Source organism: Melitaea cinxia, chromosome 4 (genome assembly GCF_905220565.1).
Source record: "Melitaea cinxia chromosome 4, ilMelCinx1.1, whole genome shotgun sequence".
Classification (NCBI taxonomy): domain Eukaryota; kingdom Metazoa; phylum Arthropoda; class Insecta; order Lepidoptera; family Nymphalidae; genus Melitaea; species Melitaea cinxia.
In genome coordinates this window covers 9,852,362-9,996,540 of record NC_059397.1, presented here as the reverse complement: position 1 = coordinate 9,996,540, position 144,179 = coordinate 9,852,362, and the positions used below count along the sequence as shown (strand labels likewise).

The 144,179-nt window shown below is 32.9% G+C and overlaps 6 protein-coding genes across 6 annotated transcripts; 3 read left to right on the top strand and 3 right to left on the bottom strand.

The window, feature by feature from the left end:
* Positions 1-35,300: 35,300 nt before the first annotated feature.
* Positions 35,301-59,079, top strand: LOC123670151. The gene is made up of 5 exons (XM_045603659.1): positions 35,301-35,469; positions 45,194-45,370; positions 47,930-48,047; positions 49,094-49,346; positions 58,109-59,079. The coding sequence occupies exons 2-5, from the start codon at positions 45,202-45,204 to the stop codon at positions 58,244-58,246; spliced, it is 678 nt and encodes a 225-aa protein (XP_045459615.1). The 5' UTR covers positions 35,301-35,469; positions 45,194-45,201; the 3' UTR covers positions 58,247-59,079.
* Positions 59,080-59,174: 95 nt separating this feature from the next.
* Positions 59,175-60,740, bottom strand: LOC123670149. The gene is made up of 3 exons (XM_045603658.1): positions 60,290-60,740; positions 59,792-60,014; positions 59,175-59,705 (listed from the first exon to the last, which is right to left on the bottom strand). The coding sequence occupies exons 1-3, from the start codon at positions 60,538-60,540 to the stop codon at positions 59,526-59,528; spliced, it is 654 nt and encodes a 217-aa protein (XP_045459614.1). The 5' UTR covers positions 60,541-60,740; the 3' UTR covers positions 59,175-59,525.
* A 1,304-nt stretch (positions 60,741-62,044) lies between these two features.
* On the top strand, positions 62,045-63,677 carry LOC123669869 (60S ribosomal protein L39). Its single transcript, XM_045603393.1, has 3 exons — positions 62,045-62,146; positions 62,243-62,346; positions 63,582-63,677. Exons 1-3 carry the CDS (start codon positions 62,144-62,146, stop codon positions 63,628-63,630), a joined length of 156 nt encoding a protein of 51 aa, XP_045459349.1. The 5' UTR covers positions 62,045-62,143; the 3' UTR covers positions 63,631-63,677.
* A 1,521-nt stretch (positions 63,678-65,198) lies between these two features.
* Positions 65,199-108,749, bottom strand: LOC123670148 (bestrophin-4-like). Its single transcript, XM_045603657.1, has 13 exons — positions 108,679-108,749; positions 87,712-87,822; positions 87,468-87,639; positions 80,049-80,251; positions 79,803-79,971; positions 79,330-79,578; positions 78,993-79,253; positions 77,226-77,454; positions 75,955-76,099; positions 68,722-68,810; positions 66,865-67,053; positions 66,217-66,341; positions 65,199-65,450 (listed from the first exon to the last, which is right to left on the bottom strand). The coding sequence occupies exons 1-13, from the start codon at positions 108,747-108,749 to the stop codon at positions 65,343-65,345; spliced, it is 2,121 nt and encodes a 706-aa protein (XP_045459613.1). The 3' UTR covers positions 65,199-65,342.
* Positions 108,750-110,897: 2,148 nt separating this feature from the next.
* Positions 110,898-117,209, top strand: LOC123670147. Its single transcript, XM_045603656.1, has 9 exons — positions 110,898-111,253; positions 111,494-111,565; positions 111,669-111,919; positions 111,996-112,144; positions 112,313-112,502; positions 112,581-112,751; positions 114,412-114,594; positions 115,004-115,099; positions 115,517-117,209. The coding sequence occupies exons 1-9, from the start codon at positions 111,169-111,171 to the stop codon at positions 116,948-116,950; spliced, it is 2,631 nt and encodes an 876-aa protein (XP_045459612.1). The 5' UTR covers positions 110,898-111,168; the 3' UTR covers positions 116,951-117,209.
* Positions 117,210-121,736: 4,527 nt separating this feature from the next.
* LOC123670369 lies at positions 121,737-138,547 on the bottom strand. The gene is made up of 13 exons (XM_045603866.1): positions 138,508-138,547; positions 138,176-138,314; positions 137,169-137,316; positions 135,724-135,828; positions 135,285-135,419; positions 134,058-134,238; positions 132,423-132,615; positions 131,524-131,775; positions 129,149-129,313; positions 128,070-128,236; positions 123,792-123,959; positions 122,999-123,190; positions 121,737-122,019 (listed from the first exon to the last, which is right to left on the bottom strand). The coding sequence occupies exons 1-13, from the start codon at positions 138,545-138,547 to the stop codon at positions 121,928-121,930; spliced, it is 1,977 nt and encodes a 658-aa protein (XP_045459822.1). The 3' UTR covers positions 121,737-121,927.
* Positions 138,548-144,179: the final 5,632 nt, after the last annotated feature.

Genomic DNA, 144,179 nt, shown 5'->3' with positions numbered 1-144,179 from the left:
TCGATATTTTTAAAGTTTTGTTGTGCAGCGTTAAGTTAAAAATTTATTAATTACTAGCTGACCCCGCAAACGTTGCTTTGCCATATATCTTATTAACCCGCTTATTCCCCCCCCCCTTATAACTTAGGGGTATGAAAAATAGATGTTGGCCGATTCTCAGACCTACCCGATATGCCCACAAAATTTTATTAAAATCGGTCGAGCCGTTTCGGAGGAGTTCAATGTTTAACACCGTGACACGAGAATTTTATATATTAGATTAACTTCGACTTGAATAACAATATTGCAATATCAATAATTAAAAAGGTTATCATAAAAATATGATTAAAAATTATGTAAATGTCATTAATATTTATGAATACTTGAGAATAAGTAATATTCGTTTCACAGCGCTATAAGATCCTAATAAATTAATAAAATTTAATAAGTTCAGAACGAAATTATTTCTTTTAAGATCTCGATGTAAAAATAAGAAGTTTCAATTTTTCTCCAAAATATTCTTCGATTTTCGTTTATAGCTTTATTATTTTTGGTTCTACGACTAAAAGTTACCGTTAAAAAAATTAGTTAATTTCCAACAAAATGTTTCATTATATATCGCAGAGGCTGTTTATAGATTTATTGACAGTAATCTTCAAAATCTTTTCCCGGATTTAATTTTTATTTATAGTTATAATTAACTGGTGTTACTAATTTATTTTCGAAACGTAATAAAAGAACATTTTCACACGCAAAATGACAATATTAAATGTAACCTGATCCACTATCCGGAAAGTGTTTGATATAAATATGAATTCTAATTATTTATGAGACCAATTTGAAGTGGAGCGACGTGCCACGTGGCAGATTTGGTTCCAAATCATCACCTTAACAGGAAAACTGCCTTTTAATACGGACTGTACGCACACAGCGAAAATCATTTTTTTAAAGAACTCAATTAATTCTAATAGAACAATCGCCATATTATGTTGAAACGTTTAATACTAACTATGCTTGCATTAATCGCTAGATATTTCCTGGCGTCCGTTAATGAGTTCAGCTGTGCTGGTTTCCGTCTGATCTTGATTAAATTTATGTAGGACTACGGTCATAAACTATAATATATCTAATAAGAATTAAATTACAATGAAATACAAAACAAAGATAACACGTAAACGATTTTATCAAACTCTTCGTAATTTTAGATAGCCTAATATATGTAAATACTTAAAATAGAATTGAAGAATATATTTTTATAACTTTCCAAAATATAACAAAACCAGAATGTTTTTTTTTAATACATAGATAGGCTGGCGTTTGACCGCTATTTCACCTGATGATAAGTGAAAATGCGGTCTAAGATGGAGCACGCTTACCTAGAAGTAAACTATTCACTCGCGACTTAAAGATCCCCAGGTCATAGCTTTCGGGAAACACAGACGCTGGTAGGCAGGTTTTTGAAAGTTCAGACTACCACAGTTTGTAATAAGTTGCTATATTCTTCAAACACTACACTTTCTTCACATATCATTTTATGTTATTTCGTACGGCCATAGAATAGTTATGTTCATTGTATTCAGTGGCGTAGCTAGGGGGACAAGGGCCCTGGTGCATAGGGAAAGAATCGGGCCCTCCTCCCCTCTTTCCGCGTTGTTTGAACTTGTATTGGCCTTTAAAATTATTGATAGGAATAAGAATAGGAAGCAGTGAGTTGAACTTATCCCTAGTAGGCTAAATCCATACCCCGTCTCTATTAGAATATCCATGTGTTTAATAGAAGAAAAAGGGAATAAATAAACAACGACGCACATGACAATATAGAATATTTATTATACAGATGAGATTAATTAAGGGAAAAAACGATTTTTAACAGAATTCCCCGTCCTATTCACAATCTCTTGCGCGCTTTAAAAAGTTGATGGGTGGAATTGGCGAATTGGTCTCACGACCGTCAAGCATGTGAGCTTATCGCTGATCCAATGTGCTACGGGCGTACTCATCCAAACTACCAAATAACTGAAATAACGATAACAAACAGCACATGCTTATCGAGGACGCTTGGCGCATGTGTTGAAAATGTTGAATAAGGAGTTCTATAATTGGTGATGTTGATTTGAAAAAAAAAAATAAAAAAAATCTTGACTCGAGGCTCGAGCCTGCACACAAGATTTTTTTTTAATTTATTTTATTTTATTATTTTTTTTTTTCAAAGCTGAGGTTAGAGGGCCCCCTGAGCTCCGGGGCCCTGGTGCACTGCACCACCTGGCCCTATGATAGCTACGCCACTGATTGTATTTTGAACAGATCAGCTGAAATAAAAACTACTTTTCTAAATGTGAATGATGTATTTATTAAGGATTTATCAATATAAGCAAGAAGTTGCAATATTTTAAACACTTAAAATAAGAGAAATCTTAAAATATTTAAAAATAAAGTCTTTTTAATAAACATCAAGAGAATTTTAATATCTTTAATTTGATTATATTATTAATCACTCATCATCACTTCAGCCTGTCGCAGTCCACTGCTGGACACATAAGCATAGCAAAACAAAAACTGTTGTTTATGTATGAAAAAACTATACAATCGCTCACTATTTTAAAAAAAGATAAAAAAACGGGCCGCAGCAGCAGGACCTGGGAACCGGGACCCATCGCCACCGAAGAACCTCAACCAGGAACTTCATAAAGGCAACGCCTCATATAATTTTGGCATATTATAATTTGTAATATTATTAATATATGATCATAAGTAACGATATTTTAAGTTTTATTTTGTTACGAGTCCTATCTTTTTGATACTGAATTTAAATAATTTCGACCCTTTTTTTGCTTTTTAATTATTTTTGTAGTAAACTAGGACAAATTTATCAAATAACAGCATTCTAATAAAAAATAAAGTTTTGGAATGTACGAAGTGGGTTTTACAGAGACCGCTGAAAATTGCCAATTTCAACTTGCATTTGAGACCGAATGGTTGGTCTGAGAAAAAAAGTAAATAGTGATATTTGTAGAAAATTTTAAGTACTTTAATTTCTGTAAACAAACCATTTACTAAAATTAATAGTTTTCGAGTTTTAGGCAAAAAACCGAAAATGGCTGATTTCTTTTGTCCGCAAACCTCAGATTCGGATTCAGCATCCCCAAATACGCATAGAATGAAAGAAATCAGAACTACCCCAAAACTTTCCCACTAGCGGTCCTTTAGAATACAAATTGTCTGAATCATAAACAACAATTTTTATATCATCAGCCAAAAATAGGAACGTAATACAGTAAACAATATTTTAACTACTAAACAATATTTTAACTAAATAATACTGTTTTCAAGCAGTATTGTGTTCCTGTTAGGTGACCAGAGCTCCTGGGATTGGGGATTGGGTCGGCAACGCGCTTGTGATGCTTCTGGTGTTGCAGGCGTCTATAAGCTACGGTAATCTCTTACCATTAGGCGAGCCGTACGCTTGTTTGCCAACCTAGTGATATAAAAAAAAATATTAATTATTAAAACCTCACGTGATTCTTGGCTATGGGGCAGGTAGTCTAAAACCTCACCATATATCACCAGGAGCTGCGGGGTTAAAAAGTTGCTAAAACATCACGTGATTAATGGACGACCCCATATCAATAGCGAGTTATATAAACAACACTATTAAAAGCAGTGATTCTTATTAGTCAGAAATCGAAAAATAAAATATAATGATAACCTATTCTCAATATATTATAACTAATTATTGGTGTTATTATGTAACATAATATCAATGTTCAACCAAGTTTACTACTTTTTGTTTATTGATAGTTATTTTTTGTTTGAGCTAAAATGACGATAACATGCGACAATTATTGAATCTTACCTTGAGACCTTACCTAGAGCATTTGGATATGATGTACAATCGTGGAGAGTAATTTATGGGGTTGGGGGGAAAGAGGGGGTTGGGGGGAGGGGAGGAGGGTGGGTTTTCACCCCTCCGGCAAACTATTTTCGTGTAAACCCCGTTGTTACAGAGATAAGGTTAAGGTTAAATTTTTGTTATTTTTGACTCCACCTTAATTCTGGTGCTGCGGTAAGTTTACTCATGCTCCGTTCTGAAATTTACATAAAAACGATTTTTACTGTAAGATGAAAATACGATACGAACTGACCTTTAACGACTGACGAATAGACACTTTTAAACAAAATAACGCGTCAGACATAATATTCTAATAAAATTAGTAACATTGCGTGCTAGAATATAGGTTTAGAAATTCGAAAAATACCCAAAACCAAATCGGAGCACCCCACTGTCCACGTGGTCTTGGTCTGTCCTACCTAGAGTGTTTTTTTTGTGCCGCGGAGGCGCGGAGGGAGGGCAGCACTTCCCGCAGCGCCTGAGCCAAGCGTTCCTCTAACTTTCGAAATTCTTCTTCTAACCTCAAAACTTTAACCATGGATATCTCCATAACCATGGGGTTCTGAGGTGTGACAGTGGTACGAGGGGTAGCGTTCCCCCCCTCTACCCGAATTTCGAAATTCGGTTTTACCTAATCTAAAGCTTTACCTTAATTTGTGAGTTTACCATGGCGTTTCCGAAGCCTTGTGTTTCTGTGTCTGAAGAGTCGAGTGAAGAGTTGAAGAGAATATTTTCGTAACCATGGGGTTTACACGATAATAGTTGTCAGGGGGGGGTAAAAACCCACCCTTCCTACCCCTCCCAACCCCCCTTTTCCCCCTTAACCCCATAAATTAGTGACCGATTTAAAAATTTAACCTTAAAACTTTAACTACGATATCTCTGTAACAACGGGGTTTACACGAAAATAGTTTGCCGGAGGGGTGAAAACCCACCCTTCTCCCCTCCCCCCCAACCCACTCTTTCCCCCCAACCCCATAAATTACACTCCGCGATTGTACATAATTACCGAGCATTTTTCCAAGATTCATTTATAAAATTAAATTAAATAAACGCCTCACACTAAATGGCCCCAATTAGGATTTATTTCTGAATTAAGCCTCCGGAAACACACACAATACACAAGCACAAACATCCAGACCACGGAAAACATCTTTATAGCCAATACAAATCTATGCCACGAGTGGCGATGGAATCCGAAACGCCAGCGCAACGACCACAATCCAACGCTGTGACCATTGCGTTAACTATATAGTCATCAAAATTTTCCCTGTCAATTAAAGAAGAATAATTTGTTTTTATTAAAAAAGAGTTTTTACGAACCAAACAACAACTAATTAAATAAGAATAAAAATAAAAATTTCCTTTTTAAACATGTTATTGTTGTAATCGGTTTAATATGAGATTATATTTTTATTTATAGAATATAAAAATATGTATTAGTAACTACTTAATGTTTTATTATTAATCGCGGTGGAATTTAATTAGTTAAGTGAGCACCGTCCGTTACACGAGACTGACAATAGATTCAGGAGATAAAACAATCAAACTCAAAAACAACTTTTATTGTAACCGCCACCTCTACTACAAGTATATGATGAGTGTCTCATATAGTAGAATCAGAAAAATGACGAAGCTTCCTAACTACTATATATATATATATATATATACTGTATCTGGTAATGTCAAAAAATTAATCGTTTTTTGATTGATTTTGACGAGTTCTATACGGACACGTTTTTTCGCAAAATAACTAATAAGCCAATGATTATTAAATATTTTGTTATAAACCAAATAGTAAAACATAGACAGATTTTTTAACCAACTTCAAAAAAGGAGGAGGTTACTCAATTCGACTGTATATATATATATATATATATATATATATACAGTCGAATATATATATATATATATATATATATATATATATATATGTGTGTTCGAGGATAACTTCGTCGTTTATGAACCGATTTTGATAATTCTTTTATTTTTTTTTTGTTGAAAAGGACCCCCTGGAAGAAACACTCGAAAATCATAGTGACGACTAGTGCGTTAGTTACTTATGTTGTATTGGTGTAAGTCCGACTCACATTTTGTGCTGTGCTTTAAGTTGATTTTCTAATTTTTATAATAATAATAATATTTATATATATTAACTAGCTGTGCCCGCGACTTCGTCCGCGTAGAATTTTACAAAAAGTTATAAAATAAATAAATTTCTAAAATAAAAGTAGCCAAAGTCACTCCTCACTATATCAGCTATCTGCCAGTGAAAGTCCCGTCAAAATCGGTCCAGCTGTTACAGACACTAGCCAGAAAGAGAACCACCAGAAGAAACAGTTGGCAAATATTTTTAAAATTACTTGTGTTTGGAATAGATATTTTTTTATTATTACTAATTAATGACACAAGAATATTCTACATACCAGTTTAATGAAGAATTGAGCAATAGAAAAAGTAACTAAGACCATTTCATTAAATAGCTATCCAGCATTTTATTTACTTTTTATAATATTTTTTTTAGAATTAATGGAAAGGTCGAAAGCCATGGCACCAATGACCAAAGAGGAGTGGGAAAAACGACAGAGTGTAATTAGGAGGGTTCAGGATGAAGAGACTGGCAGATACAGGTTATTCTATTATACTAATTTGATAATCGTAATATTTGCACATATGAATGAGAATCTGGGTGTAATATTTGTACAGGGTTCGGCACTCGAAGTGTTACTAATACAAAATGCTGTAATTTTGTTAATTATGAGCATATTTATTTTAAAACTTTAGTATCGAAAAGAAAACATATAAAATAAATAAAAAAGAAATTATTGTTCAATATGACCACCTTTAGCGCGGATAACAGCATCGAGTCTGACCGAGAAGGCTTCACACGAATGTGGTCTGCTGGTATTTTGTTCCATTCTCGGCGGAGAGCAATCTTTAAGGCGTCGACCGTCACATATTTTTTTGTTGATACTTTGGCTTCTAGAATTGACCATATAGAAAAATCCATTGGGTTTAAGTCCGGGGAATATGGTGGCCATTGTTGCGAAGAAATGAAGCTCGGAACATTTTCTTGTAAAAAAATTTGGGTTTCACGTGCTTTGTGGAATGGTGCCGAGTCTTGTTGAAAGGTCCAATGATTTCTAACAAATTGTTTACGTGCCCAAGGTAACAAAGCATCGTTTAAAATGTTTTTACGGTACATCTGCTGGTTTATCTTTACACCCTGGTCAATGGAAACGAGAGGTGAGCGTCCCGTGGCAGTTACCGCAGCCCAAACCATCACAGATGCTGGTGCTTGCTTTCGCAAGGCAATTCGTTGGTCTAAATTGTCATTTGATTTACACTTTAACCATACGCGATCATTTTGTTTGTTCACATATTGCTGAACCGTAAAAAATTTTTCATCGGAAAATTCCAAATTTTCAAGCATGCCACCAACGTGCAAGTGCTTTAAGTTCTTAGCTCTTTTTAGACGAGTTGCCTTTTGTGCAAGTGTTAGGTCTTGCACTTTTTGTAATTTGTAGGGCTTCAGTTGAAGTTTATTTTTCAATATGCGTCCTATGCTCCGGGCAGATACATTAAGACTTTTCGCCAATTTAACTGCGCTTTGTCGTGGATTTCGTTCAATTCTAGCCTTTACCTTTCGAACCATTTCTGATGATGTTGCTGTTGTTGGATGTCCACCTCCATGGCGTTTTTTAATGCTATCCGTATCATTGTAACGCGTGATGGTCCGATACACAAACATTTTGTTCAAATGTAAATGTCCTAGCTCATTAACGATGACTGACTGCGATTTTCCAGCCAAATACAAAGAAATGACACTGTTTCGTTTGACTTCCATCTGCAAAACTTTTTTTAACAACGACGAAAAATAATAGGCTTTTGTAAGTTTATTAACAATACAATAGACTAAGGAATGTGAAAAAATGGGCGGCATACTGTAAACAGTTTAGTTGCAATGGCAACGTAAAGTAAGTAACACTTCGAGTGCCGAACCCTGTATTTATACATTTATTTAATTATGTACTACACGTGCGAATAATTCGCACTAAATAAATAAAAAAAATGACATCATATATATAATTTTAATAATTAATAAATTTACAAAAACAAAAGCTATAATCGATTTTTTAGTTATGGATGCCGGTTGAGCAAGCTATAGAACAATTGTAAGGTTTTTTTCTATAAAGGGAGGCAAACATCTTTACATTAGCATATTAACACATTTATTTTGATTATGCCTATGTATATTTATAAAAGAAAAAATATTTAACTACAAAAGTTGCCCATTACCTGTAACACAAGCATTAAGTTGCTTACTTTAGGACGAATGTGTGTGGTAAAACATTATTTATTTATATTATAAAAGAATTGATTATTGTAATCTAATAAAACAAATTAGTGAAAAAAGTTTTAAGTTGGCCTTACTACTATGACTTACCTTAACTACAAAGATTCCTCTAATATCAAAAATGTGAAAAGCAGGAAAGCAGGAACTAGTGCTCTCTGCATGTTAGTCCTTATCATATAAAAAAGGATGCTAAATCAATTTGAAATTTTCTAAAAATAACAGTAATATATAGATTTCTAAAAATAAGTGTTAGATAACACATAGAACAAATAGCTCAATTACTGCTTAGTGGATAAACATAATACAGATATTTAATTTTATTATTTTTGGGAATTTGATAGAAAGATAAGAAGAGAATTAATTGATTGCTATAGAATAGATTATTACAATAATTACACAGGTCTGCGGTGAAAAAGTTTTTTTGGGAATTTTATATGAAATTTGTAAATACTTCCTTATTGCAAATATAAACTTTTTTTAAATGTTTCATGTCAGATTTTTTTTTATTGGGATATATTGAAATCAATTTTTCATACATAGTTTATCTATGTTAAATAACTTTATAGCGATAAGCTCCAATGCTTGTTCTACATGGAGAAAGAGGCCTATGTCCAGCAGTGGGATGTCAATTGTAATTATTTAATTGCTATGAGTGAGCTCACGAACGCGCCGTACGATGATGATACGTGAACTGATGTATGTAGCTAATAAATCGTGCAACTAATGTAAAACGTTGATTGGGCGATATGTATGTGCAGCTGAACCGTACACAATCTGAATGTGAACCAACAAAACTCAGTTTATTTTAAAGAAAATTTTTTTTTGTTATTGTGTGGTTTTTGAGTGTGGGTTTTTGATAAGAGTAAATAAAAACCACATTAATTCATTTTATTGAATTTTTGCTTAAAAGTATGTATGTATATCCAAATACTAGCTGTGCCCGCGGCTTCGCCCGCGTTGTACTCAGTGTAACACAAAGTTTTCCCGGCAAACTTCCAGTGAAACTCTCATCAAAATCGGCTTAGCCGTTCCGTTAACCTTCCTCTTAAAGCCCTCTCTCCATTGGTGAAACCGCATGAAAATCCGTTCAGTAGATTTTGAGGGAATTGATCACACACACTTTTGGCGACTTTATTTTATAATATACTGACTGTTGCCCGCGACTAAGTTCACGTGGTTATGAAGACATGCATTACTATTAAGATGTTTATCGCAAATTATTTTTTAATTTCAGTCACTTGAAATGCTTATCACACTGAGTAACTTTTTAAAAGGGACAATTTAGTATAATTTAATAGTTATTTTTATAAAACCTCTCTATACACCACATTTTTAGTTTTATTTTCAGACTGCAGTATAAATAACCTATTAGGCGAACTTATAGCTGCTGTATATGTTTCATACCAACTACCAACCCCAATTAAACCCTATTAGCGGTGAAATATCGCAATATCCGTTCTTAGCGGACGTCTACTAACTATAATCTACCTCCCTGCCAAATAATGGATGGACCATCCAGCGGTTTTTGAGATCACGTGATGAGTGAGTCAGTGACCTTTTTTTTTATATATATAGGTAGATTAAGATGCATTATTTGGACACCTCCTCACCATCTATAGACCATGCATCTTAAATTTCAAGTCTCTTACTTCAAAAACATATGACTTTCATACAAACTTCCAACCCCCGTTTTATCCCCTTAGAGGCCGAGTTTCGTAAAATTTGTTCTTAAGGGATGTCTACGCTCTATAAGGAGACTACCTGCTAAATTTCAAGCTTGTAGGTGTTATAGTTTCGGAGATTTCGTGATCAGTGAGTCAACCTGCGATCCCCCGTTTTAACCCCAAAAGGAAGTTGATTTCTAAAGATACATTATTTGGACACCTTCTCATCATCTAAAGAGCAAACATTTTAAATTTTAAGTCTTGTACTTCAAAAACATAGAACTTTCATACAAATTTCCAACCCCCGTTTTATCCCCTTAGGGGTCGAGTTTCGTAAAATCCATTCTTCACGAATGATTACGCCCTATAAGAAGCCTACCTGCCAAATTTCAAGCTTGTAGGTGTTATAGTTTCGGAGATTTCGTGATGAGTGAGTCAAGTTACCATCCCCCATTTTAACCCCAAAAGGGAATTGATTTCTAAAGATACATTATTTAGATACCTTTTCACTATCTATAGGGCATACTTTTTAAATTTCAAGTCTCTTACTTCTAAAACATAGGACTTTCATACAAACATCCAACCCCCGTTATACCCCCTTAGGGGTCCAGTTTTGTAAAATCCATTCTTAGCGATAGTTTACGCCCTTTAAGAAGCCTACCTGATAAATTTCAAGTTTGTAGGTGTTATAGTTTAGGAGATTTCGTGATCAGTGAGTCAACCTACGATGCTCCGTTTTAACCCTAAAAAGGAGTTTATTTCTAAAGATACATTATTTGGACACCTTTTCACTATCTAAAGAGCGTACATTTTAAATTTCAAGTCTCTTACTTTAAAAACATAGGACTTTCATACAAACTTCCAACCCCCGTTTTACCCCCTTAGGGGTCGAGTTTCGTAAAATCCGTTCTTAGCGGATGCCTACGTCTTATAAGGAGCCTACCTGCCAAATTTCAAGTCTGTAGGTGTTATAGTTTCGGAGATTTCGTGATGAGTGAGTGACCTTTCGCTTTTATATATATTATATAGATTGCGCGTTGCGCAACGATTGACGACACGTTAGCGCAACAGTCACAGTATTGGTTTTTGGTTGTTGTGCTAGCGGTTGCGGGTTCTATCCCCGCACATGACAAACATTTGGCATTGGCATTTGGTATTGGCCATACAGATGTTTGTCGTCGTCTGGGTGTTTGTGCAGTCCTTTCGGGTCTTCCCACCGTGCCTCGAAATCACGTTAAGCCGTCGGTCCCGGTTGTTATCATGTACACCTGATAGCGATCGTAACTCATAGCAGGGAATATATCCGCCAACCCGCATTGGAGCAGCGTGGCTGATTGAGCTCTAATCCTTCTCCTACATGAAGGAAGAGGCCTTTGTCGAGCAGTGGGACATTATAGGCTAAAGCGAGCGAATTCATTAAACACAAACAGGTATACTTTTAATTTTTAAAACTTGTAGAAAAATTGCCAAATTAGCATTAATTTTTTTTTTCGTGTCCTTCTCTAAATTCAAAGCTCAGACTCAAATCAACAGATTATAACAGGTAACAGGTAACAGGTTTAACGGTTCATCAGAAAATTTAAATTAGAAATTTGAGGATTTTTTATTTTATTTAATGACTTAATATATAGATATGTACAAAATTTAATATTAAGTTTTTATTTAAATACTAGCTGTGCCCGCGACTTCGTCCGCATGAAATTTAACAAAAAAGTTATTGTTCAGTTTGCAGAGTTATAAAATAAATAATATTTCTAAAATAAAGTCAAGTTACTTCTTATTATGTCAGCTATCTGTCAGTGAAAGTCCCGTCAAAATCGGTCCAGCCGTTTCAAAGATTAGCTGGAACAAACAGACAGACAGACGCACAAAAATTGTAAAAAATGTCATTTTGGTGTACCGTGTATACATCCATATGCATTTAGTAAAGAGCGGTTATTTTAATATTACAAACACACAAAAATTTTATTTATTTGTATAGATGTACCTACAACAATATAATTTTACTACCAGTAATAATTATTTGATCATTATCGTATCTAAGATTTTTTGTTGTACAGAAAAAGTTGATATTAGATGCAGTTTAATCTTATAGTTACTCGCACTCGTCGTTAACGACTACGTAGAGATCTAGAGAATCTGAATGGAAAATTACTGATCTCCTAAGGTCAAAAGACCATACCACGTGTATAGATTAACTTTATCACAATTAGTAATGTTTATTTGTTTATATTTCAGAACGAAAGTTCTCTCGTCCTGACCCATACTATACGTGATGTACGTTGTGTAGCGATAAAGGACAAATATAGATAAAATATAGGTACCCGAGGAACTTCTTAGTTTACCCTACTATACATTCAGGAGTATCGAAATACTGCCAAAACAAGAAGTATTTGCATCTTTCAACTATGACAAGGATTTAAAAAGACGCATGATAATAAGGAAAGAAAAAGAATTATTACTATTTTATTCTACGCGTAATGTTTTGGCTTTGATTAAACAACTGTGGTTAGACCTACTGGAAGTCTGTCTCTTTCCCTATATATTTTTATAAACAATATTATAATAAGTTCTTGCTTCGAATTCTAGAAATATACTTCCTATTTTAAATCAAACTCTAGTTGTGTAAAGAGACCTAAACAAAATAGCACAAAAAGAAAAGATAAATTTTAACTACTCAAAACTGCGTAACTGAATCTCATTATAATATTTCAACACTACGACCGACTTCAATGTTCGCTTCCTGTAGCTAGTTATATGTTTGGTTTATAATGTCCTATAGAAATTTAAACAGTGACCTTATTTCACAGGTAACTTATATCTCTAATAGATTAGAAGGATCTAATCCACTAGACCACTAGATAAACTGCAACTTTTGTCATCACAAATTGCGAATAGACCGTCAGCCAATTTAAATTACTGTTAAAGACTTCATCTTGTAAAAAGGGAAGCTATTGAAGGTAATTATGGTATTATAATGTTTGCTCTGTTTAGTTTGGCCAATTAATTCATTTCTAAATATTTTATAGAACACGTAAAGAAATGTGACCCTATTTCACAGGTAACTTATATCTCTAATAGGTTAAAAGGATCCAATCCACCAGATAAACTGCAACTTTTGTCATCACAAATTGCGAATAGACCATCAGCCAATTTAAATTACTGTTAAAGACTTTATCTTGTAAAAAGGGAAGCTATTGAAGGTAATTATGGTATTATAATGTTTGCTCTGTTTAGTTTGGCCAATTAATATATTTCTAAATATTTTATAAAACACGTAAATAAATTCGTATTATTTATTTTTGTGTTACCCGCACATTAGTGCGTCGCTTAGAACCGAATATAGAAACAATATAATTATGAAAAAATTCGATCTAGCGGATACATCGTTCCAGAGCTTAATTGGTTAGAGCACCGACACGGTCAGTCGGAGATGCAGGTTCGATTCCCGATGGAAGGGTCGATTTTTGATATAATTTTAAAAACGTAAAGAAATATTATTTAACAGCTGTGCCCCGCGGTATCATATGCGTTAATTTGAGGTCGAAAGTACTCAAAATCAAAATCAAAATCAAAAACAGCTTCATTCAAACAGCCCCCAAGAGCACTTTCGAATCATCATTTTACAAATTAATACTTTAAAAATAAAAATTATGTGGTGTCATGGGACACCAGGTAGGAACGAAGTTCCTTCGGATAGTAGAGAAGCAAAACAATTTGAAAAAAAAATGTTGAATTTTATATATAATTATATATTCTAGTTCTTGATTTTTTTTTAATTTTGTTGATTGGTTTTTAATTAAGTTCATAAAAGTATTTAGGAAATTTAGTATTTTGGAAAATAACAAATACCGTAAAATAAAATAAATCAATCAAAATAATAATAATAATAATAATTCAAACTATTAAGTGAAATAAAAAAAAACGTCTTTATTTTTGTCGACAGTATAAAATTACATAAATAATTTAAAAAAAGTTTACTTGTATACTAATATTTTAGTTTTACAAACTTCATATTATACAGTCGTGTGACTGATATTACGTCACTTCCGTTATATATTTTTCTTACGGTTTTAGTATTACATTATTTTCAGTTCGGTCGCCCAGCCAAATTGTCAAGCCTACCGTAAGGAACTTCGTTCCAAAATTATTATTTTTGTAAAAGTAAACCTACCACCGATTCGGAATGTAGATACTGCACAGAAGAATCGGCAAGAAACTCCGCAGTTACTCTTTTGAGAAATAATATATAAACTGTGTTTTAGTACAAAACTAGTAACAGGGTGCATAAAATACAGCGTCACTAAGTCCACACATCTTTATCAACTATGTAATCCTGCACCGAATAATAAACTTTACCTATTAATTTTTTTTAAATAAAAACTTTAAATTTATGTTGAGACAATTCCAAAATTGTTGGTGGGATTTTATTATACATGCGAATACCCTAACCCGGAAAGGAGACGTTTACTTTGCGCAGTCGGAAACTTACAATTTTGTTAATCCTTCTCGTGTTTACAATGCGATTATTACTATTTATTTTAAAACAATGAATATTCTGGTAATAATATGACTATAATATTATATAAACTAAAATATTATATAGCCTATAGACTTCCTCAGTAAATGGACTATCCAAAGAAAAAAAGGATTTTCAATTCGAACCACTAGTTCCTGAAATAAGCACGTTCAAATAAACAAATTCTTTATTTATAATATTAGTATAAATTCTATTCAAGTGCTACCTACGTGTGATGTTTCAAAATCACTGAATATTGATGGGGGCTTAATCATGTATATAATATGTTTGGGTTTTACTATTTTACAAAAGCAACGTGTTAAATTCTACACGAAGAATTTGATAGTTTTAAATAAAGACATACCTATATATTAACTTCAAGGTTTTAATACTATTTATCTTTACGACATTCATCAAAATAAAAAATAAAGCATACTTTATCGACTTTGCTAAGTTAGATGACGTTACATAGTATTTAAAACTGTTTCAGCAACCGATAAAACGGGCCCTTAAATCCGTATAAAAAAATTATTGCTTTACGCTAATAGATCTCTCGAAATGGTTAGATCAAGCTACTTTTTATAATTTTTCTGATACTTTGTAGAAGATTCCTATAGATGATTCAGAAAATTAGAAAATTTAGAAACGTAGTTAACGTAAAAGTTAGAAAACGTAGGAATTTTAAACAGAAAGTAATTTTTTATTTTTTATTTAATTCCAGCCTCACCGAAAATTTTTAGCCCGTTCACGATTCGTTTTATATATATACTAAAGTAGATATAAAATAACTGTTATCATTAAAAGATGGTTGAAAATCGTGTCTATCTTAGACCAATGCGATTTTTTTACTATCACTTAAATGCATATTTGTAAATCTTTGTTGATAAACAACTACTTTGGTTATATATATTTAGACATTAATTTAATTATAATAATTATATTGTAATTTTCCGTAAAAATCTCCTCCTTCTTTCTTCTCTACTTCCTCTACCTCGTATTTCCTCTTCCCCTCGAACCGCAAAAGCGTTAAGACGTGTGAAACTATGTTAAAATATTCGCTAACTTTACAATTAAATATAAGGTGAATTCCATCACAAACCACGTCCGACTAAGCTGCAGGCTGCGGCGTTAGTGATAAAATTGTTTTAATCCACACACACACACAAACATACATACACACAGACACACACACATACATACACACACACACACACACACAACACATCAGCTTAATACAGTCCACTACTGAACATAGGCAAGTTCGCGCCAAAAATGGCGTGAACTCATGTGCTTTGCCCATAGTCACCACACGGGCAGGCGGGTTAGAGACCGCAGGGCTGGCTTTGTCGCACCGAAGACGGTTTTAATCCACTTGAAGCAAATTAATTAATTAATTAATTACCTCATAAATTGAGTGAAGCAAACCGACAAACGCGTTTAGACTGCTGCGTTAGATTACTCAACCGGCACAATAATGAAGGAATTTTAAATCGAATCATTACATGTGATCAACAGTGGATCGTGTACGATAATCGAAAGCAATGGCTAAACCCTGGCGAACCAGCCAAATCCTGCGTCAAGCGAAAATTGACTCAAAAAAAGTTACTTGTGAGCGTTTGTTGGACTAGTGCCGGTATCGTTCACTAGAACTTTATTAAATCTGGCTAGTCGATTACGGCAGACGTCTATTGTTAGCAATTGCAAACCATGACGGAAAGCTAGCTGCTAAGCAACCGAGGCTAGTCAATCGCTGTATGCCACTGCTGCTTCAGGAAAATGCTAGACTACAAACTGCATAAAAGACAGCTACCAAATTAGAAGAGCTTCATTTGGAATGTCTAAGACATCCACCGTACTTCTCAGACCTTGCTCCAACAGATTACCGTTTTTTTTTCCAATTTTGGATAACTTGCTGCATTTGAAAAAATTCAATTGCAAACCGCCTTGAAATATTTTATTGATTCCCGTCCGAGTCTTTTTTTTTAGTAAAGGTATCAATGAACTAGCTATAAAATCGTAAAAGTGCATAGATGGTAATGGTACATACTTTGATCAATTAAATATACTACATATAAAAAAATCGACGTTGTGTTCCGACCATACAAAACGCCAATTTCAAATCAATCAATCATCATCATCATTACAGCCTATACAGTCCACTGCTGGACATAGGCCTCCACAAGTTTACGCCAAAAATAACGTGAACTCATGTGTTTTGCCCATAGTCACCACGCTGGGCAGGCGGGTTGGTGACCGCAGTACTGGCCTTGTCGCACCGAAGACGCTGCTGCCCGTCTTCGGCCTGTGTATTTCAAAGCCAGCAGTTGGATGGTTATACCGCCATCGGTCGGCTTCTTAAGTTCCAAGGTGGTTGTGGAACCTTGTTATCCCTTAGTCGCCTCTTACGACACCCACGGGAAGAGAGGGGGTGGCTAAATGTAAGGACTGTATTTCAAATGTAAGGACCTAATACTAGCCAAATTTGATTCATTTATCACGTGCAAGGAAATCGAGATATGATGTTATTGTAGTTGACTATAATCCAGACATTAATCATATAGAACAACTGTCTCTCCTAATAAGTTTCTCTCTCTCTCTCTCTCCTAATGGTTTTCTCTCCCGATATTAGGGTCATTCGATCTGGCAACCCTATCGTAGATACATTTTGCGCAAATCAAACTAATATTTTAGGTAATAAATTAGATTATAGCTAATACCTAATCACAATGTAATCTGTTATAACAATATATATATATATATATATGCATAACGTATGGTTTGCAGACAGTCTTTCGAGCGGACGTATGGTGTGGGGACATTTGTATACTTTGGAGACTGGTTTCAAAGTATCTTTATATTAAGCGTATGGTTTGGGGACAGTTTATAGGGAAGTATAATTTGCGGACTGTCCTCAAAGTATCTTTATATTAAGCGTATGGTTTGGGGACAGTTTATAGGGAAGTATAATTTGCGGACTGTCCTCAAATTATCTCTTCTACTTGAAAACCTGGAAGGTATAGTTTGGAGACATTTTTATTCACATATAAAGTATACTATAAGTCGCACTCAACAATATACGTAACGAGATAGAGTTTCTATTGCCACCCTTAATGAGTTCACGGATTTTATCTTAGACATACACTCCACTAATATTTTATAAATAAACAGTATGTATTTTCAATAAAAGACTTTAATGGATAAAGCATATAGGGATAGAGTAGATAGAAATATTATAATTACGTCCGACAATCGCGTTGGCATTAAAAACACTCACGGTGTATTATGTTCTTCTTCTTGCTACTGTGTGAGTAAGGAACGCAAAAAAGTTTCGTATAAAAAAATTAGCGTTAGGAGTCGCCCATATTTAGATTTTCCAAATTATTTTTTTCTTGTTGCCAATAGTTTTCTGAGCGAAAGCTAACTCTAAAAATGTAAAAAAAATCTCCAAAGCCAAAACGACGTATGTTCGCAATTATTCGTGTTTTCGGCTTAAGGAGATTGAAAATTTATTAGAGTTTGAGATTCATTATTTCCCTATACTTATATGCATAAGTATAGGCATAACGTATGTTTTGCCGAGAGTTTTTCGAGCGGACGTATGGTTAGGGGACATTTGTATACTTTGGAGTCTGGTTTTAAAACATTTTCATATCTAGCCTATGGTTTGGGGACAGTTTCTAATTTATCTAATTTATCGGTTCTATCTCCATACAAACGTAGTCGACTGTTTTCTCCCCGGATAATGACACTAGATCAAATATTCTTGTAACGTAAAACCTTTAACTTTCATGACCATGCTTTCATCATCATAGGGAGTAGGAGTCTTCAAAAACTAGAAATAATGCCTATTTTTAACCGACTTCCTAAAAAGGAGGAGGTTCTCAATTCGATTGTATTTTTTTTTTGTATGTTACATCAGAACTTTTTACCGGGTGGACCGATTTCGACAATTTTTTTTAATCGAAAGGTGGTGTGTGTCAATTAAAATTTATTTGAGATATTACAACTACTTTTCGAGCTATATCTAATAATGCGTTTTTACTTGACGCTACTTTCGTCGACCTACGTTGTATTATACTGCATAACTTTTTACTGGATGTACCAATTTTGATTATTTATTTTTTTGTTGGAAAGGAGATATCTCTAATTTGGTACCATGATAAGGAAACTAGGATCTGATAATGGAATCCCAGAGAAATCGAGGGAAACTCTCGAAAATCCGTATAACGTTTTACTGGGTGTACTATTTTGATAATTTTTAATTTAATCATAAGCTGATGTTTACTATGTGGTCACATTTAAATTTTATCGAGATATGATAACTACTTTTTGAGTAATCTTTGATAACGCGTAGTTACCTACTAGACTATTTTTTCGTCGATCTACGTTGTATTACTTGTCGATGTAATTGAAGTTGGTTTTTTTTTTTCGTTGGCGAGCAAATACAATTATTTTATACATTTTCAGCCATTCATTAAAAAATAATGCGTATTTACAAAAAATCGACAACAGAGGCATGGCTGAAGGTTTTTTAGTAACATAAAAATGGCATATTTTGGGGAGGAAATAGTCGACTACGAAATTCTGTTTTGGTCATTAATTATCTACCTACCTAAAACGGTCTGAGCTGCAGTTATCCCTTTCTTGTCTCGGGGTGCGGCGACGGCATACAGCGAGACAGTTACATTTTATTCAAATACCTATTTTTCAGAAGTCTTTCAAGTACTCTTTCCTATTAAGAGTATGATTCGCGGACTGTCCTTAAATTATCTCTACTACTCGAATACAATCTGGAGTCATTATTGTACACATTTAACTGTTGCTCACGTATACCGTAAGTCGCACTCGTCTATATACGGCAATCTTTAGATAGCGTTCCTATTGCCAACATTGATAAGTCCATCGATTTTCTTTTCGACATACACTCCACCATTATTTGATCTATTCACACAATATCACAATACCTATTTTCAATAAAAGACTGTAATTGATAAGTCATATACCGATGAAAACGCTATTTCAATGGCTTGAATTTCTTACGGTATTGAACGGGGACGAAAAGGAAACAAAACTTGTAACATATGAAGCTGACGCGTAAATTTGTTTTATGAAGAAAAATAAGTAATCAATTTATTAAATGTATTTTCGTTAATTAATTAATTGGAATTTTTAATACTAAAATTTATGATTTCATTTTTTTAAAAGATGCCAAAAAAATCGACAAATTGAGTTATCAAGGTTTTATTTTCAGGAATTTCACCTTAGGAATGAGGATACTTATATTACAATTAATTCCATTAAACGATATTTATTTCATGTAAAGAAATAAGATACATACATAACGAAATTTATTGAATAATAACAATAAATTTACGTTTATGAACCTTTCGAATCATCACTCAAAAAATTATTCTAATAAACTTGTAACTTATCGAAAACTAGTCCGAACTTAGCCGAACATAGAACGTAGGTACGTTAGTAAGTATTATCCCTATTGAAAAATTCTAACAGGATCTCATCGAAAACGATAAAAGCCACTTAGAAACCGATAAATATCTATTAGTAGTAGGTATGCATTTAAAAATGCGCGCGAAAATATTATTCAATGACGGTTTAGATACCGACGACGTCACCCGCTCGATGTGACCTTCGCTCCGCGCCCCCCGCTGTTGCTGAGATAATAATTATAATTGTACTAGGTAAGAAGTCACCCGTACAAAGCCGGCACAGGACACTAGAGAAATATAAATTTCGACAAAATCAGTAACAACGAGTAGGTGGTATCTTCTTGTTAGTTTTATAAAATATTAGGATGGAACTTGTGGAGGCCTATGTCCAGCAGTGGACTGTAATAGGCTGAAATGATGATGATGATAATATGATTTCAAATCAGAATATTTAAGTGTATTTCTACATAAATTTTAATTTTTATCAAAATTTTATAATTTATTTTTCACCACCGAAAGTAGGTAGGTACCCTAGTAGGTACTAGGTCAGTAGGGCGAGAGCCACCGTAAGGTTCGTATGTCGTAGTGCGTCCATCTTCCCGCGCGCGCGCCTAGCGAACGATCTTACGCGTATACCTAATATATCGTGTGCGAATGAGACCTGTCATTAGTAATTAGGTATGGCTTATCAATACACAAATGCAGAGTACGTGATAGTGAGTTTACTGCCGAGGTTCACTCGGATATAATTAAACCTACCTATACGATAATAATTTCCATGGCAACGAACCCACGCCACCCGTACTGCGGCCCCGGGGAACTCCCCGCTTGTGGACTAGTCGTCACTTGTTTGCGTAAACAACACTCGTTATTGCATTGATGATTTTAATATTGTAGTTAAATAGTAATTGAATTATTATTTTATTGAAGTGTGTGAATAGTCTTTTATTTGTTTCTTTTTTTGGCCTCTGGAATGAAAATCTTATGTATGTAAAGATGAATAATTCAAAACCAAAGTTTATTAGGTAGCTAGGTACATACTACCAAAAATAAAAATTATTAGCACCTTTGTAAGTACAAATAAAAATAAAAATTAAAACAAACAAAACGTGTATTAATTTTTCCTTTAGATTCTTACGTAATAAATATGTATAGGACGAATTCGGCGTTCTGGATATATCATTTACGTGAAATAAGAATGCATGTTTTTATTTCGTTTCTAAGTACGTGTAGCTCTAAAAGACTTGTTTTTATACTAGAATGTTGCTGGGATATTCTGTTTTGAGATATGTTGACTTAACATATTAGAAATATTTTTTTAAAATAATTTTATTTAATTAATATTTTTGTGGTACGGATTTCTTGTCGCCTATCGACGTCGTTTAAAACTTATAAAAAATTATCTGCACTCAACAATAAGCCAGGAAAGATTAACAAATTTAGCAACAATATCCATAGAGGAAGAAATATTGGACCATATAGACAAACACGAAACTATTAGGTCCCCGGACAGACTTCGTTCTGTCAAAAGTTAATACTAAAAATTAATTAATTTTGTTTTTTTACCAATTAAACCTTCCGTGGACCTTATGGAACATATAATACAAAAAAAGTAGCCGAATTGGTCGAGCCATTCTCGAGTTATAACGCTAAGCAACACTTATTTTTATTTGTATCATCATCATCATCATCATGATTTCAGCCTATTGCAGTCCACTGTTGGACATAGGCCTCCACAAGTTCGAGCCAAAAATAGCTCGAGCTCATGTGTGTTGCCCATAGTGACCACGCTGGGCAGGCGGGTTGGTGACCGTGTATAGATATCGCAAATAGAAGAGCGAGAAGAGTGGAAATAATATAATTTAAGTATGTTTATATTCTTACACATTTTACTCTTGTTTTTTTTTAAACATAGCATACCTAATAGTAAATTTAGCATTATTAGACAAAAGTCAACTATTTTGTTATTCATGTCTAAGTAGATATACACCACAAATAAGTATGTAAAAATTTAATCCGTGTTTTATTTATCGCAGTAATTGGCAAGCGGAAGCAAAATAGTTTTACACATTTAGGAAAATATTATCTAAGTATATATGAAACTGGAAAAATTTATTTCGGTCAAAATTAACAAATCTAAAAAAAAATAAGTTAAAACATGAAGTGTCGTGAAATAATTGTGTTTGTAGGCAAACGAAAAAAAAAACCAACTTCAATTACATCGACAAGTAATACAACGTAGATCGACGAAAAAATAGTCAAGTAACTACGCGTTATCAAAGATTACTCAAAAAGTAGTTATCATATCTCGATAAAATTTAAATGTGACCACATAATAAACATCAGCTTATGATTAAATTAAAAGTATCAAAATCGGTACACCCAGTAAAAAGTTATGCGGATTTTCGAGATTTTCGAAAATAGCGTCAAGTAAAAACGCATTATTAGATATAACTCGAAAAGTAGTTGTTGGACTTCAAATAAATTTAAATGGGACCAATTGACAAACACCACCTTTCGATTAAAATAAAATTGTCGAAATCAGTCCACCCGGTCAAAATTTCTGATGTAACATACCATTCTTATATTATAATGATGATAGTTATAATTATGTTGATAAAATATAAGATGTATATTTTAGAGACAGGTTCCAAAGTATACTCATATATACCTATATACATATTACAGTATATTGTGGAGACAGTCGCATTGTATGCGAAACTTTGATTGTGCAAGACTGATGACCTGTAATACAGGTATTTTATTCCTAGCATAGGCATCAGACTCGCATCAACATTGACGAGGTTCGGAAAAAAAGTATATTTGTTATACGGTGAATAATTTTGTCTTCAAATATGTATATCTGCGGTTTCAGTTAGATTTTCGTTGTAAATTAGATAAAAAGGCCATCAGATTTTGATTTATTTTATATGTGTTTTAACATTTTGTGATTTCTAGGAATTATCAATCAATAAAAACTTCGATACGTAGTTAAGTATGTGTGTGTAAGTAGTTTAAATAATTTGTGTTTGAATTGTAAATAATAAAAAAGCATGTGTTTGTCAGCTGTGATCACCGTGATATTTAAAAACTTTAATTTTATTTGTAAAGAATCAAATTGTAATTAAATAAATAAATAAATAATAAAATAAATTTTGATGAGTCTTCAAACCATATTTATAGTACATAATTGCTGATAAAATGTAAGATGTATATTTTAGAGACAGTTCCCAAAGTATACTATATTTTGATGAGTCCTCAAACTATCGTTATAGTATATGAATTGTAAAATAATCGAAAATATTTGTTCATATGTTAACATATGAACATATGTTAATTATGAGGCTTGTCTTAAGACTAGATTAACAAAATCACAATGTGGCCCAAAGCATACGTTATACATATATATATATATATATATATATATATATATATATATATATATATATATATATATATATACTAGCTATGCCCGCGACTTCGTCTGCGTGGAATTTAACAAAAAAATTGTTGTTCAGTTCGCAGAGTTATAAAATAAATAAATTTCTAAAATAAAAGTAGCCTAAGTTACTCCTTATTACAATAGTCAATTGTCAATAATCAGCCAGTGATCAGCCGGAACAAACAGACAGACAGACTTAAATTGTAAAAAATGTTATATTGGTATATATAACCTTTACCTATATCCATATGCATTGAGTAAAAAGCGGTTATTTTAATATAACAAAGAGACACCCCAATTTTATTTATTTATATAGATGTATATATGTGTATATATATTATTAATCGTGTTAACTTCTTATGTAAGAAACCGGCTAAATAACGATTAAAGTTACTTGTAGCTACTTCATAAATCAAATCGAGGATGTTGTTATTGAAAACACGCCATCTTGATCCATCCGTGTATGTCTGCACATACGTTTCCACGCGCATAATGCATGTTCGGCATTAACCGCGTGTCTAGCGTGATGAAGCTTGTAGTACAAAGGTCGTTCTTTACAAAACGTGACTCGTCAAAACAATGTCATAAAAGAGTACCTATATATACCTACTTATATTAATTTCTTTCGATCCTAAAATAATCAGAAAGTCTTCTATGTTCTATGTTGTATGTCTTTTGTTTTTTACTATATAAAATAATAGTAGAATAAAACAAATGTGTGTAATTGTGTCTAAAGATAAATATGCAAACTTGTTATATATATATATACAACAAAACAAAAGTTAATTTAAAACAGAATTTATTGTTTTTAATTTTAATTTAACATTTTTTCTTTTTTTTGGCTTTTATTACATTTTTCTAATATTTTTATAAAATAAGAATGTATTGTTTTTATTAATTGTGTGAATTAAAAGCTCACTTAGGTTGTTTATTTTTAATATGTTTTACCGTAGTAAGAAATGATACAAGCTCATGAAATATATTTTTTCATCGTCGTTTTACTTTATAATCCAAATAGATTAAGGATAATGTAAAACAGCCATATAATAGTCGATGTTGACGTTTTATTGTTTACAAGACCTGCCACGTGATTTCCGTGTGACCACAGAGGCAACAAGAGAGTACTAAACAGGGGATTAGCGTAACCAGGTCGCCGCGTCTAACACACCGCGTCTATGCTCTATTTATATCCCATTTGGCTACGCTTCGTCCTACATCCCTATACTGTTGCAATTGCATCTGACAATATGCAACTGCGTATATTACTCAATAAAGTACCGGCTCTATTCATCTATTACATTCAATGTTCCTTACGTTTATTCTTCGTGGCGCTACGACCATATCCGAACGGGGCATTATACACACATAGGTATACACTTAGGTATACATACAATAAATAATCAATATAACTTAGAATAAGAAATTTAATCAATAAATTAACTAAAAATTTAAAATCTAATAATTAGTTCGCTCTGTATTTTTTCATGGTATCTTCTACCTATGTACCTACAATTCCTTTTCTATGGAATCTACTTATCCATACATATAAATAAAATGCTAGGAAAGTCAAAACTTTACATTGAATATTTTTTTAAAAGAATACTTGGGGTGTGATCTACAATCGATACCGAAGCCAAACATATAGTTTTTAGAATTTTTGTCTGTTTGTCTGTCTTTCCGTTTGTCTGTATGTATGTCTGGGATAAACTCCCTAAAGTAAGAAGTCGGGTCAACATAATACATATTATAACGCTATCACCTACGGCGAACGAGCAGTAAACCTTTATTTCTTCAATGCATTCTGTAACAACGTGTAATCTAACGACGCATATTTGAATGTTGTTATTATTATGTTAATAACCATGCTAGCTTCACACTATAAATAAAGATATTCTGTAGTATATTTAGTATCAGCATTGCACCCGTGCGAAGCCGAGACGGGTCGCTAGTTTACAATAAAGAAAGTGTGCTATAAAAAAGTAGTAAATAATTAGTAAATATATACTAATTTATATAATATATATTTACTAATATGTATTGGTAAAAATATTAATAATATATTCATATATAATAGAATATCTTTTGCACCTAAGAATATTAATTATAATTTAAGTTTCATCTTATTACATGTAAGATTTACGAGAAAATTAAATTAAAAGTAAAAAGAGGAAAACATAAAAGTAGCCCATAAAATAGATTATTAACTGGAGATATATTATTAAGATGTGATACGAAAGTACAATTACGAAAATTATTTATACCTACTAATAATAAGACTTATCGTAAAATTTAAAATCGAACTACTAATCTTGCAGCGCACTAAAACCCGTACTATATAGGTATCTCATAAAAATACTAAGTAAATTGCGAGGAACATCTACGACAGACAGTTAAGTGACAATAATTAACCGCTGGTAACAATGTGCATATGTTACGTGGTTTCGCCGTTATCGATACTCAGTCCTCAAAGAACGAATGTTAATAATAGGTGCTACTTTAACAATAGTTGCAAGATAAAAACAAAGAGTTAACAATACTTGTGCTACTTATAAACTTCGCACCGTTCCTACTATTGAGGATGCCGCTGTGACACATGAGTAATGAATATTTTATTGGCTATTGTTGTACTGCCCACTAGATAGTGCAGAGTGCACTCGAACTCGCACTAACTGTGACACAACACGTCAGTGTCGTAAACCAATCGAAACACCAATGATATTATAACGGTTTTTATAGAGTATTACTTTGTATATAAATATAATATATACATTACACATGCAAATGTGTAATTTGAAAAGTTATTTAATTTTGAAGTAAATGAAAGGCACTGTGCCTTACACAGGAACACAACACTGCTTGAAAGCAGTATTATATAGTTGTGACCTTCTGGAAAGTCGTGATACTTCCCGAAGCGGACTGCTCAAGATTTTGATCACAATATTTAAAAGTTAAATTGAACGTATTGTAACGTATAACTAAATATATTCTCTATATTTCCATGTATTTTGTATACGTTAATTAAGTACATATCTAAAATATGGCCAATTTAGTCAATGTTTATTAACGTTTAATGTTCAATTATTGCTAACAGCTTCTTAATATGTAGGGAATAATAGTATTGAACATGATTTGTTCTAGACAACAAAACATTAACCTTGCCATTCGTAGACAGTAGTCAGTCATAACACCGTAATTGCACGATATATCGGATGCACACGGAACGCGGTCTAGAGTCGGGAAACTTGGAGTTTGTAATTTATGTGTATCAACACAAATAATCTTAGAAATATGCAAACGCCACAAAGACTTGAGAAACTTTTAAATGCGGTCACTGTGTGTCAATGCCTTATCGTGTAAATAACTTTCAACGCTACCTGTCCTTACTGGATCTCTATGTCTTAAGTCCTTTTCTAATATAGAAAACTTTAAATTAATTCTGCACAGATTTTGGTTACAAACATAAACAGCAAAGTCAGCAGTCTGCGAGAAGCTCATTTGTTCACTCGCCGTCGTAAACTCTTCATTCTCGGTAGTCTTACAACAAATTTATATGATGTTAGTATTTATGGCAACTATAAATGCTTAGAAATTTCCAAAGGACAAATAAACAGGAAATAATAAACGCATATTATTGACAGAAATAATACTTTTAGGAACCAAAAAATATTTGTCTGAAGGATGAATATCGCCGAATGAACGTGTTGGGATCATAAAACCCTTACCTTGTATTTTCTTTTTATATATAACTAGCTGACCCGCAAACCTTGTTTAACCATATATGCTGTTAACCCCCCCTTTTTCCCCCCTCCTCTTATAACTTAGGTATATAAAAAATAGATATTGGCCAATTCTCAGACCTACACGATATGCACACAAAGTTTTATAAAAATCGGTCTTGCTGTTTCGGAGGAGTATGTTAACTAACATTGTGACACGAGAATTTTATATATAAGATTAAATCTTAAAATTCACATCCTAAACGAGTCAGAGATATTACACACAGTTCAAACACAAAACGCACGACTAGTTTCTAGGCATTACGTCGGCAACAAGTTTTCCTTAATCCTTATTTCATCATGTTTTTACTTTGGAATTTAAAGAATTATGCAGAATGTAAATACTTGCAACAGATATAATTATATATATACATTAATATTGAATGTCGGTGTTCTTATCGCATTTTTGATGAGGCAATAATAATAAACGCTATTGCAGTTTTCTTAAAAAATGTACGAAAATAAAAACAACTGTAACAATAATAAATTTAGTCTAAATAGCCAATTTAAAATCAACCTCAATTGGAAATAATTGTGTTTGCTCGCAAACGAAAAAAAAAACGACTTCAATTACATCGACGAGTAATACAACGTAGATCGACGAAAAAATAGTCAAGTAACAACGCATTATCAAAGATTACTCAAAAAGTAGTTATCAGATCTCAATAAAATTTATATGTGACCACATGACAAACATCAGCTTTCGATTAAATTAAAAATCATTAAAATCGGTACACCTAATAAAAAGTTATTGCGGATTTTCGAGAAGTTCCCTCGATTTCTCTGGGATCCCATCATCAGATCCTGGTTTCCTTATCATGGTACTAAACTAGGGATATCTTCTTTCCAACAAAGAAAGAATTATCAAAATCGGTACACCTAGTAAAAAGTTATTGCGGATTTTCAAGAGTTTCCCTCGATTTCTCTAGGATCCCATCATCAGATCCTGGTTTCCTTATCATGGTACTAAACTTAGGATATCACCTTTCCAAAAAAAAAAGAATTATTAAAATCGGTACATCCAGTAGAAAGTTATGCGGTATAATACAACGTAGGTAGACGAAAAAAGCGTCAAGTAAAAACGCATTATTAGATATAGCTCGAAAAGTAGTTGTTAGATCTCAAATAAATTTAAATGGGACCAATTGGCACACACCACCTTTCGATTAAAAGAAAATTTGTCGAAATCGCTCCACCCAGTCAAAAGTTCTGATGTAACATACATAAAAAAAAAAATACAGTCGAATTGAGAACCTCCTCCTTTTTTGGAAGTCGGTTAAAAAACAGACTCAACTTTAGAAGTGACAGACGTGGCACTTTAAATAAGCTAAAAAGAACGAGACGAACCTACGAGATCGTACCTATCTAGATAGATAGGTAGTAGGTCGTAGGTCAATCACTAAAAGCTATTTCTATCACTTAGTTACAATATTAATGATGCATTGTTTATTAGTTGTTAATAACAGCACAAAACAAATGCCGATAACTGGCCTTGTCACGTTCTAGATTGCGAACATCAATCTAACGACAATTTTAGATCCATTTCTGTAAATAGATTACTATTTGACTAATTTAGAGCAACATAATTAGAATAATGCCTAAAACTTGAAGTATTTTCTAGTTGCTGTGAAGACACGTGTCATCATTTTCAATTAATTATGGCATATCATATTAACAGTGCTGATTTTTTTTTTCTATGATTTTTCTTTAGCACTCATCATCATCATCATCACCTCAGCCTATCGCAGTCCATTGTTGCACTTAGGCCTCCACAAGTTCGCGTCAAAAATAGCGCAAACTCGTGTGTTTTGCCCATAGTCACCACGCTGGGCTGGCGGGTGATGATTTTTCTTAACCAACATTAATAATTAATGTTAAAATAAAGTAAAAGATGTCTATAACTAACGTATATACAATTTAAACCTTAACATAAATACCTCTGTTTGATAACTAAGTCATTTTAGGTACTATTAATTGAATATAAAGGCAAACGTTACAATTGACTCAAATAAAATTATACATATTACAGTATTATATTATATAATATGCATACTTCGTTTTTAACTAACAAGTCTTCTAAGTATTACCCGCGGCGACGTCAGTGGTTCATATACAGAATGTCCGGTAATTGATGGATAACCCCGCAGGTGCTTATGGACGGGCACAGGGCCAACCCAGAAAAAAATAAAAAATAAATCTATCTGCAGCGGTCTAGGATTTATTTAAAAAAAAATAAATACGAAATTCGATACCTGTGTTCAAACTTTTGGGCACTGCCCAGCACATCACACTACGCCCGTACAGAGCTACCTGAAGGAGTGGTATCCCAACAGATGGATCGGCCGTTTGGGACCTATTTTATGGCCACCACGATCGCCCGACCTAAAGCCAATAGACTTCTTTTATTAGGCTGCTTTAAAGAAAAAGTATACAAAAAACCATTTGCAACAATACAGGAACTTTGTCGACGTGTTTTGGATGTGGCTCGAGAAATTGGAATGCGCAGGTATTGAAATATATTAAATAAAGCACATATTCAGCAAATTGTGCGATAAATAAAAATAAGATTATATTTAGATAGAGTAAATACTCTGCTTTGAGGTTTGATATGTAGCAAACAAGCCAGAAATGTTTGAAAATTATAGTATGAATGTCTCAATACTACTCAAGCTGGTGAGTAGTATTAAGTTCCCAGGAGAACAATTAGGAATCGTTTCCAATCCCAATAGATAGATGAAAAAGTAAAACAATGGCGAGCGGAAAGCTTGTAATCAAAATTATTAAGTTTACTGATTACTGACCTGTAAGACCATGCATTTTCTGACGTTGGGTTTATATTTTTTTTGAGCTAAATAACAAAAAGCATATACTTCATCAACGTGTTAGAGTTACAGATAAAAATAGTTTATATCGGTGATAAAAAAAATAGTTTGATGGGACAAGAAAAATATATAGACCTTAGCTTCGCAAAAGAGTAGTACTAAACAAAAGGGAGTTGGAGTTTCGTGTCACGATCTTCGCCAGTGTTGTGCATGAGCCTACAAAGGTATCTGAGCTTTTACGACCAAAAAAAAGGGCCTTAGGCCTTATTATTCTAGTATATATAGTATAATAAAGCCTAAGGCTTATTATATTTTTTTAAAAATCAACAACAAACAAGCTTTTATCAATGTTTTTTGTTATGCACCAACAACCGAGCAAAGCTCCAGGGAGCCAGTACAACCCGGCCGACAATCCGCGCTTTCGCGCTACAGGGCGGGCGACCGAACCACCCGCCCCGTCCCTATGCTGGTTTTTGATCCACGGGGGTCTGAATCTAGGACTCCTACCAATCGCAAGCAGGGCAAGCAAGTGGTATGCCCCAATCCGCCACCCGGGGGACGCGCCTAGTAGGAGATCCATCAACTTCCCCTGGGTTCCCCACACCTACCTTACCCGAGAATTTTTGAATGAATGTGAATTAAAAGTTCATTTATGAACCCGCTCACATTTAACAATGTAAAAACATATGACGACTCTTGGAAGTTACACATCTTTGACTAGGGCTTTTTTGAGTGACAAATCTTAATTGAGAACCCACGAGTAGAAGACAATTACAATAATGATATGCAAATAATTAGTTGCATACCATACTATAAATGACAACATGCGACACAGTTGTACTTACTATGATTAATTATCATTAACAAGCAAAGGACTACATCCATCAATACACTGTCAAAGTCCCTGTAAATAGTTTCTGTTATATTAAGATCTTCGAGTTAATGCAAAGAAATTGCTATAAATAACTAATGTCAGTGACTTATTGCAGTCGTCTGGTAAACACAAGCTGTCACTAAGCTGCCGACTCGCCGCGGGATATTCCATACCTTATTGTTTACACACACATATTACCTAAGTTTGTCCTTTTCATTTACTTCTGCATTCAATACAAACTATCATATAAACCTTTTTTACAACTTGCGCACATAATTTATTTATTAAGTTCGTAAAACAAAAATATCTAAAATTCAAACTTAATTTTCAATATTTATTGATATATATAAATAACTTGATTATCCAACGCTTATTCTTAACCATAAAAAAAATAATAGCTATAACATAATAGCAGAAAAAATTAATAATAAGATCAAATCTCTCGTGTACATAAATCCCTCTCATTATTATTGTATGTTTTAAGTCTACACTTCACGATTAAAAAATATAACTTTTAGCTTTTTTCTTTTTCTTTTAGCTCTTTGTCAGAGTATAAGTAAATGAATTGCTTGACTTTTTGATTCTTTAAATAGAATTCTACGAAAGAGAATCACAAAATTAACATCGAGTTAATCGAATCAACGTGCATCGTAAAATTGACTTTATTCAAGTAATATTTTAAGTATTTGTAATCATCATATCTAACTATATTTTATTGGTAATTTGTTAGAGGTTATAACCTTGCTAAGAGTAAAATAAATGTCGTAACATCAAAAATTATATTATTATATAACAAATAGCTGACCCCGCAAACGTTGTTTTGATATATATGTTATTAACCTCCTTAATCCCCTTATAACTTAGGGGTATGAAAAAAGATCTTGACTGATTCTTAGACCTACCCATTATGCAAATATAAAATTTCATAAAAATCGGTCCAACCGTTTAGGAGGAGTATTGTAACTAACATTAAAACACGAGAATTTTATATATAAAATGTTAATTCTGCATCCAAAAATAAGTTCCTCCAAAAGTTAGTCCGTATATTTCTTCACTTTCTTATTAAATAATATATTTTATCTTTTTAAAAATAATGTTGACTAATTAAACTGCTATAAAAATAATATATATATGTATACTTAATCTCTTAATTATTTACTACTGTCCGTTGTTTGCGTAATCTACGGGTACGATTTAGAATTGTTTTTATGTTAATAAGGCTGTTTATTGGGGAAGGTTATGTGCTATGACTAATAAAATCTGAAATGTAAACATAAATAAGAGTTATACCTCGCGAGCTTTACTGCCTTACTTTACGACCTACTTTTATCTTACATAATTCGGAACAAAAAAATACTTTTCTATAGTAACTGACATAATTTGTCCTCTTAGTTCCTAAGATATCAAAGTCATTGTCAAAGCTTTATCGTTCAATTTCCGTTTTACCTTTATTGTCAACGGTACTGGAGTCTACATATATACTTTACTAGCAAAATTTCAGACTTGGCCTTTAATTTTGCTTGAAATTGTCTGGAATTAATTAATACCTACATTTCAACCCAGATTTTGAGTTGGATATATTTTTATCACCGTTAAGTATTTAGTTTAGGCACAGTTCACAACAATAGTCATATGTAAAATAGAACATTTTTATTTAATTAAATGTAACATAAAGTTATTTTTTTAGGGAGAACTTTACCGTAATCTCTTTTTGATTAATGTTTGTTGTTAAATACTTGTATACCTATTGCCAGTGATTTACTTTCAATTATTTTGTGTAGGTATTATAATTTGGCAGTAAACATCATAACATCGTTGTTATCTGTAAAATTCGCAATATTCGCTGTAATGAAATGTTCATAAACACAATTACACATTTTTTTAATGAGGCATTTAATATCTCTACTAAAGTAAAGGTTCAAAACCTACATGCATTTCGTACGCTCTTAGACATAGGTAAACGATTTATTACCAAAATTCCTCCTTTATTAAAGTTACCTAGTGTAAGTTCGGTGAAGATTAATCAGTCAGCCAGTGAACAACTCGCTACGACAATTATTTCATTTTTTTTACCGACTTCAAGAAAAGGAGGAGGAGATATCCCTAGTTTGGTACCAAGATAAGAAAACCATGATCTGATGATGGGATCCCAGAGAAATCGAGGGAAACTTTCAAAAATCGTACGGGTGACTAGTAAATTTAATCATATTTTCATTAAGTACTATAAAGCACTACTATTTAATAAAGGTCTGGAGTCGATCTGATGATGGAGAAGAAAGATAGTCGAAGGAACTCTTCAACAATTTATAGCAATTACCTTCTTTTTGAACTTAATTAGTTTCTATTGATGAGAACTTTGCACCTGTATGAGTTATAAGTGCCATTACAGCCTGATGATGGAGACAAAAGATAGTCGAGGTAACTCTTTAACGATTTATAGCAATTACCTGTTGTTTGAACTTAATTCGTTTCTATTGATGAGAACTTTGCACCTATATGAGTTACAAGTGCCATTACAGTCTGATGATGGAGAAGAAAGATAGTCGAGGGAACTTTTCAACGATTTATAGCAATTACCTGATGTGTGGTCATCTGTATCGCAGGACCAGGTTTGATGATGGAGCCCATAAACACTCGAGGGAATTTCTCAACAATTTACAGCAGTTACCTTTTGCTGTTTGACGACCGCTTTGATATAATGGTGCATGTGCCGTGTCGGCAGCGCCTAAACACCGACGGTCGCGGGTTCAGTTCCCGCTCGGAGTGGATATTTATGTTTTTACTAACCAATTTTATAGTTCTTTCTCGAACGTCCTAAGATTAGCTGGTAAGAAATTCATTAAGTCCGTCTCTTAGATGTCTTTGTATAATACAAAAATAATTCTGTGCCACCTGTGACAAGTTGAAAATCATCACTTTACAGAAGAGAAAAACAATATTTCAAAAAATTCTTGTTCTTGAACTAAGTGGGCTAGGTTCGACTCGAGTATCTTCTTTTGTAGAGTAAAACACTCTCTTCCAATATATATTTAAGTTTTTTTGTAAATATTTCATTTCAAAAGTAATTTACGAAAAAAAAATTTGTTTTGTATCTTTTTTTTTTTAATTATTGTGCTAAATTTACGTGGTAAATGATGCTTGTAAATAAATTAACTAATAATTATGTTATCGCTCGCATTTACACATAATGTAACAGAATTTTACCAATTTAGGAAAGTTTTAGGTTTAAAGGGATATAACTCTAGATACATCAGTATTCACGAAAAATCTACTAAAAATTTAATGTGAAATTGAATTGAATGCGAATTGAATGTGAAATTGACTGACAAAGGAGTATATACAACTTGAAAAATTCACAAATTTTTTAATAATCATTTAGATTCGCAATTGCGAATAAAAAATGCTGTAAATGTAGTGGAATTCGATGGGTAAAAAAAATAATGTATCAAAAAGTTTTTTGCGCTAACAGTTACCGGTTAAAGAGGACCTAATAAAATGTTAGCAATGCTAATTCTATACATTTAATATTTTTTCATAATTAATTGTTACAGACATTAAGGTACTATTTACACTAACACTACCTTTGGAATTTTATATTTTCTAATCCTACTTTTTAATTGCAGTTCGTTTATTTATATCTCGGTTATTGCTGTTAAAAATACACTTCAATTAAAATATTCTAAATCGTAGACCAATCACCCCATTTTCGCAGTGAATACTGACTGACGGCTATTGAGAAAACATTTACAACAATTTTTGTATATTATTCTGACTAATATAATAACTGGGGACGTTCGTATCAAATATTTTCTGTTCGAGATTTTAGTTAAAGTATTATTTCCGTAAATATAGCAGATAGAAGAATGAGAATTGGAAAAAATCTTCATTTTCTCTAATAATGCCCATGTTAAAATCATAAAACTCGACTTATATCACTTATCACAGGAGGCTAAGAATTGTATTCTACATTTAGAAAAAAAAAAAAAAACGCTAACGCTTAAATTAACGCTAAAGTAGTAACGTCATAATTCAATTTATTCTCTGTTTACTCAATTTAATATGTATCATAACTTTATTTCTAAAAATAGCAATGTAAACAAATGCTTGCGTTACAATTGAAGTTTGTTGACACTGTCTTAAGGACGTATCTCTTGATACATTTAATTTCGTTATTAATTGTTTATTTTTTTATAATTAATATATCTGTGAGGTTCTTTAAGCAACTTCTCTTGAACTTCTTTTAACTTTTCTAGGTCCATTAATAGTCAAATTTAAATAGTAACTTATTAGTACCACAGTTTGTTAGTTAAATGATACCTAAATTGTTAATCATAATAGGTACATAATTATGAAATAACACAGTATTTACTACCAGTATTAGCATAAATTTATTTTGAGAGGTAGAGACAATTTTACAAGTACCGAAAGCAATATCCATCATTTTTTGTGCAGCAGCTTTTCACGTGTCGAAGGACCTACAGGCGGGGCGCGACGGGGGGGCGTGGCGGGTGCGCGTACGCCGCCCATCACCAGTTATAAGCGTGCGCAACGTAGGCGCCGGTGACAGCGTGAGCAGCGCAACTGAACGACGCTATAGCGTGCGCGGTGCGCCACGACTGCGACCCGATCGAATATCGCGCGCCGATCAGCGCCTGTGCCTAATACTGTTAATACATCGTCAAAACTCCACTTCTTGATAGGTAAGTTTTAATATGAATATGACTAGTACTAACAAAAGCGCATAAATATAATTTATTAACATGCTGAGCTTTGTATAATTTATTTTATTTATTTAAGTAACTTAAAGAATAAAAATATTGTTTTCTATTGTAATAATAGTCGTTTATTGTCTATGTGAATTTATATTCCCATAAAGATACGACTATAAATATTTGTAACATTTGGTTTTATAACAAAAACTTTAAAAAGTGTTTAATATAATAGAAACTAAAAACATATTTATATAAGGTAAAAGTTTTTACTTGTTTATAAATAAAAAATGACACAACGAGCTTACAAGTAGGCTCATTAATAAGATAAGGTGTTATTTTAAAAATAAATTGTTTATTGTACTTCTATATATTTTACAATAATTGTCTAACAAAACATGTACATTATACGATCCTATAATTTTTAAACTCGTAAATTGACGACATTAAGCGCTTAGCGTTTTTTTTTTTTTTGTATTTAACGACAAAACGGTCCCTGACATAAATACAGCGATATCGTGAGACGACTTAAAGCATAGATTTATCTTTAGTGTTTTACATATCGAGTCACTCGGAGACAAAAGGTTGTCAACGACAACATGTCGCTCACCACGAGCACTCCGCGTAGGAAATATAGGGAATCTAAGGGTGTAAGACGTAAAACACACTGACCGTAAGCGGATCCCCACACTATATCTTCCTTCCGTCCAAATTGTTTTAGAAAAGTAAAGTTTGTATTATCGAATAATGTATAGGAGAAGCTTCAAAACGTGAAGGTTAACTTGGAATGAAATGTCTGAAGTTGCTTAGATATTTCCTATAATGGTATTTGCTGACTTAAGGCTAGTGTGGATAAGTTGAGTCGCTTTACTAAGTTTGTTACTCATCTTTAATGCAAGATATGACTAAATTTGTAATGATCGACCGCTTTTTTGAAAGAAATTGCTTAGTTTTTTGTTGATTCTCCTCTGCAGAATCCTCGTTCCGAATCGGTAGATTCACTTTTAATTATAATTTATTCATTAAAAAGCAGTATAATTATAATTTGTCAAATGATAATTTAAATGGCCTTTTGAAACCAATTCTCAATATCTATATTTTTCTAGATGTTGGTGTTATATATTATCACTGCTGGACATAGGCCTCCCCAAGTTCACGCCAGACATCCCGGTTTTCCGCAATCCTCATCCAGCCTACACCGGCAATCTTACGTAGATCGTCGGTCCAACGGGCCGGAGGACGTCCCACACTGCGTTTTCCAAGACGCGGTCTCTACTCCAGGACCCGTCTACTCCAACGGCTATCGGTACTGCGACACAGCTGACCAGCCCACTGCCACTTCAACTTGCTAATTCTGTGGGCTATGTCGGCTACTTTCGTTCTCTCGCGGATAGTCTCATTTCTAACCCTATCTTTGAAAGAAACCCCAAGCATAGCCCGTTGCATTGCACGTTGAACGACTTTAAATTTGTGGACCAGTCCCTTCGTCAGTGTCCACGTCTCGGCTATATATCATCACTGATGAGAAAAATATTAATTGTTACAATTTTAAGGGTCGGTTTCAAAAATAAAGTTTATCCTTCACGTGACTTATGAATATACTTTCACAGTATTCCTACTGTGTATAATATTAGGAACTGTTTTACCTCAATAGTGTATTAATATAACTTTTAGATTCATAATTGCAAATAAAAATACCTATGCCATAAATATAGTAGAAGTCGAAGAAAAAAAAAGAATAATATAATCGTAAGTTATGATAACAGCCGCTCTGGTGTAGTGGTGCTAGTAGTCGCCTAAAACTAAGCGCTAAGGATTGATATTTGATTTGTACAAATATTTATTTCCGGTTTAGATATCTGTTCTTGTGGGTCTCCCCACTGTGCCTCGCAGAGCATGTTAAGCCGTCGGTCCCTGTTGTTATCATAAATACCTGATAGCGATCGTTACTCATAATAGGGAACATATCCGCCAACCCGCAGTGGAGGAGCGTGGTGGATTAAGCGCCAATTCTTGGAGCATGGAGAAAGAGACCTATGCCCAGAAATGGGATGTTACAGGCTAAATGCCAAACCTAAACCCCAAGTTTTCGACTTCATAAAGATAATTTTCATTATCTTGTGCAAAAAGTTTGATTTTTCGTTTCACTTTAATCTGATTGTGCATAAAATTATATTTTTGACTAACCATACCCGTGACTTCATTCGCGATAACTTTGGATCATACAAAGTTTGAACTCTGGTCTGAAACAAGGTTAACTTACAAAGGTTTCTGTACATTCCAGGTTTCAAGTTATTTTAAGTATACTAAATCCGTAAAATTTTAACTAACAAAATAGACCTTGAAATGTGTTCAGAAATCTGACTACACGTTAACGAAAACAACTAAGTCCACACTGTGAACCATTATCCCAAATGAGGATAAAGTGCCATTCAAAATATATTTAATACAGCTGCAATAAACAAAATTGAATATTTTACAGTTTTATTATAGGTAAGTACAGACAGCGGCAGCGCAAAACGCGAATAGATAGTTTTTACACAACCGTAGTAGCAGCAACACAGCTAGTTCATTTCACAACTGCATACGATGAATATACTTGTTTACTACCTTACTAGTCTAGCTTTCCAACCACTTAATATTAATAGTCGTCATGCTTTTTAACATTTCTAACAAAACGTACATAATAGCTTCTTGAGCTTCTTGGTAGATAAGTCAAAATCTATTTTCAAAGGTAGGTACTTGCAGCTGTCATCATTACATCATCATTACAGCCTATACAGTCCACTGCTGGACATAGGCCTCCACAAGTTCACGCCAAAAATAACGTGAACTCATGTGTTTTGCCCATAGTCACCACGCTGGGCAGGCGGGTTGGTGACCGCAGTACTGGCTTTGTCGCACCGAAGACGCTGCTGCCCGTCTTCGGCCTGTGTATTTCAAAGCCAGCAGTTGGATGGTTATCCCGCCATCGGTCGGCTTCAAAGTTTCAAGGTGGTTGTGGAACCTTGTTATCCCTTAGTCGCCTCTTACGACACCCACGGGAAGAGAGGGGGTGGCTAAATTCTTTAGTGCCGTAGCCACACAGCGCATACAGCAGCTGTCATACCAGAATTAAAATCGTGACCTTAGAATGCATTCGGTGTTGTTTGTACTACTTAGGTTATTTTAAAAATAAGCACACCAAAGATATTGTCAAAGAAAAATCTCGTCGCATGATCGTTTGTGAACAAAAAACTAGATAGCTTAATAATTAAATAAATAGCTTAAAAATTGTACAATATGTTTAACATGAACGCTGATACCCTGGCATAGTATGCATTAGATATCGCAGCGATGATGCTGAATATATCTTAAATTATTATATCGTTAAGTTAAAAAGTTCTCAGTTTAAATTATACAGTTTTTATAAAAAATCATTGTGAAAAAAAATTAAATTAAGAAACCTAGTGACGGAGACGGTGTTATTACTACCGTAATTAGACACTTTAATATTGCTTGCTAGTGTCCACATATTAAAATCTTGCGTATAAGGATTTACCATGTATGGATGTTGACTCTACCACCGTTGTAAGTAAATTGTATTCTTATCATTTGTTATTTTTATATTATAATATATTGGTATCAATAAGCAAAACTTCACAAAGTACTGAACACATTCATTCAATAACGAAAATTATTGTGCCATTTCAATATTTTAAACTGTTTTTTTTTGTCAGCTATATCTGTATTTTTTACAAGTTTTTCAGTTTATGATTAAAATAACACAATGAATTTACTTGTAAACAACATTTATATAAGATATTGTTGATCGGTTTCATTAACAACGTGAAAAACGAAGTGTGTGTGAACCCTATAAGGTCAAATATTAAATTGAGGTCGGAGGCGTTCATCGAACGGGCGTTCTGCTACCTGCGACCTTGCCTCGCAGACAAATTCCAGTAATCACGATACGTAGTCATTAAATTATTGCAGTCGAACAACTCCAAAACGCTACTCACATCAACATGCTGACGAGATACATGATCAATTAAATTTTATTTTAAAAGTAGTTGTGTCCGCGACTTCGTCCGCATGGAATTTAAAAAAATATTGTTCAGTTTGGAGAGCTACAAAATAAATAAATTTCTAAAATAAAAGTAGCTTAGTTACTCTTTATTACATCAGCTATCTGCTAGTAAAAGTCCCGTCAAAATCGGTCAAGCCGTTTCAGAGATTAGCCGGAACAAACAGATAGACAGACAAAATGAGAAAAAAATGTTTTTTAGGTATAGGTACCGTGTATACATTCATATGCATTTTGTAAAACGCGGCTATTAATATTACAAACAGGCACTGAAATTCCTGTCATGGGATCCACAGATGGGCACTAATTGTCATTTTGATAGTTCACATACACACATACAAATTAATTATAATTAAGAAAACTAGCAAATTTTTCCAAATTTACTTAAATAAATTATCTTAAAAATGTTCACATAAAGCTTTTTTTATTTGGTAAATTAATTCATATTTTTTTTTTAATTTAACACGATGAAATTAAAATAGAAGCTAAGAAACAGATAGAACTATAAATAAAATGCTAAACTATACTAAACTACTAAACTATACTAAACTACTCAACTACAAAAAAAGCACAATTCCTTTTTCACTGGCAGGTATCTGATGTAATAAGGAGTAATTTAGGCTACTTTTATTTTAGAAATTTACCTAAATATTTTCTAACTCCGCGAACCGAACAATATTTTTTTTAATTCGTCGCGGGCGCAGCTAGTTAGCATGTGTACTATGCATGTATATATTCTCTATGCATGTTTTTCTCTATCTAAAAGTTGTCTGGAAGAGATTACTACTTAGGGATAAGACCACTTTTGTATATTCCAAACTGTATGTAAACGACTGTTTAATGTAAATCGTTTCTAAGTGGTGTGCAATAAATTATATTGTATGAAAATAGAAAAGTTAAAAAAAAAACGTAACTACCGATAATCATTATTATTAAAATCTCCTTAACGTGCTAAATTTCGAGTAGGTATTCGTTTTTTTAGATTCAGCTTGTTCTCGGTGGGCGAGAAAACATCGAGGCGAAGCTTTGAATATCTTATATTAAGTATAATGGACTATGCTCTAATCCTTCTCCCGAATATGGTTAGATTAATCGTCTAACCGTTAGACATTTAAATATAATATCCGAATACAGATTTTGATATCGTTCTAGTTATTATCTACTGATTAACCCTGTGGTCTAACCTTAACATTATTTCTAGACATATCGATGAAAGACAAAATAAAAACATCATATCGAGTAGTATTATATATCGTCTCGTATCAGAACTTGGAGGTTGTAATTCAATTTTGGCGTGTCCTCTCTCAGAACTGGCTAAACTATTTATTGTACAATATTGTAAACATTGGTATGCGACGACGACCTCATTAATTTTTTGGGCTAAAACTCCTTAAAAAAAGGAGAAAAAAAAAAAGAAACTATGGTCTCGTAATAGTATAAAAATAAGTCTACGTATTCGGTGCTAGAGTATCGGCGTGTGTACCGAAGGCACTGACCGACGACGCCGACGGCGCGAAACGTCAATTGGGAGAGCCGACGATACACTTGACCCCGCAACTCTTGAATTACCTATCGTCTGGTAATTCGCACTACCGCGTCTTGTTGCTAAGCATTTATATACAGCAGATAAAAATATGAGTATCGGCAAAACGAAACCTTACATTTTTTATTCTTTGTTGAATTGAATCATTCTAAGAAAGTTTTCCTATCACTTACCGCATCACACTCATATATAGCTATAATATTAAACAAATCTTAAGTAAGTAACACATTGATGAAATAGACAGTCTTCCCATGTGTTTATTACATACGTATCGTGTCGAGTTTTATTGACCAAAGCGATGGTAAAGCTGCAGATCAAGATTATTCAATGGAGTGCACGAGCACCGGAGCGAGCATTGGTCAGTCTATGTTGGACTCCAGGGTTACCAATTAACTACTTTATCCTCATCAAATAATCTCTGTACATTAAAAAATCATTGAAATATCATATATAACACTACATTTTTTTTTCTTAACTTACATCTGTTCATTCACCACATTCTCTTTTCTTTAATACATTTGTGTATACATTTTTTTTTTTTATAATTATGTGATATATCCACAGGCTTATTATGCCCGTGCTTTTGTTATTCCATATATTATTATTTCTATTTTTTTAACATGCATCGGTACTTCACCGCAACTTTAGAATCTAGAAGCCTTAATAACTAGTCTTAAAATTTCTAAAAGTCGACGCGAGTCCACTGATCAAGACTTCTACATATTGCTTTTTTATATTTTTATATAGTAATTATTTTTATAATATTTACACTTATTTGCTAACTACAATATATTGTGTATACAATTTGAAAGCTATAATATAATTAAAAGATAGTAGTTTGTTAAGCCCTGTGAAAGAGGTCAACGCAAGGCGCGGTGCGGCGAAATAGAGACACCCAATGCACGCAGACACGCATCTTACGTGTGACCGATTGACTGCATCCGACACGTACTCAGTATGCACGCTCGTCGCTGGTTGCTAACAACTTTTCACAGCACAATCGCAACACACCGTGAGGAGTGTTAATAGGAACGACTTCTACATTCTATCAAAATAAGCACATGTATTTTAATAATTTGTTTTAAATGACTTTGAAATACATATCCGCAAGTATATTTACAACTAACCCAACTCAATTTATATAATAATATTTATGTCAATTCATGCTTATCTTTAGTTACATAATGAATTAATTGATTGTAAAACACTCAGTGTTAAATCTATCTACATTCGTACATATCACATAGTTTTTTATAATGCGATTATATAAATGTTTTAATAATACTGACCTACTGTAAAATTGTGTCATTGAAGCTATTTTTAAACTATGTTCTCAATGATTGCCTTAATGCATCGAGTATTCTTGGGGGAGATAAATTGATCAGAACTAATAATAACTAAGTACTTGAACAATGAAATTTACCTTCCTCATACCTACTTAGTGATGGGTTCTAGAAATCATATACTTGTACAATGTTTAAAACAAAAAGATTACAAATATACCCCTTTCTCTTGTCTTTTGAAACACAATTTGTTTTTTATTACCCATAATATATTAATTTGAAGAAAGTATAAAGTAAAAAAAATGTGTAAAAAACGATGATGACGTTACGATTCGATACTGCACCCACCCCACACTATTTTTAGAATGGCACTTAAAGAAAGGAAGAAGCTGATTTGCATTTTTATGAATGATGAAGGTTAACACATTTATTTGTCTTTTTACATGACTCGCTAAAGTTTTGTCTGCTAATTGATTACATACATAATCGATATTTTTTTGGTGTCAGATTTTTTGATTTTGATTTATTGTGTGTGTTGTTGTATTTTTTGTTGTAGTGCGTTTGTTATTTTTTTTTTCGTCTACTTACGTTGGATTACTTGTCGATGTAATTGAAGTCGGTTTTGTTCGTTTGCTAGCAAACACAATTATAATCGAAAGTTGATGTTTAACTCCCATTTAAATTTGATCGAGATCTGATGATCTTATTTATTTATTTTATTTTATTACAGGATGAAGCGAGTAAATACAATTATTTATTACTATTTTAGACAAAATTGCAAAAAAAAAATTCCTGTAAATTTTTTTGACTTCATAATTATGTATTCTTCTACGATAACAAAAAAAAATACTTCGTGATCATATGTTTACATACATAAACTTACATACTGTGGCATTTGACATTATTTATTGTGTAGTGATGTGATGGATTTAGTAATGATTACTGTAAATATAATAAAAATGATTATATAACTTTCTTCAATTTTAATTTTCAGGGCGTTTTCATAATATTCTTTACAATATATGTACCTAACATACCTACAGCTTCTTGCATCTTATACATATATAAATTATTGTCACGTTGTTTGTCCGCGATGGACTCCTAAAGTACTTAACTGATTTTAATCACATTTGCACACCGTGTGCCGTTTGACCCAACTTGTAAGATGGACTATATTTTATTTTGATATATGTAATTATTATATTTAAGAAAAAAAAATAAGGCGATAAGTTCGCTAGGTCAGCTAAGTACGAGTAGTATATAAAAATAATAGTTTCTGAGTACTGACAAGTAGAAACTTGGTCATGTGAATTGAAATGACACATTAAGTTATTATGGCGAACATACAGTTCAATATAGATATAAATGAATAGAAATATATTATCTAAACAAATATATATATAAATATATGTTTAGTATTATGTATCTATTTTTTTTATGCTGTGTGGTTAACTGTGTTATCCCTTACGAGGCGACTAAGGTATAACACAGTTACACTACTACCTTGGAACTTAAAAAGCCGACTGATGGCGGGATAACCATCCAACTGCTGGCTTTGAAATATACAGGCCGAAGATGGGCAGCATGGCCTTCGATGCGAAAAAGCCAGCTCTGCGGTCACCAACCCGCCTGTCCAGCGTGTTGACTATGGGCAACACATATGAGTTCAAGCCATCTTTGAAGCAAACTTGTGGAGGCCTATGTCCAGCAGTGAATTTCGATAGGCTGAAATGAAGATGATGATGATGATGATGATGATGATGATGATCTATTATTTTTAATTCAATAACTTTAACGTATCAATTTGATATTATAATATAAGGCCTCTGCACTTTGTTAACTTTATAAATTGTATAAATACAATAAATAAAAGATAATTCTTATATTTAATTTTAAAATTATGCTACAAAGTATTAAATAAAAAAATATATCTTAACTTTCATGTGTATTATGCTCTTTACGAATTACTGCTATTATTATAATAGAATAGATTGTACTTTTATGCAATTCATATAATAAACAAAAAGAATTCTGAAGTCATTAATTTTACTGTAAGAAAAGTGCATTATACTAGTATTAGCAAAATGATAGATTCACTTAGGAAATGAAAATTGTATAATGTACGCTTTACATCCGTTATCCTAAGTAAAGTATCTGGGCGTAACCCATATCATATTACACTTACCCTTCGGTATAAAAGCGTTAAAACTGCTCGAGGTACGCACATTCGTAGCTCGGGTTACAGTTAAAACAAACATTATTATGTTTTTTAAAAGACTCTTGACGGTAATCTAAGCTGCTCGAATATTTTATCAGGTCATTTTAATATGAACGAATTTTTGAGAACGCTAATTCTCATGTTTACATCTATTTAACAACGATAACAATTGGTATTGAATGTATTTTGAATATACGATTAATATAATTTTTTAGGCACCATTACATTTCGAGCTAGTTTTTTATATAACTAGGTAGCCAAACAAGGGTATGGCTCAACTGATGGTGAGCGATTACCGTAGTTTATACACGCCTGCAACACCGAAAGCATAGCCAGCGCGTTGCTGACCTTACCCTTAATCCCCCTCCTCCAGGACCCCTAGTCATCTTGCTTACCACAGGCCGACTCGACGCTGTTTGAAAGCAGTATTATTTAGTTGTGATCTTGTGTAAGTTCGAGGTGCTCCAAAGTCCCCAGTCGGACTACTCCTTGTTTTGAGCAGGATAATAAGACTTGTGTTAATTGTATTTATTTTATTTTTGTGAATAGCAAGTTTATATAATATATACAAGACAACAAAAGTCTATTTTCCAACATGTTTACAGATACAAATATGTTGGTGGTAAAGTTGGTGCAAATATCAGTTTTCGGACTAGCAGTGCTATGGGATTCGAAATGCGAAGCTGCTTCGACCTCCGTGAAACTGTGTGGCCGTGCGCTGGGAGACATCATGAGTAGGGTCTGCCACGAGTACAATAGTCCTCCATGGGATGTACCTACAGGTAAACAGTGGCGTTTTTTAACTCTTTGATACTGTCATAATTTATTGAACCTTTTTAAAATGACTGAAATAAAGAAAAATATATTTTTTCCTTTGAGCTCGGTAATATGCATTTTGTTATATTTAGTTTGTTTCATACCAAACATTTAATTTTATAAAATTAGAATAATATTACATTTCAAAAATAAATACATGCTGATTTTTTTTAATCGTACTTCTTTTATTAAGCATTACATATTTGTACAATTCACAACTTTAAGAACTAAATATTTACGATAGTTTTGGTACAAATCATAATTATTCGCGTGGAATGGTCCCGATGCATCTATGCCGATTCTGATATTTTATATCATATTTTGCTGAAATTAAATATATGAAATTAAAATAGAAAACATTTAAAGTTGACTTTATAGAGATAGCTTTTGTTCAGGCTATCATATCTATCTAAAACATTATCGTATTGTTTTTAACAAAAATAAATGGTTTATGAAGTTCTAAGAAAACAAACTAGTTGAACCATATCAATAATATCCGCCTAACAACAGTAATAACATTTTACCGCTATAAAAATAGTCACATCGCTTGATTGTACAATATTATCGCAAACATAACGATTTTAACTGCACGGTATGTAATGTATTTATCAAAACACAAATATCACATTTATTATTTCAATTTCTTTTATTATTTCTTTTGGTACTTGTAATATGGTAAAAACAAATTTCATTTATTCAAGTAATACAAAATAAGCAACAGACACCATGCAACTTTGATGTCTACCTGGGAGTTTATATAACAAAGCTTAATTTCCAAAATTTAATGAGATTATCCCTGCATGTATAGATAATATTCTGAAAATTTCAATATACTTTACACAACAAAATATAATGTATATATTTTTATTGGGTTTATCGATTTTGATGATTCTTACTTTAATCGAAAGCTAATGCTTGTCATGTAGTCTCATTTAAATTTGATCGAGATCTGATTAATATTTTTTCAGCCATCTTTGATAACGTGTATTTACTTGACTGTTTTTTTTTTATTATACGTCATAACTTTTACTAAGTGCACCGACTAATGTTTCCTTTATAAATCAAAAGATACTACTTGTCATGTGGTCTCATTGAGATATAATGAAGATATAATGAGTGCTTTTTAAGTAATCTTTGATGACGTGTACGGTGACTACTTTGTCGCAATGTCAGATGTCCAACGCCATCAATCTGAATTAGGAAGAACTACTTCAGTGCATATCGATCAAACGATGTTACTTGGCCACATCTACTATAACGTAGTGAGCTATATGAACTAGGAAAGCAGTTTATTCTTTATAAATAATTTTGATAATTCTTGTTTTAATCGAAAGCGGTTGCTTGTCTTGTGGTTCCATTTAAATTTGAGCGAGATCTGATGACTAGTTTTTGAGTAATCTATAATATTTTTTGTCTACTTATGTTGTGTTACTTGTCGATGTAATTGAAGTCGGTTTTTTGTTTGGGAGCAAACACAATTATAATTTTAATAATTTAATTTTACAAATGTATAAATGCATACTTTTATCTTCAAACCTAGGAAAAACAACTGCCAACATACCCTATTATTTAATAATGACCCCACATTCATATACATAACGTCAGCTCAGACCGCCACGGAACGGTTTCGTGATAAGTAACATTCTCATATGAGCCAAGGACGGCGATAGACGGCACTAGAGCGGAATTTTCCTAATAAAAAATAGGCTAATGTATAATTATCGGTACGTATAATCAATAAATAGATTTTTTAAGTAATATTCCGTGATTGTTACACAACTGTATCTTTAACTGAACTGTAGTACGTTTACGGTCTTATTTATACAAATAAATAAAATTGGATTGTCAGTTTGTAACATTATAACAACCGCTTTTTACTAAATGCATATGGGTGTATACACGGTACATATACCAAAATAACATTGTTTACAATTTTTGTCCGTCTGTCTGTTTGTTCCGGCTAAACCCTGAAACGACTGGACTTATTTTGACGGGACTTTTATTGACAGATAGCTGATTTAATAAGGAGTAACTTAGGCTGCTTAACTTTAGCCTTTATCTTAGAAATTTATACATTTTATAACTCTGCGAACTGCCCAATAACTTTTTTGTTAAATTCCGCGCGGACGAAGTTGTGGGAACAGCTAGTAAATAAATAAAAATTAAATTGAATGAAACAATCAGTCAAAGCTACGCCGCTTTGCAAGTGCCTCTCCTCCAATTAAACAAAATGGTAAAATCTCAAATTGTAACGTTGATCATTGCCGATTCGCGAATATCCGTTTTTTTTTTTTAATTAATTTCTTTCGAAACTTGAAGATTACTTACAATGTTGAAAGTGACCGATCACAAGATGAATTTTGAAGATAAAATTTTGTACTAATAAATAATCGGCACGCTATCCTGAATCCTCAACAACCTATTAGCTAATCATGTTCCTTGCCCCTGAAACGTCTACGTCATTTTATTAAAAATAAATAGATTTAAAAAATGGTCAATCGGTTAACCGCAAACTATTTTTGCAGTTGTAGAGCAACCGGCTGCGGTAGTGCGGCGGAGAAGACGCACCGGAATCGCAGATGAGTGTTGTGTTTTCGGCTGCACATTTGAACAGCTAACTTCTTATTGTGCTATTAGTGTTAAGTAAGTCACAATAAAATATTACTTTATTTGTTATTTAAATTATCTTGTATATAAAGGTATACTTATAATATTAATTTGAGGCGACATAACGCCTTATTGTCTATGATGAAGACAAGTAGTTTCTTTACAAGAGAAATAGAAAATGATAAACTTAACTGACAATGAATTTAAAATATAAAATATAAAAAGGGATGTGCCCTTTTAAAGTATTAAGATCTACAAAAAAAAAACCGCCTAAGTGCGAGTGTGACTCGCACACCGAGGGTTCCGCACAAACAAAATTATTAAAAATACTTTTATTATATGATATAACTAAAAATTTATGCTTTTCACAATTTTTCCTTTATCTGTGCTATCTTATGGCAATATATGTTACTATGTACCAAATTTCAAGATTCTGAGTTCATGGGAAAGTACACTATAGGTTTTTGATTCCCTTGCGAGTGTTGAAATTTTGCAACATAAACGGCTGTATATTTTGATTGCGCTGGCTTAGAAGTTTGATTTTTTCACAGTTACAAGTACAAGGGACTTGAGTATTTGATATGAATTTCAGCTTCATACCTCCACGCGTTTCTGAGAAAAAGGGGTCTTGACAGACAGACGGACAGCAAAGTGATCCTATAAGGGTTCCGTTTTCTTCTTTTGAGGTACGGAACCCTAAAAAATACAACAAGAAAATTATAAAGCATATCAAAGTAATATCATTTCTTTTATCAAAATCTGTTTGCGAAACATCAAAAACAAGTGTGCAAAATTTACTCACACTAGAAACGCCGCGTGCACAACGTATTATCTTTAGGTACCCTAAAATTAAGGAGCATAAGATTTTGATCATTTATTTTTTACGTACTAATCACAGGATCTATCAATATTATAAAAATACTATGCTGTTAAAGTCTTTAGATCTTCAAGTAGCCTAACAGGGTCTATCAAGATAGGGCTACAAAAACTTATATTTTTTTACCTTGACAAATCCTTTATAAACAGAGTTAAAACCGTGCGAGGCGCCTAGTCAAGGTTGTAATTTTATACACTTTCGACAGATCTGACTCGTCGCTGGACTCAATGGAGGCGCACATGATCGCGGACCGATCGGCGGAGACGGAGACGGGAGCGGGCGCTTCACCAGCCTTGGTAGGCAAGGAGTGGGCCAGCGGGGAGACGGGGAGCTCTCGACGCGAGGTGGGCCGCGGCCGCAGTGGCGGGTACGGGCGCGCGAGGGTGCGGGGACGCCGTTGTTGGTGCCGGCGCAAGAGGCGCTCGGGCCGACGACGATCCTCACTCATGGGTAACCTGGTGTGTCTCACCTTCGCCGTTTTCTTGTTCTCTTTATCCCGTGTAGGAAGTTATTTTATGTTTGTGTTGAAATGTTTTATTTTTTTAATCCAATAAATATATGACGAAGAGGAGGATACGCTTCAGCCTGTAATATCCCACTGCTGGAAATAATCCTCTTTCCCCAAGAGGAGGAAAATCAATATGAAACCAATAAATATAAAAATTTTAATAATAAGCGAATCATGTAAATTACTAATTATTTATCTTTTAAAAATTAATACATAAATTCGATTTTACAAAAATATATATTGGTAATAATACTTTTCGATAATCCTGGTTAAATTTTACAAGATAGACGATTTTACAAGATAGATGTAAACTATAAATCAAAATGGTATTTATGCTATCTAAGATATTAGTAGATATAATAAAAATGTTTAAAAAATCAGAAACAAAAGAGAACATGAAAGTGGCTACTAACACTCATATTAACGCTTTATGCATGATTACTAATTGTTTCGCCTAACAAATTATCAAACGATTAACTGACCACATTCAGCCGGCCTAGCATGCATACAACGAGATATCTCTTGACGAGAGAGAAAGATAATGTCTACATCGAGTATTTTCTCGATTACCCTAACATGCGCACTACGAGAGACAAAATTCTCTTCCGAAGACTTCGCCTTGTCGAGTAGAGAAACATTATCAACCATAATCACAACTGAATATCATTCTTATTTCTTATGTCGTAAAGTTGAATTTACAAGGTTATTGACCAATTTCAAACGAGTGACACATGTTTTATTTAAAAATGTTCTCGGCCTTTTGGCTAAGATAAAAAGTGTATATCTAATTTAAAAAACTCTAATATGGAAAATAAAACGGCGTAAGTAAATGAATTTAATTATATATGTAAAACAATATGCTCGTGTTGTGCTTTATATCTTGTCGCACATTAGATAATTGTAATTCTATCACGCATTGTTTGTTTGTTTTTTTTTTTTTTAATTTTTAAAATTTTTTGAATTTTGAATTTTTTTTTTTTGATTATTGATTTTACTTTTATTCTATTTAATTTTATTTTTAGTTATTGATTTTTTTAATATAATTTTGTTTTGTTTTTTATTCTGAATGTTGTCTTGTCTTGTTGTACTAACCCAATATGGACTTATACTTTGGTCTAAAATAAAGTATTATTATTATTATTATTATTTAGAATAAGAAGCAACAGGGCTCAAATACGTTTTTTGTGTCATTATATGGCACACTTCACTCGACTTTTCGCATTTCCCGCTCTTCGTATACCGAAATTATATAATTATAATAGGGAAACGCCATGGTATACAAAAAATAGGCACCCGGTTTTATTTATTTTTTATTTATCGTCTTTCTCGTCGATAATATTGAAGACGAGAAGTTTCTCTTCCTAAAACGACAAAATTCGACAAAATTACGATGTCATGTTAGCTTCCGTAGAGATAAATATCACAGATCACTAAAATTTAATGATTATCTCTTCTTGACGTAACGAGAAGAGTATCGCGTGCACGCATGTTAGCTACTGTAGACATAGAGAGATAATACGAGAAAAGGGGTCGACAAAATTTTGTCGTGGCGTGCATGCTAGGCCTGCAGGGCCTTTGACAGTGTTGGCAATAGTCGATTACACAACTAAAAAAAAAAAAATATCCGCCAACCGGCATTGAGCGTGGTAGATTAAGCACTGATCCTTCTCCTATACAAAAGATAAAAATAATTCTCTAAGATTCTCCTATATAAAAGATAAAAATGATTCTCTAAGAAGAAATCTTTTTAAAATGAATGCGTAAGACAATGTTAAGTGTTACTGAGGTAGAGCACAGCAGAAAATATCTTGCTCAAATACCAGGTGCACCAAGTGTGGTGGTCTCAGTAAAATGGTTACTGCTCTCAAGAAGTGTTGCGTTCCTGTAGTAAAATAGCCAAAACTCCAGGGGATTTTCTATGTGACAGCGGGATAGGGTTGACAACGCACTTTTGATGCTGCTGATGTTGCAGATATCCATAGGCTAACACTTACTCGTACCATCAGGTGAACCGTACGCTTGTTTGCCACTTTCTTGGCATACAATTTACATATTTAGCATTTATATATCACAATGTATTTTTCATTTTAATTAATTAAACAATAAGGACCTTATAGACTTTCTTGCATAGAAGTTATCTATGAAACACATCTATCCATGTGTCACAGGGCTGTAATCTTTGCAGTTGTGTAATAGGCATACATAAAACAAAACATAAATCTCTTATAATTTGATGTGAAAACTATCGCGTGGGAATTAGTGTCGCTTTTTTATAACGCGAGAACTGGTATTAACAGAATTTAAAGATTTCAGTCAAGCATACCTACTTGGCAGTTCCTATATGTTAAGGATATTACGGAATTTGGTAACCGTAACCGAAACTATCAGTTGTCCAAATTAAAAAAAAAAGAAACACTAGCCGTAAGTATAACTGAATCCAAATAAAGGTCGGATATTTTCAAATAGGGGAAGATTCTAAATAATGTTTGTGTCTTTATCAGGTCAAACCAACAAACAAGTGCGCGTCACTTGTTCTATTTCTGAATCATAACTCGTCGGCCAAATTGTCATCACAGTCTTAATTAAAATACTCATATTAAAACTAACTATTATGTATATATATAAAGTTCGTGTCACGATGTATGTGGGCGATAAACTCCGAAATTGATGAACCAATTTATATCAAAGTTTGTAAGCATCTGTAATTTGGTCCAACTTGGGAAATAGGGTAGTTTTTAACTCAATTGGACTCGGCAGGTGGCGCTACTATCGGTATGTAAGCTATCAAATTTAGTAGCTGTTTTCCTTGCACAACGTTTGCCGGGTCCGATGAATTTACATATAGTACCAAATGAAAAAAACAAATTTAAATCCTTACGTATTTACACTTTACCTTTGTAGTAAAGGTAAAGTGTAAATACGTAAGTATTGTATAAAAGTAAATGTAGTAAAAGTAAATACCTTTAAAGTTTAATATCCGTAACCGAAAATAACGGATAAACCGAAATAATTTAATATCCGTAACTGTTACCGGTACCAATGTGATAATATTATTCAAATACCATTATCCTTTTCCGAAAGTTCATATCCATAACATCCCTAAGGTGTTCGAATCCTAATTGCGTTACTTTACATAGGTAGTTAGTGCAATAGATCACGTTCAAAGTTTAAATTTGACTTTGTTTAAAAAGACGAACTACTTTAATAACACTAGTTCCGCATGATTCCTTCCATGAGCGCGTAAGCACTATAAATGTACCCATATTACGTGACCCGTTTTACAATTTTTAACCCCCCTCCAACCTCCTTGGTGACCACCCATATTATTTTCTAAGACCTTCCTCTCCCTCCCTCTCAAGTATTCACGTAGCGGGAGCGTTGAGCGTAACGGGACAATGAGCGTAGTGGGACTATGGTTCAATCTTTTTCGTGCATGCAGCCGGCGTTCATCGATTCATTAGACGTTGTCACGTCAAAAACATCCTATAAAAAAAGAATTCGTTTTAGTATGCGGTTCTTTAGTTGTAGGCGGCAATTAGTATTAATATTTCACTTTATCGAAGTTTTTTAGGTCTCGTTGCCAGAGTAGGTCGTATATTAACAGTGGCGTAGCGTGGTTGTCAGCCGCCCGGGGCGGAAGCAAAATTTTGCCGCCCTCTTATTTAGGTATTTCAATTTAATGTATACTATACATTACATACATTATTATAGAGAAATTTTCGACAAAAACAGTCATCATTATTTTGCTTTGCACGGGTGCAATGCTAATACTAAATAAATAAAAAATTATGTGGTGTCATGGGACACCAGGTAGGAACAAAGTTCCTTCGGATAGTATAGAAGCAATACAATTTGAAAAAAGAATGTTGAATTTTATATATAATTATATATCCTAGTTCTTGATTTTTTTTTTAATTTTGTGATTGGTTTTTAATTAAGTACATAAAAGTATTCAGGAAATTCAGTATTTTAGAAAATAACAAATACCGTAAAATAAAATAAATCAAAGAAAATAATAATAATTCAAACTATTAAGTTAAATAAAAAAACATGTCTTTATTTTTGTAGACAGTATAAAATTACATAAATAATTTTAAAAAAGTTTACTAGTAATATTTTAGTTTTACAAATGTCATATTATACAGTCGTGTGACTGACATTACGTCACTTCCGTTATATATTTTTCTTACGGTTTTAGTATCACATTTATTTATTTTTCAGTTCGGTCGCCCAGCCAAATGTCAAGCCTGCCGTAAGGAATTTCGTTCCAATAAATATTTGCAATGTATGCGCAAAAAAATGTGTTTATTTACGACATCACATTAGAAACCTCTAAAACTATCAGTGTTCCTCTACCATATTATGCATGTATTATACATATGTATAAACCTTCCTTTAAAATCACTTTATTTACTAAAAAAAAAACCGCGTCAAAATCCGTTGCGTAGTTTTAAAGACCTAAGCATACAGACAGCCCGAAGCGACTTTGTTTTATAATATATACTTAGTGATGGGTCAACTTTTTGAAAAATCGACAATTTTTTTTTTCACCGAGGTTTTTTCAATTGTGTCTAGATTACACCATAATTTATGAAAAATTTTATAAAAAAATTGCTTGTCTGCAAAGTTGTTATACGGACGATAGTTTGACGTGTCAACGTCATAGCAAAACATCTCCTCGGACACATAGGCCAATCGAGTGGAACAGAGATGGGGCGCAGGCGTACAATGAGCGTAACGCTACAATGAGCGTAACGCTAAAATGAGTCACCCTTTTAGTACATGCCGCCGGCTTTCATTGGTTTATTAGACTTTGTTACGTCAAAAAATATTTGTGCTGATATACCGTCTTTTTAGACGTCGCGCCTATGCTTTAACGATCTCGCGGAGCACTATTTTCAGCGTTATAAAAAATCATAACAGAGGTAGAGTACCGGGAGGCGAAATTTTTTATTGGAAATTTCCTCCTCTTTCAGGATCTTTTTTCAAAATTCCTTAAATATTATAATTTCGAAAATATTAATGAAAAACTAAATACCTTTTTTATCTTATTTTGTTAATCACAATCGCAATTTTTTCTGTGCTAATAAACCCTTAAAAAACATTTTTCTAGACGTCATTCCGAATCGAATGATCTATCACACATATTTTTAGGAGCTTTATTTATATTTAACACGCTTTTGAACTTGTTGACTAGATAGACGAAACCCCAGGTACGCGAGTATAAAACTCGCACATCGGCGGTTTTTTATTTTATTTTAATAAATTAAAGTTTAAGCAACAGGAGTTAGTTAAGTAAGTTTTTTTTTTGTAACGAAATTATGCCGAAAAGCGGTCAACTTTTGAGCTTAGATCATTCGACGGCCCTTGATCTTAACTTACCCGTACTTATTTGCACATAAATCACAATTTAGAAAGCGTAACATAATTAAGATACGAGACGATGTAAAATGGACCACTGACGATCCATCAATAAAATTTTCTGTAAATTGTCGAACTTTTTCAAAGAATCGCGTACTTCCCTATACCTCAAAGAAACTTCCCCGTACGTGAAATAGACTATATTCAACTTAATATATGAATGCTTGAAGACAAAAGTCTTCGAGCAATGCGTCCTGCCTGTGTTAACATACGGAGCCGAGACGTGTACACTGACGAAGGGACTGGTCCACAAGTTTAAAGTCGCTCAACGTGCAATGGAACGGGCTATGTTTGGGGTCTCTCTCAAATATAGGATTAAAAATGAGACTATCCGCGATAGAACGAAAGTAACCGACATAGCCCACAGAATTAGCAAGTTGAAGTGGCAGTGGGCTGGCCATCTGTGTCGCAGGACCGATGGTCGTGGTCGTCACTGAGTTTAGAAATAATGGAATTTCTTGTCAGAAAATTTCGAAATTTTTCAATCTTTTGGGTAGGTTTATTGTAAAAAATTGTCTAGTCGCTTTTTTACGTGGTTCCAAAGTCAACAACGATATTTGCGGGGCTAGTTATCAACCACAGAATACGATTCTGGATGAATAAGAGCGATTTTTCACTCACGGGAAAGGTATAAAAAACCCCCAGATCTTTGTCTCTATGGTTTTGCGATAAAAAAATCTTGTCGTCTGATACTCAGAATAATGCCCCGAATAAATGGTTTCAATTAAAGGATAACTATCCCTTACATCCTGTATGTAATAGAAGCCATCCTGATTATTAGTTATAAACAGTGAATGTACAGAAGTAAAGACGTTACCAGTCGCTACAAAATATCATTCAAAGAAAAGGGATTCTCCGACTGCGCCACAAAATAACTAAATTATAATTCCGTGCACCTGGACCGATTGGTCCGAGTTTGTAGTTGCGATAAAAATAATATAACATTGTTCCAATATTTACAAAATATCTTTATTATTTAAGTATTTTTAAACTTTGCTGCCCCCTAAAAATTGCTACCCGGGGAGGGCCGCCCCTGCCCCCACAACGCTACGCCACTGAATTTTAAAGAGGTTAGGATTTTTTCACATAGCACGTGATCTATTACATCTACATAACTCCCCATATGGAGGAACGCAGTTAGGAGTCGAACACCATATATTTTATGTATTAGGTATAATGAACATGCAAGTACTTTTTATGTTCAAATTGAGTTACAGCACTTTAGGTCTTTAAGAGAGATATCCATTTCTTATACAAAATAAGTCGTCAAACAAGCGTACGGTTCACCTGCTGGTAAGCGATTACCGTAGCTTATAGACGCCTGCAACACCAGAAGCATCGCAAGCATGTAACTCTACCCCCAAGGATTTGTGATCATCTTACTAATCACAACACTGCTTGACAGCAGTGGATAATAGCTGCGATCTTCAGTAAGGTACATCCCCAGTCGGGCTGTTCAAGATATTGAGTAGGATATTTCCTGCTGTATCATACTTTAGTTAAAAAACCTAATTCATCATAAATAATTAATTATACATTATTGATTTGTCATAATGATTAACAATTAAATGACTAATCGGATTTCTGTTTTGCCACCACTGCAATTTTGAACTATTAAGGTAAGGTTTTATATGTGGGGCTAAATTTTCAATTTATATTACATTAAAATACTAAAGAGAATAACCCTGTGGCAAAGCTCCGATATAAAATTTTAAGTTCCATTAGGGATCCTGATAGATCTATCTGGATCGAAAAATGCCCAGATAAAAATAGTATTTTAACGTATCAAATTTGAATAAAGTATTTGGAATTCCTGTTTCAAACACACAATAGTTTACAATATCCCCATCATAAATCCCATCAATCATCGTTTTTTATTGGGATCTATCTGGAACTTTCAGCAGGGAACATCACTTATACCCACACGGTTGTATTTTTATAAGAGTAGCTTAGTGTATATTCATGTACTTATGGATATTTAAGATATCAATAGAAGCCAAAACAACAAATTTTACACTTTTTCTCCGTCTACATGTCTGTTTCGCTACTAATAAAATGCATGAAGATAACTACACATATTATGATCATAGAGTTCTAACTTAAAATGGTGTAGTCTCTATACGCAGATCAAAAATAGCTTTATTACTTAAGAATCATATTTTGAAGTAAAATTGTAATAAAGACTAAAGTAATTAAATTCAAGCGTACAGTGTCGCGAGTAAAATCTGTTAAAAATAAAAAATAAAATAAAGAACCCAACTAGACACTTACCATGCTACGTGTTAAAAAAATTGCTGCTGGGTTAGAGAGTCACCCACAACTCCTAACACGAGACACAAAAGAGAGAGTAAAAAAAAATCCTACAGAATCTTAATTTTTTTTTTTCAAAACACACAAAATCACCTTACACTAAAGCAAAGCTTAAACCTATAAGAACTACAATGACTCACCCACAATAAATTGCACTCAGCTCTTAAGACGGCGAGAGAATCTAACCCAAAAAAAGAAAAGAGCAAAAAAGGGCCCGCAACACACGTCCTGAGCCTTATATACAGCAAACCCAGTGTGTCGCGACACAACTACCCCCTAAGGTGCACCGCAACGTAATACGATACGAGGGTATTCCAAAAAATTAAATCAGTCGCCTAGAAAAAGTAAATAGCAACGCTAATGCATAACTGTGCCACTATACATCAGCAGGAACGAAACCAGGCGCTATTAAAAATATATGCTACAACCAATACCTACTCTAATATTTCAAGTAAAAAAAATACTAGTGTTTGGCCTTACAAAAGCCAAGTATAAACAAATAGATGGTTCTTTTGAAATACCATAGGTAGGTATATTAAACCTTTTTATAATTAACCTTAATAACAGGTTTATGGCACTGAGAAAACCGGGTTATAATTGTTTGCTTTTAATCATAATATGCATGCATCATTGGTGAAGCTTGCCGTTTTCATTATTCAATAATCATAAAAGCATGACTTTATAACAATATTTACAAATACAAGTCGATACTTATCATAGCTTGTTACTAAAGTCGTAACAAAGTAAGTAAAACTAAAACATTAGTATTTATATATTTGTTTAATAGGTACTAATTAATTTTAATGTTACCTACCAGTCACATTGCAGACGCAATTAATGAATTATTATCAGGTTCCTATCAAATCTGCGAGCAATTAATTAAACTACCATGACCTCTACACTGTCTGACTCTGTGTATTCAAACATGATTGCTTCAAGTTTATTTGTAAAATAATAAACTATGTATTTTTTCGATTTTAGGAGCTCATAAAAAATGCCGCTCGCGCTGCGCCCATACTGGGAACAGTGTCGCCCCTGCTGACTTGGGGTAGAACCCTCAACACTGACTTGCCGTCGCTTGAACGTGATCGATATGCATACGTTGCAGTCTATACATAAATTAATCGACAGAAGATAAAAACAAGTGAAGTAAACAACATGCAACCAATAACTTTTGCATTTGGTGCAGCGACCCAGTGTTCCCTGGGTCAATGTTTCAAACTTTGAACAAACAAATATTTATTCAAATATTATCGTATAACTTTTTAGGTTAAAAGAAAAAATTTAAATTGTTTGCCTACCAGATTTAGTAAGTGTAGTTTATTTGTAACAAGTACCTTCCTAGAAATGTGTTCAAAATACCTAGTTTTAATGTAATATAGGTAAACATAATGGAGAATTTTTTGAAACTTACATCATTACGGACTTCTATTCTCATTTTACGATTTTTAATTTTCTTTATCTTTATATTCATATAAAACTCCAGCACCTAATAATGTCATACAAATTCTTTAATTGGTACCTCATATTACGTATTCTAAAATATTTTCACTTCTAATTTCAAACTGTTAAGATTATACATATTGTATTCCAGATTGTTTATAATTTAATTTTATAAAAAAAACAGCTTTAATCAAAATTGTAACATTATCCAAATGTCCATAATAAGAACAGAGCACCATAGTAGATACACTATAAAATTATGAATATTTTATTTTCTAAGTTTTGTATAACTAATCACCTAACACATAAGATTTAAAGATCTCTAAAGAATCTGTGATAATTCCAATTAAAAATTATTCATTAACTTATAAACTCTAGATTTATGCACTTAGTTTTGTATTTTCTTGCCGTGTTTGCAATGTATGAGTGTTTTGGGATTTAGATGTATTATAAATTTTAAGATAAGTAGAACAAAAGTGACTGATTAAATGGATACTGTTAGTCTAAAATTAATCTTTTGTTTTGCACTTTCCTATTACAGTCATAGTTGGTTGTTACGCTGGACATTCCATGGTAAACATCAATGGTCGAATCAAAAACTCTGTTTTGCAAATCATAATTTAATACTTATTACAAATCATAACTATTTGTAAGTACTCCAAATGCTTTTGAAGCTTGTTGCATTACAAAAAATATATAAATAACGGAAGTTATATGGTATCTACCATTTTTGTTCTTTAATTAATTTTTTGCGTAACTATACAAAATTTACAACAATTAAAGCAATATAAATAAATGCTTACATAGGTATATAAAATAAAATTTCTTAACATATTTTAGTTTTATTTGATGACTCTGTTCCTTTGGAATCACTATTTACATTAGACCTTAAAAAGTAGTACTTTTTAAAAATTGTGTACTTAGTTATTAGTACACTGATTAAAAAAACAGCTAGTCATAGTGGCCCTTTGTTGTCATTATTATTATTATTTGATCCAGAATCAGTATCATTTTTAGTTTTATCGTTATCTTTTATTGGTACAAGCTGAAATCTCAAATTATTTCCCTGATTCCGCTTTTGCACTATTTTGCCTGATGATGCTAAATTTTTTTCTATTATTGTGTATATTCTTTCCTGGAACAAGTAAGAAAATATTTTAAGCAACATTTACATTCATAGTTAAAAAAATTAATACTCAGCATTCATTAAATATAAAATACCATTTTAGACTGCTCGCTTTCATCGCCTGATATGACAACTTTTACTTGATATTGCTTTTCTAGTAATTTACCCATTTTTTTTACACCTATCATTACATCGTTATCTGCAATTCTTGAAGACAAAGTGATAAGTTTCTGGCCTTTAATAGTGTTGTTATCGTCTGCCTGCTTCTCTTTCCTTCTGGCTAGTTCTTCTTCATGATATTGTGCATTAGTCAATAATCTGAACAAATTTTTAAATCATATTATAGACAATAAAATACTGTTTTTTTTCTAAATAAGAGAATAAAACATAGACATTATATAACAAATATTATATTTTACATTATTTGTTAACTTGAAACAATCTTTTATAACTTTTTAACATTTTTTTTAAGGTTACATAACAAAATTGTAAACAGGATTCTATGACTTTTAAAGATATACTAATACCATTTAAATGTAACTTTTACGCATAACATAAGTATTTTAAGGTATATTTAATAAAGAAATACAAACCTATAAACCGGTCGCCTCGTTTTCGAATCAGCATCCTGGATCTTAACCAACTTTAATTCACGTCGAGTTGATAAGTTCTGAGCGTTTTTAAGATCAGTTATGCTAACTGAATTATCAGCTCCGATCAAGGTAATTCTATTTTCATATTGTTTCTTTTTAGGAACATCTTTACCATCTATAGCTATTCTTGTTGTGACCGACCGAATGTCGAATAATCTCTTCGTTAGAAGCAACGAAATCAACTTATTCATTTTTGTCAAATAAACAACAAAGACAATAATTAATAAGCTCCTAGAGTTAGTCAATGCCTTTCTAGGAATAATAAGCAATTATTTGATAATCACTTACAAAATGTTGATTGATTCAATTGATTGTATGGTTTGATGGAATCAAAATGTTAATATTATATTGTTGTTGTTTTAAAATTTATGCCCAATAGGAAAAGGCAAAGGACTATAATCCATACAGCCTGTTATTATTATAGTTATTACTGACAGGTGACATAGAGTTGCCATGATCACAGATCACTACATTGTAAATATAAACTAGAAAAAAAAATCGATTGTTTAGAAATCGATCTTATAGTCTCCGATTTTTTTATGAATTGATTTATCGGGTTACGATTCGGATCGATTTAAAAATGGATCTTTTTAGGAAATAATCGCCAACGTTAGTCTTTTGAACTGTGCAAAAATTCAATGATGAGACCGTTAAGACTTGAGAGATTAGTACAATAGTGTCATAACTTTTCGTTCGCATCAACGCCGCTGTACATCACTGCTATCGATGGGCGCGGTCACGTCGTACGGTGCGCAGTGCGCATTGCGTCTTGCGCATGCCGGTTGAGTGGCGTTTCATTGTAATTGGTTATATTTTAAAACATAAATGCGTGACGTGTGATAGAAAAAGAGACAGAATGCTATTCTGTCTTAGTTGCGCAGCGCACCAAGCGATCGTCATGCCTCTGGCGGCCCAGACCAAAACAAACATCTATATGGCAAATACAAATGGCTGTCGTAAGCAGGGATAGAACCCCCGACCGCCAGCGCTGCAGCCAGTGCAATGAAGACTGCGTTAACGCGTCATCATATAAAAACCAAGTGTGCTTTAGACCACACGATTGAAGTAAAACTTCTTTAGCAATATGCCTGTACAATATATAGGCTTGCACTGTGTCTTAGCTACACGAAACGTAATTGGCTATGAGAGAAACAGAGAAAGAAAATGTATGCTCACACCTCTCTCTTGCTCCATTTACCTCACCCGATCACACTTTTCGTAACGCTCTCGTTATTCGTTCACCAGCTTACTCCCCAAGTCAAGCGTGCGTAAAAAAGTTTTGCTTGAACAATTTTTACAGCACTAAGAGGACGGTATAGAAGATATAAAATTATATAATCAATATAAAGACAACCAAGAAGCAAAAAGCTTTTTAAATTTTAATTAAAAATCGAAAGAAGTAGTGCCCCTAAAATACAGAAGATTGTGTATTTTAGTAATATAAGTATCATTTTACCAGAAATTTATTTAATTAAATTTAATTTTTACCATAGCTCGAATTTCATCAAACTATGACGAGCCTAGCATCAGTGTTAAAATCTAAGATAAGCACATGAAGAATTTTATTATTTCAATGTTTAATATATTTAGATTTTTAAGTTATAAATATTCTTGAAGCTAAATTTTTAATTATAATAAATTCTTCATTTATTTTACTAATTTTTGTTTGCATCTTTAATTAGTCTTAAAAACCTAACTTTCGATACTATAAAATAATTTAAAAAAAACTTAAGTCACTGTCAAAGTGCGATCTTAGTTTGATTATTCTTCTAGTTTGACAGCGGATAGGCAAACATGGTGGGTGTAAAAAGTTTCATAAAATCTGCAATTATTTTTATAATCTTTGTTATGTAAACTATTTTTAATAATGCATTATTATTATTTTATTTTCAGTCGGCCCACAAGACATTTATTATTAAGCGCAAGCTAGCGAAAAAGTTGAAACAAAACAGACCTATCCCTCAATGGGTTAGAATGCGCACTGGGAATACTATTCGGTAAGTTATTGATATTTTTACAAGCTATCGCTTGCTAAATATTCTGGTATTTACGAATAATGCTACCACACGATTGTAATGTTGTTTTTATTGAAATGCAATGCCAGATCAGATTTCTTAACTTACAGTTGGAAGGTACTGAAACGATTTATGCTTGAGGTGTTAACGTTTTTAAGTTCGATGAATAAATTGCTATATGTCGGTATTTTTATCGTTAAATAATAATACGTCTTTTCTTGTGATTATACCAGTCTTAACAAATAATTTCGTTGGCGTAACGATGACGGCTATGGATTGTGCCTGTTGCGCTGGCGGTTACGGGTTCGATCCCCGCACATGACAAACATTTGTATTGGCCATACATGGGGAAAGAGGCCTATGCCCAGTAGTGTGATATTACAGGCTGAAGCGTGAAGCGTAATGTAAAATATTTAAGTATGTTAGTCTTGGTTTCTCAAATGTTTACAGAGAATTGTCTCCTTTTTTTTGTCAAAAATAAATTCTTAAACTGTTATGTATATATATTTATTTTTCTTATCGCACTCTACAGCTCTCAGTTGTACATTAATCCTTTGTCATAATCCAACAAACATACAAGTGCTGAAACTACAACAAATGTTCCGTACAACCATTTCTTATGAATTGCACAGAAAATAATCATTACAGCCTATCACAGTACACTGCTGGACATAGGCCTCCACAAGTTCACGCCATTTTTGGCGGCGTGTTTTGCCCATAGTCACCACGCTGGGCAGGCGGGTTGGTGACTGCAGTACTTGTACGGGCTTTGTTGCACTGAAGTCGCTGCTGCCCGTCTTCGGCCTGTGTATTTCAAAGCCAGTAGTTGGATGGTTATCCCGCCATCGGTCGGCTTTTTAAGTTCCAAGGTGGTAGCGGAACTGTGTTATCCCTTAGTCGCCTCTTACGAAACCCACGGGAAGAGAGGGGTTGGCTATATTCTTTAGTACCGTAGCCACACAGTACACAGAAAATAAACTAGTACTAATTTGCTTACAAACTAAACAAATCTGACTTCAATAACATCGACAATCTCGATCAAATTATAGGGGACCACATGATAAACTGTTGAGTAAAAAGTTGAGATAACACACATAAGAAAAATACAGTCATATTGAGAACCTCCGCCTTTTGTGAAGTCTGTTAAAAACGGTGACCACTGCATCAACTTTCTTCGAAATGTAATGATATATTAACATTTTATATTTTTGTTACAGTTACAACGCTAAGAGGCGTCACTGGAGGAGAACTAAGCTCAAGCTGTAAGCTGACTGTCTTGTAGCTGTTAAGTGAATAAATTCATGTGAAAACTATATTGTCTTTTTTTATAAACCATCTATAATTATGAGGTAAGGGAGCCTCCATAAATTATGTGAGGTGTATTTTTAAATTTTCTGTCCATCCCTCCCCCCCTGGTGAGATGTTGTGAGATTTTATTCAATCCCTCCCCCCAACCCCCAATCTCACGTGAGATTTTTCAGAATATAGGTTTCTTACGTAAACGTGTTGGATTGTTATTGCAGTGCTCTTATTTATGACTAGTTAAGACTAGTAATTAGACACAATCAACAAATCAGACAGTCAGTAGATATATAACGTCGAAGTATGAATGAAATTATTTTCTTTCGAACAAATTAGTGTATGATCTTAATCGTATTACGATTACGCTCAAGATTACATAAATCTTAGCATGTACAATCAGGATTAAATGGACCAAAATAGTATAATTTTTTTGTTTCAATGAGAAAAAAAATTGCGTGATATTTGCCCTCTCTCCAACGTAAGATTAGACGAGATTTGACTCGACCCCCTCCTCCCCTTAAACAACTCACCTATTTTATGAAATAGAAATTATATAAAAATATACAGTTGGGTGCAAAACTAAGTCAGTACCTTACATTTATTTAAAAATGGGTTGCTAAATACAGAATTAATTAATAAGCAACAATATCTTCTGGTCATATCTTGTGACAGCTATTGAGTCTTTTGAATTTGCTTACTTTATTATTCAGAAAATGTACCAGTACCAGCTTTTCAACAGATAGTGCAGCAATCTTAGGAGGATCAAGTTGAAACATTTATTTCCCCTCAAATAGATGATGACTTTGAATACAGCAATGAACTTAATTACTTTCTTAAATATTAATCGAGACTTAGATCTTTCTAATAAACGTATTGAGTTACTAGCGTCAAGATTAGAAGAAAAAAATTGCCTTTTTTCAGACGTTCGAGTGTCTTCATATCGCACGAGAGAACGAAGCTTATTGCAGTTTTTCCAACTGATGAAATTTTTGTGTATTGCTGTAATCTGAGTGGTTATACTAAATACCAATGCTTTATTTGTCTCTGGGACAGTCCAGCCAAATCACATTATTGGACTCAAAAAAATTGGCGTATAAGAAATGCTCTTGTTGTTGGGGAAAGAAATGTTATAAATGAACCTTTAGTCTAAAAAACGAGGGCAAAGAAGCAATTTCTTAAGGCTCTCGACAGAAATGGGCAATGTTTTCAGTTTATTTCCTACTTTAAGTTAGTGACGTAGCGAGCTTAACTCGCGCTCGGGACACAATACCTTTTAGCGCCCCCTCCCACCATTCGAAAACCATATATGTCCAGCAATTTTCTGTTTTGCGGACCACTTGGCGCCCCTTTGAGTAGCACCCGGCGCTTGAAGTTCCACCCGAGTCTGTCAGCATTTTATGATTTTGTGCTCAGTAAGTGATCCTAAATCTTATATATAAAAAAAGGTTGGATCGGAGTGCAGGGTTGACCAGAACAACGGCTATTTTTACTGGTCATAGGGTAAAATTAGCTTAGGTAAAGAAAAGATAAGATTCATTTGGAATAATTTTATTTACACCAAAATTATGTACATGATTTTTCAAGCTGTACTTATAACAATAAATATAAGTATCACAATATTTAATACTGAGTTATTAGAGATGTCCAATTTAATCCCAACAGAAAATGCAGCTTCGTCAAGATGTCTCTTGTTTACAATCTTCATCCGTCTTCGTTTGTTGACATTGTTTTATGAGCTCCTCTATTATTAAATCATTGTCTAACAATTCTGCACTTCCATTTGGCTGAAATAAAATTTTAGTATAACAATCATAATATCATCACTAAGCTGTATGGCTACGGCATTAAAGAATATAGCCACCCCCTCTCTTCCTGTGAGTGTCGTAAGAGGCGACTAAGGGATAACACAGTTCCATTACCACCTTGGAACTTATAAAGCCGATCGATGGCGGGATAACCATCCAACTGCTGGCTTTGAAATACACGGGACGAAGACGGGCACAGCGTCTTCGGTGCGACAAAGCTAGCCCTGGGGTCACAAACCCGCCTGCCCAGCGTGGTGAGTATGGGCAACACACATGAGTTCACGCCATTTTTGGCGCGAACTTGTAGAGGCCTATAATAGCAATGAACTGCAGTAGGCTGAAGTGATGTGATGATGTGATGAATATTATCACTGGCAAATCTGTAGTCAAATTTAAAAAAATCTTTCTTCCTACTAGTTATAAGAGCACAAACAAATTCTAATCAAAATAAAATAAATCAAGAAATAGATAAGAAAAGACCTTATATTAAAAAAACTGGTTCAGTATGGGAGTAATTGCTGATGATCACAATCAGAGAAATGTTACTAGTCACAATACATTTTTTATTTACAAAAATATGAATACTTAGCAGCTTAGCTACTCATTTAGCCAGCCTTTTATAATCTGCTATAGCAGAATTATAATATATTTTAGGATATTAGATAAACGAAATATGTGTACTAATTATACCCGACTGCCGTTGTCACACTAGACATGTAATAATAGAATCAACTTGTCAAATCACCTGTTGTGCACTCACAGAGCGAGCCATCAATTTCTGTAAATACTTTTCCCGTCGATGTTGCTCACGGCTGCTTCGAAGGCGATCAAAATCATCCATATCATCATCGCCACCGTCAACTTCATCCACTATCAAGAGAAAAAATTTAAAAATCTTCTATTTCGCTACAGTAATTCAGGTTTACCTGGGGTAGGGCACAGCAGGAAATTTCCTGCTCCTGCTGTGTTGTGTTCCTGTTGGTGAATAAGGTGACCAGAGCCCCCAGTTTGGAATTGGGGGTAGGGACGGCAACGCATTTGCGATGCTTCTGGTGTTGCGGGCGTCAATAAGCTACGGTACCGCTCGCCATCGCTCGCGCTCGCTTACCATCAGTTGAGCCGTTCGCATGTTTGCCGATTTAGTTATAGAAAAGAAGGTGATGGAAGCCCGAAACAGTCTTTTTGCTAAATTAGTCTAAAATTCATCTCGTGCTCGAAACTTAAGGAAAACAATGTGAGGGAACTTGCATATTTAGGAAGAAATTCTAAGTCATATATACAACCGTAATAGACGGCGAATTTATTTCAAACCCGTAACCTTCACAGGAGAGAGGCTAATGTGTGCAAGGTTAACAGGAAAATAGTATTAAAAGTAGTAAAGTCCTGTACTCACTGAGGGTCTGACTGCCGGCGGCGCTGAGTGAGGGTCCGACATCGCTGTCGAGGCGAGGCCGCTCCATGCCGGGGAAGGACGGCTGCGTACTCAGGGACTTCGCCGTGGGACTGCACTCCACCTCCCCCGCGCTCCCGTCCCCACCCCGCGCCCATGGCAATGGAGCTGATGTCGACAGACGCGTGTCCTCTGCGATTAGATACATAAAATAGAAATAAATTTTTCTCTTTTATGAGTTGATACACTGTACTTAACTATATAAAAAAGTAATGATAAGCGGAGACCAATAATTTCTTACGGAATTCAATTGTTAATTTTGTGTGAAAACTCAGCATGTTACCAACACCAACTTATGATTCACGTATGAAATGAAGAGTTTTTTATTTAATAAAAATATAAAGAGGAAAGATTTGATTGTTTGTTTGCATTGCAGGCTCCGAAACTACTGAACAATTTGAAAAATTCTTATACTTTTAAGAAGCTATACTATCTGCGGGTGATATAGGCCATATTATATTTTTTTTTTTAAATTGCAATACCGAGCCGGGGCGGGATGTTAGTTTTTAATAATTCTAGTAATAGGCAAGTTATATTCAGAAGATTAGTAATTTGTACTATGGAATATATCACCGTTCCATTATCAATGGAATCTTGTACAAGACTATTATTACCTATATTTACCGACTCAAAAATAATATGTCCTGACTTACTGAAACACCATGCCTAGTAAAAATATTGGTATGTAGTTTGGCCAATAATGATAGGTAATAAATACGTCAAGTTTAGCAAGTAGCCATCAACCTATAAAGGTATATAGAAATCCTACAGAGATACATTGCTATGAATGGTAAATGCGTTACGTAACAGTTTATATCAATACGGATGAATGATGATACTATAAAAGCCGCCTCGTTTTATAAATTGTATTACCGGTAAAAACTACCCATATAAGTACTAAAACGCTAAAATGTCCGCCCACAAATAACTAACTTTAAATTAAATAACTAGGCCGTCGCCCTTACCTGGAAGTCATTACCCACACTAACTTACGGTTAGCTTGTACCTATGTGAGGTGAATGATCGATTTCTTGTATTCTATTATATAACTTTCTACTTTATGCTTTCAAGGATTAAAGTACCTAACTCTAAATATATTTAATTAGAGATTATATTATATTACGATGATAATAATACAAACTCCACTAACTACAGTCCGCAGCTTAACCTGCGCAGATACCTATAGATATTTATACACGACAATAGGCTACTGGTGTTTATTAATTCACATTTTTAACCATCTACTAATACGAGTATGTATGTACATACAATTTTTCATCGTAAAGTTCAATACTTTGAACGAAAATATACTAAAAATACTTGATCCTTTATTTAACGATAAATTTATTCAGAAGAGGTCACGAACTCGGAAGTTTCACGGTCGCATGTTAATACTTTTTGTAACAAAGCCTTAACGAATTGATATTTAAAAATACCTAATTTCTAATGACCTCACTTTAATGTAGTTAGAATAATGATTATTTAATTATGTATACGTAACTAACATTAGAAGATAAAATTTTCATTTAGTATTTTTGATACTCGTAACGATCAACTTAAGATCTACCGGACGTAATAAAAAAGGGTTCGAGTTGAATGCCTGTTTCTAATGGAAAGTTACACGCTATAAAACATCATGTTGTGAATCATAAAAGATGAGCTGTATTCAAAGATGTAACTTCTCATTATTTTAGTAGAAAACGCGAGTTGTTAATAAATCAATACAATCCTTGCTTCATAAGGTTAAGATCTATTACGGTTTTAACATAAACTACGAAATATCGTTTTTTTTTTACTTACTAGAACTATAATTAGAATTTCTAGAAGGAACATTCATTGGTTCGCTCGGCGCTGGCGGTCCTTGTGCGAATAAACTCATGGCTGTCGGCCTGGAAATAAATACTAAAAGTAAATTATAATATTACAATAACAAAACTATAGTACAATGACTTTATTGTTTTCCTACTAAAGTTGAATAACCTCTTAAAATAAAATAAATTTTAGTAAACGTATTATTTTATAGAACTAATTTAATATTGACGTACATATTTCAGTAATTAGTGTAACAAATTATTTATTTACTTAAGATTATATAGGTAGTATGTGTTACCAAAGAAAAATGTATCCTGTATGCATTTTTAGCCGACTTCAAAAAAGGAGGAGGTTACTCAATTCGACCGTATATATATATATATATATATATATATATATATATATATATATATATATATATATATTATGTATATTTGGGGATAACTTCATCGTTTATGAACCGAATATGATAATTCTTTTTTTGTTGGAAAAGAGATATCCCCGGTGTACCATGATAAGGAAACCAGGATCTGATGATGCAATCCCAGAGAAATCGAAGGAAACTTTCGAAAATCTGCATAATTTTTTACTGGGTGTACAGATTTTAATGAGTTTTAATTTAATCGAAAAGCGATGTTTATCATGTGGTCACATTTAAATTTCATCGAGATCTGATTAGAACTTTTGGAGTAATCTTTGATAATGCGTATTTATTTGAGTATTTTTTCATCTACCTAGGTTGTATTACTTGTCGATATAATGGAAGTGGGTTTTTTTTTGTTTGCCTGCAAACACAATTATATAAGTAAAATTTAGCTTAAAATGACGTAAACGTGGTAGTTTTAGTACAATATTTATGTGTAATGTGCTGTTGTATTGTACCAAGAGTATTTACTTATATTCTTCGAATAGGTATATAAGCATACATAATTAGGAAGGAGTGCGAGTCAACATAAAGAGTAATTTCCCCAGGGAAATGGAATGTCTGTAACGCACCCTGACACTGGCTTACTTTACTATGACTAAAGACTGCAACATGGGCAAAAAATCTTAACCAGCTAAATAAGAATATTTTTTTCATTTATAAGTAATAATTTTACCTGTCATTGTTTATTTCATGAAACTATAATTTTTATTAAAATTAAATGTTATTAATTTTTCTCCAAGTTGAATTCATTAATAAAATCTATGGCATATGAACAATGTACTGTTAGTGCAATCTTATGTCGTAGCCAACTCTTAGTTTCGGCCTAAATCTATATATACATACATACATATATATATATATATATATATATATATATATATAAATTTCGAGTCACGATGTATGTTAGCGATATACCTAATAATATGGTCATTTCGAAATTCCTCAAAAATCGAAAGAAAAATCATGCTATAAAAATCGCGGAACATACTTGTGGGTGATTCGGATACCCCACAACATACCGGACCTAATTTTTTTTTGTGACGTCAATTGACTGGCCACCTCTATATTATTGTAAGTATTACATAGTAATTTAATGCATTTAGTTATACATTTAGCATTGATTTATAGGGGTTTTTATCCCAACAGTCAACCTACAATGGTGTAGCGTAGGAGATGAAACTTGAATACTTCTCTAATTTAGGAAATAAATTTAAATGGGACCAATTGGCACACACCACCTTTCGATTAAAACAAAATTTGTCGAAATCGGTCTACCTGGTCAAAAGTTCAGATGTAACATACATAAAAAAAAAAAAAAACAGTCGAATTGAGAACCTCCTCCTTTTTTGGAAGTCGGTTAAAAAGACAATGTCCTTTCAATGCAGTGTAATGATGTTTCAAAGACGCTCTTTCGGTCCAAAAGGTATACTAACATTTTAAATTTTTTTAAACATTAGAGTAATGTGAAATATACTCACGAGATTTTTATAATCTGACGCTATCTGTTGATAATGAGTCAGAAATAAATGTGAACAGATGCATCTGCATTCAAACGATATCTGCATATCGCATGCAGTGAATTGCATAACGTATATCTCTAATATATATAAAAGCGAAAGGTCACTCACTCATCACGAAATCTCCGAAACTATAACACCTACAAACTTGAAATTTGGCAGGTAGGTTCCTTATAAGACGTAGGCATCCGCTAAGAACGGATTTTACGAAACTCGACCCTTAAAGGGATAAAACGGGGGTTGGAAGTTTGTATGAAAGTCCTATGTTTTTGAAGTAAGAGACTTGAAATTTAAAATGTAAGCTCTATGGATGGTGAAAAGGTGTCCAAATAATGTATCTTTAGAAATTAACTCCCTTTTGGGGTTAAAACGGGGGATGGTATGCTGACTCAATCACCACGAAATCTCCGAAACTATAATAGCTACAAACTTGAAATTTGGTAGGTAGGCTCTTTATAGGACATAAACATCCGGTACGAACGGATTTTACGAAACTCGACCCCTAAGGGGGTAAAACGGAGGTTGGAATTTTGTATGAAAGTCCTATATTTTTGAAGTAAGAGACTTGAAATTTAAAATGTATGCTCTATAGATGGTGAGAAGGTGTCCAAATAATGTATCTTTAGAAATCAACTCCTTTTTGGGGTTAAAACGGGGAATGGTAGGTTGACTCCCTTATTACGAAATCTCCGAAACTATAACAGCTACAAACTTGAAATTTGGCAAGTAGGTTCCTTATAAGACGTAGGCATCCGCTAAGAGCTAATTTTATGAAACTCAACCCTTAAAGGGATAAAACGGGGGTTGGAAATTTGTATGAAAGTCCTATGTTTTTGAAGTAAGAGACTTGAAATTTAAAATGTAAGCTCTATGGATGGTGAAAAGGTGTCCAAATAATGTATCTTTAGAAATTAACTCCCTTTTGGGGTTAAAACGGGGGATGGTATGCTGACTCAATCACCACGAAATCTCCGAAACTATAACAGCTACAAACTTAAATTCGGCAGGTAGGTTCCTTATAGGGCGTAGCCATCGGCTAAGAACGGATTTTACGAAAGTCGACCCCTAAGGGAGTAAAACAGGAGTTGGACTTTTATATGAAAGTCCTATATTTTTGAAGTAAGAGACTTGAAATTTAAAATAAATAAATTTAAAAATAATCTATATATATATATTAGAAGAGAAGGGATCACTCATTACGAGAACTCAAAAACCGCTGGATGGTCTATCCGTTCAGGTTGGACAAAGATAAAGTTTGGCAGGGATGTAGATTATAGTTAGCAGACGTCCGCTAAGAACGGATTTTACGATACTCCATCGCTAAGGGGGTTTAATTGGGGTTGATAGTTTATATGAACCATATACAGCCTGAAAATAAAACCAAAAATGTGGTGTATAGAGAGGTTTTATAAAAATAACTATTAAATTATACTAAATTGTGCCTTTTAAAAAGTTACTCAGTTTGATAAGCATTTCAAGTGACTGAAATAAAAAAATAATTTGCGTTAAACATCTTAATAGTAATACATATCTTCATAACCACGAGGACGTAATCGCGGGCAGTTAGTGTATTATAAACAAAGTCCCCAAAAGTGTATGTGATCGATTCGCTCAAAATTTACTGAACGGATTTTCATGCGGTTTCACCATTGTAGAGAGGGCTCCACCATTGGCAAGAGGAAGGTTTACGGAACGGCTAGGCCGATTTTGATGAGAGTTTCACTGGAAGTTTGCCGGCAAAACTTTGTGACACACTTATTTCAACGCGGGCGAAGCCGCGGGCACAGCTAGTCTGATATAAATCTATGTAGGAGCTAATAAAATTGAAGTGTGTATTTGCAACTACAAAGTAACGTGTTTCTATTACTCATACCAAAACGTATTTTTAATTATTTGTGTGTCTGTGACAAGTAGGGTCCGAAGCAGTAAGAAGCAATATAAGACTTATATAACTGTAAACAAAGCCAGATGCAAAAGCCATTTTAATGAAAGTCAATGCGAACTTAGTTCCGTGGAAAAGCCAGTTGTCTCACGCTGTATTTGATATAGGTTAACAATTGATTTGCAAATGAAGCTCAATAATAACGTAGGTAGACGAAAAAATAGTCAAGTAAATACGCGGTATCAAAGATTACTCCAAAATTTGTAATCAAATCTCGATGAAATTTAAATGTGACCACATGATAAACACCGGTTTCCGATTAAATAAAAAATCATCAAAATCGGTATACCCAGTAAAGAGTTATGCGGATTTTCGAGAGTTTCCCTCGATTTCTCTGGGATCCCATCATCAGATCCTGATTTCCTTATCATGGTATCAAACTAGGGATATCTCCTTTCCAACAAAAAAAAAAGAATTATCAAAATCGGTTCATAAACGACGGAGTTATCCCCGAAAATACATAATACATATATATATATATACAGTCGAATTGAGTAATCTCCTCCTTTTTTGAAGTCGGTTAAAAACAAAACTTAAGATAAGAACACGCGATACATCCTTACCCTTTATCTATGAACATGACGAATACTATGGAAATAACTGAGGGAGAGCACAGATGGAAATTTTCTGCTCAAAATATGGAGCAGCCCGACTGTGGTAGTACCACGACCTTACATAAGATCACAGCTTAGTAATAAAGTTTTCAAGCAGTATTGTGTTCCTGTTGGTGAGTAGGGTGACCAGAGCTCCTGGGGGGGGGGTGTCGGCAGCGCGATTCGGAATGTAGATTCTGCAGAGAAGAATTGACAAGAAACTCCGCAGTATATATATATATATATATTTATATGTATTCGAACGAACGTCGGTCGAATTGAGTAACCTCCTCCTTTTTTGAAGTCGGTTAACAACAAGTACAGTAAGTGACGCCGTGTACTGTTTTATTCTTAGAACATTAGTGGTTAAATAAAAACTCGAGTGTCACCTACACAGATCACCCCCTGATCTGTGGTCAGCTATCACTTATGTTATATAATATATAACTATTAGCTGACCCCGCAAAAGTATGAAAAATAGATGTTAGCCGATTCTCAGACCTACCCGATATGCACACAAAATTTCTTAAAAATCGGTCCAACCGTTTCGGAAGAGTTTGACTATATAAACTGCGACACGAGAATTTTATATAATAGATATTTCTTTCTTTCTATGAAAATTTATATAAACTAAAACGTCAGAAATCGAAGTATATTCCAAAATATATTTATGATATAGTCTAAACAATCTTTAATTTGCACTAACCAAATATATTAAGAGGAAATATTTAATGATTTGTTTGTTCGTAATGAACATTCATAAACTAGTGGACCTATTTTGAAAATTCTTTCATCAGTAGAATGCTACGTTATCTCTGTGACATAGCCTATATTTTAGCAGGAGAAACGGAAGAGTCAAAGTTGTGTAATTCACACTGGTAAAGTCGCAGAAAGAAAGTATAGATACTTAGCACTAATACCTCAGCTTCGCATTAATTATGTAACGTAATACTAAGTGACTAGTTCACAGTATAATATTTTACTTCTCTTTTGATTTATATAGACACATATTTTCTCAATTTATTAAAAGTACTTATAACTGTTTCATGTCGACTGAATGTCGATCGTGTATAATAAGCGGAAGTAAGCAAATGAGTTCTAAATGGTAATCGGTGACAAATTATCATAATAATAAAATTCAAGGTGATGCGATTAAATCTGGCCACGTCATCGTGTTATATATTAAACAATAAAAGAAGATAAGATATGGATAAACGTGGAGGTTAGTTTTAAACTGAATGGAATGATATGTAACAGAAAAAAACGTACGAATTCAGCTGAAAATGTAGGTATATGATGAAGTGAAAAATAGAATAGTGTAGAAATATTAGGTAGGTACCGTAGGTACCAGTTTAAGTCATATCAATAGGTACTAGAGATCTGCTAACCTGTCTGGAAAGCCGACTACCCAGTCATAGTAGACTCAACAAGTCGGAAATTATCATCATTACATGGTCGTTTCCCGCTGTCTGTATGCTTAGATCTTTAATAGTATGCAACGGCTTTTGATGCGGTTTTCTTTAGTAAATAGAATGATTCCAGAGGAAGGTTTTTATTTATAAAACATGCATAATATAGTAGAGAAACACTGATATTTTTTGTTAGTAATTTTTGTAGTATAAAGTATATAAAGGAATCTAGAATATAATATAGGTAGGTATAACAATAACTAACAATCAAAATTTTCTTTTTCCTAGACTCAACTAGTATTACTAGAAAATTTTATATAAATGAATTATAATTAGAACTACAAAACTAAACACTAAGTTTTATATTTACAAAATCTCTTTGTTTTTTTCGTGTTGTGTACTTTAAACACAAAAAAAAATTGCTTGGGATCCCAGAAAAATCGAGGGAAACTCGAAAATCCGCATAACTTTTTACTGGGTGTACCGATTTTGATAATTTTTAATTTAATCGAAAGCTGATGTTTGTCATGTGGTCACATATAAATTTTATTGAGATATGATAACTACTTTTTGAGTAATCTTTGATAACGCGTAGTTACTTGACTATTTTCTCCTTTCTAACAAAGAAAGGATTATCAAAATCGGTACATCCAGTAGAAAGTTATGCGGTATAATACAACGTAGGTCGACGAAAAAAGCGTCAAGTAAAACGCATTATTAGATATAACTCGAAAAGTAGTTGTTAGATCTCAAATAAATTTAAATGGGACCAATTGACACACACCACCTTTCGATTAAAAAAAAAATTGTCGAAATCAGTCCACACGGGCAAAAGTTCTGATGTAACAGACATAAAAAAAAAATACAATCGAATTGAGAACCTACTCCTTTTTTGGAAGTCGGTTAAAAAGTTCCGGCGTACACGTAATATCAAATATGTCTATTAATATAAAAAAGTTTTTTTTTAAATTTCAAGACGCTACTTTTTACTATAATTATATAACTTAACTATTTGTACAATATTAAAAACTTTATTTTAAAACAATTACTGAAGACGACTATAAATATTCAATATTCAGTAAAGTTCTAGGTATATTGGTTCTGTACACTGAGTTCTACTCAAAATAATAAACTATTTTTTTATATGAAGCTGCAAATTCTCAAATACTGCTACTTTTTTATAAAACATAACATAACTTAAACTAGACCAGGCTATAGCTTAGGCTATAAAACATTTCAAATCTTAGAAACGGAAATGTAACTATTGACGTCAAACAGTAAAACCGCCAAGGTCGGTGTTACCAAAAAAAAATGTGTTATAAACATTAGTCACCTGTTATCGGGTCGTTTCCCCATACTGGTGATGGTGGCCTGTTCGTCGACCTCCTCAATTACCTCGTTAGCGATTTTCATACTACCTCCCGCAGTAGCCGGCTTGTTCAGTGTAGGGTTACTGGCCGATATCATGAAACGATTGCCTGTAAACGTAAAATTTAACTAATGATCGTTCACTGTTTACCGAATTGTTTACAAACTTATTTATATAAAATATGTTTGTAAACATATTATTAATATTGTCGCGTTTGATAAGAATTATCAGTGGCGATTTCAGTCAAAGGGTTATCTATATCTACGATAAAAAAGAAAAAAAAATGACAATACGACTCTATTTTAAAACAATTTTATGTGCTTGATTTTAACTAATAATCACTGATAGACTTAAACTCGAGCAAGATATGACAATTTAGCTGAAAGTTAATATTGAAATTGTATAGATTTGATTTTTCACCACTCGGTCGGCAAGCAAGCGTACTAATCTTCTAAAGTGCCGTGATTGATTACGGTAGCTTATGCCTGCAACACCAGAAGCATCGCAAGCGTGTTGCCGACCCAATCCCCAATCCCCAGGAGCTCTGTTCACCTTACTCACCACAGGAATAAAATACTGCTTAAAAGCAGTATTATTGAGCTGGGATCTTCTGTAAGGTTGAGGTACTTCCCCATACGGGCTCCAGCTTTTGAGCAGAATATTTCCTGCTGTACCCTACCTCAGTTGATTTATTTCAACTCAATCTCATATCGACACATTAATTTGATACGCCATTTTAATCCTTTTAACAAAACAATACATTGGAAGTAATTGTACTTCCAAGTAATTTAATGTGTTTATCAGTACTAGTCTGTTACAGAAGTTACACTTGACCGCATTCGATAATTTTCCTCTCCTACTAACCTGTATTAGAACACGCCACGTTTTGTGATTTTATTACTCTTTTAAGTTAATATTGCTAATAAGCTTAACATGTTAAAATAATGGTAAATTATTTTAGTGTAAATTAAGTATTGTTTTGATTATAGCTTATATTTTTTCACATCTAAATTATGATTATCATTTAATACATTTTTTAACAGACATCTAAATTACAATAACCATTCAATACTATTTTACGTGATTTTATTATAGTACTGGTTATCTTTGTGAACATGTCACAAATTTCACTTTCTAAAGTAAGAGAATCATTGACATCCTGATGATTGATTCTTACAATTTCAACAATAACTATAATTGCGTACTTGCGCTTAAGACCTTTCAAATATACCCACCACTATCAGTTTGTGTAGCAGTTGCAGATTGTTGTCTCTGATCATCTTTCGAGAACAATTTTTTCAACATAGACGTGACGGAATTGGTTCGAGTCATGGGCGTTTGTTGCAACGACGCCATCGAATTACTCGATCCCATAGAATTTCTGTCGTCTTTCTTCCCGCGTTTACTTCCCCTTGACACTATAAAATGTATGCCGGACTGCGCGTCATCGTTCATTTGTAATTGCTGTGCAAATAAAACAATGAATACGCATTAATTACACTAACAGATGAATTCATTCCGAGACGATGATGCCGCACAAGTTAATATGATTTATGACGCAATCTTAATGACTCGACGGTTGAACAGACTTAAAGAACCAGGAAAATTATTTAACCAACATAAATTTAATAAAATTAAAATGTTAACGCAATAATTAACTAATATTAACGCAAATATAAAGAGATGTCAAAAATAGAAATGAATCAAAAAAACCTTCTACGAATGGACGTAATTAAAGTAACTTTATACATATATTTACAGCGACACTCATTTACGCAAACATCTAAAACTAAACATAAAGAACAAACAGTTAGAATGTTAACTAAACATAAGAAACAAAAAGTTAGAATGCTATAAAATAAAATTAATTCATCGATTAGTTGCTACAGAAGTTTTGTTAGGAACGAAAAGCAAATAAATTGAAATGTATAGAGAGAACAGTATCATTACATTTTCAATGGAAGATATAACATGACAAGAACACATAAATGACGTAACATGAAGAACTCAAACTGATACACGCATAATTATCACTTCAAGTTTACACATAACAAGTTTGCGTAGTTAAACGCGTTTGCGTGGTAAATAAAATTTATATTGACAAAATGCTTGCTCAATATCAATATTTACTATCTTATTATTTATTATTACATTTTTGTCTTCGGTTTTCTTTTCATAAGTATGATTTAATAAATTTGCTCTAGTAATCTTATTGATTGTGTGAGCTTAGTCAAGTTCTTTTGTTAATAATAAGCAGTTTTCACATCATGTGCCAATTGCACAGGCCTTCATCGAGAACTAATTTTCATATTTTTGCCATATTTTATCCTTATACTTCTAAAACTGTTAACAATTATTATTAGTTTATATTATTCACGTAAAAAGGGCTGCCAAAAGTATTTTAAATTTTCCCTGTTCCTTATTATTTCACAATATTTTATTTATGACACTGTATTCACTTTATCTTATTGATATTATTTATGATATCGATTAACATATTAGATTTGGTAGATATTTTGTGTTATTTTTCGCTGAAGTACATTTCATATTGCACTTAAGTTAATTTCACAAGGGAAGTTTCTAGTTTAATTCCTTTCTATTATACAAAATAATTTTAGAATTATTTACCTCAAACCATGAAAAAATTAATCCGCAACCGCAGAAAACCCATTCACCTTGTAACTGTAACTGGAAGCTTCAAGGGAAAACATTATATTGGCAACCCTCAACACCAACACACTGCAAAGCTCCATATAACGCCAAGTATAAAAACCAAACTAATGAAACGAAAACCAAGTTCAATGAATAATAATAAAAAAAATTAGTATTAACTTTTATTAATTCGTTCGTATGCTTATAAAGTTGTTCCCATTCAGTTAGTATTCACTTGTAATTATTGACAAAATGTTTGTTTTTGAAGTTGTTCCCATTTATTCGTTCGATTTTTATATCTGGCTTAGGACCTGAGCATGCAGCATGCTTATAAATGGGGGGAATCTAACCTCGGGCGGGGCGAACTTGTAACTCACGGTGTTGGAAGGTATCATTTCGTCGATTTTCACGCTGGAGGGTGCTACGGTGACCATGCTTCTCTGTCGAGGTGGCACGGCAACGCGAGCTGTCGAAGGTTCTGGATGCTCCTCCCTTTGATTCTCCGTCGCTATTGTATACGGCAACTCAGACGGGAATACTTCATCCCAGTACTGATCCTTGATCAGTTCTGGATGCTCGTGGTGCATTTCGTCGACAATCATATAAGATACCTAAAATTTCGTGTTAATTTTTGTAATTGTTAGGAAATAGGTTTCTACCCTCATTTTTAACACCGCATTATCTCACCATTAAATCTCTGTCTATCAGCCAGTTAACTTCGAAGTCGTCGTCGTCTTCGCCGAACGGATTTATGAGAGACTCGGCTACTTTCAACCAACCCATATAGAAGAAGAACTCTAGCGTTGTGAATATTGGAAAATATAGATCTATATTACTTATATAGACTGATGAGCTATGTGATTGCAGCTTATTATCAACCCATTGACTACCGAGTGCAGACGTTATGAAATATGAATAAACGGCAATGGTAACTACCTGAAAAAAAATCATGCTATAACGTATGCATTCCCATCAAAAACCTATACCACTCTCAACATTTAGGTTCATAATGTTTAATGGTGTACACGGAAAACGTAAAAAAGTTTTACGACTCCGAAGCACGCAAAAGTGTGGTTTGATTTACGAAACTATTAATGTCATCATTCTTTTTTTTTTTCTCACCGAAGCGAAATGATTGGACAAATGTGACTATTCCGAACCTGTGTATATACTAAAGGAACACTGATAGTGTCGTAGCTAAGCAAGAGTCCTGCTTGCCCTCTGAATTTGTTTAATTCGTCAATCAATGTTTTTACGGCGAAGTCATCTCTTATTCTGCCCTCCTTGCGGGCTCTCGTCACTATACTTGTAGCCCACACTATGGGTAACCTAAAAAAAATAATATTTGATTTTCCAATCAAAAAAATATTCTTGAGAATTTTGGATTATTCGTGTGGTATACATACCAATGTTTTGATGGCTTTGGAAACTTATTATTTAAATTTTCTAAAATTAACTTTTCATTTTCAAGAAGAAGACCTGCTTCTACTAAATTGTTAAGGGTCGGAAATCGCTTTTTAACACGAGGAGATATGTTTATTAACACCATGGTAAGGCAGACGCATACATAGCGCATTATAGTTCGGCGCATCAGCCTCCCTCGTTCGTCCTGTAATTAAAACGATTTTTATTTGATTCGATTTCTTGTAAATATCTGCACTAAATAAAACCACTTCTGTTTGTGTGTTTTAAATATTGTCATTATCTCTTGTATAAAGCCTACCTAATAAAAAGCAATATGTGGTGCATTACTATAAGAAGGAATAAAATATAGACAGGTAGCTATAAAATATGCTAATATTCTGTTCCTTATTTATGGTAGTAGTATGGTATGGTAGAGATAGATCGATAATAGACACTAAGCCACGTCGAGGGCACTATAAAATAAAATATATCTAGGTTATGCATAGGTTTACGATTACATAGGGTTTACACATCACACTGCTTGCTTACTAGTCTGTTAAGTACTACAAGATTTTAAGAAGAAAACTTGTTCTATATAGTATTATCGAAGGATATGGTAAATTAAAGTTTCAATGATATCTACCAACTGCGAACATTTTCAGTTAAAATAAATTTATACTTCCCACATGGAAATTAACACTTTTTGATCATCGTTAAAAATACTTTTTATATGTAAATTTAACCCGAGTGTATCTGATAAAGCTTCATTGAAATTCAACAGTATTTATAGACAACTGCTACGTAACTCCAATTAGAAAAACACATGTCTAACATTCAGTTATATTTGGAAATCTGTTCATTATTCTTGCTAATATTATAAATGCGACAGTAACTCTGTCTGTCTGTCTGCCAAACGCCCAAAACTACTGAACCGATTTAAATGGGTACACAGATAGTCTAGAGCCTGAGAATGGGCATAGGCTACTTTTTAATACGAAAAAAGGGGTGTAAGGGATTGAAAGGTGGGGATGAAAAGTTATATGGAAGTATCATTATCTTTAGAGCAAGAAGCTTGAAACTTATTTTTTAGGCTGTTGATTCGATATATAAATAAATATGACATTCAAAGTTTGTAAAACTTTTACCCTCAAGTGTGTAAAATAACAATAGGGAATAGAGGATGAAAGTTTGTATGGAAATATTTAAGGTTTATGTGAATGTTTTATAAGTTTACGACAAGAGACCAAATATTGGAACTATTCTGATGACAACAATAAACAAAAGGATATAGCCAAAAAATGCTGAACAAAGTCACTATTCCACGCGGACGACGTCGCGGGCACAGCTAGTAACAATATAAAGATAAGAAAACCCTCGATCATAATATGCAAAATATCGCTGATAACTCCAATAATTGGTTTTGCTAGCAAATGTAAAGTAGGCGAAAAAATTAACAAACGCACTAGTTGTCACTACGATTTTCGAGGGCTCCCCTCGGTTTCTCTGGGATTCCATCATCAGATTCTCGTTTTCGTTATCATGGTACCACCCTTGGGATATCTCCTTTCCAATAAAAAAAAATAATTATCAAAATTGGTACATATACGGTGCTGTGTGGCTACGGCACTAAAGAATTTAGCCACCCCCTCTCTTCCCGTGGGTGTCGTAAGAGGCGACTAAGGGATAACAAGGTTCCACAACTACCTTGGAACTTAAGAAGCCGACCGATGGCGGGATAACCATCCAAATGCCGGCTTTTAAATACACAGGCCGAAGACGGGCAGCAGCTTCTTCGGTGCGACAAAGCCAGTACTGCGGTCACCAACCCGCCTGCCCAGCGTGGTGACTATGGGCAAAACACATGAGTTCACGTTATTTTTGGCGTAAACTTGTGGAGGCCTATGTCCAGCAGTGGACTGTATAGGCTGTGATGATGATGATGATGATGTACATAAACGACGAAGCTATCCCCGAACATACATAAAAATATATACATATATACGGTCGAATTGAGTTACCTCCTCCTTTTTTGAAGTGAATGATAATCTGACGCTATCTGTTGATAATGAGTCAGAAATAAATGTGAACAGATGCATCTGGGTTCAACGATATCTGCATATCGCATGCAGTGAATTGCATAACGTATACATATCTGATATGAATCTATGTAGGAGTTAATAAAATTTAAGTGTGTATTTGCAACTACAAAGTAACGTGTTTCTATTAAACTTATGACACCATATACGTACTTACTATTACCATATACGTATTACTTATACCAAAACGTATTTTTAATTATTTGTGTGTCTGTGACAAGTAGGGTCCGAAGCAGTAAGAAGCAATATAAGACTTATATAACTGTAAACAAAGCCAGATGCAAAAGCCATTTTTATGAAAGTCTATGCGAACTTAGTTCCGTGAAAAAGCCAGTTGTCTCACGCTGTATTTGATATAGGTTAACAATTGATTTGCAAATGAAGCTCAATAATAACGTAGGTAGACGAAAAAATAGTCAAGGAAATACGCATTATCAAAGATTACTCCAAAAGTTGTGATCAAATCTCGATGAAATTTAAATGTGACCACATGATAAACATCGGCTTTCGATTAAATAAAAAATCATCAAAATTGGTACACCCGGTAAAAAGTTATGCGGATTTTCGAGAGTTTCCCTCGATTTCTCTGGGATCCCATCATCAGATCCTGGTGTCCTTATCATGGTACCAAACTAGGGATATCTCCTTTCCAATAAAAAAATAATTATCAAAATCGGTACATAAACGACGAAGCTATCCCCGAAAATACATAAAATATATATACATATATACGGTCGAATTGAGTTACCTCCTCCTTTTTTGAAGTCGGTTAAAAATAAATTCAATAACTTTGATTCAACTATTAACAAACATGATTTACGGTATGAAAACATATTAACAGAAACAAAAGAATAACGTAGAGTCATTAAAATTTAATTTAATTTTACACGATTTTGACTTTCTCTATACTGACATTCTTTGATTCTTTTTATGTTTGCATTGCTATTAACAAAACAATTGGAATATGTCATGAAAATTGGAATTGAACTGCCTTCTAATATCTCATTGATTGGTAAAGGACTCGTATCATAATGTATATATATATCAGTTCTCAGATCAGGTGGACATATTCTGTTGTACTCTGAATGAATTCACAAGAGCTGCTTTATTTATTATATGTTACGGTTAGTGGTTATTTTGGTTGCAATATTTTAGCATTATATGTCCTATCGCATTAGGTAATAAACCTGTAATGTAAATAATTGTAAAAAAGACTTAAAGACTAATCTGCCATGTTGTTATGCTACAGGTTTAATGTGAAAGATGATGATGATCATGATGATGATAATATTGATAAAAAATTATTGAATTGTATATCAAAGACAGACAGACACTTCAGTTTTATTTATATGTAGGGATACATTTTACAATGAAACTATTACGACATTTCTTAGAAAGTGTAGCATGCCAACGTACCTTTTCATGAAGACGACTTTATTTTTAAACACAAAACATAGATAATGAATACTATACAAGCATCAGTAATAAGCAATACTCGTCGTTTAGAGTAAAGATGTAACAATTTTACAATGTGCCAATAAACAAATTTAAATGTTATATCAGAAAGTGTTGATGAGCCAATAATAATAATATACTTATTTATGATTAAATAATAATGTTTATTATATGATTATAATACATCGCAAGATTATTCAAATTACAAAGATGTGATAGTGGCTTAGTAACGCTAACTTTTTGGCATGACATAAACTGAATTTTTAGGATAAAAATTATCCAGCAAATAAGTTACAAATAGAGAACTGATGAAACAGGCCTTAGATTAATAGATAGACACTTATTGTTGGACTTTCTCCGGCCTTCGGCAGAACTGAAACTATAACTAACACTGGTTCGTGACTTGTCTTCGTTAGAATTAATGTTATCTAGACAGAAAAAAGTGATAGTGTTTAATGTCACCTTAGCAACTTTTTACTAGTGTTTTGTATATTTATTTATTTTCATTTTATTTGATTTTAATAATTTTCTTTGAAGTTCTTTCTTCAAATACTTTAAAGTACTTATTTTTTTTGAATCATCATGCGAATGGGGTAAAATTGTGCCAACTTATATGGTTGGTTTCAGTTTTAGGTGCCGATATTGTTGCGTACTGAAATCTATGCATTTGGAATCAATAAAACTTTATATTATAACCAAAACTACTAATACTAAACTTATAATTACACACACACACACACACACACACACTCATATATATATATTATATATATATATACTGCGGAGTTTCTTGTCAATTCTTCTCTGCAGAATCTACATTCCGAATCGCGCTGCCGGCACCCCCCCCCCCAGGAGTTTTGGTCACCCTACTCACCAACAGGAACACAATACTGCTTGAAAACTTTATTACTAAGCTGTGATCTTCTGTAAGGTCGTGGTACTACCACAGTCGGGCTGCTCCATATTTTGAGCAGAAAATTTCCTTCTGTGCCCTCCCTCAGTTATTTCCATAGTATTCGTCATGTTCATAGATAAAGGGTAAGGATGTATCGCGTGTTCTTATCTTAACGTCATCGTAATCAGCTTAGTTGTAAACAGTTAACACAAATCTAGGTGTGAATTTGTGTCAATCTGATACATATATCCTAACAAGGTAAAGTAAGACAACCTTGTTGCTGTTTAAGGTAAAATACATAAAGTTGTTAAAACTTTTCGCCATTGAATTTTTTTTATAGTTTTAACTTTCACTAATGTTTTACGTGCGTAATTAAAGAAATTTAAATGAAAACCATTGATTTGAAAACCATTAAGCAGATAATATATATAAGTTTCTTAGAATGTTTTAATTTAAAAAGGTAGTCAGCGTTTTTTAAATTAATGTTATGTTAGTTATTATGTTAGTTATTTGTGGTTTTAGAAAAACTATTTTCAGACTTTCAGTGCAAGCTAATATTTGAAGTCTGAAGGAAATAGGAATAATAAATTAGGGACCATCCACGTGACACGTTTGTGTCAAAGAAATGTGACATTATGTGACAAGGAGTGGTGAGTGATCCAAAACTTTTAAATTATCACATTTCAAAATATATCTTATTGTTAGTTAAATGGAAATAAAAATAATGTCGAACTGATAGTTTCATATAATTAAGTTATAGGTGTAAATTTCCAAAACATGTGACATCACCAGTGGCGTAGCGTAGTGGGGAGGTGGCAGGGGCGGGTATGGGGAAGTACGCGATTCTTTGAAAAAGTTTGACAATTTAAAGAAAATTTTATTAATCGTCAGTGGTCCATTTCACATCGTCTCGTATTTTAATTATGTTTCCAAATTGTGATTTATGTGCAAATAAGTACGGGTAAGTTAAGATCAAGAGCCGTCGAATGATCTAAGCTCAAAAGTTGACCGTTTATCGGCATAATTTCGTTACAAAAAAACTTTAAGCCATCTAACTTCAAAATTAGACCGTTTATCGACATAATTTTGTTACAAAAAAAAAAACACTTACCTATCTAACTTCAAAACGACGTCCCTTAATCTAGAGACTAATCTAAATAATTCAACAACTATGTGAAAAATTCAATTTTTACTTAAATTTTTTAAAAAGTTTAGTTGTTAGTAGTAACTTTTTTTAAAAGTAATTTTTTTTTAGTATTAAATAACAATGTAAAATTTTTCATAAATTATGTTGTAATGTAGACTGTGTAATGAGAACTTGATCGAAAAAAACCTCGATGAAAAAAAATTGACGATTTTTCAAAAAGTTAAACCATTGCTTCCCGCTGTCTGTCTGTCTGTATGCTTAGATCTTTAAAACTACGCAACGGATTTTGACGCGTTTTACTTTAGTAAATAGAGTGATTCTAGAGGAAGATTTATATGTATAATGCATGCATAATATAGTAGAGGAACACTGATAGTTTTAGAGGTGAATTCTAATGTGATGTCGTAAATAAACACATTTTTTGCGCATACATTGCAAATATTTATTTTATATTTAGTATTAGCATTGCACCCGTGCAAAGCAAAATAATGATGACTGTTTTTGCCAAAAAGTTCTCTATAATAATGTATGTAATGTATAGTAGACATTAAATTGAAATACCTAAATAAGCGCAAAGCAGCAGGCGGCAAAATTTTCTTCCGCCCCGGGCGGCCGACAACCACGCTACGCCACTGGACATCACACTAGGCAGGGGGCGGTCTTATAAATGTGACATCTGTGACAAGGACGGGGAAGGGTCCTAAAATCGTGAAATTCGTGTGAAGTAATTGATGGATGGCCCCTTGTGACAAAACCGTTAATTAAAGTATATTATATGAAAATATAAAAGTATATCAAGCATCAAATATCATAATAATCTAAATTATCTTATAACAGCGATATAGGTAGATTTAGGTACATTATCAATTTCATACTTTTAGCTAATCTTTACTTTTAAATTAGTTTTCGCCAGTCTCAAGTCTTATATCTTATCTCTCGAAAGAGGAAATAAAGATAATTTTATACAAAAAAAAATCTTTTGAACTTGTAATAGTTTCTATCAATGTCGCATATTAATTTAAACGATATATCTCCATACACTTAAAAAGTATTTAAAGTAATTTAAATAAAACACACACGGACATTATTATAATAATTATAAAAATAAAAATAAAAATATTCAATATAACTACTTTCTCACCACCACCACGCCATCGCCATGCCATGAATGTATGTCAGCGAGTCAATTACAAAATAATTAAATTACATAAAATAGTAAAATATCGTATTGACTTTGTTTATTTATTCGTTTAAAACCAAGTTCTAAAAAAAACTTATGTTCTTCTAAATAATAATTGACGGCAAGGGTAGTGTCCTAGTGGTATACTATACTAAAAATATGTCTATTAAATTATAAAACTATACAATTTGTAAAATTTTATGCATGTTACACGATAATTATGTCGTTAATTGTTCAACGAATACGACTCCTATGACTTGGAGCAAGATTTTTATAGCCTTCTTAAATAAATAGGCTTTCTACTGTGAAAAGAAGCTTTATGGCCAGTTTCAATACTCTATCTATCTCTAAATTTGCTTACTAGAGATAGAATTTTGACGTTAACTCCATATAAATTGTGTCAAAAATCTATCGCTAGTAAGCAAATTTAGAGATAGATAGAGTATTGAAACTGGCCATTAATTGATAAACACATCTAAGGAAACAAACAAGCTTCTTATGTTTGTAAATTTTCAATGGTTGACGATTGAAAGGCCTGTCATATATGTGTGCTTTGTGTATATGTATATATGTGCGGAGCTTTATCATCCTAACATTCGATTACGGTAAAATACCTGGTTTTATATGTTAGTTTTAAAAAAAAATTACCTGTCCGTGAATGGATGCGGAAACAAACACTGCGATCGAGTCTGGCCATGGTATAGTTGTGTATTGATTCCACCAACGATTCATCACTACGGTTACATAAAAACCGAGCACGAAAGACAATGGAATGACGTTGCCATGAAAACTGCAATAATTCACCACTCCCTCAAATGTCCTGCGAAGATATTAAATCTATTTTACACATATTTAACGTTTTAGTTTATACGTAGAATGAGAAAAAAATTACCTTTTAGATTCTTCATTTAAAAGCAATCGATAAATTAAGTTTAGTATATAGTACGATAGTAAAAATACTAATAAATCCAGCCATACTAATTTGTATATACTTCCGCGCCATCTGAAAGCAATAAAACACGTATTTAATTACATAGTAAATTTTATTGTATTGAATGTTATATTTTATTGTTTGAAATTTAAAAAGTGTCTTGTTTGAAATATTTGGAAATGAATGGAATGAAATAATTACTATTTTAAAAGAAATTAACTTGTATTATCTTAACGAGCATCATACCGTCATCGTCATAGTCCGAAACACACGCTGACTCAGACACAGCTGACATATTATTTACGTTACGTCAATTAAATACACCAGTTGAAATTTTTAAAAACTTTTTATTTATGAAACTATCTTTATTTTCTTAATACAAAATATATGTATTAAAATATACAAACGTCTTCGGAACAGATGCGCTTTGTCAGCTTTGTATATTATTAGATTTCTTTGTGGGAACTCTATTCTTTATAGCCTCGAGTCCTCCACGCAATTATATTTAAATTTATTAATAATAACAGTTTTTCCAACTGACTGAGAAGCAACATAATGGTTCATTGTTAATAATTAATTATGAGTTATTCACAAAAAAGTATTGTGTTAATTTATTCAGTTATACGTAATACATTATAATTTTAATCTCAACTTTCAAACTATTTTAATTAATTCTACATTATTCTTAACATTAAATTGTCATTATATGTTTTTATCAATTTATTCAATAATAATTATAATAACGTAAATACGAGGAAAATATCAATTGAATGCGTGCCTGTATCCTACAAAGATCTATTATTAGTATACAATTTTAATTAAAACTTATTAATATTTATTGATTATAAGGGCTTGTTTCACCAGTTGAGTATAAATGTTATCCTGCAATTAAGTTACGATTAGACTTTAACAGAAAGAGCAGGTAGAATAAGCATTAGGACCTGTATCGCCTCAATTGATAAACTACAAGTTTTAGAATGTTTACGCGAATTTAACTCACTATAATGAAATAACTTTTGCAGATTATATCGTAGGTCAGCCCTCCCGTGACCATGGTTGCTGTAAAGTATCCGAAACGTCGGGGGTAACACCGCGATAAAATCTGTAAAAGTTGTTTTATTATTGCAAGTTTTAGGTTCATATTTGCGAATAATGATAAACCCAGTGAAATTCGAGAGTGAAAAATACATCAAAAAACTTTTATCTGTTGGATATCGTCATCCGTCAAATAGCGTTATCCATAACTGGTGAAACAAGCTCTAAATGTGTTATATTTTATCATCGTTTATGTTTCTGTTAAGCTCCTATGAAACATTCTGTGATACCTTATCGCAAACTACTAAATATGGAGTTTTTTTAGGAAAATAATAATTTCAGAAACCGTCCGATAGATGCTGTAATTAGCGCACTCAATCACACATAAACAATATCTATTTTAAAATATTTTCGTTCGATAAAAAATAACCATTTTATCAAGGTTTAAAGTAGATTAAACAAATAGTTTTAGTAATTTAACGTTATGATTATTATAATTACCTTATCAATATTTGAGAATTAAATAGTAAAGGTTTTGTTTACAAGTTTAAGGTCCTGTTTCACCAGTTGTGGATAACGCTAATTGACAGATTACGAAAAAATAAACTTTAGACAGCGGGAGGTAGAGTAGGCCAGTAGGACCTATTTCTCTTCAATTAATAAACTACAACTTTAAGATTAATACATGCGAATATAAATATCCCATAAATGTCGTAGAATTCGATGGAAAAAAGAATAATTAATCAAAAACTTTTTACTGTCGGATACTGTCATCCGTCAATTAGCGTTATCCACAACTAGGGAAACATTCTAATACAATAGTAGTACAAATTTACGTGAAATTTACTAACTAAACCCTTACTGACAATAAGACGATGCTTATTTGTAAGGGAGTTCATCTGTCTTTGGACTCTATTATTACATTTGAAATAGCTTGACATTGGAATTTTCAGGTATGCATATATTTATGCATTAAAATGGCAGCTAGAATACAAATAAAATAAATATAAAAATACCCGTATAAGAAACGTTTTTTTGACGTTTTAAAAAAGATTTAAAACACGAAATTTTTATTTATTTTTTCTTTATTATTGTTTCTTATTATTGTATTATTTGACTAAACAGTTATTCTAAGATTTATCTGTATAATACTTTATTGCACTTCAAAATAACAAAAAAATGTGTTAAAGCGTTCATATACTGGTATTAATTTGATGAGCATGCAACTATTAAGTATTTGGGAAGATTTACTAGTGCGATTTACATGTTCAATTGTCAATTTTAATTACATATCAAAATATTATATATGAGAATATAGCCAACCCCTCTCTTCCCGTGGGTGTCGTAAGAGGCGACTAAAGGATAACACAGTTCCACTACCATCTTGAAACTTAAAAAGCCGACCGATGGCGGGAGAACCATCCAACTGCTAGCTCTGAAATACACAGGCCGAAGACGGGCAGCAGCGTCTTCGGTGCGACAAAGCCAGCCCTGCGGTCATCAACCCGCCTGCCCAGCGTGGTGACTATGGGCAAAGCACATGAGTCCACGCCATTTTTGGCGCGAGCTTGTGGAGGCCTATGTCCAGCAATGGACTGAGATAGGCTGAAATGATGATGATGATGATGATGATGATGATGACGATAATGATGACGATGATGATGACGATGATGATGACGATGATGATGACGATGATGATGATGATGACGATGATGATGACGATGATGATGATGATGATGATGATGATGATGATTAAAATATTAAGAACATTCTTAAATTCATTTAAAAGTTAGTGCGCGTAGTTTCAAGTAAACATAATAAAGTTTATAGAATTCAATAACTTTTAGTCTTATCATCGTAGGTAAATCTTAATGATGGCGCAATTGTTGTAATATCCTCCTAATTGAATATAATATTTTATCCTACTAATTATTATATTTAATTACAATTAAGAAAAATCATGTTTGTGAGGCTAGAAGATGATATTTTTACCTGACTTAAATTACTAACAAATTAATTACGTAACGTTATGTTTTATATGTCTTTCTATGTCTTTCTACGAAGATGTTCAATATTTTTATATATTTATAAGTATTAAGAATATAGATAACATAATACTGTTTGTTTATTAGGCCAATACATAGATTGCAAAAGGGACTAGAATATTTTTTATCGATCGTTGCTCTACAAATCTAATATTAGTAGATGTAATTTGTATAATATTATAGTAATAAAAACAAAATAAAATAATTCAATATATGCAAACCCAGTAAAAATATTTTCATAATACATTAAATTACAAGTAACTCCTTTTTTTTTAACGGTTTTATTTAGCTCACCCCGTTTGTTTTATTTTTTTTTATTATTTATTCTTGGGTCAAATTTAGTAATTCAAATTTCACCCTCTTCCTGTCAACCGATTAATCTGAAATTTTGTATACACTTTGGATTTTGGTGACAATACAATTATGCTTATTCATTATCATTATAAATTCAAGATGGCCGCCGCTACAAAATGGCGGATAATTTATGTTTTATTAATCCCATCAATATGGGTATCAAATGGAAGGGCTCAACAAGCAGAATACAATATACTATAAAAAATTGAAATCCAAGATGGCGGCCGCTACAAAATGGCGGATAACGTAGGTTTTATCAATCACATCAATATGGGTATCAAATGAAAGGGCTCAACAAGCAGAATACAATATACTATAAAAAATTGAAATACAAGATGGCGGCCGCTACAAAATGGCGGATAACGTAGGTTTTATCGATCCCATCAATATGGGTATCAAATGAAAGTGCTCAACCAGTATAATCAATGTACTATATAAAATTAAAATCCAAGATGGCGGCCTCTACAAAATGGCGGATAACTTAGGTTTTATCAATCCCAAGACAATTGACGTGCCCCACGGTTTTATTTTAGTCTAGTCTATGCATATGTTTATAATTCCCACGACTGTATCTATTTTATTATTTTTTGGTTTTTAGTACATTTATCTTAAACATTGCAATGTATGTTTAACATAAAACCGTTTTACTTAAAAAGTTTTTTTACCTATTTTTTTTGTTTTTGAAGGTATCAAATATTTTCTGGATTTCTTACAAATAACTTTAACTTATCTCTTTAAGTCACCTCGTGACCCTGTTTCTATTATATCAAAGCAGAACTTAAGTTTTTTATAAACATTTACGTTCTCGAAAAGCCTTCAAACAATAAGGCGAATCACGGATAGGATATTACGTCACCGCTATATACGCTCTATAATAGCGAGTTGTAGCTTGAGGTATCGAATAAATTAATAATTTTCTTATTAATAGTTGTAGTTTTGTCTATACTATTGTAAAATTACTAGTACCATTGTTTATCACATACTTGTATATCACAAAGACGACTATTACGGACAAATTTCACCCAAAAATGTTACACATAGACCATTTTTATTACTTCAAGTTAATAGTAATAAAAGTACAAAGAACTTATAATAAGTAAAACAAACATCAGGTACGCTAAAAGTATATTTCTCAGATCTCTTCTAATTGAGAACGTTTACGTAAACGTTCAGTTACCATCTGGTTTTACGAAAGCGTCTAGAGTGCTCCTTATAGTACTGAATAAGTTTTCCGTATCGATCAAGCTAATAACGTCTCGATGTCGCCAACTTTCTTTATATTTTAAAGGAATGGCGCCAACGTCTCTCAGACAGGTCACGAACTTTAATAACTATGTTAGTACTCCCCATAACTCTCACCTTTCACATATTGTTTCACACATGTTTCTATTTCCGTCAAAAGAAAAGATAATTGCTTAAAAAATCGTCTTAAAAACGCGATAGAAAGACTTTGGAAACGTGATAAGATAAAGTAAGCCTTTCAGTGTATATCTTGAGTGATATTCTTTGTCACCACAATAAAAGTAAATAGATCTCTTAATCATATCTAACAAATCACTGGAAGCTAATAAGTGAAAATGTAGTTCGTTGCCTGACTCATTTACTGTGAATTGAAATTAAATAGCATGTTACAAAAACATTTTGTACTCATTGAGATAAATCGATAAAGATTGAAATTTGTATTAAAAAATCTTTACTGCATAAAATATTTCCTTATAAGAATATATTATTTAAAAAAAACATATTCGAGATCTAGACAAAATAAAGCAAAATGGGGATCTCCACATGGGATCTCCCATTACTCACAACTGTGGTTTTATAAAGTATATATCGATTCAAGTCTTGATTCCAACTATACGTTTTAATTAAAATATACGTTCAACCGTCTAGACACAAAAACTAAGTAATACGCACGTTTCTTGGAAATTAATTTACACTAGACTATTATTTTTGCTCACTTGCACTTTACTATTAATAGTAACTAACATGATGTGAAACGCATCTATCTGTTGGTTAATGTGATCAAAATGATGATGAATGATATGAACTACAGTTTTGTTCTATTTTTTTTAAACTTCTCCTTATTTATATGAGTTATACAATATTTATCTGAATTATTATTCATCAATATTATTTGCTTCCTAAATATGGAAATAGAGGACCGCTGGGTTTTACACTGTATTTAATGTTACTGTTCAGTTTACATGCGTCAAAGAGTGATGGTTTATAGCCTTTTTTTCATAATAGCCCTTTTAAACTAAATTCAAATATTAAAATCAGACTCTTAAATCCATGAAAGAGTGTATTCAATAAATTATAAAGAAAATAAATAAGTTTTGTCACATTAGTATAGATTCAAAAATTATAATAAGAACTATTCTAGGAAAAGACATTTCCTGGTAATCATTATTCAACTTGTATAGGATGACACAATGTGGACTGATGAAGTAAATAGCTACCTACGTGTCGGTATGGTAACGTAATATTACGGTTGCGTTTATTAAATACTATACATAATATGTCGACTGAATACACGTAATCATAACGATACAAAACAAATACGAATAAAATTAGATGACACACTTTTTAACTACAAATACTTATTAATTATAATATAATAGATAAACGTATATATTTTCTCTCTAATTATTTTCTTTTGGAAAATGCTACTGATACAATATATGGTACATAATTATAATAGACTATTTTGTAGCCATCATTATTAGAATAATATATATTAATAATGATGATCGTTACAAAATAGTCCATATACCTATATAAATAAATATAAAAGAGAAACACCGAGCCACGTGTTGAAGAGCACTTTTGGAGTCAGTTAAAATGACAAATTTGTTACAATTTATTAATTTAATATAGGATAGTGCCCTAGAAATAGCAATAAACTCTAGATGAGTAACAGACATACTGTCACAAATTTCAAACTTAAAGTCTTTATTGATTTGTGGATCAAAGAATGCGCCACCACTATTTGACATCATATCTTTTGACCCGTCTGTGAAAACTTTATAATGATTACAATATTTATTTTCTAAAAATGAAGAACAATTACGTTGCAGAGTTCGTATGTTCTTTTGGGTTGAGATATGCTATCTATTTCACATCTAAATAGACTTTTGGAGTTATACCTACTAATCCAATAATCTAATGAATACATTCCCAAACATTCCCTTCGATCCATAGCTAAATTTTTAAATTTCGAGTGTATATCTACGATTACTGGGGCTTTTTTACGTCTCTAATAACTATGTGACATAAGAGTTATTATTATACATGGAAATAGATTTTAACCAGAATTTACCGGCAAGGAAAACTCTTCGAGTATGTAGGGGCTGTATACAAAGTTCACTCTCCATCACGTGAATGGGAGTACTCTTAATAAAGCCACCGTAAGTACCGTATTACACGTAAGGATTCATTTTGAATCTTATCTAAACTAAACAATTTTGATTTACAAGCATTACCGTATAAAAAACAACCATAGTCTAATCTGCTTCTTAAAATTGAAAGATATAATCGTCTTAAATGTTTAGGATGAACGCCCCAACCTGAACCGGACAGTACTTTAAGTAAATTCAAAATCTTATGCGGCTTTTGATATAAATCATTTATATGTTTGGTCCATTTCAAAGACTGATCTAACCACATAAGTAAGCAACAATTTATATTCTACTGTTAATATTTATGAGTGTAAATAAAATATTAATAAAATATAATAAATGCCTAATGAGATACATTGATTCCATGGGTCGATATGTGATTTTGATGGATAGGTCGATTTCCAGTTTACTCTACTTCATCACCTTCGAAAATGGTTATTGTAATTTACCCCCTACAACTTAAAATCGATCTGAACAAACGAATCGAAATAAAAATATTACTTTCAAGTTTTAAAATAGTGCAATGAACCCGAACTTAATAATCGGTTTGTACGGCAATTGAAAGTGCATTGATTAATAATTACTGTCCCTTGCCTGGCAACCGTCAAGGAAAACATTTTTTTTCGCCTGAAGACACGTCGAAAACTTACGACGAACGTAGACAAACTACAGTTTACTCGTTCTTGTATAAAACGTTAGAATAGATAGCAAGTGTTTGCTCGCAAACGAAAACAAAACCGACTTCAATTACATCGACAAGTACCTATATAATACAACGTAAGTAGACGGAAAATAGTGAAGTAAATCCGCGATATCAAAGATTACTCAAAAAGTAGTCCTAAGATCTCGATTTAATTTAAATGGGACTACACACAAGCATCGGCAATTTCAATTAATTAAAGAATCATTAAAATGAGTATACCAAAAAAAGTTATACTGTAGTAGTGGGTATTCGTGCATTCTGGATCAACCTTCGGTTGATCCAGAATACACGAATACGACATGGCTCCTCGCCTAAAAAAAAAAAAAAAAAAAAAAAAAAAAAAAAAAGGTTTTGGGGTCATCTAAATCGATTGCACTCATCCGTTTTGTGCTAACTCTAACGGTTCGCAACTTAGGTTTCTAAATTTGCAAACTCCACTACCCTTAATTACTATGCAATTACCTTAATTACTATACAATTACTAACTATCATTAACGACCATTACGCTTCTTACCAAACTACATTCCTTTGACGTCTTATTGACAATATTAAAGCGGAGGTTTACAATAAAACTTTGCTTCAATTTCTGTTCAAAACATTATTTATTTCCAAGTAATCTTTACATTTTTAATCTCTCATAAAATAAGATTTGAACATAATACTTAATAACATATCATTTTTAAGTGTATCGCTGTCAAATTCATTTTGAAACTCTGTCAATGACTTCTTATTAAACTTATACAGTAAGTACATTAAACAGTACTCGCCACACACTGAACTCCAATCATTTTGTATCCTACTATTATTAAAATGCCATTTCCTTGCATTTCTATTCAAAAACATTTTATGCATCCCCATAGGCAAGCGGCCATACGTATCAAAATATTCACCAACACCATTACTGTCTATGTGGATGGCTACCCAGTGAGATCCTGGTTTTGAGTCCGGGTCCAAAATGCTTATAAGGTATGTGGGAGCCGTCACATACATTGGTAATCGATTCGCAGCATACACATTATTTTGTAAGCTTGGATGAATCTTTTTTAAGTATGATTGTATTTGTAAAGTATTCATAATTATTTAAAAGAAGACTTATTCATTCGCTCTATCATACACAAGTGGAATAAATAAGCTAGACCTTCTTATTTAACATGCAATTGACAGGGTTTTTAAAATAAAATGAAAGAAAACTTAAAAATAATCATTTACTTACACAATAACACATATTACAGAGTGAGAACTTAATAATACTTAGAAAGGAAATACAATATTCATTCTCTTAGCTACTATAGTCAACGGTTACATTACGATTTTTATCTATTTCAATGACATTATCAAATTCTGCATAAACAACGCAATTGATCGTTTGAGTCAGAGCAGATTCAAAGCGAACTTCTAATCTAACACTACCATGTCTAATTAGATTCCAATGACTAGATGAATTGGCTGATAAATCAGGTGTGAGATCAAATGCTAGCAAACAATAACCTTTTGAATACTTATCGTGAGATATCCCATTACCTTCGTTAAGAAAATGTATCCCTGTTCCTGAGAATAATGTATGATAGGTTGCAGTGAAAATATTATTACCAAAAGATGGTTGTAAAGCTTTTGAAGGTATTTGCTGACCATCAATATATAAACAAAAGGAATTCATTTTATAGTTCTCAAAATTAAACGGATTTTTAGACAAACAACCATTAAATGCTGCATTACTTACAAATCCAACTATACATCTCTTAGGTACTTGACCCAAAAAGATATTGTCTAATGTCTTACCCTGGACCCCTGACGGTATCGTTAGAACTTTTACTTCAGCTCGAGTTATGGGATATTTTGCAGTTGTGGTGGCTAAGACTTTTTGATGGGCAAGTAAGACAGAGGGGTTAATTTTTGTCCTTCTAACAAGGAGAGTTGCATCTGTAATGTTTATTTTGTATTTAACATCGTCTGTTGGAGCCATCAGGTTAAATGTTTCACGTGATATCACCAATTTAATACTCATCTCAACGCCATTAATTAAAAAATTTTCTTGATTGAATATGTCACCATGAAGATGTCCTATCATTTCAACTTCCTTACTTTCTGAAACTAATTGCTGTCTTTTAGTAAAACCTGAATTTTTTTCTTCGGTTGAATCCATTTTACCAGCTGTATCTTCATACCAAAGGCTACACGTTAAATGAGATTGTTTTGCCTCAGATGAATAATTCAAAAGAGTTTCAATGTAAGCTCGATAAGCATATGTATTGTTTGGAGGTGAAACTAATTTTTGGTTTAAATAAACATCGAGTTGAGTAAAAACTGAATGAAGCCAATTGTTTACAGGTGCTACAACAGTTGAAGCAGCCAGTTTTGAAGAATCCTCATTTAATATTTTTGCTTTTAATTGAATCAGTGTATGAGATAAGTCTATATAGTCATCACCAGTTCCAGGGACTTGAAATTCTATAGGACCATCGTCAGCTAAAGATGATATTGGTTTATATTGCACCCACATTCCACTTTCTATGCTTGTTTGTGTTGATGGTAAAGCAAACAAATCTAATTCAGATTTTATACATTCACAAGAGTGACTATGTAAGAAAGACATTGTTTTACAATTTATGTAAATATATCTCCTTGATATTGACGAGTTGATTTTCTTTTCTTAACACCTTTTCCTTTACCGTTCGATGAAGGAATGACCGTCCCAAGACATTTTCTTTTAGTTATATAGCCTGTACCAGACATGTTTAATTTATCAATTTTTTTATCAGCTCTTCTTTTCAAATTTGAACTAATTTCCTTAAGTCGTGACTTTATTGATTCATCCATGGGTCGTGCTCTTGTCATATCAGAGAGAATTCCAACACCTGCGCTCAAAGCTTCCTTTCCTATGGCTTTAGCACCGCTTGAAAGCAAAGGTAAAACAGATCGAAATAACCCTCCCAAAAAGTTCCCAATGCCATGACCACGTTGATAAGGAACTCCTTTGTATATGACTCCTATTCCAGAACCAGCTTGATGAGTATAATAATTTTCGTATGGACAATTTATGTTACTGTGAGGATACATTATAACTTTCTAAAATGTAGTTTAATACACACTGTTCCAAACTGGAATGGTATTTTTTGACCAGTGCTTGATCTTATATCTATTTCAATTGTATCGAATTCTCTGCGCATAACTGATATGTAGTGAGGAGGGGAAAACACATGCATTTTATTTGCACCATATATGTATTTTGAAGAATCTAGTGGTATAATTCTAAGTAAAGAGGTCATAACATCTCCAACGATCTGTGGTTCCACTATATCACAATAAACAAACAGTTGTGACGGTAATCCCAGATGTAAGTTTGCAGGTCGTTTTCCAAACGTCTTTTCTACCAAATTTTTATTAGGTTCAAACCCTAATTGAATACATAACTTATGTGATAATGTCAAGGACTTTATTGAATCATCTGCAATTGTCACAGATACGAACTTAGATATCTCATCGTATCGAAAGGTTATATTTTCTCTCATATTATTTAAAGCTTTCAAAATGTGATTAATATTGTCATAGTTAGTAGCGGGAATATGTTTTTTATAGTAAACAATAGAAGGATATTTTTCATTTGGCATTAACATATTCTTATTAATATAAACTATATTTTCATGTTCTTGAACAGTGAACATTGTACACGGGTACTGAAATTCAACAACACCAACAACCCATTCCCCCTCTAATTTGATTGATTTCGGTAATTTAGTAGAAAACTTTGTTGTCATATTATCTGGAAAATATTCTATTGAACTGTTGCTTAGTAATGTTAAATAAAAACTTCCTTTCATTATATCTGTTTTAAATGTGATGCCAAAACCCAACTATTAAATTTATCAGGATAACCTTTCCACTTGACAAGCACTTGCCTTCTGCTACCAGAATATCGAGATGTTATTATTTTATCTATTTTGTAGTCTGAAGTGGGGTTAGGTGGAGTAACTTTTTGTAATTCTCTTTCATAAAAAGTACCTTCTATAACTTCGTTTTGTAAATCTTTTAAGGTGTACACAACCCAAGGTGATCTAGGGATTACAGTTGAAACAATAAAAATTTCATCACTCCAGTTAGATTCGTATCCCTTCTGGAATATATGTTTGTATTTTGTGATTCTAACATAATCACCGACGTGAAACTTTGGTAATGAGATATCTCGTAGAGATCTTTCATTTTCTCGAACATACAAATTATTCCAAACAGTCATAATGTTACTAGAACTTACGTCACATGGAGGCATTTTAATACTTGAATGAAAACTATGGTTATATGCATATAACAAATCTTGTAAAATATCTATATATCTATACGTATTTTTATGTGTAAAATAGCGCCACATTTTTGACTTGAGTGTTCTTTGAAATCTTTCTACAATGCTGGCCTTAATATCAGGATTATTTGTTGTATAATAATTAATATGATTACTCTTAAAATATTGACGAACATCTTTGGAAACAAACTCAGTACCCTTATCAGACTGTATGTGGGTAGGAATTGTATGAGCTTCCTCAAAAATACTCTCAAAACATTTTTTGATTGTTAAAGAATTTTTATTTTTCATAGGTCGAGCATAAGCATACTTACTAAATACATCAATAACACACAATATATAGTTATAACCATCATTATATTTACTATATGTTCGCATGTCACTCAAATCTGCTTGCCATAGTTTATTAAGGTCAGATAAAATATATTTGTTTCGAGGAAACTTTTTGTAAACCGGTTTATGAAGTGTGTACGTTTCTTGTGATTGTAACCATTGCTTGACTTCATTTTTTTTCATTTTTCCTGTCATAGCTTTTGCAAGTTTTTCAATACTGCTATAACCAGCAGGGTGTGATGCATCATAATAAATTTTGTGAATTTCTAGTAGGGGGTCCATTTTTCCCAATCGATTTTCTTCTTTAATTTTCTAATATACTTTTTTTCGGATGTAGGTGTAGAATATTCCTCGTCACCAGATATTTCTTCAAAACTTTTTAACCGAAGTTGATTAATATAGTCGCTTCTCTTAGGATTACCAATATAAGTGAGTGGGACTTTTAGATCCTTCAAAGCTTTAGCAAATTTTTCCCATCCTATTGGATCACTTTTTTTTAATGGTCTTAATGAATCATTAACTAAATCTACAATATTACTCCCACTTATTTTGTTATTATCCACGAGTACTGTACCATCATCATTCCAGTGTACTTTGTTCTGATTTGTTAATAGGAAATCTAATAATGACTCACCTTTTTTAATGTACGATTTAGGTATTAAACTTAATATTTGCTTTTTTGAGTATATAGTTTTATTTTGAACTGTGTCACTTTCTTTGTGTACAACTTCTTCATTCAATGTGTGGTCGACAATAGGCTCTTTGGTGTATGAATCACTACTTTTATCATATTGTTCTTTTTTCAAAAGTGTTTCAGATGAATCCATATTTGAGGTTATTATTGGAAGTTGATAAGATTGACGATCTTCTCTGGTAAAGTGCAAATATCTTTGTAATGTTTGTAAGTATAAAATCCATTTTTTTCTGTCGTCATCGTTACTTTTAAGAATATTTTGCATTTCTGTATCTAATCGAGATTTAGGATTTTCGTGACTCGCGTTCCTTTCATTTATTTTATCAATCAAACTTGGTTCCACCAGTAACATTTTCTTAGTGTGTTCCATTTTAAATAAGACCACTAACTAATCCACTTAATATAGAACCTAAAATAATAGGTAGAAATGCACCACCTTTTTGAACAATTATATTTTTTCTAACTTTGGTTGTAGTTTTACGAACAAGTTTGCGGAGTAATGTTATATATTGTTTTAAAATTTTTTTATCCTTTTCTTTTATTGGGACTTTGCCTTGTAGCACATTATGAATACACTCACATATGCAATTTATTTCATCTTCATCACATGATTTTAATAAAGCTTTTTGATGTTTTGGTTTTAAAGTTTGCAATGCGATGAGCAGTTCTTTATGTGTCTTTAAGGCTCCAGACATTATTTGTAAATGATAGAACTTTGTTGGTTCTTGTCGTATTTAAACCCTCTTTTCGGTACATAAACTGAACAGTTTTTGTCAGTTGGGAATATATTCGTCTTAAAACGATACATGTCATTAGTATTTTGTTTGAGATCTATCATTAAATAACCATGTGCCTCTGTCGTTGCATCTTTATAAGCTTCTTGTACAAATTTTACATTATCTGGTGAAACTTGACGAGCTAAATATCGAATTTGTGTTTTATCACGAGGGTTCTTAAAATAAATTATATAGTTCGAATTTAAGGAAATATCTCTCTGACCTTTTCCTTGATGAAACAGATTTTGAGTTATATAAAATACGCTTAAATTTCTATGATGACTACCCTTTGTAAATATATCTACAATGCGACCATCAGATTCTCTCATCAGATCATCTATTATAATCAAATTGGCCTCTTTACCATCAAACATACTTAAGTCAGGTAATCCTTGAAAGTAGTTAACATTTTTTAAATTGTATAAGGGTTGCATCTCATCAAAGCACCATGTTACTTGGGAAAAAGATGTGTTACATATTTCTTCCATATTATTAATAAATTTTGTAACAAAATTTGATTTTCCACAACCACTAGGTCCCGCAACTATTGCAGTGAATGGATGAATAAAATGTTTCATTTTTCCTTACGTGTGGATTAGACGAGGTACAAGAAAACAATAATCATTTTTTACTTTTTAAAACTGTTTTATTGATTCTTAAACTAAAAATTACAATAATACAATGGAGGTAAGAAAACAAATTTATTACATCTAAAAACAATTTAAAAATATATACATTCTGAAAATATTACACTTATGACAACAAAAATTCAAGTAAGTAAAGGATTGATTTTATTACATTAGAATACAAAAAGAAAGATAAACATGTTTTAAAAATTTAAAAGTTATTTACAATAAAACCACAAATATAAGAAAACAAATAAAAATAAACTATGTACCTATTATACTTTTCTTAATTTGTAATGACCCCACGCCAATGTATCGACTTGGTTTGGTAATATGTAGCGCTTGCTATCTTGGTATGACAAAAAAGTTTTATTGATTTCCTGAGTAAATATTGTGTGTTTAATTGATCTAAACCTATACATACTATGATGTTGAATATTTTTATTAAAAAGACAAGATTTGTAATTTCCTAATCCTAACTTTTTTGTTACACTTTTGTTTACGCCTTTGGCTTTTGCAACGAATTTTTGCAAATTTAGAAACCTAAGTAGCGAACCGTTAGAGTTAGCACAAAACGAATGAGTGCAATCGATTTAGATGACCCCATCACTTTTTTTTTTAGGCGAGGAGCCATGTCGTATTCGTGTATTCTGGATCAACCGAAGGTTGATCCAGAATGCACGAATACCCACTACTTACTGTATAAAGTACTAAAAAGCACTTTTATAGTTGAGTATATCTAATAAAATTTAAATAGGACCACATGACACGCACCACCTTACGATTTAAAAAAAAAAAACATCAAAATATACATAAAAAAGAAAAAAATACAATCGAATTGAAAACCTCCTTCTTTTTTGTTTTTTTTTTTTTTTTGGAAGTCGGTTAAAAAGGCCAACACCATCTTATCAACACACGCACCTGTATGCATTATGATGTATCCGTAATAGTACTTCGTTAAAGTATTTTTATGCATATCTTCTTTAATTGTTAAATATATAAAATTGTTTATGAATCAACTTTTAAAAAGTAATTGAAATATTAATAATAAATAAAATAAAAAATAGCTGGAAAAAAATGTTACTTTTAATTGTTATCGTCACTTTGCTTATTATATATATTAAACGAAGATTTTTGGTGATACCGTAAAATATAGTCTAGGTCGAAATTTAATTTCTCAAGCAGACTAAATTGAACAATGAAAGTAGTTACCTCTTTGCAAAATAAAAAGAAAAACAATATATGTTACACTATTTTTACTATACACGAGACTAGTTTCTAATTTTATATTTCACAGAAAGATATTAAAATTGAGTATTGATAGAGAATAACTATATATGTAGTTTAGGGGGCGTTCATAAAATACGTGAGATGTTTAAGGGGGGGAGGGGGACGAGTCCAATCTCATCTAATCTTACGTTGGAGAGAGGGGGGCCTCGGCAAATATCACGCAATTTTTTTTCTTATTGAAACAAAAAATATATATACTATTTTGGTTCATTTAATCCAGATTGTACATGCTTAAGATTTAATCGTAATACGATTAAAATACGTTATAAATCTCATCATCATTACAGCCTATCACAGTCCACTGCTGGACATAGGCCTCCACAAGTTTACGCCAAAAATAGCGTGAACTCATGTGTTTTGCCCATAGTCACCACGCTTTATAAATCTACTGACTGTTACCACCATATTTGTTTTATACCAAATAGCTCAGAACGAAGTTGAAGGAGCAGATGATTTTACTGAAAATCATATGGACATGTAGGTTCAAATAGTCTCTTTTGAGACCGCGCATGATTCTCCATGGAGTGAATTAGAGTAGATATTCTTTTTTTTAATCACAGTAGTTACGATTTAAGTATTCTATTGTTAAATTAAACTCTCAGCAATATTGATTACTAGTCTTAACTAGTCGTAAATAAAAGCACGAATCAATTTTGGAACGAAGTTCCTTACGGCAGGCTTGACATTTGCCTGGGCGAGCGAACTGACAAAAATGTGATACTAAAACCCTAAGAAAAATATATAACGGAAGTGACGTAATATCAGTCACACGACTGTATAATATGACGTTTGTAAAACTAAAATATTACTAGTAACCTTTTTTTAAAATTATTTATGTAATTTTATACTGTCGACAAAAATAAATAAAGCCATATGTTTTTTTATTCCACTTAATAGTTTGAATTATTATTATTATTATTATTTTGTTTGATTTATTTTATTTTACGGTATTTGTTATTTTCCAAAATACTAAATTTCCTAATACTTTTATGTATTTAATTAAAAACCAATCAACAAAATTAAAAAAAAAAATCAAGACCTAGAAAATATGTATAAATTTCAACTTTTTTTTTTCAAATTCCAATTTTTTTTTTTCAATTTCAATTCGACTAGCCCGTTGGCGCAGTTTGTAGTGACCCTGCTTTCTGTTCCGTGGGTTGTGGGTTCGATTCCCACCCCGAGTCTGGGTGTAATATAAATATTTATTTATATATTTATATATGTATTATTTATAAGTATGTTTATCGAAAAAAAAAAAAATATGTATCTATATACCAGTCGGCTGTTACCTATAACACAAGCATTAAGTTGCTTACTTTAGGAACAGACGACCGTGTGTGTATTGTGTAAATATTTATTATTTATTATTATTATTATTAAATTGTTGCTTTCAAACTGCAGGTGTCCCATGACACCACATAATTTTACTTTTTATTATTATTATTATTATTATTATCTAATATACTAGCTATGCCCGCGGCTTCGCCCGCGTTGAAATCAGTGTGTCACAAAGTTTTCCCGGCAAACTTCCAGTCAAACTATCATCAAAATCGGCTTAACCGTTCCGTAAACCTTCCTCTTAAAGCCATCTCTCTATTGGTGAAACCGCATGAAAATCCGTTCAGTAGATTTTGAAGGAATCGATCACATATACTTTTGGGGACTTTGTTTTATAATACACTAACTGTTGCCTGCGACTACGTCGGCGTGGTTATGAAGATATGCATTACTATTAAGATGTTTGACGCAAATTTTTTTATTTTTGATTTTTTTTTCTTTTTACAATAACAATCCAACGCGTTTACGTAAGAAACCCACATTTTGAAAAATCTCACGTGAGATTGGGGGATGAGGGAGTAGGTTGAATAAAATCTCACGACATCTCACCAGGGGGGAGGGAGGTACAGAAAATTTAAAAAAACACCTCACGTAATTTATGGACGCACCCTTATACTACGAATGTATCATCGCCTGCTTTCTCTTTTTATATTATTAATAATAGTTATAATAAAACAATAAATGAAAATTGCACAGTTATTTTACGTAACTACATTACAATATTATGAAAACATACATATTTATATGTAGATACGTTGAATAGCATAAAAAATTACGTGTTTAATTTCGTTAAATGCATAATCTATACTAATATTATAAAGAGCAAAGATTTGATTGTTTGTTTGTTTACATTGAATAGGCTTCGAAACTATAGGACCGATTTGAAAAATTCTTTCACTGTTAGGACGCTACACTATCCGCGAGTGACATGTAATATATTTTGTTTAATATTTGCAAAAAAAAATTTTAATCTTTTTAAAAATTTGTACCCCTTTTTACGAAAATTTCGCTGACGAAGTAGTATGAAATTTCGCAAACTTATAGTTTGTATAGGGAAGGAATGCAGAATGCTAATCTTTTTTAAACTTATGCCTAAAAAATACATTAAACCAATAAAGAAAAACATTACACATATTACCATGTATTTGACACACAAACGTATATATAACCAACGTATAAGTACTTTTAGGTTTATAGTTATTAGTTATACGAGTATAGTATTTGACAACATATTCAAACTTCTAATTCAAATTAATTATGGACGAATTTCGACCACTGGGCGACAACTAGTAATTTTAAATACATTTATTATCTATCGTTAAGATTAAGAAAGTAAACTGAAATTTTATAAAATTTTATAAAATTTTATTTCTTTGAAGTTTTCTCTACTTGATAATTAAACTCCATTGTATTTTTAACTGACTTCAATAAACAAGGAACTTCTCAATTCGACTGTAGTTTTTGATGACTGTTATCTCATAACTTTTTTACTGGAGGTAACGATTTTAATGAATCGATTCGAATTCGATTTTTTTTTTTTTTTTAATTTACGACAGTTGGGTTGAACGAATATCTAAATTTAAAACGTATTTTTTTTTTAATTCATAATTTCAAATGTTTGAATTTGCAATATTCTTCAAATTACGATAATCTAGAGTGATTTAATTAATTTATTTTAAAAAAGGTAAGGAATATAAGTGCATACATAATAAGTTGAGACATCCTCATTTGAAACCATTTTAATTTTTTTTTTAAGTTTCGTTACGATTGTGTTTTGTTTTACGTTGTAGTTATATTCTTTCACATCGTTTTTTTTTTTTTTTTAATTATTGTTTTTTTAATTCCAGTCGATAAATTTATACAGCTACACGTTAGACGACAGTTCCCGCCTTAAGTCACTTATCAACTCATTTTTTGACTGATTTTTTCAGATAAGTTAGCATTTGTTATCACTACTGCTATATCACAATAAATCATAGCGTAATTTATTTACATATGTGGTTTCCACGTAAGTACGTAACATTGGCGAAATAATATGTGCTCGTTTGACATTGAGTCTTAAAAAAATAGTAGAAGATATACATTTACGCAAATTACAGGTTCTTATAATTCAGAACAATTATTATCATTAGAACATTATTGTCTTGTTAGATGAACCGACAACCGATGGGGAAGAAAGATTCTCGAATGGCAACCACGTCTCGGCAAAAGGAGCACAGGCCAACCAGGTGGACTGACGACCTAGAGAAAACAGCGCGAAACCGCTGGATTCAGAGGACACAAGACCGGAAGGAGTGGCGAACATTAGGGGAGACGTACGTCCAGCAGTCAACTTCTAAAAGATGATGGATGGATGGATTACAGCAATTAAACCTATACTACTGCTTTGTACCCTTTAGTATCTATTCTAAGCTTGGTTAATATTTTATTTTCTTGTGTTTAAAATATGTATAGATAATAAATAGTGGTGTGCAATCACTACATAGTATAAAATAAAGTCGCTTCCTGCTGTCTGTCTGTCCCTATGTATGTATGCTTAGATCTTTAAAACTACGCTATTGATTTTAATGCGGTTTTTTTTAGTACATAGAGTGATTCAAGAGCAAGATTTATCTGTATAATAGTTATAATACATTTATGACATAGTAGAGAAACACTGATAATTTTAGAAGTTTGTCTTAAAAAAAAAAACACTTTTTTTGAGTTAACAGTGCAAACGCTGGATGAACCGTACGAGATAGATTTAAATAATGTACTATAGTATTGTACACCTTAAAAAGGTCTACAAAAAAGTCCGCGATGATATAGGTATGTCTATCTCTTAGGGATAACTCACAATAACCATTTTTTATCCTTTACTTTTGACAAGAAATAATTCCTTACTTACGAAAAGATAAAATGATCAATATGACATTTTACAGCATGTAATTTAAATGAATATTTTCGAAGATATGTATTACAGATTTAAAATGCAGGGACATAAGGTTGCCGGTTGCGGCGGTACCAGGCGGGGGGCCAGCGCAACATTTTTTTAAATTGTATGTTCGTACTTCAATCGGTATTAATTTTCAAACCGCATTTATAGTAAGTACATTAGGTTGGATAGGATTAGATTAAAGCCATAATTTATCAATTCAAGAGTGACCTCTAAAGAAAACATGTTTGAATTGTCTAATGACAAAAAAGCTGTGAACGTTGTGTATAAAGACATTCTGTAGTATATTTAGTATCAGCATTTCACCTGTGCGAAGCCGGGGCGGGTCGCTAGTAGAGAATATTTTATACGTCTATCTATTTAACAGTCGCAAAGTTAATATATCGTAGCGTAAGATTTTAAGCCCTATTAAGAGGAAAGATTTTAATCAGATTGTACGCTTCAGCCTGTAATATCCCACTGCTATGCATAGGCCTCTTTCCTCATGTAAGAGAAAGATCAGATATTAATCTACCACGATGCTCCAATGCGGTTTGACGGATATATTCCCTCATATTAGTAACGATCGCTATCGTTCTCTCTCGAAAATTTTTAATTTCTTTTAAATTTTTATTACATGATAACAACCGGGACCGACGGCTTAACGTGTTCTCCGAGGCACGTTGGGGAGAACCAAGGACTGCACAAACACCCAGACGACGGCAAACATCTGTATGGCAAATACAAATGTTTCATGTTCGGGGATCGAACCCGCAACCGCCAGCGCAACAGCCAAAAGCCATTGCTGTGACCGTTGCTCCAACGCGTCGTCAGATTCAGATTGTTCCATCTTGAAAATAGTTATCATGTTCCGTCAGTTTTATTTTTCTTTCATAAAGTCAGTAATGTAAAAATAATTTTAAAATACCATTTTACACTGTAGGAAACTTAAATACAAAATTGTCTAGGACCTTACGTAAATGTTTACACAAAAAAAAACACAATTTGAAATTGAGATAAAACAAAAACGCTCTAAATTTTACTTGGATTAGTCATGTCACAAATTGAATAATTATTTTAAGTACCAACTTGAATTTTTAAAGTAGATAAATTATTCATTTAGCTTACCTGTACAAAACTTTTAAAAATGTGCCAAATCCACGGCAGGTAGCAACTTCGCCGGTATATGTTACAGTCATATTTGTGTTGTTTTTATTAAGTGTAATTAAAAATTTTCAATTTATACATAAGCATCACAGATATTATTTATTAGACTGTAATATTTTTGATAACAATCAAATGAAAAAATTAAACAATAAGAACCACTGTCTTCGTTAAATTATATTTTTTTAACACAAAACCACAACACTAAAAGTTTTGATTATTTTAATTGTACTGCACAGCCTTTTTATTTAATTCTATCCAAAAATATAGGTTTGTTTTGTCCGGCAACTTATCAAAACAAAACCGCATTGCAGTCTCACACAATTTCACTCAGAAAATAACTTAAAACTAACTAGAACAATGCAATACTCTATGACTACAACGGTTTAACGAATGAGAGAGTCGAGACTCGCATTCGTATCCGCTCCCGCACCCCTACCACCTACTGATTATGAATGAGACACAGAGTAGTGTGATGATAAGTACATTTTTCGTTCTATGACCAAATATTACAGAGTATAGATAAGTATACTAGATAGAAGAATCCTTTCGTTTTATTTTACCCTTAGCCTTTCTTAGTTGATGGTTGAATATTTGTGAATCCCATCATTTTCTACAATTTATATTATTATTTATTAAAATAATATTATAACATGTGACTATAAAAAAATGTAAATGCATTAATTCTTCTTAATGGTGCCAAAAGAGCCCAAATAATTTTGACCTATGCCATTTGCTGCATGTATTTTAGATGACAATAATTGTGTTTGTTGGCAAACGAAAAAAATCGACTTTAATTACATTTACAAGTAATACAACGTAGGTAGACGAAAATAGACAAATAAATACGCATTATCAAAGATTACTCCAAAAGTTGGAATCAGATCTCGTGAAATTTAAATGTGACCACATGATAAATATCGGCTTTAGATTTAATTAAAAATCATCAAAATCGGTGCACCCAGTAAAAAGCTATGTGGATTTTCAAGGGTTTCCCCTCGATTTCTCTGGGATCCCATCATCAGATCCTGGTTTCCTTATCATGGTACCACACCTGGAATATCTGCTTTCCAACAAAAAAATAATTATCAAAATCGGTTCATAAACGACGAAGTTATCCCCGAACATACAGAAAAAAAATATGTATATGGTCGAATTGAGTAACCCCCTCCATTTTGAAGTCGGCTTAAAATTGATCGGCGTGGTCTGGCGTAGTCGATATTCAAAATAAAAGAGGTACGTAGTAATACTAAGACAGAGACAAATGATAATCGTTGTCATTTTGATTTATTAGCTTTTAAGTAAAATTTTTGGGTTGGATTTCGAAGGGGTTGAAGGGAGTCCCCCATAATCCTCAATACCACTCGCAATACAAGGTAATGCACCATTTTTGAAAAAATAAAATAAAAAAAAGCAATCCCATATACCTAACCTCAAAATTTGACAGTTTATTGGCATAATTTTGTTCTGTTACATCTCCGGCGATGCGGAAGCCCTTCGTGATGCATTTGAATACAAACTTAGATGCAATGGTCAATTTCTTTTTTTAATTTGGGAGGAATCGTTGTATTACGAATATATATCCATTATTTCCATGACTTCCATCACTTGTCATTGTCGTATACTCTATGGTCTTTTGATTATCAAAATAATATCAAAATGCGTTAATTACGACATTAAAATGGTCACAGAACGGAATCAACTTACCCTGACTCCACGTAGTCTTGTTTGTCCTACCCTTAGAGTGTTCTTTAAAAGCCGAAGGCACGGAGGGAGGGCAGTCCTCGCCCGTTGTAACAAAATTACGTTACGCTAGGGCAAAGTAGGCTAACCACCAAAAAGCTTATAAGCTTCTTGGGCTGCACCGTCCGAAGCACCGGAGACGTCACAGGACGACACGAACTGTCAAATTTTAAGATTAAGTCTATGAGATTTCATTTTCTATTTTTTCAAGAATGGTGCGTTGCCTTGTATTGCGAATGGTATGGGGTTATGGGGGTCACCCTTCAACCCCTTTCACCACCTCTCGTCCTTAAATTCGTGCCAAGCGATTCTAAATTTCAAGCAAATTGTTCTATAGACCTGACTATGAATTCTGATCTGACGATCAGACGATGAGATCATCAGGCATCACCGCAGTCCGTATCAGGTCAGATCTACTATTGTTTTATTTAATGTGCTGCCACACTTGTGACATTGTCGTATTTGTATACGTGTAAGCGTGTAACGTAGCTGAAATTATAAATTTGTTATCTGTGCTGTTATTTTGTAGTAAAAAAAAAACTCAAAATGCCAAAATGGCTGAATTAAAGTTTGCATTGTAATATTTTTAGAATTTGCTTACTAAACAGAAGAAAAAATAAAAAATACTTATCTGTTAAAATAGGTGAAATACTAATTATGATAGTTTCAGTTTATATCTTACATTAATAACCCGTACCCTTTGTCTTAATAATGAGTGACAATACCAACGAGTCGACCGAAGTGTCTGAGAAGCCGGTTCAAGAAAACGATGATGTTAAATTCCCGCCCTTCCCTGGTATGTTATAATACGCTTGCCGTAATGGACTTTATTTTTAACAGATATCATTAATAAATATTTTTATATTTAGGTAATTGTAAACCTAAAATGGTACAGCTTAATTTAATAAAAATAAAAAAAAGTATCAAAACAATAATAGCTTCAGATGAAGATGAATATAATTTTATCTTCATCAGTTAATTAATTAGAATCGCTCTATTAGGCGAATATCATAATAATTTCGCTTTTTTTTATAAGATCCAACTGATGAAGACTTTGAAGATGACATACCAGAGGAGGAGCGAATTTACTATAAAAATAAATTCAAAGGTGAGCTATTCTTTTTTTCGTTATCGTTTATGACAACAGTAGTGTTAGTAAATAATCGCTATTGTTGTAAACATAATTATTTAATGAAAATTATATATTTTAGACTTGAATACAATAACAAGTGCAAGATTACACTGTTCTGCTTGTGATCGACATTTGGGATGCTCAGCACGCAACGAAAGTCGAATGCGTCCACATCCTATGCTTCGCACCCTAGTGTGTAATTCTTGTCACACATTTTACAATAGTGGAGAGTTTGAAAAAGGTGATGATGGTTCAGAACTGTATTGTCGCTGGTGTGGACAGGGAGGGCAAGTCTATTGCTGTTCAGACTGTCCACACGTTTTTTGTGCAGTAAGTACAATTTAATAATGTTTTCTTCAGCTTTCAAGACAGTGCTTTTTCTTAATTTGATAAAATTTCATTTCAGAAATGTATAAGAAGAAATTTAGGTAATCCTAAAATAAAAGAAATAGAAGAATTGGATGATTGGAAATGTTTTAAATGTAATAATAAATGTTTATGGGATCTTCGTGCCATTTGTTGGGCTGCTATTCGTTACTGCGACTTAAAAAACAAGTTAGTTTTACTTTGTATTTAAACATTGGCCTCATGTATATGTTAATTAATTATTAATAAAGAAATTTATATAAGTGATTTTTCTATTTAAAATATAGTTTTCTTTTAGAATAGGAAGTATAAATTTTTATATGTCTATTCTAAAAGTTAATGTTTTTCTTTATACAGAATTACATATGAAACTCAGGATTTGGTTTTAAAGGAAGCATATCAAAAAAACTGTGCTCAAGATCATTCTGAATGTTGTAAGAATAAAACGAGAAAAAAAGAATCAAAAAAGAAGGAAGCAGAATCTACTCCAACAACAAGAAAATCAATTACTACTTCTTTGATTTCTAAAATACCACCAACTATACAAGTAATCACTTTATATTTCATTAAAATAAAATAAGATTCTACTTTAAATAATAATTGATTTTAATAATTGATTTTAAAGGTAAAGAAATTTGCTTCAATAAATATGGAAGAAGCTCTGAGTATAAAATCAGAAAAGAAACCACAAAAACGCCCATTAAGTCCTAAACCAAAAACTATATTGATCAAGAACCCTATTGCAATATCATCCAAGATGGTTAGTCAGATGGGACCGATGCCTAAAAAGATAAGAGTAAGTTTTTAAACATTTTTAATTAGAGGTGTTCAAAATATTAGATAGTGGATAAAATAACCTAATATTTATAAATAATCATATAACCTATTATTTTACTTTACCTGGCAAGTGTTATTTATGTTAAAAGAATATTTTTATTATTTAACAACTCAAATGTACATAGAGCCAAATTGTAGTCTATTGTAATGGAATAATAACAAAATTCCTTTCAAGAGAGAGACAAATTTCTTAGCATTCCATGGATTCTCCGTGTGGGTGCCGGCTCCGTCATGTGGCAGAGGGAGAAACTCAGAGTAGTTTCCAGGACTTGCGACCTAGGTGTAGGCTTAAGGAGGCCCCCTTTGAGATGCGCATCAATGCTCACCCTCACTGCTCGAGTTGCCTGCCTTGTCTAGCCAAATTTGGTAGGATTGCATTAGTGCAGCCTTTAACACTCGTTCTAAAATAGAACTTACTGCAGTTCTCGACAGGCCAAGGTCTTTCAGAAGATTATAGAGAGATTTTGCTGGTATACCTCTTGCTCTTACTTCTACCGCATATCAGTTACCCACATAGCCATTTTTGTTAAGTTCATTTGTAATATTTATTAAAAAAAATTGTGAGGTCTTTAGGACTATTAGTTTCCCAGGGTACAGTGAGCTCTACTAGTATCATATGTTTAATGTGTCTAGAAAAGAGGAATACGTCACATCTGGATGACGAAATACCAACATCCTCTGGGATTCTATAGTGTTTGTCATACTTATCCATTAAAATAGTCCAATCAGGTGCAGTACCTATGATTGAGAAAGGCTTGTTTTTAGAATTTTCGGTTGAGCCATCCTTTATAAAGTTAATTTGTCGTTTGTGGTCAAGAATATCTCACCTTGCCGTATAATATCTTAGCCCCATGTCAAATTGTGTCCTCACTTCAGCCTATCGTAGCCACTGTTAGACATAGGCCTCCACAAGTTTGCGCCAAAAAATGGCGTGAACTCATATGTGTTGCCCATAGTCACTACGCTGGGCAGGCGGGTTGGCGACCGCAGGGCTGGCTTTGTCGCACCGAAGACGCTGCTGCCTGTCTTCGGCCTGTGTGTTTCAAAGCCAGCAGTTGGATGGTTATCCCGCCATTTGTCGGCTTTAGAAGTTCCAAGATGGTTTCCTTAAAATGTAAATTGTATCCTATTGTATCTGAATATGAACTATTTTCCTTTCAATGTACAAAACTAATATTTAAGAATATTTTTGTTCATATTATACTACACGCTAGTTTAGCTTTCGTTTCGTTAAATAATCAGTATGGACAATGCGTTTGTTCTTGTATGATGTACGTTATTTTCGTGAGTTTGCTATTTTTTACGATTGTGAGGTTGCGTATTGAGAAACAGTAAATGTAATTTAGTTGTTTAGTGAGTTTGGTTATAAAGAGCCGCTAGTATCTGTATGCTTAGATCTTCAAGATCTTCGTTTTCTTTTGGAAATAGAGTGATTCCAGAGGAAGATTTATATGTATAATACGTGCATAATATAGGAACACTGATAGTTTTTGCAACCGTGCGAAGCCGGGTCGTGTCTCTAGTTATTAGTATATAGCCATTGCGAACACCTCTATTTTTAATATACTTTTCATCTCAGAGCACTTCAGTTGTATACATTATTACAATTTATTTTATAGATACAAAACTCTACAGTGTTAAATCCAGTTCGATTTAACAATGATAAAAATATATCAAAGACGTACAATAACTGTTCAAGAATACGACCTAAGGCGCCAGTGCCTATCATGTACAATGGTTACAACAATGCACCCACATTCGTCAGTGACAATATTAATTTATCAATTGAAAGTCTAACACAGGTATTAATTATTTTTAATTTATTATCAAATTAGATTATAGACTTGAAATGACATGCTTAATAATATTCAGTGGTGCTTTACAGCACCTATAGTATACAATATTTTACTGTACCTGTATGTTTTGTCTTTAGTTTTATTGTTTTATTAATTTATAAATCATTCCAATTTTTTAAATATCAATGTAATCATTACTCCAATCGCGTGTCAAAGCTGACAAATACACTTTTTATTATTGAATGTTTTTATTTTCATGTGTAAATAGATTTACCAAATTAATGCTTTATCCAATTCAAAATAAATGATTTAAGGAATTTATTTCTTAAATTAAATAAGCATAAATAATAATAGAATTAAGTACCTATTTTCCAATTTTTTTTTACTAGTTACAACTTAAAGTATATTTTTGAAGGGTTTGGACATGTCGGCTGTTGCAGCGATTGCAGGCAGTTCTAACGATGATGATGTTGTTTGCACACCAGATTTCCCTCTCGAACCATTATGCGAGGTAGCTAAAACATTTTCTCTACTGTTGTGAATTTTTTTTTTATAATTTACACATATTATATACTTCTGTACCCCGCGATAACACCATCATTCACTCCCATAAGTAAACTGGTAGAGATTTCTTTTAGAGATAAGTTCGCCCTTGCCAACTGCCATTGTACTAATATTTTTGTACGTGTTTTTTAAGTGCAATAAAGAATATTATATATTATTTAGAAGTCACCAAAAAGCTTAAACAGCACCAGTGTTGCAAAACTGTCATTTATTTATGTCTTTGTATAATAGTTGACTACATATACTGCTATTGCTTTTCCGAATTTTTGCTAAAACAATAAAATTAATGTTTATTGTAACTGACTAGTCAAAATAAAATTACTATTAATTTAACTAATTTATCATATTTATTTCAATATTCTAGGTAACAGAAGACAATGGTGACGATGATGTTCAATGCATGACACCCAGTCCGGTCATTCCACCAAAGGTAGCTCCTCCGCCGCTAATAGTACGTAATAATAATTCGCTACCAGACTTAAGTCCAGAAAACATCGTGCAGATGACGGAAAACGATGTCACAGTCAATATGACTACAGGTGGCCTAAAGTTCCGAGTGGATCCGCAAACATTGTCATCTAACAAAATGTATCGCCTTCCTGATGGGCGCATATTTGCAATAAATGCAAATCCTAGTATGCCAGGAGGATATTCGGCTACGATTGTCGCTTTAACGGACAATAACTCGACAAAAGTCACGTCTAAGGGTACTACATTTGCTGCAAAACTAAGTGCAGTGTCTGCACAAACTGCAACACCCCCTCCATTAAAATATGCTAGTCGCAATCAAACGAGTCGCTGTCCAAATAAACGCTCTACTCCTAAATCTGTTAAAGTCAACCGTGGAACTGATACATCTAGAATTTGTGACTTAAATGTTCCTGTGGAATGGTATCGCTACAATTTGATAGATGCTATTGATGCTTTAGAGTATTCTTTGTCTAGATTACATCAATTGAAAATAAATGCCACCACCATGCACTTACGAACTCGTTCCTTGAATGAAATGAGAAACTTACATCGGTCGTTGGAGCAATCGCTGAATACGTCGATGACAAGATTTAAGGAAATACGTGATAATTTGAATAAAGAGTTTAAACAATATATTACGAAAAAAACTAGCAGCAACATCAGCGATGACGACGACGTCGAAATATTACATGAGGATGAAAATGACGATCCAATTTTCATTGATGAAAATTCACTCGAATCTAACGCACACGATAACCAGGAGGTTGACTTAACGGCTGTAGGAAGCAGTGACTTTAACGACAGTAATGAAAGATCGTCAGATAAAAATGAAGTATCAAGAAATGAACCTGATAATTTGAACCCTGATGATAGTACCTTCTTGAAAATTAATGAGATTGTAGCAGCTCACAATTTAGACAGTAAACAAAATGATATTCGAGAATATGAAAATGTAAATGATAGTGTTTGCAATACGTTGGAAAAAAAACTGGGTGTTAAGAAATTTAGTGAAAGTCAGCAAAAAGAACCAAAAGAAAATGGAAATGATCAGAAATGTGACAAAGAATCTTTGAACAATATTGTTTGTGAGACAGACAAGAACTCCAGTAACACTGATAACATTAAAAAAATAGATGAGGATATCTTAAGTGAAAATGTACCTTCTTTGGTAAATGACAGAAAGGGTCAAGACTCTGAAATGAGTGAGGAAATGATAGAAAATTTATTAAAAGACGATAATACAGGCAATGATAACGAAACTCAAAACACTCATTCATTGGATATTAAAGATAAAGTATGTGATGATCTAACTTCTGAAAAAGATTAAATACATTATAGAAATAAGTTAAATGCACATGAGGTAACTCCTATAGTTTATAAGCTAATTGTGGGGATAATTAAGAATATTAATACATTTAATATTAATAAAAATCATAAAAGTACTATTTCATTGTCTATCTTTTAAGTAAATAATTAAGTAGAAAAAATTGGGAGTTTTGTTACTGTAAATGCTTTTGTAGGTACTTCTATAACTTCAATTGTCTTTTTATAATTATAGTTGAGAATTATAACAATAGTTGAGAAGAGATTTTTTTTTTAATTTTTACAAATATTTGTTTTCTGTCTAATTTTTTGTTCTTGTAGGTCTCTCTAACTGTTTGATCGTAACACTTATTAGGGGAAATTATCTGTCATACAGTAATGTTCAGTGGAGTACCATTGCTGGTTGCCTCAATAAAGCTCCACTAACTGTTCTACATGGTGAAGGGACCGTTTTTTAGCTATGAGACATTGGGAGATTTTTTTTCTTGTACAATTCAGTTTAACTGAATTCATACTAATATTAAACAAATAACAAGATGTGCTAAAATAAATTATAGACATAAAAAGCTTGTACACATTTTTCTACCTGATTTAAGGCAATAAAGGGGGGTGATAGATGTGCGAGTAAGTTGACGACCTTTTTCGCTGGTGTGTCACTACGCGTACTTTAAAACCGCCGCTTTTTTAAAAAGTTCGTTGGCCATCCACCACAAGTTTGAACTTTTGCTCGTAACCCGCCTCTACTTGTACGTGTGGCAGCACTGCGAGCCCCAAGCCACCGTTTTTATCCGACTTCCAGAAAAGGAGAAGGTTCTCAATCCGATTGTACTTTTTATGTATGCTATCTCAGAAGTTTTGACTGGGTGAACCGTTTTCCATATTTTTATTGTAATGGAAAGGTGGTGTGTGTCGTGTGGTCAGTTTGATTGCGATCTAACAAGTAATTTTTGAGTTGTATCTAATAATTGCGTATTTACTTGACTGTTTTAGTGTATGTGTTACTTGTCGATGTAATAGAAGTCGGTTTTTTTTTGTTTGCGAGCAAACACAATTATGTTTCGCCAGTCCGTGGACGCGCAACGCTTGTAGTGTAGGTATTTGTAAATTTTGTTAATTTTGATTGAGAAATTACTCAAAATGAATTATTTCAGAACTTCGTCTTTTTTTAAATGAAATTCGATACAATTTCTAAATAACATAAAGCTTCTGTCGACGACATCGCAATACAGAATGAGTAAGCTTCACGTGTGTCACCGACGTCGAGCCGAGTAAGATCGTGATATTAAAAACAGCGTACTTTAAGTTCGCACGTCTATCACACCTTTAGAATCCTCAACATACCGAAATGTCTATCAATAATTGTGTTTGCAGGCAAACGAAGAAAAACCAATTTCAATTATATCGACAAGTAATACAACGTACTTAGGTAGACGAAAAAATAGTCAAGTAAATACGCATTATCAAAGATTACTCCAAAAGTTGTAATCAGATCTCGATGAAATTTAAATGTGACCACATGATAAACATCGACTTTCGATTAAATTAAAAATCATCAAAATCGGTACACCCAGTAAAAAATTATGCAGATTTTCGAGAGTTTCCCTCGATTTCTCTAGAATCCCATCAACAGATCTGGTTTCCTTATCATGGTACCAAACTAGGGATATCTCCTTTCAAACAAAATCGGTTCATAAACGACGGAGTTATCCCCGAACATACATAATACGGTCGAATTGAGTAACCTCCTCCTTTTTTGAAATCGGTTAAAAACAAAACTTGTCTTTTTGATTTCATGTTTAAACAGCGTTATTCCTATAAGTCTGTTATCCAATTATTTTTTAAAATAATTTTTAATATCTATTATTGTTCATAAATAAACATTTTAAACTATTAATTCAAGCCGTAATTCATTTAGAAATGCCGAACGTATATAACGTAAAGTATTTATCTAAAACTTCTGGTGGTGTTATATAAGTACAATTTCGTTTGAAATAAAAATATTAATTGTTTACATTTTAGTTAATATTATAATGTTATAACATTATAACACATGAATATCAAAATATAATTCTACTTTCAAGTGGCAAATTTAGAATAAATTTATTTTAATCGAACATCAATAACACTAAATGCTGGTATCATTGGTTGCTGAAAAAAATTATCTAGCTCATAAGTAGCTGATAGTTTATGAACAGGAAGTAAAGAAATCTAAATTTCATAGGTTTATAGTGAAAACATAAATTTTTTCAAATATATGTTATATTCCTCAAGTCTAAGTAAAATATTCCGAGTTCAGATTGACGATTGATTGATCCTGCACATTTGCTTCTGGAATTTTAAGTCGAAAATTTCAAATATTATTTGAAAATTACATGATATGAGATTTTCGTCATTACATATTATGTAAGAGGATTCCAAATAATTTTGAAAAAAGGACGTAACGCATTAGCAGCTGAAAACAAACCAATGTAATCAATTTATAAAAGAAATAGTGTAAAAGTTGTTTTTTTTTTGTGGTCTTTTTAAATCTTAACTATCAGTAATTAGGAATGCAATATGTTAAATACGTATGAAATCACTGATAATTGATTAAGACAATGGGTTGATTTCTAAATTTGGAATTGATTGTTGTAAAAAATATTATATTTACAAATGCCATTCATACCTACCAACCTACTTTATTTAAAAAAAAAAAAAACTTTCGGATACATTCTATTTAATTTTAAATCAAAAGTACGTGAAATTTTAGGAAATTTATTACTTAATGGTTATTTTCATAGGCAAAACTTCAACGATTCATAATACGATTGTATCCTTTTATATAGAAATGTTTAATGACAGTTTATTCAGTATTAAGGTTAAAACCGGCCTGGCGAACATCGTACCGCCTTAATTTTATTTTATTTTTGTGAAATTAATAATCATTTATATCAAAATAAAATAAACCCGATCTTTAAAGTAGTATCAAACTGCACAGGTCTGCATGTTTAATTAAAATCGGTTATGTAGTTTAGGAAGTCCATCGCGGATAAACATCGTGACGCGTAATTTATATAAAGCAACTAGCAACACCCGTGCAAATAATTCGCACTAAATAAGTAAAAAAAATTACCGACCGCCATTCATGCGCCTTCAAAATGTGATAGCGTCCTTAATAATTTTTAGATAAAATATTTTGGCTGCTTCCGATGTTGGAGTCTCTAACATACTTTGAAAAATTCCTACGGAATTTTTTAAATTAAATTTTAGTATTATATTCTTTCTCTTTTCTCTGTTTCGAAACCGTTTCAGACTGTTATATCCCACTGCTGGGCGGGCATAGGCCTCTTACCCCATGTAGAAGTAGGATCAGAGTTTAATCCACCACACTGCTCCAATGCGGGTTGGCGTATATACCCTACTATGAGTAACGATCGCTATCAGGTGTACATGATAACAACCGGGACCAACGGCTTAACGTACTCTCCGAGGCACGGTGGAGAGACCCACAAGGACTGCACGAACACCCAGACCACGACAAACATCTGTATGGCCAATACAAATATTTGTCATGTGCGGGGATCGATCCCGCAACAGCCACAACCCAGTGCTGTGACCGTTGCGCCAACGCAACGTCATCGTCGTTTCGAAATCATTCCACCAAAAAATGTTGGAAAATAATGGTTGATATATTATTTTTAGATTTAGTACCATTTTATACTAAACATCAATACAAATGTTTGCGTCGATGAAGCTGCTGCAATACGATTTAAATAACGAAAACCCCCTAAGACGGCAAGCGACCACACTTGAATATGTAATTCCATGTAAAGAACTTTTTTAGAAATCTTCCAAAATATAATTTTAATATTTATTTATAAATTGCGTCTATATGTAATTGGTTCCTAACTTAAGTTTAAATGAAAATGTACTTTGAAGTATTGACGAAATTAATTAACGTCTTGGACTATATTATGATTTTGATCGTAGTTTTTTTTTAATTATAATATAATTTAAAAACAAATTACGTGTAATATTTTTGACAAAGTCGTTAAAATGAGTATTTACTAATTGCTAGTTTATGTTTATAGTTAACTTAGATGGCTACTATAAGTATCATATTTTGTATAAACTTTGGTGTAGGCTTGACACTTATCGAAACTTTATGTAAATAAAAAGTTGGCATTTCCAAAAAATAACTATTTGTATTAATTTACAACATTTGCATTTAAACAAAAACAGTAAAAATCTAAACAATAATTAAAATATATGCACTTTTATAGAAAAATGATTTACGCAGAGTTAGTTTTATTATGTTATTTTATATTTTTGTTCTTTAATTAGTAGATATCTCGAAATTACTTTATATATCGAAGTGTTATGAATATTTGCAATTTGTTAAAAATTGCGTTTCCTGTCTGTTTTGATACGAATAAGGCATATATTCTAAGCATCTGACTAATGTAAAATAAAGGATAAATTAAAATAAAAGTTTTATTTTGATTTTGAAGTTAATAGATCTTGTCATCTTGTGATAAATTTTGTTATAATGAGTAATTCATTAAAGGCGTTTGTATTTTATATATAAACTATTACATTTACTTTAATGCTTTAAATGTATCTATAACGTGATTATGTTAAAGTAGAATATTTAGTACAACAGTATAGAATTATATAAATATATATCACGCTGGTTTTTTTGTCACTGTACTACTTTATTTTGATAATAACCTGCTACTGTTATTTTTATAATATGTAATATTCAACCTTATCATTGAATATAAATAAAAAAATATCATGTAAAAGATGTATTTATTAAAAATTATTCTTAATTTTATTTAAAATGCAGATAGGCGTTAAAATATTTAAGCTTAAATATAAAACTGATCAAATCAGGCTCATTAGTAAAGAAATAGTTATATCACAAATATGCACTTGTCGGAAAACTTACATAACACAGAGACAATATTAAAAAAATCAACAATAATTTATTTAAAATGACTTAATAACGGAATTGTCCCTTCCGCGAGCGCTCCTCGTGATAGACTCGCATCGGTGAGTAGTTGCCATTGGAACCTCCATTTGCATTCAGCCCTGTTAAATGTAAAATATACTTTAAAAAACTGAAAAAAATACTTGAACTAGTCTATATATCTTAAAACAAAAACCTATACAACTTGTGTTGCTATAGTGTAGAATGTGTCATGCAAAACGCAAGTGTGCAATAAAAAAGTTTTCTCGTACGATTTTATACAAGTACCTTCACATACCTTTACCATTAAGTTGTCCCTCCACTGTGCTAGCTTTATATAAATGATAACAACTTAATTATTGTTTTCATATGACATGACTTAATATTGTCTAATTAATTTAGATAGATTTAATAAAGTATTGGAAATAATATAAATAAAATAAATTTTGTACGCGACAAAAACTACACTATGAAGTTAATTTTGTGTACAAAATTGTGGTTTATTATGCTATCTACAAATAATTTCAGATATATGCTAAACTTTTATCGAAAATTAAATGTATGTGTTATTTTATCTAAAATTCTTCATAGTTTTTGAGAAATGTTAGTTTCAATACTTTGCTACGTTCATCAATTAGTGTGAACAATAAAAACAGGCAGTTTCGATTATTTACTTAGGAATCATTTTATCAAAGTTTATCGAATGTGACTCTTTCGACATTTTACGTTGTACACACACACACGTATATATATATATATATATATATATATATATATATATATATATATATATATATATATATATATATAATAAGTAATTTCGACCCTAGTTTTTTTGAATAAGTTTATTGTTTTTATTATTTTATTAAATTGCTTCAGTTTTTCGCAACTGTATAAAAATGTCGTCAGTACACGTGCGGAACCGTCATTGCAACTTGTTCCGACTGTCAACCCTCGCCTTCGGCTGCGCCTCGACTCGGGTAGACATTTGTCGGAACTCTTTGCAATGACAGCCTTTCCACACTTGTAATGAAATATAGTATCTCCCTCGAGTTACAACATTATCTCGCCGCTATGGCACGCTCTCGTCAGGCGAGTCACCTCGCAGCAGCTGGCGCGGCGGCGGCGCGGCGGGCGCGGCGCAGCGCGGCGCCAGCAGCAGGTGGTAGAGCGCGAGGTACGCGGCGGCCGCCAGCAGCGCCGCCACGCCCAGGCCGCGGTACACGGCGCGCAGCGACTGCAGCGGCTGCTCCAGCGACACGAACCCGCTTATTATGGCGCCGAGGCAGCGGCCTGGCGACGACATACCCTCCGATTAGTATGACGCAGTGTCACTTCAAGTTTTGACGTTAACACCGAAACAACTGACACTGACCTTGCGTTGTAATAATAAAGAGATATATTATTATTTTATGAGTTTTAAGTTTAGAGAGTTAATAGAGTTTTAAATACTCGCTATCAAATGCCTCAGATAAAGCACAGAATACACCAATACCATTCTGAAATTTCTCCGTCAAGCGTCGTATATTTGAGAATATATTTGACATATGCCACTCCCGCATTTTTTTTGTAGAGTGATCTCAAATAAAACAACATTGTTCGTAAAAAGTGCCATTAATTATCATTAAAATAAAAAAGCTGTTAGATCCAAAAATCTTATGTATTGCATTATGTAAAAAAGTTTTGAGCCAGTCCAAAAGGATGGGCTGAAATACTGAAAAAAACGCGAAATTTTCTTTCTCTAAATCAAAAAATACATAATCCAAGGTAAATTGAAATATTTATACGTACCTAACAAAGAATATAAAATTTAACTTTGCTCATAAATTTAGTCTGCCTAAAAGAGGAAAACATTGCCTACTATGAAACTCAAAAAATTACTATCGATACTCACCGATACAGAAATGTGCAATCACTGGTAGAGCTTGTCCAGTCGTCGTGAACTTCTTAGGTACGAGATGTCTGAAGTACAGCATGGCCGTCACCCACACCAAACTCAAAGTGAACACTTCCAGTAGCTCGCACACTATCACCCATGAGTATGATTCGCTGTAAGCTAAACCTGTAAAGACATATATTTAGTAAAGTAATAACTGCTAAAATATCCAAATACGATAATGAGTTTTTCCACACGTCTTCCTAATTGAGGTTAAGAGCCATTTAACAAAAATTGGTAACAATCCCCGGATTTGAAACATTTTGACGTCGTTAATCTCAGTATTGGATGCAATAATAAACTTTCTATTATTGAAATTTAACCTTTTGACCGCCGTAGTCACCTATACTTGACAAGGGCTCGCGAGTCCTGTGCGCCAGCGACGTGTATAGGTGACAAAAAACCCGGACCACAAAAATATTAAATAAAATTATTAAAAAAATATTTCTAGTATTTTAATTCAACATTTATGAAAATAGAATATCCCCGCAACATTTGAGTATAAAAACAAGTCTTTTAGAGCTACACGTACTGAGAAACATTGAAATAAAAACATGCATTTTTATTCCACGTAAATGATATGTCCAGAACGCCGAAGTCGTCTATAGTTGACCGCTAGGGATGTGACGCAAGAGGTATAAATAAATAATAAATAAATAAATATTTACAACATACACACACGGTCATCTGTTCCTAAAGTAAGCAACTTAATGCTTGTGTTATATATTCTTTATTGCACTTTAAAAAAATCATAATTACAAGTCATTTTTGCAATTAGCTATTCAAAATTCAACTCAAACGTGTTATATTTTCTATAAATAATTTAATATTTGAATAAAACAAAAGGTAAAAAACATAAAACTATCATCAGCTAACACATAAATAGCAAATGAATAAAAAATCAAATCAACTAAAATCAATCAAATCGCCATAATAAACCTGATATCTCAAATCTGGCGCATCTCTAGCGCGTAGTCATTAATCCGTTCTCTACACGCCGTTGTCAAGTATAGACGACACGCTGATGACGTCATAAGCGAATAGCGAGAAAACTAGTGAAGTGCAAGACGAGCGATACCTTAGAACATCGTCGCATTTTGGAAGGCGTCGATGATTTTAATAATATACAATAAAAAAAAATATTTTTTTCATTTTGTTTATCTAAGGTTAAGATCGAAATTACGATTTTCTTTCTCATTCTCAAAATCATCTGGCAGCATCAATATCATCTGTAACCCCCACTCTCATAAAAGCTTTTTTTCTAAGACCCATGTCGTGTCGTGTGTCGTGAAATATTTGATTTGAAATATTGCTACTTACTCAGTACTGTTTTAGTACTATTTGCTACCTAAGCAAAAAAATATTTAACGCATGTAAATATTTCTTTTAAACTAAGGCTGGCATCGACCGCACCGATTATATTAATTTGCTTCATCGAATCAACTACTGAGTTGCAGAACAGTGGAACACGGGGCACTATGGAACAGTATCGATAAAAATTTTAATTCTAAACTAATCCGTGTGGTAACGCTTCGATCAATTACAGCGCGTAGGGACTCTTGAAAATCCGTAATAACTTTTTACTGGTTGTACCGATTTTGATAATTTTTAATTTTATCGAAAGCTAATGTTTATCATGTGGTCACATATAAATTTCATTGAGATATGATATCTACTTTTTGAGTAATCTTTGATAACGCGTTTTGACTACGCGTACTTGACTATTTTTTCGTCGATCTACGTTGTATTCGAGCAAACACAATTATTCTTGTTCAATTCATTGAGATTTCTTTTCAAAGTACTTTCTTTTTAGTAAAAAAGTTTAAAGAATAGGTAAGTGATATTTTTTTTTCATTAATTTTAATCATTTGAGACAATTGTGTGGAAAGTTCAAAAAATAACCTAAGTTTTTATAAAACCCGTTTAAAACGTTGGCCTTATGGGGCACTATGGAACGGGGCACAATGGAATACTGTTCTAATGAACCTTAAATAATAAACTATTATCTAATAAGATAATAATTGTGTTTGCAGGCAAACGAAAAAAACTACCTTCAATTATATCGACAAGTAATACAACGTAGGTAGACGAAAAAATAGTCAAGTAAATACGCATTATCAAAGATCAATCAAAAAGTTGTAATCGGGTTTGGATGAAATTTAAATGTGACTACATGATAAACATCGGCTTTCGATTAAATTAAAAATCATCAAAATCGGTGCACCCAGTAAAAGTTATGCAGATTTTCGAGATCTCATTATAAAATCCTGGTTTCCGTAGCATGGTACTATACCGGGGTTATCTCCTTTCCAACAAAAAAAGAATTATCAAAATCGTTTCATAAACGACAAAGTTATCCCCGAACATAAATAAAAAAAATATAAAATATATATCGAATCGGTCGAATTGAGTAACCTCCTCGTTTTTTGAAGTCGGGTAAAAAATTACAAATTTGAATTAGGTTAATTTTTTTCTAAATTACTTTTCATGTATATATCGATTCGATTCGAAATCGATATATAGCATGCGGCTTCCTTGCGTGCGACACAGCACGTCTCTAAAGAAAGTTTCATAACCGTAGGTCAGCTACGCCGTAGTCGTCCAGTCGTGACAATGACGTCATGGCGATAGAAAAGAGTGTTGTGCTTTACTACGATTATTTTTGTAATGTTTGTTTTTTATTTATGTTGTTGTAAGTATATATAACGAGTGCAAGATAACACAAGAAAAATATTAAAAAATAAACCTTCCTAGATTATATAAGTAATCATTTATTGCATAAAAACCAACAAAAACAAGTCACTGTGTGGTACTCGATAACGACTCTTGGCAGCACTATTTTTTTCGTAGGTATTTTTGTTTATTTTATGCCTTGGCGTACAGGGCACGGGAATGGTTTTGAGGCGTGGCGGTCAAAAGGTTAATAGAGCAACCGTTGTTGTATTAAAATAATGAGAAACAATTTTGATTTATATTATGTGTATAAAATTATTAACCTTTTCATCAGCCTCCTCCCTGGGTAAACGGTCGCAATGTATACTTTGAAGTCCTACTTTTCAATAAATAACCTTTACGTTGAAACCATTTTAAAAAAATATCGTAATATGTGGAATATATTTTTGTTGAATACTAGAACAGATTTTTATTCCATTTGTATCTCTATAAATCGATAAAAAAAATGTAAAGTTACGAATATTTTCACATTAAGTACAATTTTAAAAGCGATATTTTTCTTAGAAAACTAAGAAATTTAAACGAACTATCTTCATCAAAGTAAACTTACATCATTAGGAATACTAAAAAAATAATTAAAATATGTAATTATTTTTAATAAATTTTGTATTAAATAATAAAAAGATAAGTATATATTTCCACGCATCAAGCCCAGTAAATTAGTCGAGCGCCAGCGCTCTAAGGTCCACGCAAAATTCTGCGCAGCCGTCTCTTTCGCTCACACGCGCCAAGCGCCTGTTGTTATAATGTGATAAACCGCATTTGATACTTTCATAAAAATAAAAATATATTACGAAAATGACTGTAAAATAATATAATGATAATTTCTGTAAATAAATGTGTAATTTAATTTTTTTTTTTCACATTATCAATACAAATAGGCATTTCAATCTCTTTATCTTGGTATTTGTTAATTAATATGTTTGTCGGTGTCATTGAGTTTATAAAAAAATTAAAACCGGCAAAATTTGATGGTCTACTTTCATCCAAAACTATGCAACTCACATTCACACACAGATTTTCTGGGGCATAATAAAATGCTATTTTATTCATATCGTAAATATTAGATTCATTCGTAAAATCAAAATACTAAATCAATTTAAAAAAAATTGTTTCATAAATTTTTTTTTATTTTAATTTTATTGACTGTTGTCATGTTATTGTTATTGTTATTGTTATCACATACTTGAAATTTTTAACAAATTATGTAAAAAACATTTTATACCATAGTTATTAATTTTTATTACACATTAGAAAATAATCAAGATGGTCTTTTGGTTGTCAGACTATACTAAGTGGCACAAAGATCGCGCGGCTCGTACGACTCGCGCGATGCGACCAAATTTACCTAAACTTGCATAGCGAAAAATTGTGAAATGGCTCTTAATTTGATACCTCAAACTTCTAAAAATAATACTTCTTTTTCCACAAAGGAGATCACTAGCATGTTTTAGTGACCTCAGTGGAGGTCGAATGTGAGTGAGCGGGAGCGTGTGTGAGTACCGGTGTATCGCAGGCAGTAGAAAGTGAAGGCGGAGATGAAGACGTTGGAGTGGCCCACGTAGTCCACGAGCGCCTCGGCCCACCACAGCGCGGGCACGGCCGGCAGCGCGCCCGCCGTGCGCGCCAGCCCCGCCTCCAGCGCCGTGCCGTTCAACGCTACCAGCGTCCTGTATTCAGATATCTATCTTTTGACTTGCTTGCTCTCACACACTCGGACACGTACATATATACGTGTACCTTTTGAAATATAGGACAGGTGCAACGGTCACGATTCACAATTCAGCGTAGAACATCCCCCTACTGGGCATAGGCTTATTTTTCCATGTAGGAGGAGTATTGGAGCTTAAAGCACCACGCTGTTTCACTGCAGGTAGGCGAAAATATTCCCTACTATGATTACGATCGCTATCAGGTATCACTATCGGCTTGACGTACTCTCCGAGGCACGGTGGTGAGACCCTCAAGAACAGACATCAAAACGGGAAATAAATACTTGTACAAATACAAATCCATTCCGAGCGGGAATCGAACCCGCAAACTGTCAGTCCTTTAGGAGAATATACGCACCACTACATCAGAGAGTTTGTGGTTGTAGATGCGAAAAAAGAAAGTATATAAAATACAGAACCAGCGCGTTGCGCGCATTCCCACCATGGTATATCGGTTTTTAAGCTATAAAAATAGAAGTCATAGTTGAGACATCAGACAGGTTTACCCCTGGGCGTATTTACCCTAGGGCTAAAAGGGCCATTGCCCAGAGCGACACTCTGTAAGGGGTGGCGCAAGCTGAGCACGAGGGTTGGCTCAGGCCCGAGTGCGCATACGGCCGTTTTTCCGAAAACTCACATCCCTAATACATACGATGCTATTTGCTTTTTCTTTTTTATAATTTTAAAATACGTCACCGGTCTTACCATTGATTTTAAAGTATGTACTGATTCTGTTTAATGGATTTTTTATCTCCGGCTTGTACCCACCAGTACCAATACAATAACTTCTAAAAGTCTTTCCTTGTGGATAGGCAATGGGTAGAACCTGATCAACCAGCCATGCCATACCCCCCCCCCCCGAGCGCTCACCAGGGCAGGTAGACGTCGACGCCGGCCCACAGCGCGCCCAGCAGCGCCGCGACGGCGAACACGGCGGCCGTCTCCGCGCCGTAGCGCCGCACCGCGCTCATGGGCAGCGCCAGCACGCCCGTCGACGTGTGCCACCACCACTCCGGCGTCGACAGCGGCATATGCCTGGGGGCACACTTCACCCTTAACCGCTGTAGCTATTGAAGCAGACGAGCTTCGGGTCCACACTTCTCTCATGTCATGTCTTGTTTTTTTACGTAACTATTTGACCACCCCGAACCCCCCTCCACCCCTTTAGTGATATGTGGTGAGGTTTTATAAAAGTCTGCGAAGACCAATGAATACAAAAAAAAAACTGACTGGCGCGGTAAAGCTATTGCATAGCATTTTTTATCAACTTATGCAATTAGAATTATTTATTTATTTTTTATTTACGCAGTATTTTTTTTCTTTGATATTAATTCAAGTTACACTTTTTGAGCGTGGTGACCGACAAGAAATCAATTTTTTTTCTTTAATTGAATAAATGAGAAGTTAATATCGTTTAAAATATTTTTATTATCTTACAATACATGGACCAGCTCATCTCGATCCGTGCGAGCTTCGTACAGTCGTACCATATACACGTTAAGCGAACGCTCGGCCGAGCTACATGGTAGGCGGAGTAGGGGGTGTAAGGTTTTATTTTCGTTACGGAATTTCTTAATTCGGTCACCGCGCTCAAAGCCCGCGATAAACAAAACACAAAAAAAATAATTTTTAACAAAAAAAAACCGACTTCAAAAAGGAAACTAAAAAGTGAAAATAAATTTACTTAGTACAAAGTAATTCGTATTTTGATTTAGTTAAACAGAAATGATTAAATAAATATTTTATAATTTTGAAGTCGGTGCCAAGTAAAACAATAACTACTCTAGTATCTACTCGTAAGTTGTATTCAGTTTTCTTTCATAATTTGTTTCATTGACTATTAGGTTGAATACTGTTATTATTCTGTTATTGTTTTGACATATCTAATAATATTTTTTGTACTTGTTTGTTTGTGTGTGTGTTGTTTGTATTTGTTATTGTAGCCAGGTTGTTGTAGTATTTACTTGGCACCAACTTCAAAATTATAAAATATTTATTTAATCATTTCTGTTTAACTAAATCAAAATACGAATTATTTTCTACTAAGTAAATTTATTTTTCACTTTTTAGTTTCCTTTTTGAAGTCGGTTTTTTTTGTTAAAAATTATTTTATTTTACAATTTTTAGTGATGGGTAGACCTAACAAGGATGATTTTTCTCTTATGTCGGGGGTTCGGAAACATACACAATACACAAGCACAAACACCCAGATCATGACAAACATCTATATGGCCAATACAAATGTCTGACGTGCGCGGGGATTGAACCCACTAACGCCAGCGCAACAGCCGATGCTGTGACCGCTGCGCTGACGCGTCGACATACTATGAGTAAAGTTCGCTATCAGGTGTACGTAATAACAACCGGGACTGACAGCCTAGCGTGTTCTCTGAGGCTAGGTTGGGAGAACCACAAGGATTAACAACTAGACCGAAAATAAATATTTGTATAAACATAAATATCCACTCCGAGCGGGAATAGAACCCGCGACCGTCGGTTTTTGGGCGCCGCCGACACGGCACATGCACCATTATATCAAAGCGGTCGTCAAACAGCAAAAGGTAACTGCTGTAAATTGTTGAGAAATTCCCTCGAGTGTTTATGGCCTCATCATCAAACCTGGTCCTGCGACATAGATGATCACACAGCAGGTAATTGCTATAAGTCGTTGAAGAGTTCCCTCGACTAACTTTTGTCTCCATCATCAGACTGTAATGGCACTTATAACTCATATAAGTGCAAAGTTCACATCAATAAAAACGAATTAAGTTCAAAAAGCAGGTAATTGCTATAAATTGTTGAAGAGTTCCCTCGACTATCTTTCTTCTCCATCATCAGATCGACTCCAGACCTTTATTAAATAGTAGTGCTTTATAGTACTTAATGAAAACATGATTAAATTTACTAGTCACCCTTACGATTTTTGAAAGTTTCCGTCGATTTCTCTGGGATCCCATCATCAGATCCTGGTTTCCTTATCATGGTACCAAACTATGAATATCTCCTTTCCAACAAAAAAAGAATTATCCAAATCGGTTCATAAACGATGAAGTTATCTCCGAACATACATAAAAAATATATATATATATACGGTCGAATTGAGTAACAATATTTTTTTTTAATTTCACGCGGAAGAAGTCTCGCTCACAGCTAGTATTATATATTCATTATACCCAGACTTGGGGTGGGTCAAACCTACAACCTCCGGAGCAACGGACTGGACAATAAGTATAAACTACACTCACGTGTCCAGCAGTAATATGAGCGCTCCGATCAACATGAAGACTGCGTGTAACAGGAATGGCACCAAGTAGGGGTTGTCTGGCATCTGCGTGGCAGCCAGGCCAGCCAGGGGGGGAAAGATTGCCAGGCCGATGGTACCGAATGCCAGTTGTCTGCCAACGTCCCCTCGACCCAGTGACGTCTCTCTAGTAGCTATGACACACGCGGCTCCGAGTAGTGCCAGAGCTGCGGTTGGCCAGATATCCGCTAATATCCTAATGTTGGCAGGCAAAAAATTATGATATATAATTAAAAAGATGTAAAAAAAATTAATTGATATACCTAGTATTTATTTTGAAGTAGGGATATACAGATATATAAAGTGTAGGCCAAGTTATAAGAATCTATCAGATTTCATAGACTCTCATAACCCTGTATGAGAATTTGGTCTGCATTTGTCCATGTTTTATGAGATTTTTTCCCTGGGGAAAATGACGTGTTTACTATCTTTCTAATTTATTTTGGTTTAATTTAAAACGTTTTTGTTTTTTTTTAAATATATATTGAAGTAAAACTTCTTTACGCACGCTTGACTGAGGAGTAAGCTGATGAATGCGTGACGAGGGCGTTACGAAAAGTGTGATCGAGCAAGGCGAATGGAGCATGAGACAGAGGTGCAAGCACTCATTTTCTTTTTCTTATAGCCAGTTTCGTTTCGTATATTTCAGACACAGCGCAGGCCTATTGTGCAGAAGTTTTACTTCGATTGTGTGGTATAAAGCACACTTGTTTTTATTTTATTAATATCATATAATTTAATAGCATATCACTTACTTAAATAACCTTTTTTTTCGATTTCCATTTCTCAATTTTTCACCTATCAATAAATTATAAGTGATGATTAAAATACATTAGTCAATACCTGGTCACGAAGTAGCTCCAGAAGGTATAAGCAGGGTCTCCGATCACGAGCCTGCACTCAGCATCAACCAGTACTCCATCTGGCTCATCGTAAGGGTCTAAGACCTGGCATCTCACCGCTGGACGACAATCCTCGTCTTCTGTTTTCAACTCAGCCAGGCGCTCAGGGGGAACTGGGCACTTGGAGGGACCACCTGGTTGGTATAAACAATTCTATAACCTATTCTTAGTATGGGGTCATCCGCTCCGAGGAGAGCCAGTATGTCAAGCTGGTCAGAGTTCGTATCGTTTGACAATACAGATTATTTATTGGATTTTAGAAGAATTCTATATGAAACGTAGTTGTTTAAACGTTATTGTATAAATGAGCTATTTTTAGTAGAATTTTTGTAAAATGTGCGTAATAGTGCGAAATGCAAATAATTATGTGTTAAATAATTATGTGTAATTATAAGTTATGACGACACATACATATACAGTTTAACTTTATTTCATGCAAGTCGTGACAAACATATAAATCTAATATATAAAATTCTCGTGTCACATTTTTCGTTGCCATACTCCTCCGAAACGGCTTTGACCGATTTTGATGAAATTTTTTGTGCTTATCCGGTATCTATGAGAATCGGCCAACATCTATTTTTCATCCCCCTAAATGATAGGGTAGTCCACCCCTAAATTTTTATTTTTTATTTTTTAGACAAAATTTTTAATTTCTATTTTTTTATGATACAACATTAAAAAATACATACAACCCTAAATTTTCAACCCTCTACCATCAACCCCTATTTTTAATAGCGTTTAGCGGCAAGACAACGATTGCCGGGTCAGCTAGTCTAATATATAATATTCTCGTGTCGCGGTGTTTGTAGTTAAGCTCCTCCGAAACGGCTTGACCGATTCTCATGAAATTTTGTGTGCATATTGGGTAGGTCTGAGAATCGAACAACATCTATTTTTCATACCCCAAAGTTATAATGGGGGGATTAAGGGGGTTAATAACATGTATGGCAAAACAACGTTTGCGGGGTCAGCTAGTAATACATATATTTTATTGAGGTTGAGCACAGCAGGAAATATTCTGCTTAAAAGCTAGAGCAGCCCGACCTCAATCTTACAGATGATTGCAGCTAAATAATACTACTCTCAAGCAGCGCTGTATTCCTGTGGTGAGTAAGGTGGCCAGAACTGGAGAGGTAGGGGATAGGGTCGCCAACGCGTTTGCGATTCTTCTGATGTTGCACACGGCTATAAACTACGGTAAGCGCTTACCATCAGGTGAGCCGTAAGTTTGTTTGCCGACCTTGTTATCTATTTATGTATGTATGTATGTATGTATATGTTTAATTATTTGAATATTTATAATAAATTTGTTGTAACTTGTACACCTATGCTGACGCTAGACCATTTCCTTTGCCCTAAGGTTGCCTGGAAGAGATCGCTTTTTAGCGATAAGGCCACCCTTTGTACCTAATGAATATATTGTCAATATTTTTTTTTCTTTCTTTGATATGTATTATTTCTGTTTTTGGTGTACAATAAAGTGTATTATTATTATAAAAATTAAAAAATCTAGACTCGGGCGCGCACGCCGCGTCGGGCGGTTACGCAAAAGTCAAGCCGAATAAATGCTCACCGGTTTTGTAAGTGCACCAGTCGTCGGTGTCGTTGCCGCGCGGCGCCACCAGCGCCAGCGGGACGCGCATGCGCGCCGCGTGCTGCATGTACACCAGGCACCGGCCGCCGTAGCACAGGTGCGGCGGCCTGATGTCGAACTCCTCGTCGTTGTCCTCGTCCGTCACCAGCGGCAGCGGGGGCTGGGGCAACGTTTACCAGGTTCACGTCTACTGATGCCGGTTATTTTAATTTTACATATAATAATAATAATAATAAATAGTTTTTATTTGCTCAAATTATGTAGTTTACATTATCAAGAAACCCTGCGACCCGTGCTAGCTTAAAAAAGCTGTGTTACAGCCACAGTGTCTTCCCCAAAAATTAGTTTATTGTTACATAATCAGAATTTGCGTTCAGATAGCGAATACATAAATAATACTAGTCTGTATACAAAGATGACAACACAAATAATAAACCAAGGATTATAAATACAAAATTTGGAAAAAAACAAAAAAAGGTTGACAATTATTAAAGTTTGGAAATATTTACCATCAAAACAAGTTTTTTAATAATAAATTTTTTTTTCTTCTTAATATTAACGAATATTTTATTAAGTATAAGCGAAGTGAGAGTAAGTATATATTTCACTGGAGGTATAATCGACGAAATGTTTTTGATGGACACACAAAACATAGAAACCTTATCAACAGACCCAAAAGATGGCGTTCGAAAATGGATAAATCTAAATATCATCGACAAACTTTTTCTATCTCCTATCTATACTAATAAATGGAGAGCCGTTTTTTTTTTGGTTCGGTTATACTGCGAAAACTACTGAACCGCTCGGAATAATAATTATACCATAAGATGCAGCGTGTTTCGGAGAAGGAAAATAAAGATTTTTTTTTAACCCTTAATTGTGTTTTTGGTTGCCTTATCACCGAAAAAATCTACTTTTGAGTAAAAAAAGTTAAGCGAATTATAATGATGAAATTGCATATTTCAAAACATACCTACTCCAAGACAGTTGCAGTAGTACCTGCAGAGAGACATCTTGAACGAATATCGCACAACGATTCGGGCTAATATCGTACATTGAGTGAACGAGAATAGCTTAAAAATGTATAAATCAATGAAAACATATCTAGCCATATCCTCTTATGCTTTTATATCGTCACTGTTTTAAGCAGTACTGTTGTTTAAAAAATAGTTGTTTAAATAGCTAATTAAGGGCCAGGTGACTTACGGTGGCATTCGCAACACTGTTGTACATGGGGCTTAGCGTAGTGGTAGTGGTAGTTGTGGTGAAGGGGCGCCTCACCCACGTCATGTTGTCATCCGCGCAGCCATATTCACACGCGCTTACCGCCAGCACGCCAGACTGGAGGGGAGCGGATACATAACCATTGACGATGGTTTACTAAACTAATACAGATGTATGTGACTATAAATACAACATGTAGGTGTGCAATATAACAAATTAAAAAAATATTTATCTTTTATTGTATAAAACTGGAAAGAATGAAAAATTTTCTATTTCAATATAACAAAATAAAGTTATCATATGACATACATATAATCTATAAGTAGGTACCTATATTACAGTCTTGCTTACGGATCCCTACCTCAATCAATTATTCAATTAAACAAATTTAATTAGAAATATTTACAACGGGTTTTTATACCTTTTCGCCCTCCCACTTATTACATCGCATGCCTTCGGTACAAACTTCTTGCATAACATAGGCGCCATCCGCGTCACACATGAACAGTACTTGCGGCCGTCGAGCCTGATGATAAAATCAAACACTATTAGATACATTTGACAAATTATATTCGTTATTAATATTTCTATCTATCTTTTTAATTATTTATATACCTAGTTAATATAAAAAGAGAAAAAGATATAGAATTTGTAGAAATAAACGTGATTATAGATAAATGTGTGAAGTGTTTATTTATATGTCATTATAAGCACTTGATCGACCAAGCTGTTCGCAGGCGAAAATGTAAAAAATGAGTTTTCCGGTGTTGAGACATAAGTCGATTTATTTTGTTGATATTAATTATTACTTATTTGTAATATAAAAGCTTTGGCAGCAGCTAAATTACGACCAAATCTTTCCTCGAAAAAAAAAGTAGAAGAATTATTGCCCAGTAAACTATTGTACTTTGTACAAATTTCATCAAAATCTTTAGCCATTTCAACAAATTTTGCTAAACTTACAAAGATGATATTAATGGAATAGTCTACTTAACGTTAATTATTTACATAGTTTCGTTATAAATATTTTAATTAAATGAAAATTTGGCACAAAAATCCTACTACAATATCCTGTCTTGTGTCGGGGTCCGGTATCACCCACAGCAAAAGCACAAACACGAAACCAAATGTGTTAGTGGCAGCGTTTGTACTTTGCATTGTGTTGGAATGTAATATAATGTTATCGAAATATATAATAAAACACTTTTCCATTGAGCGAAAATAGAAGAATTCTGATATAAATTATTCATGCGAGCCTTAGTCGTGTAGCAATAACAATTTTTATATTATGTACTAAATGGATTATAGAATTAATGTTATTACTAATTTAAACAAATTACAATCGTATAAAGCAAGGTTATGCTTTAATTAGCTAATTGTTACAACGACGAAAAACACACCCTAAATTAGGTATGTAGGTATTCTACGAAACTTATTAAGTATCACCTTGAAACTCAAATATAACACGACTGACATATTCATTACTTTATTATTAGATAATGGAAAAACTGTTACAAGTAGACAAACGATAACTACTTATCAACAGTTGAACCAAACACTGAGATCCTTATAAAGGTATCTTTTAAAATCATTTAATTTAGTAATAATAAAGACCCCTTGTAAAATAACGATTTAAATGTTCTTTTGAACTCCACTATAATTAGGAATTTTTTTCATTTCGATTTTGTCTTTGTATATATGTAAATGTTTGGTTAATTTATGTGAAGAAAAAATGAAATAAACCAACACGTGTTAAACATATCACAATTGTTACAACTGTAAAAACTTCATATATTATTAAAATATAATACTTGGTGCAGCATGTTGTTATAAGTCAGTTTTCTCATTGAACACATGTGTCCTTACCTCATGTCGTTCGGTATAAGGCACGGCTAGTAGCAGAGTGTAGAACAACGCACTCAGAATAAGGCACAACGCGGTGACCACACGTAGCAATTTTCCGGAACCGCTGGGACCAATACCTCCGCCTGTAGATCCTCGACCGACTGATAATCTGTTAAATTATATTATTATGACACGATATGATGCTGTAGAAGTATTTATAATCTATTCGCATTAATAAATCGCCCTTTTACCAATTAGATCAAAGTAAATTGATTGCAGGTTCATATTGACCAGTTTAATTAAGTCTTTCAAGCATGCATTCTAATTTACTTAGGCTAGACTAAGCGACAGTGTTGAGTCACTATTTTCTTAATACGAATATAGTTCCTAATGTACAAGTAATTGAAACAAAATGTGTTGTCGTGTATTATATCTAATCTAACATGTTTAAAAATAATTACTTTAAAGCAATTACTTTTACTTTACGAAGACGTAACTCAAATATTTGTGTAAAGTAAATGAAAATAGTTTTAATCGTATATGACATAGAAATATTTATATGATATAATGTTCGACTCTTAACTGAGAGCTACTCTGCCAAGGTACGTCTGCATAACCGTCTAATATTATTTTTCTTTGTCCTAAAAAACGTTGATAAAATGAAATATTAAAAATGTTTTTCATTGTAAATAAGGCGGAACGAGTCTATCAAAGCAGCTCGTCTATTTTAACAAATTACGAAAATTAATTTTATTATATGAGTAGCCGAATAAAATTAATTTTTCGTTATTGACCTTTGCGTTATATGATAGTGTAAAATGCAAGCTATGTATTAGCTTCACATATTTTATATAAAATTTGATTCAGAAATAAGACTACAGAAGAGGATTTCATATAAACATCAAAAAAATTATTTGTAAATATGAAGTTTGCCGGGTCAGTTAGTACTCTATGATTATTATGTTTCGTTTGCCGGAACCGTAACTACTTTATAATTATGAGGTTTCACTTTATTATTAAATACTTACTTGTCAATCAAAGGTCCAAGTATTGCCGGGCCTAGTAACGCGACGCAGGGCGCAACGGCCGATATCAGGCGCGCCTCTCCATGGTCCAAGCCCACTGAGAGAATGTGCAACGGAAGGAAGGGGTATATGCACCCTATGCCTAATTAACAAGAAATATAATTCAAAATTAACAAATATATAACTTAGTCGTTTTTAGGTTAGGTACTTTAAATTTAATAAAATTTCAATATATTCGCAAATTCGCGTTAATTGTGTGCCAACCCACAGTAGAGCAGTGGAGCTTTAAGCCTCTCAGTAGGTTGTTACAGCCTGAATAGTGTCGTGATATTCACAAATAGATTGACTTGTTGCGATGTTGTTGACAGTAACCATGTTTTCCTCTGCTTCTTGAATGGGGATTATTTCGTACATGTATCATAATTATATTGAAAATGTTCTATAGCATATCACTTGGCTGATGCCTAATATACAGGAATTAAGTTCCAAAGGCAACTGCGTGTATGTTAAATGTTTAATAGGAAAAAAAAGCAAACATAATTATTATATCGACAAAGCATTAAATATAATTAAGTTCATAAAATAGATTTACAATCGTATTAAAACGGTTTTACGACAAGACTAACAATGTTTTCTTGATAATAAAAGTAATTGACATGCTTAGAACGCTTTTTATTAGTTAGCTCGATAACGATACATCGTTCAGAATAAAGATGGGTATCTATGTTATTTTATGGTGATTTCAATTTTTAAAGCATCAGTGGGATGGCATCGGCATAACTATAAGACTTTTTATTAGTCTATTCGTGTTAAAAAAAAATAGTCACTCATCTCAGTTACTAAGAGATTTTTACTTTAGCCCTGCCCCTTGACCAATTAAATCACACACAGCAAATTAGAACGTCTGTCTGAATGACTTATTTGAACTAGTCAACATAAACATGTCGCTGCGTCACTATTTTCTTAACACGAATAGACTATAACACCATCATTATTATATAACGCCAATAGCACTGCTAAGGTGTTTGACCGATTCGGGTCATATACCACCCTACCCAGCTGTCTGTCACTCCATTTGCTTTCACATCACCCCGTTAGACAAACAACTGTCTATATTATTGAAATAATAATATTCACATTTTCTTTTCAATGGAACTTATGACAAATGACAATGAAAATAAAATTTGTGCGCTACATATAATGTATACACTAAGAAAAACCTGCACATAATTTTTAACGTAATTAGAAGGATAACAGATATCAGACAACCGTTATGATATAGTGGTACAAGTACCTTAATGTCGGGGTCAGGGGATTTGATTTCCGCTCGGCGCAATATTTGTACTCGTATTTGTATGTATATCTGTTTCTGATCGAAATGTATGTCTTTATGGGTCTTCCCGTCGTACTTTGGAGAGCACGTTAAGCCGTCGATCCTGGTTGTTAACATACCCCCTCTGGTCTCTCTAATAGTGATAATTACGATCATTCGTTAGAGCACATAGAGCCATCAGTTTCAGTTGTTATCATAGTTAGCTATCGAAAATCTCACACTCAACTCATGATAAAAAAAATATTAGCTAACCAACAGTGTTAAATTTTGCTAGAAACGCTCTTCTATTTGGAGACAATTAATGCCTTACGAAGAGTCGGTTATATTAAGTTCAGATCAAATGCTATCAGTACTACTTTAACATACCTATTCAGTAATAACAAACGCGTACAAACTATTAAACAGACAGAAAACATATTAATTGGATATTTCGATATAAATAACTTTCAATAGACAATTCGGCTTAACACGCAATATATTACTCCCTCTTTTTTCCTACAAAAATAAAGGGTCGTATAATAAGTTTATCTCTGGATAGCACATGTTCCGTGTAAGTACAGCGGTATAGCTCCTGAGCGCAATGCAGTAGCGGAGCTCGAGGTGAACGGTCCCTAAATCATTCTATAGATATACCTATAAGGGACCTACAATCCTTAGAAGGAAGGTTGCGACACCGCATGCGGGCTTTACGATGTGATACAGCACGACGTTTTGCCATTGGACCACTTTTTATCGTGACCCAACTGTTACTGACGATTGATGAAAACTGGTTATATTTTTTATTATAAAGAATTAAACTTCGTGGTATTAAGAGAAACGTGTTCGACTTGAAGTAAAATCGCTATAAGTTGTTTTCATTAAAATTTATTAGTTCAATCTATAGAGAAATAATATTCATTAAAAATACTTATTTGGGCCAAGTGAAGAAATAAACATATCAAATCATGTAATGTTAATATGGATACAAATTTGTTTTTTTTTTTTTATAAATTAATGATCATTGTCTTCTGCAAAACATTCCTAAGACAGGTATCAACGCTGTTAGCGCGAAAACGTTTTTGTTGTAAACGATTTGTTATGACATTTTATATTTATAACTAGCTGTGCCCGCGACTTCGTCCGCGTGGAATTTAAGAAAAATAATTTTTCAGTTCGCAGAGTTATAAAATAAATAAATTTCTAAAATAAAAGTAGCCTAAGTTACTCCTTATTACATCATCTGCATCTGCCAGCGAAAGCCCTGTCAAAATCGGTCCAGTCGTTTCAGAGATTAGCTGGAACGAACAGACAGACAGACAAAAATTGTAAAAAATGTTATTTTGGTATAATATGTACCGTGTACATATGTAGATCGATATGCGTTTAGTAAAAAGCAGCTATTTTATTATTACAAACAGACACTCCAAATTTATTTATTTCTATAGATGTATAGATAATTTGCATTGCTCCCTAGCTATATTTTATTTTGGGTATAATAATTATTTTAAAAGAATAATATTTTCAAGTTAAAAAAATTAATTAAGAAAGTCTTCTATGTTCTGATTAACATAAATTAATTAATTACACTTTTTTTATTATTATAGTAATATTATGAAAAATAATTACCCGACAGAAAGCAGAAGAGTACACATTTCAGTGTGATGAGATTCTTGTTGACGAGTTTCTTCATTTTAATTATTTCGCAAGCACCTTCGTTAAGTCGACAAATACTTCAACATTTTGCACCTGGATAAAAGATTAAGGTTAATACACAACGCTGAAACAAATTTAATACGAATAAAAATGTTGAATCTGTGATTATGTGGTATATAATTTTTTTATTGCAATAATTATGCCTCGTCTAGATTTTGTACTATTTTAGAGTAGCTTCAGGTTTTTTAACGGTTATTCTCCGGATGTATTTTATTTCTATATATTATAAAACCTATTCTATTTTACATTGTAAGGGCTATCAAATTGTTTTCCAAATAGGCCAAATGGTACTTTATACTTATTCTTTCGTATGGAATTCGATTTGAATTACTCACAATTACCTACGTACGAGTATTTACGAGTCTTATCGCGGTAATAAAAGTGCATACTGGTTGTTTCAGTAAATGCTAAAATTCGAATAATTGAAACTAGATAGGTACACATAGATATATATTAAATAGGTAATGTTACGTTAAAATTAAAGATAACTTTAGTAATAATTGAAATCATAATAACTCATTACAGTATCGCCTTCACAGTTATGAAAGGAAGGGATATCATAACATCTGAGCTCATTCAACATTAGTTTTAAAATAGGTGGCCCGAAATGACGTGAGCATCTATTGTCGTGGTCTCATTGCGACATGGCCCGCGAGCGATTTACACTCCAACGTATCTACCTATTTCCAAAGCCAATTGTTTTACCACCCAATCGGACAAGATATAACGCCTTTTTTTTAGTTTTCGTTGATATTAATGTCATTTAATATTTCTAATATTTTCGAATTAAACCGTGTTCAACAATTTATTATTAGTCATAGTGAGCTCACGTCGATGACATCGACGACACAAACGTTTATTTTTTTAGCCTTGAAATACAAAGAGTTGGGATTACTTAATAGTATAAAACGCGTTATTAGAACCAGTAAACTTCTACTTACCGGGCACGTTTTAAGCTAACCACGTTACTAAACCAATTTGGTATTTGTCATAACATTATTTGATATTCCCTTAAAATATACGAAAAACTCACTTCAATTACATCGACAACTAATACAACGTATGTAGATAAAAAATAAAAAATAAATAACAAACGCACTAGTCTTGACTATGAGGGTTTCCCTCAATTTCTCTGGGATTCCATCATCAGATCCTGGTTTCCTTATCATGCTACCACCCTTGAAATATCTCCTTTCCAACCAAAAAAAAAAAGAATTATCAAAATCGGTTCATAAACGACGAAGTTATCCCCGAACATACATATATATATACGGTCGAAATGAGTAACCTCCTCCTTTTTTAAAGTCGGTTAAAAATTAGTCAAATCCACTATTACCGCAATTCATCATCTTCGTCATTTAATAGTAAGCTCGTTTGTAATATGCTATTTCGGAACCTAAAATTATATTTAAAAAATTTAATGCTCAGTTGAGGCATCTGAAAAATTTTGTCAAAAAAATTAAATTTGGAGATAGCTTGAAAATTAAATGCTAATAGTATCGACTAAATAAAAAAATTAAAATACAGTCACAAAATATTAAAAAAATTTGGACGACCCCGTGTGCATGTAAAAGAATGTATAATATAAATCATTTAAAAACAGATGAATTCGATTATAAATCTTTACAGAAGGGTACGAGTATATGTATATAGAATGGATAAACAAAGTAATACCAATAACTTGTTTTGTGTTGAGTATATCATTTTAATTTATAATATTTTATCGTATTTAGGTTATTTTAGTTTTTGTACATTCAGAATTTTACATAAGAATCGAAGAATTAAAACCTATACCGTTATTTTTCTCATAGTATGATTATACAATATAATAAAACAGGCAAGCCATGTCAACTAAAAGTAGGTACTCGTTTGATCAATTTCGTGACATAAAAGCAATTCCAGAATAAAATAAAAAATACGCTCTACGTTATTTGAACATCGTAAAAAAGCTATAACGCTTTGTAGTGCTTTAATAGTAAGTATTATTGATTTTTTTGCTACATTTCCTAGTCAGAGTTTGAAATAAAACTACTTGATGAAACTCTAGACTGAGACACTGATAATAATTAGACTACGTGTAAGTTATTTTGCTTAACGAAAATATTTTTAGTCACTTCTTTCTAAATTGATAATGAAAAAGGTGAGAAAGGAAATACCCCTTTTTGCAATTACGAAATAAAATTGAACCAAAGCTTGTAAATAAAAGCTACACTACAATTAACATGTTTAATTATAAATACAAGCTGTACCTCCATAGTTACTTTACCCACTCAATTCCTGTACAAAATTAGGTCATATAATTGTATCTTTCTGGATCTTCGGCTATTTACGTAAAAAGTTTCAAAGTATGCAATTTATTACTTTTCGTATGTGAAAGTATATCAAACATTCATCTATACATACATTCAATCGTCCACACATGCACATATACTGACAAAAGTTTTACATCTACATATTTTATGAATAGGATGGGTACACCGTTATCATACATTCCACGTAACAATGAAACTTCGAAAAGGTTTTATAGAGTATTCTAGTACGAGTGATTGTCAATTGTCACGTTTTTTTTGTTAGCAGTTTTTAATCGCGCTTGTTCCAAAGTAATATATAATACTTAATACAACTTGTAGTTGTCTACAAGTGGAATAAGATAAATTTTATCTCTGCTCAAGTAAATCTACGAGGTGTAAAACACATTCATTTAGTTTTAAGTATCTACTTGTTTTCTGATGTCATGTCATCTGAATGTAGCCATGAACAAATATCGAGGTATTAAATAAATATAATTAGCAATTATAAACGATTTACGGTTGTTGATATGAAGTCATTGACGCAAATGTAATTGTGTCGATTTAATTCTAGTGACCTATTTCGATCATTCCACTAACTTTGTATTCTTTAATTACAATACAACAGCATTTTACTAAAACTAGTAGAGAGAGTAGAAGCAATAAAATTATTCCAGTATAATTTATCAATTAT

Excerpts from the sequence above, each read along its gene's own strand:
- LOC123670149 (XM_045603658.1), bottom strand. The coding sequence starts at position 60,540 with ATGAATAAGTTGATTTCGTTGCTTCTAACGAAGAGATTATTCGACATT. Across the intron at positions 60,015-60,289 it reads ACGAGGCGACCGGTTTATAG|ATTATTGACTAATGCACAAT; the intron begins GTTTGTATTTCT and ends AAATTTGTTCAG. Across the intron at positions 59,706-59,791 it reads AAAGCGAGCAGTCTAAAATG|GAAAGAATATACACAATAAT; the intron begins GTATTTTATATT and ends TACTTGTTCCAG.
- LOC123670147 (XM_045603656.1), top strand. The coding sequence starts at position 111,169 with ATGAGTGACAATACCAACGAGTCGACCGAAGTGTCTGAGAAGCCGGTT. Across the intron at positions 112,145-112,312 it reads TACTGCGACTTAAAAAACAA|AATTACATATGAAACTCAGG; the intron begins GTTAGTTTTACT and ends TTCTTTATACAG. Across the intron at positions 112,503-112,580 it reads AAATACCACCAACTATACAA|GTAAAGAAATTTGCTTCAAT; the intron begins GTAATCACTTTA and ends TTGATTTTAAAG.
- LOC123669869 (XM_045603393.1), top strand. Across the intron at positions 62,347-63,581 it reads CGCACTGGGAATACTATTCG|TTACAACGCTAAGAGGCGTC; the intron begins GTAAGTTATTGA and ends TTTTTGTTACAG.
- LOC123670151 (XM_045603659.1), top strand. The coding sequence starts at position 45,202 with ATGTTGGTGGTAAAGTTGGTGCAAATATCAGTTTTCGGACTAGCAGTG. Across the intron at positions 45,371-47,929 it reads TCCATGGGATGTACCTACAG|TTGTAGAGCAACCGGCTGCG; the intron begins GTAAACAGTGGC and ends CTATTTTTGCAG. Across the intron at positions 48,048-49,093 it reads TATTGTGCTATTAGTGTTAA|ATCTGACTCGTCGCTGGACT; the intron begins GTAAGTCACAAT and ends CACTTTCGACAG.
- LOC123670369 (XM_045603866.1), bottom strand. The coding sequence starts at position 138,547 with ATGGTTACTGTCAACAACATCGCAACAAGTCAATCTATTT. Across the intron at positions 134,239-135,284 it reads ACAGTGTTGCGAATGCCACC|CCCCCGCTGCCGCTGGTGAC; the intron begins GTAAGTCACCTG and ends ACGTTGCCCCAG. Across the intron at positions 132,616-134,057 it reads CTGGTGCACTTACAAAACCG|GTGGTCCCTCCAAGTGCCCA; the intron begins GTGAGCATTTAT and ends TATACCAACCAG.
- LOC123670148 (XM_045603657.1), bottom strand. The coding sequence starts at position 108,749 with ATGACTGTAACATATACCGGCGAAGTTGCTACCTGCCGTGGATTTGGC. Across the intron at positions 87,823-108,678 it reads TTTTTAAAAGTTTTGTACAG|ATGGCGCGGAAGTATATACA; the intron begins GTAAGCTAAATG and ends TATTGCTTTCAG. Across the intron at positions 79,254-79,329 it reads TGATAGACAGAGATTTAATG|GTATCTTATATGATTGTCGA; the intron begins GTGAGATAATGC and ends ACGAAATTTTAG.